This window comes from Rhodnius prolixus, unplaced genomic scaffold, assembly GCF_049639745.1.
Source record: "Rhodnius prolixus isolate KJV_2025 unplaced genomic scaffold, Rpr scaffold_1, whole genome shotgun sequence".
Lineage (NCBI taxonomy): Eukaryota > Metazoa > Arthropoda > Insecta > Hemiptera > Reduviidae > Rhodnius > Rhodnius prolixus.
In genome coordinates this window covers 17,779,406-17,923,584 of record NW_027411581.1, presented here as the reverse complement: position 1 = coordinate 17,923,584, position 144,179 = coordinate 17,779,406, and the positions used below count along the sequence as shown (strand labels likewise).

The 144,179-nt window shown below is 32.0% G+C and overlaps 6 protein-coding genes and 3 long non-coding RNA genes across 15 annotated transcripts; 6 read left to right on the top strand and 3 right to left on the bottom strand.

The window, feature by feature from the left end:
- Positions 1-19,693: 19,693 nt before the first annotated feature.
- Positions 19,694-28,044, top strand: LOC141456468 (uncharacterized). Its single transcript, XR_012459788.1, has 4 exons — positions 19,694-20,057; positions 23,419-23,528; positions 25,217-26,143; positions 27,209-28,044. It is a non-coding gene; the product is annotated as an uncharacterized lncRNA (long non-coding RNA).
- A 50,196-nt stretch (positions 28,045-78,240) lies between these two features.
- LOC141456430 (putative glutathione-specific gamma-glutamylcyclotransferase 2) lies at positions 78,241-89,818 on the top strand. Its single transcript, XM_074132424.1, has 4 exons — positions 78,241-79,188; positions 85,887-85,922; positions 87,974-88,236; positions 89,136-89,818. Exons 1-4 carry the CDS (start codon positions 79,039-79,041, stop codon positions 89,380-89,382), a joined length of 696 nt encoding a protein of 231 aa, XP_073988525.1. The 5' UTR covers positions 78,241-79,038; the 3' UTR covers positions 89,383-89,818.
- On the top strand, positions 79,210-83,222 carry LOC141456463 (uncharacterized). Its single transcript, XR_012459775.1, has 2 exons — positions 79,210-81,566; positions 82,046-83,222. It is a non-coding gene; the product is annotated as an uncharacterized lncRNA (long non-coding RNA).
- A 2,182-nt stretch (positions 89,819-92,000) lies between the features above and the next one.
- On the top strand, positions 92,001-115,524 carry LOC141456410 (uncharacterized). 6 transcript variants are annotated; one of them, XM_074132395.1, is made up of 10 exons: positions 92,006-92,660; positions 92,972-93,013; positions 100,676-100,924; positions 102,696-102,898; positions 105,219-105,530; positions 111,775-111,964; positions 112,046-112,111; positions 113,583-113,729; positions 114,048-114,113; positions 114,265-115,524. In XM_074132395.1, exons 1-6 carry the CDS (start codon positions 92,589-92,591, stop codon positions 111,776-111,778), a joined length of 882 nt encoding a protein of 293 aa, XP_073988496.1. In that variant the 5' UTR covers positions 92,006-92,588; the 3' UTR covers positions 111,779-111,964; positions 112,046-112,111; positions 113,583-113,729; positions 114,048-114,113; positions 114,265-115,524. The 6 variants fall into 6 exon arrangements, with proteins under 6 accessions (XP_073988478.1, XP_073988472.1, XP_073988496.1 ...); XM_074132377.1 differs by lacking the exons at positions 111,775-111,964; positions 112,046-112,111; positions 113,583-113,729; positions 114,048-114,113; positions 114,265-115,524 and adding an exon at positions 109,309-111,164 and having other exon boundaries at positions 92,001-92,492; positions 92,575-92,660; XM_074132385.1 differs by lacking the exons at positions 111,775-111,964; positions 112,046-112,111; positions 113,583-113,729; positions 114,048-114,113; positions 114,265-115,524 and adding an exon at positions 109,309-111,074 and having other exon boundaries at positions 92,462-92,492; positions 92,575-92,823.
- LOC141456404 (uncharacterized) lies at positions 106,743-111,714 on the bottom strand. The gene is made up of 3 exons (XM_074132358.1): positions 111,352-111,714; positions 111,220-111,261; positions 106,743-107,758 (listed from the first exon to the last, which is right to left on the bottom strand). The coding sequence occupies exons 1-3, from the start codon at positions 111,412-111,414 to the stop codon at positions 106,904-106,906; spliced, it is 960 nt and encodes a 319-aa protein (XP_073988459.1). The 5' UTR covers positions 111,415-111,714; the 3' UTR covers positions 106,743-106,903.
- A 127-nt stretch (positions 115,525-115,651) lies between the features above and the next one.
- Positions 115,652-118,326, bottom strand: LOC141456437 (uncharacterized). Of its 2 annotated transcripts, none has more exons than XM_074132437.1 (3): positions 118,168-118,326; positions 117,679-118,074; positions 115,652-115,819 (listed from the first exon to the last, which is right to left on the bottom strand). In XM_074132437.1, exons 1-3 carry the CDS (start codon positions 118,225-118,227, stop codon positions 115,760-115,762), a joined length of 516 nt encoding a protein of 171 aa, XP_073988538.1. In that variant the 5' UTR covers positions 118,228-118,326; the 3' UTR covers positions 115,652-115,759. The 2 variants fall into 2 exon arrangements, with proteins under 2 accessions (XP_073988538.1, XP_073988548.1); XM_074132447.1 differs by lacking the exon at positions 115,652-115,819 and adding an exon at positions 117,363-117,558.
- A 3,581-nt stretch (positions 118,327-121,907) lies between these two features.
- Positions 121,908-128,809, top strand: LOC141456395 (uncharacterized). The gene is made up of 3 exons (XM_074132345.1): positions 121,908-122,214; positions 126,187-128,105; positions 128,287-128,809. Exons 1-2 carry the CDS (start codon positions 122,173-122,175, stop codon positions 127,534-127,536), a joined length of 1,392 nt encoding a protein of 463 aa, XP_073988446.1. The 5' UTR covers positions 121,908-122,172; the 3' UTR covers positions 127,537-128,105; positions 128,287-128,809.
- A 6,772-nt stretch (positions 128,810-135,581) lies between these two features.
- LOC141456458 (uncharacterized) lies at positions 135,582-137,153 on the top strand. Its single transcript, XR_012459768.1, has 2 exons — positions 135,582-136,242; positions 136,460-137,153. It is a non-coding gene; the product is annotated as an uncharacterized lncRNA (long non-coding RNA).
- On the bottom strand, positions 136,999-137,930 carry LOC141456443 (uncharacterized). The gene is made up of 2 exons (XM_074132461.1): positions 137,772-137,930; positions 136,999-137,404 (listed from the first exon to the last, which is right to left on the bottom strand). Exons 1-2 carry the CDS (start codon positions 137,823-137,825, stop codon positions 137,087-137,089), a joined length of 372 nt encoding a protein of 123 aa, XP_073988562.1. The 5' UTR covers positions 137,826-137,930; the 3' UTR covers positions 136,999-137,086.
- Between the last annotated feature and the right edge of the window lie 6,249 nt (positions 137,931-144,179).

Sequence of the window (144,179 nt, the reverse complement as noted above, 5' to 3'; positions counted from 1 at the left end):
GGGATGTACTCTTAAAATTCACTCTTAGAGCCCAAGAAGGCCGTTGAAAATTGTTCATAGCCATGTATCATTAAGAATACTAGTACTAGGGTGGAGGCAAGCGAATATTTCGTTCCCCAGTCCGGCTCCGAGTTGCTGGCGTTATATGTTTGGGATCGTTTGCGAGTGTAAAGCATGCATTCTTAAAAAAAAAATGGAACAAACAGACCCCATTTTCTTAGATATTCCCATGCCATGTAGAGGCTTCCTTAAGAGGCATAGCTCTGTAACAAGGGATTTAACTTCCCTTGACTTTTGTTATAGAAGAAGGTAGTTTGAGCAAGTCTTGTCTGGCCCTTCAGGAAGATCCTGGAATGCCTCAAGATCCTGAAACTTCTCCAGAGATAGTGATAGCCTCACGGACAGTTTTATTTGAAATGAGGCAGCATAGTTCGGAGGCCGGAAGGAATCCGAACGGTGAATCCAAATTAAGCAAATAATTCGATCTTAATAGTGGCATTGTTTCAGTGTTATATTCAAAAAAAGGAGGTTGCTTTTATTAAGTTTATATTTGCTGCGTTGCTCAATAGATAGCATCTACTGGCGATACAATTACACTTCTAAGCTTCTTTCAACCACTTGGTGAGCTTGTAAATGGTACAATAACTACTATAGTGGTTTTATTTGTTATTGAATTGTTCTCATGTGTTTGTAATGTTTTATTCAATATTAACCTGGCGATAGCAGTGTTCCAGATTTGCTAGCAATGCAACTTTGTTGTAAAACTTTGCTTTTGCTTATTGTTAAACTAGAACAACTACTCGATAGTCACTTATTTGACTGTACGCAGTAATTGACAGTCAGTGAAGTTTAGAGATCGCTTATCTATCTTATTGAGTCTGTAACTGTTCCGTTCTTTCACCCAATTACATCTAAAGATATAGAGGCGGTGAGAGTTCGTGTCGTTCACACTGATACAACTTTCTGAGTCCATGTGATCTCAGCATCCACAAGAAAATAAATAAAGAAATGAAAAAAAATATAAATACAAAAGCTGCCTTATTTTAAACGATGGCACACGTTCACTGCCGTACAAAATCATTTAAAGAAAGTGTGCCATTTTGAAAACGCCTTCAGACCTGGCAAACATCATAATCATCACAGGAAATTAACCGTATTTAGATTATGGGTTTACACTGAACATCCTTTATAATATAAATTTCTGTTCATTCTACAGCTGTGGCCAAAACCACATTAATATGGCACGCATGTTCGTTGAATATTTCCATTTCTGTTGTCTTTTATTGTCTTCCTTGAAGAGGAATTGTATACTTAATCCAATTATTTATAAATTAAATTATGGACGATTATAAACAAAAATTTAACCATGTCTTCGTAAACACACCGCTGATATAATTTGTCTTCACAGATGTTCAACTTATATATATGTTATGCCGTTGTTAATGCAATATTGAGGAAATTATAATTGCATACATAAGAGGTTATTCTGCTTGTTTCCATCCATCTGCTCTCAAATTGTGAGAAAGACTATTCGCAAAAGCATTTTAAGGATTACAGATGTCTCTCTGTTGTGCTTGAAGTGAGCGGTCTCACGAGGGGTGGTCGAAATCGGAAGATTTCGATTCAGTTTAAGTAAGCTGTAATATATGAAGTTCTTTATAGCTATCTCTGATTATATAGGTCAGAATCATTGTACCGCAAAGTGCGATATTTTTTTCTAAAAAATTAGAAAACCTTTTAAAGCACGCGTGACTCCTTTTGCATGGTGCTTCATTCAATTTTTACTTTTTGAATTATATAACTATCTAATCAATTCTTTAACATTCTGACGGATGAAACAAGTTCTTGTTAATATTTGTAATAATATTATTATTATGTATTTACAAAAAAATAACATTAATAAATAACATAAAAGTTATCATTCAAAGGACTGAAATTCCCAACTTCATAATAACATTACTCTCTTGCCCAATTCCTAAATCAAGGCACCAGAGTTGTCCGAAACGTCCTAACAGATTTAAATATAACTTTGTTTCTTGCCTCAGCCAACAATTACAATGTAGATTGTATTGATGGCCAGACATCCAATTCATCTGAAAAGGAAGCTATGTGCTCAATAGAAATCTCTAATTTTAAATTTTAGTGTCACGTCCGACTTTGTTTTAATGTTTTATTTTTCTAAAATTCAGAATTTTTTTTTAAATAAACACTTTTCTACTCTCATTTTATTAGATTTGTAAGTAAAGCGTAAATAAAAATTATTGAATAATAGTCTACAAAGAAATCAATGAGTCATTCCTATAGTTCATTGACAATAATGCAAAGTTTTGTAATAACCCCTAAAAATATCCAAAGTGAACGATCCAACGTCCTTGTTCAGGTCAGAACTAGCTGGCCGTGCAGACCGAACTGAGTGGTTACTCAGATTGAAGGATAGTTGCCAGAATGAGAAAGAGGGATGAATAGAGAATTGTTTTCTTACTCTTCATTTTAGTTTTTCTATTCGCAATCTCACTGCTTTGTTTTAGTGAAATGTATACAATTACATTGTGAACGGTGCCATCTGCTGCACAGCATTCGTTCTTTCACCGCCGCCCTTGCCTCCAGCATGATAACTAAAACGTGAAATGGTGAGTTCTGTTGAAATGGTACAGCACTCTTCGTGAACATCCCGCTCACACCAAGTCTTTTGATTTGTTACCTACCAAGTTACTGTTATTTCCTTTTACCGTACTCCTTAAATGAATTCTTTTGTTTTGTTGATAAAATTACATTTCTAAACTTGATTTATAACACTGTTGGCCTTTTTTATTGTATCTTTTCACACAAGGCTGTCAATTTTTCATTATTGAATCAACTTCATGAAGGAGAAATTCTGTTAGATTTTGTTCGTAATAAAAAGTTTAATATATCTCCCTATAATAATATGTCTCCGATTCCCGAAGACTGTCTTGGCTATTTAGGAAATGTTTTAGTGTTGGCTACACAACTGTCTACCTATTGACGTAATAAGAAATCATTTTGTTCCTTATCTTTACTGGAGCTCTGGATAGGTGAACCTGATTAATAGAAGGACAAAAATCTATTTCGTAAAACGCAATCATTTATTGAATCACATCAATTATTGCAATTCCATTAGAAATTCAACCACAATATTTGATCAAAATGTAATACTAACGAAGTTTTCTATTCCTTCTTTTTTTCTATAAAGCTTTCTTTGTAATCTATTTTAAATTCAGTTTCTTCGCATGTAAATTGTTTGTTAGATTAGGGGGAAAAAAAACACTAATAGACTCTAAAATTTATATTTCAGAAACAGTTACTTATCGGCTATTTTCGCCAGCCATTTTCAGACCAGAATTTTACAAAAAGTTGTCAGAGTTATTATTTAATATTACATATTAAGGCATAAAAACCGTTAAAACCAAATTTGGGAATGTTTAAGTTATGATTTAATTTTAGTTTAATCTCTTTTTCATATCAAATAATATCATTTAGGAAATAGTTAATCCTAAAGATGGTAAGATTATATTTCTTTTATTTTGATATTAAACCAAATTGTACTGTTAGAAATTCACTTGGTTTGTGGGTGCAGAGTAGGTCTCAGGAGTGGTGGCTCGCCACCACTGGACAGAGACAGGCGAAGGAGTTTATAAAAGGCTATTCGCCGAGGCTGACTGCAGAATTAATCCGTCAAGGCCGTGGGGCTATCAGGATGATTGTAGGCCTATTAACTGGCCACTGCAGACTCAGAAAACACATGCATCGCATGGGCCTGGCAGATGACAGCCTTTGTAGGTTCTGCCAGGAAGAAGAGGAAACTGCACTGCACGTGTTGTGTCAGTGTGAGGGGCTTGTATGGCTAAGGATGTTACTTCTCGGGGAGGAAAAACCAAGGCCTGAGAGCTTTACCCAGGAGTCACTCTCCAGAATTAAGAGTCTAATTAAACGGACGGGTTTGGAGGGTGAGCTCTAAAAGTCGGGGAGCCACAATAGATCCAAAGGGGTCGCAGTGGCGTAGGCCTTGTGGCCGCCCTTATTTAATCTTATCTTATCTTAATCCTAAAGATGGTAAGATTATATTTCTTTTATTTTGATATTAAACCAAATTGTACTGTTAGAAATTCACTTGGTTTGTGTCTTTCGTTATGTGTAAATAAACGAATTTTATAAATAAAAAGAAACAAAATTTTTAAGAAAAATGAAGTACATAGACAACCTGACACCAACCATGAGAATCTCCAATTGAAAATAAGTTTTAAAATGAACATTTCATTTTAAGAAAAGATAATTCAAGACATATATTTTTACCAACATTTTTAATAGTAATGTACTTACTTTATTTTTGCAAAATTCTGGTCTAAAATGGACTAAAAAAACAGCCAAAAAGTTGTTGCTGTACTATTTCTAAAATAAAATAGTGGATATATTAAAATAGTGGAGCAGTTATTTTTTTCCTGTTCTTTTTTTCACAAATTTACATCCAAAGGAAATTTAGTACATTTCTTATAGATGTAACATAAATAGTTCTAGATTATAGAGATGATCTAAGCGATAATAACCCCTGGAAGTTACACCAACTCTCCCCCAAAAAGTATGACGTTTAGTCCTTGTATAGAGATAATATACAAAATATAATTAATATAAAAAGTGGTAAAATTTTATATATAAATACACTTTTTTTTATAGTATACTAGCTTACAATTCACAAATAGTCAGCGTAGTTTTTACTGTTTGTTCAGCTTCCTAGTAAATTGGATATGACGTTATTTATTTTGTTTATGTTTCAAACCTAAGGTGTCGATGAAAACGTGCGTCGGAAGGTTTTGTTCATAATATGATCGACCAGAAGAAGAAGTTTCTAGTTATTATTTTAGAAAAGTGAAAATTGAATAATGAAGATAACTTATTGCAACCTTATCACTGAGGTTAAATGGTGAAGTCAGAAGTTAAGAGCCATCTTTAGGTACATTTATTCCTCATTCTTCACTTTCTTCTGACTGTCTTCATCCCACCTAAACTACAACGTTTTAGAGAGGTCTCTTGCAAGCCTGCCATATGGTGAACGGCTTGGGAAATTTTGCTACTTTGTCTTGTAAACTAGCAACACATCTGTTTCCCACTCGCTGTTCTGTCTTCTAATTCTTATTTCAGTTTATAAAGTAGTAAAAACATTAGTCTAATCTTATTAAGGTGGTGGAAAAATACTGGTAAATGTTCTTAATTTAACTAGGTCTTTTTACTTAAAAGTACTTTTAATTAATCTTCTAATTAATTTGGATTATTTACTAAATTTTCGCCATAATCATTAGAATGTTCTGGCTTTCTTGCAAATGAAAGGTTATATTTTAATTTAAGCCTAAATCTTATCAAAAAAAAAAAAATAATTCCTGCGTAGAATATGATGTTCCTATTAACAGAGTCATCCCTAATCGAGTCAACGTGCCCTGCTTCTTTTTCAGTTTATTTGGAAAAGAAGTTGTACTAATTTGCGGACTAGGGGGTTGGAAAAGGGATTAGAAATCGAATGAAGCTTTGTATATTTGGGACGATGATGCAGGGCCACATTTGTCACAATGGAGGATTATTAATGTTAAGTTCTCAGTGTTTTTGATCGAAAAAATCGGATTCGACGGAAATTAGAAGGTTTGACTGTATGTACAGATCTGATATTAGAATTTGACTGATATTGAATTAACAGTGTACAGCTAAATTTGCGCATTTAATGAATTAATTGGTACAATACAATCGTGGTTAGTTATATCATTGCGTATAAACAAAGATAATAAGTACGTGCTGTTTGAAGGATGTATTTTATTATAATTATTAATATTGATAACATAATAATCTTCAATTGATATTTATTCCTAAAATTGTTCTAAATTATTGATTGTATGTTTTCTTAAAGTTGTCTATCCTAAAGACGGAAGAAAATATAGATAACAACTTCAAAAATCAATGTTCTTGGGTATAGAATTAATGGGCCAGGTTATTCAACTATTCATTTTCAAAAAACTTATTTTTGGGAAAGAAACAGTTATTGCAGAATATTTTTTTTAAAAAAAGCAGCTGCCACCACTTCTTGAAGTGATTCGCGGGTGAGCGAAAAATCCAAAGGAGAAATAGTATTTGTTGAGAATAATTTCTGAACTCAAAACTGTATAAAAAGAAAAATCGCTTTTCGCAGAGATTTTGCTTCATTCAATCCGCCCACACGATGATAAATAAAATCGAAATATTTATAGGAATTAAATATCCAATTTGTGATTTTTTTTTTTTTTTTTTTCCTACATTAACAAACAGCGCCGAGCCAACATATTTATTAAATTCCTTTAGCCTAGGAGATAATTCAAAGATGTCTACCATAATCAAAGATAATATTTCCTATAATGCAAGCCTTCTCACAGACAGATGTAATAAGAATATTCTATCCAATAAGATTTCTAATATTTTAATATTGTCTGTTGGCTTGGTTATAAATCATGTGAGGTAGGTACATCAAATATTATAAAAAGAAATGAGAAAACATCATATAGCGAAACATAAAATACTGTTCATACAGTAAATAAAAATTAACGGATGTCTCATTACTGTTGTGCTAATGGTCTATTGACACCAACAAATTAATATCCCGAGGTCATTGATGTGTCATTTATCTAATATTTCCCAACGATTTCTTTAACTTTCAGTAAAGAGAAAAGGAGAGAAAATTAATTTGTTACTACAGGAAAAATATATTTTGATTCCAACAAAAAAAAAATAGAAATTCTTATTCGTTAAAACATTAGATTACTAATGAAATGCCATGCGCAATTAATTATTCATATATTTTAAAATATATGAATATAATCATTGCAAATAACTGTGCATCTAAAATGTAAATTTAAATCTTAATAACGTACGGATTTCAAATTTAATTATCTTCAGCCCTAGGGCCTCTAAAATGCGTTTTATACGAATAACGGAAGACCATTTAATAAACAGTGCTCAGTAATCACCACCTTTAGTTCCCATGTCGTATTTCTTACCAGAGGAAAGCTTTGTTAGAAGGGATGTGCGATACACATTTAAAGCTACTTTAAAGTTTTCTCATAAGGAGAAAAATACTAGTCCAAATGAATAAATTATTAAGAGGCAACCATTTAATTTTGGAAATTCAAATTCGCTTCATAAATCAGATGCTTTATTTAACTTCATTTGTGGTTTGAAATGAATTTATAATATTTACTAAGGAAATTCAACTGTCACAGTTAGTATTGTTATGTTCAAAGAGAGATATGTATAAGGCACTGCTGCAAAACACTAACACTGGAAATCGAACTTAACAAATCTTGTCACTTTTGTTGTCAGCCTGGGAAAGATGACGTAGATTGACGATAAGAACAGTGTTGGGTTTGTGTCCTGTTTAATTTCCGCTCAGACGGGCCTTCCTATTGCATTTCCAACGCAAAAGGAAATTTGAAATCTCACTAAGTTAGTACTCTTGTCACTTGGTCGCTCCTCGGCTTCAATTCCAAGGATTGTCCATTTCTATTGCTTTCTGTATTCACTTAAAACAAAATTTAACTCCAAATTAAAGAAATTTTTGTTTAAACTTCGAACAGAAGGCACTTTCTGTTAATGTGTCTCAGTTTACTCTTAAGATACGGCTTGCTCTAAAGAAATAATAAGAATAGCTTTAGTTATAGAGAGAAGGGAAAACTGAATAAAATAGAATTTTAAAGATACGCTCTTTCACTTTAACGGCTTACGTTGTTCTGAATGCTTATGGTACAAAAGCTATTTCAAACATTATTTAATCCGATTTTAATTATTTTTTAGAATGACCGCTGTAAATAAAAATACTATGGCAGAATAAGTTACAAACTATTCTTAATGATCACAAGACCCGATAACAACTAATTTTCTATCTCATTTCCCGCTGGAGTAGTCCGGTAGTAATTTTTTAAATCTATTGAAGAGTTTTATGAAACTTGCCTTTCACAAAGCGTTTCGTGGGTACAGATAATTAAGCAGAAGGGCAACCTGAATGTGATTAATTTGTGATATAAGAAAAAAAATAATACAAATGGCGACCAAAAAGTCTTTTATTAAACCCAAAATTGATGCATTTTTCTAAACATCAGGGAGCATGTTTACAAAAGAGAGAAAGTTACAAACTGCTAGGGAATGAACAATACAAATTTATTGACAATCTTATCAATCTAAAAACCAAAAATACTGCTGTATTATGTGCTGTGAATTAATAAGAAAGGTATTAGATGAATATTAATTGAGGAACTTTAGTTTCTTTCGATGAGTTTATTGTTGTAATTAGGAATCTGATCAGTGAATTGGAGATTTACTACCTATCGTACATGGTTCGGGTCCCACTCGAATTTTCTCGAGTTCTCTAATTTTACTTAAATTGTAATTTTTTTCTGGTGCATCAATCACGGTGCATGGTATTGATGAATAACGTTGCATGGTATTCATCAATCACGGCTGGAGAAAATTCATAAAAAGTAAGAAATATTAATTTATTTATTACCGTAAATTCAATTAAGCTTTTTAGAAGCCTTGTGCTAATTAAAAGAAATTATGAAAATTAATAATTATTATCAAAACTGTTACAAATTCCACCCAATTAACAAGTGGTGTGGCTCATAAATGAACATTTTTGAAAATGATTCTATCATAGATAAAGGTGCCACTGTATGAATATGATTTAAAAAAGAATACAAATTAAAAATAATAATGTTTTCCAGCGCAGATCGTCACAAGTTGATGGCCGGAAGCCAACTAAGCGGTCTTCATCCAACCTAATTGCTCCTATTAAAATTAATCAATCTGGGAATGTGAGAAACTTGATCACCGAATGAATACACTCAAAATATAATCTATAATCTCAAAGAACTATACTCAAGAACACCACTAACTTAATTTCATATTTAAAAATAGAATATATTTAGGAATTGCTGACCAAATCAGAGAGGATTTCTTTTTGTGGATTTAAGAAAAAGCTTGTATTTCATTTCGAATTTATTAACAAATGAATGTAGAAGGATTGATTCGGTAAAGAGGCACTTTTTGTAGATTGATTTTACTCAAACGTTTAATATCAGGTGCGACCTAAGCCAGATAAGTATTCCTGCGATTTTACGCTCTTAAGTTATGGTGATCTAAAATTCTGCTGGACAAATCGCTGAAATCTGCAGAAATCTATTGAATTAGGCTTCCGGTCAACCACAGACAGACATCAGCATAATCCTGACCAATTCATAAAAAAAAAACACCTTTTTGACAAAATGGATATTTCTTGTAAAAATTCTATGACACTATTACAATACAGTCCTTTATCTAGTACATCAAGAGAGACAAAAAGAAATACCAAAAAAAGTGCCATTATATGCATTTAAGAATGTAAAACACATTGAATGGTTATAAAACTTGGGCTTTCGGTATCACAGAGTAAAAAATGATAAAAGGCAGATCATCAAGATTATTTCAACATTCTGCTAGAAAGTCTTTTCTATTAAAGCTAAGAAACGAGAACATAAAGTAAATGATGATTGTAAAGAAAGATAACACATTTGAAGCTGAAGAAATGTTTTACCTAGACTAAAGGATAATACGAGTAAGGTGATAAATGTTAAATAGGATCATAAAGGACGAGAAAGTGAGGGAGGACGAAACTGACATGGGAAATTGGGTATTGGAATAAGGATTGGGTCATTAAAATAACTAAGATTGGTTCAGAAGTCGGATTGCTAATTCATTGGGCAACAAAAAACTCATCGGAAAGAAATAGTCACTTTAATTCACAAACACATACGTACGTGCATACATTTTGAGAAATTTGAAGAGAAAAATCTACTGCTGCTCCTAAAAGAACTGTTGATACCTTTATTGAAGGTCTTTTTTTACAGATTGTAGTTTTCTACAAAGTATTGTTTGGGCTTTAGGCTGGGTGCTGGGAACCATGTCGAAAAACCAAGATCCCTAAATAAGTGGCCAGTAAATTTTCGCCATTGTGGGACACCTAATCTTTATTCTAAATGGTTCTCAAAATATGGTTTTCTATGAGAAATTAATTTCAGAAATTTGAATCAATTACTAACGATTCCTTACAGGAGTCAAAATAATATAAATATTTGGTATATAGGATTCAATAAGCGAGGGATCAGTCAAAAATAATACAACTCCGTCTTTCCGCTATTTATAATTTATAACATTTCTTTTAGTTTTGAATAAGATGTTGTATTTATATTCCTGTGGTTCAATATTTTAATTGTTGGGTGGTTTATTTGTGACATCCAGGCCCCGAAATGACAAATTTATTTGAACGTTGGCAGAAAGATGGAGTTGTTTTATTTTTGACCGATCCCACACTAATTGAATCCTACACGTATGAATACTTTATGGACACTAAAAAAGCTAATGCAAATTCATAAATATTTGGTGATATTTATGAAAAGTGATAAAGGCTAAGAATCTGTCAGCCAAGAATCAATGAAAAAAATGAGAAACAATATAATCAGGGAAAATGAATAATGAACGTTTTTTTTTTTAACCCATGTGTTTTAGAAAGGGCAGTAATAGAAGTTTGCAAGACAACAAAAGAGTGAACAGAGTTGCACGAGTCGCAAAGAAGTTCTGTCCTTGGACTTGAAAAGGTTCATTACATACATATAGTATATATATTTGTAACAGGGCGTCTGTGTATGCATTGAGACATTTAAAAAAGCGTGAGATGTCCTTGCTTACAGTAGGCCAGTCGCCAACTGCCCGCAAAGTCGTTAACCCTCTATATTGCCCTCTTCTACTGAAATCCCTCACTATAGAGAAGAATAGAGGCCGAGAAACTATATGTACTGTACTATATTTATTTTAAACTAAATTTAAATTGCTTACACTTATGTAAGTTATTTGATTGTCTGCCAAAGTGTTTGTCTGCATTCATAACTCTGCTGCTGGCAGCATTCCTAGACAAACATGTGTTAGATTGTAACAGAAGGGAAATTCGTAAAATAATTACACCTATTTCAAATAAACTAGAATAATGTAAATAGTTGATATTGTTTCCTCTTTCATAAAAATAAAGGAAACTAAATTTGGTTTTTAGATAATCACTCGACTTTCTCTTGCGAAGGCGAATATCTGTTATACGTCACCATTAAGTGCTGGCTCCTCGTTTCCTGTTTGTTATGGAAAATAATTTAATTCACAATGTCTTGGCGCACATAAATTTGCCACATACTTAATCGTAATATATCTTTGGGTAAAACTATTGAATTAACAAATAATAATATTTATGCAATGTCAAATTTACATATAGACTGATAGTTTTAAGAGCATCTGATTATTTCATCTATTCTTATTTCAGTTTGCTCTAAACTACATTTGTGGTTCTACTTTTGCGGCTGTGTGGAGGGGATAAATAAAAAAAATTAAAAAAAGAGCTGCAGAGTAGAATTAGTTAGTGATATGGCTAAATTCGATGAAAAACTAAAACAACCTTTCCAATACACTACCTATAATAACTTCACACACGAATCAACCTCTGCAGAAGCTGTGCAATCTGCGTTAGATGCTTTTCTCTTATGATAACAATAAATTCTTGTCGGAAAACAATATCGCAATTGGAGCATCAATTTCTTTGTACAAACAACCTCAAATTATCACTTATTTCTAAAACTTTATTTCAGATTAAAAAAATAAAAAATCAGTTAACATGGAATTCAACAGATGATCATCTTGAACTAAATCCATAATAAATTTCAAGAATAGCAGGGAAGAAGTTTCAAAAAATGAATAAGATAGATATCGAACTTGTGACTGGTTGATGAACTGAACTATCAACAACGTCCTTTCTCTTGATAAGAGTGTTATAGCGTGATCACTTCACATTTGTCTTCAGGAAGTTGCAACCACACACCTTCCGCACTCACACCTGATTACATGACTGGATCTTCTTCCACTTTATGTACTTCATTTATTCTTATTAACATTTACTCATCTTTATAATTATCGCAGCTACATCTTTATTAGATTATATTTCTCGACTAAACTAACACCCCGTCAATGCTCTCCCAGCAAGGCTTTAACATTTCTTTTCTAGGTAGAATTAAAGTAATTTAACTTAATTTCTGTTGCTTTTAACGAATTAAAATTACTAATGTAAACTGTTAAACGTTGTATAATTTTATTAAACCTAGAAGACTGGCTCAAGTTGAGTTGGAATACCAAAGTTCTAGACGAAAAATACATTGCCAAATAGAGTTCTGTCCTTTTCTTAGATTTTATTCAAAAATCAGAGAATAATATTTATTTGTAAGAATCAGATGAGTGATTCTTGTGATGAGACTCTATGAAGCATCCCTGCTTTTCGATTTGGGTCACATTGTTCATGTCAAGTTTCATTGGATATTACCTCACGCCTCCCAAAAATTTTGTTCAAGTCTACCAAATAAATATGATACTTTGAGTTTGTGTAAATGTATTATTATTATTTATTTTATTTATTTTTTGAGGTTATTGGGAACCGGAGATTTTTCATTTTTTGTTGCCCTCCGGAATGTGTTTCCTCGTTATTTTTAATGTTATTTTTAATAGACAGATATTACAAAAACATTAGAGTGAACTTATGCATACATTTTTTTTTAAAAAAAAGTAGTTTAAGAAATGGAATCAAAGCCAACTTGATTAAAACAGTTCTGGCAAAGCAATTATAATTAGATCTTACTTAAATAGCATGCACTCAACTGGAACTGTTGAAAATAAAAATAGATTAGAAATGTTGCTTGGACATAATAGAAGATAATGACAGATCTACAGATGAAGAATTCAGTAATTTAATTGCATATTTAATTTCTTCGTTTATTAAACGATGCATTAAATTTTCTTTCTTTTTTTTTTAACGTTTTTATTATTGCAAAGGGGGAAAATACAAATTTCGCGCACACACTTGCAATTAATTGTCTTGTTACTTTATAAACAATTAGCAAATTATATATACACTGCATAAGTTATAAAAACAACAACAATCAAAATGCTCAGAATTGTATAATTGTTTGTTAGATTCAGAAAGGGTAAAACAGTTAATTACTAAGTGGAAGGACTAGCCGAGAATAAGGGGAAAACAAGAGAACCTCCAAAAATGGGAGGATGATTACACAGTTTTGAAGGTTAATCGGATCTCTTTGTGTCCAGAGAGTAATAATTAATAATGCAATTATTGCATTATACGAAACCAGAGTGGTATTAATAAGTGAAGTGATGGTACCTTGGAATTAAATAGTTACCTCGAATTTATTTGCAAAGGAACAACAAGACAAATACAATAATGATGTGTCCACGTTCACTTGAGGGAACATACACTACCATTTATACTTTAGATATATGGTGATTGCATTAATTTTCTTTGGTGATTGTGGGTACACAATAAGAGATAAGCACTGGGTCTTCTTTTCTTAAAAATTTCCCCAATCGTTAGAACATAGCTAGAAATATGTGCAAGATTCGTTCACATCGTCAAAAAGCTGTTGGAAGTATCTTTTGACAGTAACTTTGAGTGTAATTTATGCAAAAGTTTTGATCCCGGAAATTGAAGAAGTTGGATTTAGCTTAAATTGATAATTACTGCCCATCACTATCATGGTGAGCGCTCGGCAAATGCGCACAAACTTAAAATTCAAATTTGATTACAACTCAATTTTAGCATTGCATTTATTTGATGAAAAGAAGCTGTTTGCCTTACAAATTCAATTTCCTTTTTAAAATTCCACAACACTGAAGTAATCAGATGTTCAGCCGAAAATGGAGTCACTGATAAAATTTCAAGTTTAACCAAAATCAGGTAACCACTCTGACTTTAGAAATGATTTTTTTAATTTATTAAAAATGGCCCTACAGTTTTCTTTTTCTTCAACTTACAAAGAGGTTCTAACCTCTAAATCACTTTTATTTAAATTATACGTTTTATTGGTTGGCTAGGGCCAAGAAACACAATTTTATTTAAAACAGTAAACTTTAACGTTGGATCCTTTTTCTAACATCTGGTGCCTTCCTTCTTCAGGAACTGGTAAAAAAGGGTGTGTGGTGATACGATGAACCAATAAAATTTTCGATTTAAAAGAATATTAGAGTTTTCGTCCCCAGCAAAACAATACAATGCGTAATCATACATCCAATTATTTCATCTTTTATTTAAAATGCTTTTAAAAAGTTCTTTGAAATGTTACGTTAAATAATCCTCTAATCTGAAGCGCTAGAATAGTTTATTGCTCCGCCCCCAAAGAATATTATAAGCCTCGCTGATATTCTAAGTTGGAAACCATTTTTTTTAGCAGAATGTCGACTTTTTAAATCAATATTTTGAGTTCTCCGGCAAACTGCTGCATCGATAGATGTTAAATTGTAAGCTTGAATGTTTTCATTTAATACCTTACCATTTAATAAGTCCTTCACTTCACAGGATGTCAATACGCCTTTTTTCATTTATTTCAACCGATTTTTTTTTAAAATAGTGCATATGGCTATAAAATGGAATATATCTTCTTCTTAAGAGATAAGAGTTGCCCACTTTTAACTGTCTTAACATTATTAACTTTGTAAATAAGTTTTTGTTAATAGAGACTGAAATCCAAATGATATAACATTAGAACGACCACTATTTTGTTTGGACTCCCCCTTTTTGCAAGTGGATGTATAAACGTAAGTTAGATAAATGTATATTCAGAAAGGAGAAAAATTATTCAATAATCTTTTTATTTCCAGATTCTAATATTAACTTAAGCAATAATAAGGATTCTACGTAGCGAAACATTAGTTTGATCGGTTGCGCGTCCGTTTGTGTTTATGGTATGTGGAGCGAGGAATTGTTTATGTATAACGAAGACAGGTGTAGGGGCCTGTGGCCGCTCCAGTGGTGCAAGGAGCCACCTGCCGGCTCAAATCAGATGTAACACACATAGTGGTCGACAGGATCCCAACCGGCAAGAACTGCTCGCTACTGTACCTCAACTGGAGAAAGATGCATTATGTTTTTAAATGTACGTACCTTACCGTAACTGTGCCTCAAGGCGAAATCAATTAGCTACCTCACCAACGGCCTACAATCTTCATTCTCTCAGTTTTTTTATTATTTCTTCTTTCTGATTTATTAAAACTGTCCGGTAGGACAGTTGTATAAGGGTTGATGGTCAAAAACTGCACGAAAAAGCGTAACGTTGAAAAACACCCAACTTTGACAATTTTTTTCTCTTTTTCTATAAAAGATAAAATTCCCAAATTTTCTTTAAAATAAAGGGCAAATCCTCCTTTATGACTGTAATTTTTTGCAACAACCCAGATCTAATAGGTTTTGAGAAAAAAGTTGCTGAAAATGAGCAAAAACGGCTTTTTCAAAAATTGTTGTTGTTCTTGTTCTTGTTGTTCTTCTTCTTCTTCTTGTTGTTGTTACCTTTTTTGTAAACAACGTAGCGCCTAAACGCGTGAACCGATTTTCATGAATGAGGTGTCATTCGATTCGGAATTTTATGTAGATGTGCCTTTTGGGGGTCTCGGCCCTGTACATTGAATGGGAGAGGAGTTAGCCCCCTTTATGTAAGGCCCCCTCCAAAATTATTATTACTAATTACTCTGTAAATCTTGGCCCGATTTTGATAAAATTTGGTAGGATGATAGGGTTAGGGCTCCCCTACCTAACAATAAAGCGACGATCTGCTCTTACACTTGTTAAGGGGAAGTATAGCAATCGTTTCAAATTATCGACACGTGAACCGATTTTCATGAATGAAGTGTCATTCGAATCGAAATTTTGTACAGATTTGTACTTTAAAAGTCTCGACGCTATGCCTCATAAGGAGGGGAGTTCGCCCCACCCAAATAAGGCCCTTTCTGAAACTATTATTACCAATATTTCTACAAAGCTTAGTCCGATTTTGATAAAATTTAGCACGAAGAAGTGATTAAAGCTCCTCTATGTGGCTGTGAAGTGCCATCATGCTCTTACACCTACTAAGAGGAAGTACTGCAATCGTTAAAATTATCAATGAGTGAACCGATTTACATCAATGAATTGTCGTTCGATTCAAAATCTTTGCCTTTTAGGGAGAAGTACTGTAATCGCAGTTTATTTTTCTTGCTCCTCTTAAAAGGAAGTACTGAAATCGCTGTTTAATTTTGCTATTTACGTACAAATACCTTCCTATTTTATTCAAAACGCTTTCTCAAAAAAATGGTTATTGAGGATGGTTTGGGGACCGTAACTATAATCATTCTTTAAAAAGATCTCTCCAGTGGTAGTTACGGTTCCGATTTAACACCTTATCAGGTTATAATGATAGAATACCTTATTCCAAATTTTAAAAAATCTGTAAAGCAGACGTAACTTTGCAAATAGACAAAAAGGAAAATCTATCCAAAAGGTACAAAAATCTCCTTAACAAAAACTTACAGTTTTAAAAGTTAAGTATAAGGGTTGATTAAACGCCAAAAGGTACACAAATCAGCAGTTCCCAACATTTCATTAATACTTCATTGATATAATTTAAGTAATTTTACTGCATTAACTTTTCCTTCACATTTTTTAGAATTTATTAGATGTCACAGACCCTTATGCTGGCCAGTTCATTCATAATATTTTTTTATTATAATTATGATAAAATGAGTGATGAATTATTCTGAGTAGTCACATATACATGCATGTTAAAGTAGAAAAAAACAAAGTTAGAGTCGGCCACTTTTTAAATTTCAATCACGGAGGATTCAAAACAATATTTCAGTCTTAAATTCGTCTTACCGAAATATTCGTGAGCACAAATAACATACATTTAATAACAAGTAGATTATTCAACAATATTTACTCATTTCTCAATTGTAATTTAATTTAGTCCCCCTAATTTTACTTATGGTAAAATACTGGAATAATTAGCTGTCCTAAAAATATGCATATCTTTATTTTCTTTATTTTATATTACATATATATAACATTGTGGGAAGAACACCTAGATTGAGAATGTAATTGAAGAAAACTATATTATTTGCGATAAAGCCAGATTATTTATTACTTATTATTACAAACGTTTGACTACAACATAAAATAACAATTACTTTAATCGAAGAATGAACTTAAACCAATGATTTTTATTTAAAAATAAAAATAAATGCATAAAATTATTGATGTAAAAAAAGTTTATGAATTTTTTAGCCTCTTATTTTTTTTATATTTTTTATAACGTTTTCTTTTTCACCTGTGATTAATAGTTTGATTATTATAGATAAATAGATATTACAGTCAATCTAAGTTAAATGGTGTGCTACTTGAGTAAATATTTTGTAGACGAAAATGGCCAGCATAAGGGTCTGTGACATCTAATAAATTCTAAAAAATGTGAAGGAAAAGTTAATGCAGTAAAATTACTTAAATTATATCAATGAAGTATTAATGAAATGTTGGGAACTGCTGATTTGTGTACCTTTTGGCGTTTAATCAACCCTTATACTTAACTTTTAAAACTGTAAGTTTTTGTTAAGGAGATTTATTTTTAAAAGGACATAATGTTGCACTCAGCCAATTCAATTTTTGTTTTAATAACACTTGAGTTGGTGTAAATAATCGTTCGCCTCATCCGATCTGCGTATTTGATCATTCCTTCATATAATTAACATTAATGGCTTAAATGGTTGTTGTAATAAAAGTGTAACAAAATAAGTTCATCAGCACAGTGAAGGTGCTAAAACAGTATCTGCTAAGCCAGGTGTAAAATTTGTTTAATTAGTGACTAATTATGGTTGCAGTAATGTACTACTGCGCACATTACAAAGAGAGTCATTAAATTTACATTATCTCCATTACTGCTTCCCTTTGGCCTGTCGTGAACTATTTTGGTGCTAAGTTCTTCATTCTCTGATACTTCTTCTCTGTCACATTCTTTCCCCATTTGTTTGAGAAACTATTAAGAAACTGGGAATCTCCCCTCTGCATTTATCTTTCTCGGGGCTAAAAATAGAATTGTAAATTAACTTTTCCTCAAGTCACCTCTATCGGGGCGCCGCCTGTAGCTATTCAACTAATAGGGGTGTGTTTTCTGCCCAAATACATAGATGCCATTTGTTTATTAAGGGATGTATTTATTCATCTTTTTTACACCCTTCTCAAACTAACTAAATCCATCTACTTAATAGTATCTACTCATGCGTGCCGTGTTCATTACACCGCGATTATAGGTAAACCATGTTGAAAGACGTAAGTTACGCTTAAAATTGAAATACTCAGTTAAATAATTACCCTGTTTAATTTACTTTAAAGGGATTATGGGAAATACCTTTTCACACTCATCATTCATATTCAATTACTCATATTACGTTTTCTGTTTTAAACCCCAAGCGGAGTATTCTAGCAGCTTCCTCAATATATATTCTAGATCTTTATCGATAGCCATTACTATCTGATCATCAGCAAACTGTAAACTGTACAGAAAATTGTCATCTATCTTAACGCCCCTACTTCTACATTTCTCTTCTACATCGTAAAGGCTACCTCCACATAAACGTTAAAGGGGTCAGTGATAAGCAGCATTCTCAGCTGAGACCCTGCGTGAAAAAACAAGAAGAAGTTTGTTGTAATTTTAACCTGCGCTACTGCACCATTACACAGGCTTTTAATTGCAGCCATAAACCTTACCCCTCTCAACTATTACTATGTTTGCCATAGCAGCTTCAATGTTTTATGGATATTAAAGAAAATTAAATGTACTTCTCCAATGCGAACCTCCAATAACAGAAGAAACGAGATCACGCTATTTCTTCTCTCTACTCTAAATTCTTTCTGTTTTTCTGCCTTCCACCTCTTCTTCTAATCTATTCTTTAATATCCGTCAATGCAGGCGGTGTGTGCTGCTTGTGACAGTGATTTCACGATAGTTTGCGAAAAATTTCTAACTTCCGTTTTTGTGGATGTACAACTGTTTAACCATTTCTTAGATACATCTCCTTGCCTTGCAGGTATATATAAAATCTGTTAGATTTTCTTAAAGTTGTCCTAATCCTCATTTAACTAATGAATATTTCCTGCACTACGGGCTTCCTAGTTCTTCATTTTCTACAGGGCTAGTTCCCAATTCTTTTAAAGATATCGCAGGCCATTCTGTAAAGTCAGTTCTCTAAATTCAAGCATAAAAAGTTATTTTTTAAAAGTTAAGCTAAGGTCATTGGCGTTTGGAGCTTTTTTCAGTGCACTTCCAGCCTCGGACAATGTCCTCTGGTTACAGATCTGGAAGAAGCTGTTAAGAAGAGAAAATGTAAAGGCCAGCAGCAGGATTTGAACCCAAAATCTCGCATGGGAATCCAGTATGCTTACCACTAAACTGATTCCTTTCCTAGTATATAGAACTTTCCGTAGAACTGACATATTATTGAGAGATCTTTGATTTTAAATGGATTCTAGGGCAGTTAAGATGTCACACTTCATTCAGAAGTGACTTTTTAATATGGCAAAACTGTACAGTATTAAAGCTAGCCATATTTAGAAAAATTGTGGTCCAAAATGTAAGCAAAAAAACCTTGAGAACTGCATCAAGAGATAGTCGGGCGAGTATTTGTACCAGATATTTATAACTACTATTAACATAATGGCTCCGTCTTATGCATTACCAACAATACATTACAAAACATTTCTGGCGTTGTTCGCACTAAAGATAAAGTTCTCATGTGTAAGAAAACAAATTTTAAGTTAGTACTTTTCGATGAAATAAAGTCCATGAACTTAAAAGATATTCGTAATCGATGCCATTTATTCAGCCTTGAAACTCTTAAAAGAACTCTAGTTATTACGTGCATAACAAAGAAATGAATTGACCAATTATAGCGATATATTTTATTAATAACTTTAGATTAAGTATAACACAATCATATTCAATTCAGAGAGTGCATCCGTGACTTCATTTTACCATCCTAGAATACCGGTTTTATCTGGCAATTGTTTCTTTTCAGGAGTATTGATAACCATTTTTTTACTGGTCTAGAAATACATACTGAAAAGAAATACATTCATTTTGGTGAATAAACAACTATTTGTAAGTATTGTTTGTATTTAGTTGTTTGTTTTAGTTTAGTTTGTATATTTTAAGTGAAAGAAATAATTCAATCTTAACAATCTCACTTTCTTGTCAGGTAAAGTTGAAGTTCTGTTGAAGGCTATGGGGTTGATGTGATTTTTCACAGACTATGACCACCTTTGACTGTATTCTAACCCATAATAATGTTATCCAGGATTTATGGAGTATTTATGGATTCCTTCAGTGTTTACTTCTTTTTTTCTGGTGGCAATAAAGGAGAGAAAGTTTATAAAAATACTAAGTAAAGTCCAGAGGCTTGCATGTTTGGGCATTAGACCTTCGGTGATCGGACGAGAACTGGTGTATACAACATGGTATGGCCGTTGACAGAGGTACTTCTGGGTCTTCCTCTTCTGCACATTTCTGTTGAAGTGGAACCCTTGAAGGCAGCCTACTGACTAGCATCCACAGCCTGTCTCTCGTACAAAGATTTATTGAATCCGACTTACCTCTTTGAATCTCGATTTAAAGCAAAGATTTAAGACTTCGATTTTAATTATTACGCTTATGTACGCTCGAGCAAAAACAAAATAATGGTTTACAAGGATGGTTCCTGGGCTAGTGCCGGTTACGGAGCGGGAATCTACCTGAAGGGCCGGGATCGGCATCGCTACTTCTCATGGGAGTAATCCGTTCCGTCTTTTAGGCAGAAATCTTCGCCATTTAAGTTGCTCAATCTCTAAAAGTGTTGGAAGCGTAATGCATCAGATCGAAGAATGTAAATAGGACTGGAGAACTGGAGGCTCAGGCGAATCACTACTCTGAAAGGCTAATTTGCAAAGTTTCGGATTGGCCGCGATGTGAATCGGAATGTAGTTATTGAGGAATGTTTTTGTTGTATATGATTAAATTTTTATTGATGCTTGTCACAAGTAGATAGACATCATTTTAAACTATTTACAATAAAATACGCTATTAAGATTCAAAGAAATTTTGTTTTACATCTAGCTGACGTATCTATTAATTATTTGAATCTATTGAAAATGATATTCAGTTGTACAGTGTCGTAAGTTTTGAAAATCTGTAATATTAAATTTAATTATAACTTGTTGGCCAATTGGAAATGTTCTCACAGTAGAAACAATATTAATTAAAATACAGTGAAATAAGGATTTGAATTCGAACGTTTAAGTTGTTCTTCACATAATGAATATGTATGTAAACTTATCTACATTTACACAAATAAACATAGAAACAAACACAAAAACATCATAGACGAAGAACTGCTGCATGTAGTTTAGCCTGTTAGTTTGGTGGCACGCTTAAAGGACATGCCACTAGAACAAACTTCTCCTCAAGACCTGTCGACATCTTTTACCCATGAACTCCTCAGACTTCTTAATTGAGATCGCATACTACTGATACTATTGCGTATTTACTAGAGTTACTGATTGCATAGGAATAATTTGCTTCGGCTACTTAGAAGAAACTGGGTTAAATAACTTTATTTGCTTGTTATTTTAAATTAAAATAATTATTATTCTTACAATATTTTAATAATGTCTTCTTATGATAATAAACTATTAAGTTGCAGGCTTATGTAATCAATATTTATTATTTTAATTTAAATCAGTTTTAGTTTAAGTAATTTTAGGAAATGTTTTGGAAAAATTTTCGCACAGGAAGAATGTTATATAAATAAAGAAGTCGTTAACATTGTTTCCTCATGTTTAATAACATTAATAAATTCTTATTTCCTCTCAATGCAGGAAAGGAAAATATTACAATCATGTCGAATTTATAATCCCCAAATATCCGTTTTGAAATCCCTTAAGTCTAAATAAGTGGTTCTTGGAAAATAGTCTGTCTGTAAATAGAAACACTCTACCTCAAGACCTGCACCTTAAGTCCAAGGTTTACATTTCGTTTGAATATCCAAATTAAACAGAGCGAACAACAATTCCCTCAGATATTGAACGCGCCTTAAATCAATTTATAAACAAAAAATTCTTATTCTAATTTAGTTTCTTTTTTTTATTCTAATAAAGAAATGTAGCATCTCTTTCTTCTAGGTTACAGAACTAGAGTACAGAGAGCTTCTGAAATTTATTCCTGCCTTATCTCTATAAAACTTGACGTGAATTTTTTCATAACTTTCTTCAACAATGACATCAATTTTCTTCAAACTTTTATATTATACTTCGATATACACATACGTACTTCAATATAGGCAATACTTCCTTTTAGAATAGGAAATTCCTCAGTGAGGTTACTTACCAAGCTAGAAATTTTATCTATTAAAAGAAAATCTAAGCTAAATCTGCAACCTAATTGTTAGGAGTTTACCAATTTGTACTATTTTAATAACTACATATCAGGCTTTGGTATAATAGTGCATTATAGATCAGCATACTTCACCCGTAATTTGTATGTTTCAACTTATACTGTACAAAAGTTGGCATCAGTTTGATCAAAATTTATTTTTTTCATAAAATATAAACTGTAAAGAAGATTACGTAAGTCGGTGTGTTAGTGGTTGGCAGGTGTTTGTGCCCCAGATGCACCTGTCCACTCACTCGCCAATCAACTTTTGTCTATATCTTTTGTTTTTTTAATTGCATTTCTGTCTGATTTAGTTATTCGTAAAATTTGCCTTGACCTCTGTATGATCGCACATGTTGAACATTTGCTAATAAATACTAACAACATCTGTTTCAACACTCTTCTTACACGATTATTAGCGGCACACCCTCGCTCCTACTTTGTGTGAGTGTGATTATATTTAATGTCAACGAAGGATATAATATTTTCTGTAATTGATCTCACTTAAAATCCATCCAGTAGGATGTGCAACAATAAATTATTAAAGATCCCGGAGGTTGGTGAACAAAATTCAACTAGATCGCTATTGAAAATATCGACTTCAATTTTTTTTACTGCACAGACAGCCTCCGTGCTCTATTCTCTCTTGACAGGCAAAACAAGACAGGGCAGTAAGCCCTAGAAGTTCCAAGGTATAGAAAAACCTAAGGGAAGGCATCTCTTTAAGTAGTTAAAATTGTATGCAGAGCATTTTCATTGCTGGAAAATATATTAGATTCTTAAGTATTATCTCATGTTGAAGCAATACAAGACATTTGGAACATTCCACAAGGAAACTGAAAAGAAAGCGCCTAATGGATAAATATGGAGACAGAATTCTGGCCTAATACTAGAAGTGTCATCGCTGGGTGCCTTCTTCTCCAGATCACTGGGTTACTTGTGCTCAATGAGTTATTGTGTTCATATATGAATGGCTTTTTACCCAATAAATAGATTTTTTTAAAAAACTTAGGATTACTTAAGTGAAAATAATGCTGCCATCTTTTAAATGTTTTAGTAAAAACACAAAGTTGAATTGGTGCTGTTCGAAAATTCCTCCAGACAGAGAGAGAGATGCCAAATTTAAAGGACCTCGTAAGAAGATATTCATGGACATTAGCCTAACAGGTATAGTAAAGATCTCAAGCAGGATGATTCGCCTGCTTTAATGATTCATTCCTTTGAAAATCTACTTCTTCTTTTTTTTTTAAATATTTTTTATAAAAGTGCAGACTTGCAAAAGATACCCAAATACTTGTGATGTATTTTGGATGTATTCTAAGAAATTGCAGAAGCAATAATTTTAAATTGTAAATGATCTTTTGCAAGATGGAGAGAGCATCGTTCTTTTGCCATGACTCTTAAGAATCGGAACAAAATCGTGGGAACTAAATGATTTTTCTATTATATTTATTTTATCAGTATTTATAGTCATCCTTTTTCTATATATATTATTGGTCATGAACAATTGATTACAAAAGAAAGAGAATTTATTATATTATCATAAGCAAGTTAAATACATTTCTTGATCTATCTAATTCGGTAAAACTAGATTTATCGCTTTATTGTTAGAAACTTATTATAATAATGTGGGTAAATCTAGCACTAAATTTTGGACGTTTTCTTAATTGTTTTAACAGATATAATCCAGGCCTCCTTAATAACATTGATTTCGAGCTAATCTCCTAATTTCTAATCCTCCATTAGCCTATCATGGACACATTGAGCCTCATACTTTCCTTTACTAATTTACCTACTTCATGTGACTACTATTAATATTTTTTTTTTTAATGAAACCTTTAATTTTTACCCAATATAAGTAGAATATATTTTATCAACATAAATACATTTTTTACATACATTTCTCTGAATTGGAACATTAATGGATCATCTCTCTTTGCTCTCGGAAGAGTTCAATTTGTCCAGGACAATTTTTCAAAATGAAGAACTACTAACATTACCATTTTTATTTCTAATTTTATTATTACTTCACTTCCGTTGAAAAATTCTTAGCAATAAAAATAAAGTACAAATAACTGTAATGATTTCAGTCAAAAACTTTCTGAATTAATTAATGTTATTTTCAGAGCAGAAGATAATTCAGACTAAAACATATTTTTGAACGAAACAGGTGTCTATGACATAAATAACTGAGAACAGTAATATATGACTCCCGACAAAAATTCTAGAATTTTCAGCGTTTTGCAAATCCTATTCCTACTTCTTCCATTTTGGCCATTGCTCACCAGAAAAACACATGTTTTATTATAGACACATTTGTTTATAGAATGCCTCTTTTACAAACATTTGTATCTGTTTTGGATTATCCAGAGACACTTAACGTGGGGACTGGAGTAAAAAGGTTTTCCAGGTACCGTGGGATCGCCACTCTGTCTAGCATGTTCCCAGACTACCTGGCGTCTCCACTCTTTTACATCCTTCAGAGTTAATCCCTTTTTACAAAGGACAAACCTCTTTATTATGTACACCACACCAGCCGGCACCTTTTGTAAATAACATACGTGCACATTATAGAAGCTCGTTTAACAATGAAGAAAAAATGTGTGCTTTAAAAACTGGTTATTTCAATATATTTAAAGAATATTTTAATTCTCATATTAAGCTCCTAATACGCACAGACTTTGATCCCTGGAGTGAGGAACTTACCCACTGATTATCTTGTTAGTAATTTGGGTTTTTTACATAAAGAAATTGCGCATGTTTTGGTTGCCGAACTATTCAAGGGCACTGTAAAGATTGTTTTATTTTAGAATTTTTATTGTAAACCAGCTAAAAAACTCTTCATTTGATTTCAGAAACATAATTTCCTCGTGACTTAACAGAGAAAAATTACCACTATAAAAATTATTCTTTTAAGAATGAGCTCTGGCAAAAATTACTGTTGGACAGATTTAAAAGCGTGTAAATATGAAAAATTGAGTAAATAAACTCGGGTTTGTAAATTTAATGTGATGATTATTTCTACTTACTTATACGCCCAACACAGATATATTTGAAAATGTGATTAGGGTAGGATATGTTAGATAAAAAATAACAAAAACAATAGGGCTAGCTTAACCAAGGCGATGGACACACTACATGAAGAGAGTACCTCATTGAAGGCCCTAAAAGTCTTCTAAAAATGTTAATCTTGGAAAAATAAGGAGGCAAATTTGTCGGGATTGGGTAATGAAACGACATCAGAAAACCTGAAATGAGATTAATTGTGAGAGCCAGTGATACCCTGTCGGCGAAGTCAAAGAAAGAACCCGAAAGTGTTTTAGTTAAAAGGAACTATACAAGAAAAACAGGCAGCTTACTTTACGAGAAAATTAAAGTAGAGTGTAGGTGATGAAAGAAACTGCTGTAACGAGGATAAAATGCTGCTAATCGGGTGGGAAAAAAATGAAGAAAAGAGAATAATAAAAAGGCCTTATCACAAGAGATGGGAGGATGCAAGCACAGCCCTATCTAGGGCTAGTGAAGTGGAAAAGTTGAAGGGAATGCCCTTCGAAGAAGAAGTAAAGTTGGTTATCGGTAAGTTTACTGCAATCACACATCTACCTGAGCTCATCCAACATAAGCATCGTGGACATCCTGAGCATCTCAATCTTTGAGATTCTCCTGACACGCTCTCTTGGACTGCAAACCCAGTGCAAGTACTTCTTTTATAGATTGTTATCGCCAGGTTGCTTTTAGATCATTTTTCTTTGGTGGATTTAGACGAACAGGAATTTAGCAGGGTCAGTAAACTTGTTATACTATAACATTTATTAATCAGCATTCAAAAGTTACTTTTGTCGCCCTTACTCGTATGTTCATTCTCTCAGTACGAACATCATAATGTTTGATTTCTTCCTAAAGATTCGCCAATTAATATTACGTATACATTTAAAGAGATCTCTATTTTTAATGTATGAAATTACCCTTCCACTGTCTTTCCAATTGAAACAGATATAAAACTTAAATACAGTTTGAAATGAAGCAAAACTAACTGCTATTTCTTTATGCTTTATTGAATTTTTAAGCTGGAAATGGAGAAAAGGAAGCAATAGTTGCCGCCAAGATAATTGATTACAGATTTGTCTTAGAGTTAGTCACAGTTTGGTCCCGCTAAGGGATTGTGACAATTCGCAGCCCTTCACAGTGTCTAGGACAATTTCTTTATTTAGAATTCATTAACACGATTCAAGTGGGGTTTACATTCCTTGTCTGGGGGTTATAAATAGTCGAAAAAGAAATTTAGGGTTTATTTGTTTTGTTTGACTTCCAAAAGTCAACTATTATTTTGTTATAGGTGCATTATGAAATGAGTGATTTAATATGTGATAAGCAATTGAGCAAGAAGAGTCACGAACCGTGCGGACCTTGTGACTGGCATTGCCAATGAAACATAAAATAAAAACTAGTGTCTGGTGGTTTCATACCGAATCTAAGTTTCAGAATCCAAGAGTACAGTGCGTTAATTTGGCCACCACGTTTTATTGTTATTCACTATAAGCGAAATTTTAGAAAAGATTGAATATTTGCTGATAATTCTGTGTTTGAAGGAATTTTCAGATATTCGAATTTACTGAAGGTATTTCAGACTTTCTTCATCCTGAGAACAAAAACTTCCTGAACTTTCTTTCTTCTGCTCCTAAATCAATATTAAAGAACATATTAATTTACTAGGTTACTTAATTGAATAGCAATCACCAACAGAATAAATTCTTTCAGTTATTATAAATCAAATGTTATTCCTATATTATTGGCCAATTAAAAATTTAATTAAAATAAAGATGTGTTATTAATCATATAAATTATAGATTACAGATAGGAGAAACTGACTTAGTGAATGAGAACATATTGCCGCTTTAAACGCCTTTGAGGATTGATTGTTTTGGAAACGCTAAACCTAATAGACTTTAAACCAGTGACTGACTACTCCGTAAGTGTTTCGGAGGATTTAGTGTTATTGAAATGTGTTAATAATAGAAAGCAATGATATTGTTTCTAAAGGCTATTGTGCCAACAGCAACAGGTATGACCAGATACTTGAAAAATAGTTCATTTTTATCCCTAGATTAATCAATGGGCAAGAAAATGTTCTTAGTTTCCAGTGAAATTAAATAATACAATACAATTACAATTACAATTAGAATACAATGTATTGCTAGAATATTTGTATTAATTTAAATTAATCATTACTTTTGTTTTAATCAATGTAAAGGCACCTTCATTTTTAGTTAGAAATAATTTCTTTTCAGTTATAAATAAACCTTTATAGTGGCGTTCTTTGCAATAGTTAACATCTTATGTTAAAGTTTAATTTTTCTAGTTTCAATCGGTGCAGAAAAAGTAACTTATTTAGCACAAGAATAATAATTAATTTGAGTTTCAGGGAACACTCTCTAAAAAAGATTATTGTATTGTGAAATTTCTCACTATTAAAACTATTAGGGGCACTTTAAAACTTGAGATTAATGAATTTTCTCTCAAATAACTATCTACTTAGCAATTTGATTATCACTTTCAAATTGTCACTTTCTTTCTTCGAATTTACCTGACTCCTAAAGATGTATGTATAAATGTTGCTGTGAAATGTGGAAATAACGAATTAAAAAAATAATTCTACATGACGCAAAAACATTTTATAAATAAATGAAACAGCATGTGCTGGAAAGTATGTTTTTTAAAATCCTAGTTGAACTAGAGTGCGCGTGTGCATGTACGTATAACTGACCTTGCAGGAAGTATTTATTTCGGTTGAAGTAGGATTTAGGATGGTTGTTAGGAACACTGTGTCAGGTGCAGCCGAAATACAGTAAGCCCTGGACCCATCTCTTGTCCAGATGTTCACGAGTCTCCAGGCCAATGTCTACCTGCTAGATAGTTCTCCCACGGTAATACAAACATGTGCACACTGAACTTTAAAATAATTTTTTGAGCAATATCTACCGTTTGAAGTATTTAATTTGTACATTTCCACTTTAAAATGAGTTACAAAAGAAATTTTCTTTTGGGTTTTGTCTAGAAACAGGAACAGAATATAAATTTAGTAAAATGTGAGATTTGAAAAATACTCCAATGATAAATATGGAAACTAAAATACAAAATTAATCGCGAAGTTTATGCCAATTTTCAAGAAACTAAATAGTTCATTTGATTACAACTTTACATCAAAAAAGATCGCCAACAATTGTAATAGTTTGTTTGTTTGCATTTGAGCATGTGCATTTCTTAAGCAAAGAAGTAACTTTATAGCCTTTTACTAATCTGAATATTATTTTATGATGCATTTTGATTGAAGGGTAAAAAATTGAAACGAATGGGCTTAGCTCATATGTTTTATTCATTATTGTGATAAAATTTGTCTTCATTTTTTCTGGACTATCAGAAAACCATAGGAAAAAGTTGTTTGAAAACTCTGAATCGAAACTTCACGATAGATTCTCTTGCTGTTGCATTATTGGTACATTCAATTATACACTGATGTACATTATTAGCTTACTTCCAAGGTTTAAATGTTAATGTTCAAATGTGTAGTGAAGCCAACAGATTTCAGTGGTCAGTACAGTGAAATACCTAAAGTTACACCTCTTTTAGTACCTACAGAAATAATTCGAAAAATGATTGAAATGAAGGTATTCTTTGATTATGGACCCCGATACACAAGTGGACAAATAAAAAAGAAGAAGAAGAATTGTCATAATTAGGATTTGATCTAATTACGATTCCAAACTGAGTGATTACTTTCCTACAGTAAGATTTGAATCCTAGAGCTGGTACCAGCACCATCGCTGCCACCACTTTGAATATAAGAATGAATATTGCAGAATTACATCTACTGATATCTAGATAGCGGAGCAAAGAATTGGGAATCTGTAATTGGTTCAGAGTAATTACTAAAACTAACCACTTTCAGCAGCTAACAACTCTCAGAACTAAGTACGCCCGAATAGGGACATTGTTTACTCCAATTGACTGTAAACCTACCTGAAAGTTATATTATTCTAAAAGTCTAACAAGTAGAGTTAACAACTGACTACGTCAAGTCAAAGTCAGCGAAGAGTTCTTGTGAAGATAATGACAAAGGCCTTCAAGTGCCCTTATCAAAAAGTTAGTTTTTGAGTTCTTGACCCTTTGATAATTATTTTACTTCGTCAGTTTGACATAGCAATTGGTGCAAAAGTTTTCATGATTATATTATATTACACTATCCCCGGCGCTACCAACATTATTGACGCCATTGTAATTTCGTAAGAAGAGATCTGATCAAGGTTATCAGTCAGTTGTTTTTCAATTTCTATCCATCTCCAACATCTGGTTTAATTTGATACTTTTATTCTAAATTTTGCTTTTAAAAGTTACTCTCGAATAAATTTCTAAATACTGAGAAGTTAAATATTCTTCCTGTTTGGCACCATATTCTAATAACAAGTAAAAATTTTGTGATCGATTCCACACAAAAGCTTGTAAGAATTTAATTATTCTATCTTATAATTATTTATTTTTTTTAGTATACATCCACTCATTCAAGATTAATTGAATATTGATTAGAAATTTATTACAGAAATAATATTCTGTAAAAATTTAGTTAGCTAATTAAATCAAGGAGCACCAGCCTTCACTTAGATTCCCAAGCTCTATTATGTGCTCAAAGGAAATATAAATTGGTGGGACTAAATTCCCACAAGATTTTTTGGCAAAGTTTCTGTTCGACTCCCCATGTAGTCAAGTATTTTTGAATGACGTCAATGCTTGTTCCCATGCTTTTTGCAGTAGAACTTACAACTTCCGTTGTTGTAATAATCTTTTTCTCTCTTTTAATTTTAACAAGCATTGAACACCTTCTCTTGTTTTTTTTTTTGTTTAATTACTTAAAAATTTGTTTAAATCAAAGTTGATAATGATTAGTGAATTATAAGTTGAATTTACATTCACACTACAGTTGAGGATGTTTTGAACATTAGTCTGTACACTTCCTGCCTGATGTTTTGAAGGCTATCTGTAAAATTTTTTATTAATTAAAAATCGCTGCATCAGATTGCTACATTCTTTTAATTTCTAAACATGTGCATTTAATAGTTAAGATCCACTGAACATCAACTTACTGAGTCTGAAATCTGAGCACAACTTGTTCGTAGTGAGGAAAGTAAAAATATCCTTTAAAAGCCATATTTCCGAAAATTCAATTTTATTGAATTTATACTTCAATGAAAGGTATTTCTGTAGGAATTGACCAACTCTTTCACAAAGTAAACCTTTTTCTTCAATCTCCAACGTGATAAGTCTACCTTCTTGATCTGTTTGCTGAACATCTTAAAATAAATAACAACTCTATCAGTTTTTTTTTTTTTAAATCGTGGTTTTATAAACCCTGAAAAAGGCATATATTTATTTGCCAAAATGGACAGCCAAATAAGAAGTTAAATTGACCGCAACTTGACATCCATTTTCTAAATTAAGTAGATATCACGGTCGATAAACTGGAAAGAGATGCCATTCATCTCTTTACAGTCTGTAAAACAATTTTCAAAACTTAAAAACTTTTCCAGCCCATTAGGTATAATGGCCATGCTTATTTCCGGCTTTAGGACTGTTAATATTTTAGAAGTTTTTTTTTTTTTTCTTTAACTTTGGCGAATTTCGTTAAACTAAAACTTTGGTATAAACTTGTAGAGCGCAAATTAGTGTATAATCAAAGTTATTTGCAGAAACATCCGGTGCAAATGTGGTGTCATAAGCAAATGTGATTAAACGTTTAAAACAAAATTGAAAGATAAGAGAAATTACTCAGCGGGTGGTATTCATTATTTTATTTGTTACAAAAATTAAGAATGTCTAAGCCACGTCGCTTCAGCCACCTTGGTGGATTGGTTGATACTAAAACAGTATTGAAATGAAGATGTCCGGATTACGGACCACAAAAAGAGAGAAACTTTACGGATGGATGAATTTTCTTTAAACAAAGAAATTATAATAAAATAAGTTAAAAGAGTAGGCGAAACTTCTGAAAAACAGAGAAACTGTCAGTAAGTTACTATGTTCAATAAACCTTCATGCAAAACTTTTTAGCATAAAAGAAAACCGTTATTGAGGTACTTTACCTCTATACCAATAACTTGGTTGGCCGTCTTGAAGAAGCTCTAACTATAAAACTAAGTAGAGTGACTTACGTAAATTGCTACCAAGTTTAGCAATTCTTTTAAAAAGTTCGAGTAACTTCTGAAGTTTTTAATGACTTCATATTATTGAAGAAAACTTGAATTAAGAAATTACAAACAGAATTGAGAAAATATAATGATTAATTAGTGATTAAACTGAATTGAACTGATTGAACTGAAACTGATGATCACTAAATTAATGATTATACTCTGCGTAATTTAAAGTCAAATTACAAAACAATTAAGAAAATTCAACATCTTTTCGGAAAGCCAATCTGCTTTAAAAAAAAAAAAAAAAAGTCTTTCGAAAGAGAGAGATAGAATAGCAAAGACTGTGAGGAGAGGTAATTTGGAGACATCAGGATTGTTAAAAACTAATATATTTTTGGTCACTTTGTATTTAGTTCCACTTTTAGTGTTTGTCACGTCTTTCTCACATCTGTTGCCAAAAACAATGCCGTTTTGATCGATTTCTTTCAGGTTCATCGGTTATGAAATGTGTAGTTCGAAATTGAAGAAGAAGCGATAAGTATTTTTTTTTTGTGCTGAAGTGAAATTGTTAACATGAACTGCGATGAGGTTAATACTTTACTTAAGGTATATATATCTTTATTTAATAAAAATAACTTCAACTTTGCTAACTAAAACAAAGTTATAATTCAAAGATTGCAGCACTATAGAACTGCTTTGCCGGACTGGTCCAATCTTTAAACAAGTAAGAATTTCGAAACTTCACAGCCTTCTAGTTTCATTCACTAAAACAATCCTTGAAATGTTACTGGGCGGCTCACGACCCTCTCCTACTTTAACACGCTGTTTACCAAATAGTGAAAAATAGTTCAACATTATTTTATTTTATTTTATTTTTGTGAAACAAACAAACAAAAAATTAAAGAAAGGGGCCACTTCAAGGTTGTGATGCCATTTTTTTCAGTATAATTATTTCCATCTCAGGTACAACTTTAATAGAGAATCATTTGCTCTTAGTCTCGTTGTAGGCCTGGAAGCTGTGGACACTTTATAAATATAAATCTTCATCTAATAGTATTGATCTATTCAGTTTAGAATTTTCTGGCAGTGGTGCAAGGAACCCTTCCCGAACTTCTATCAAAACTGCTGAATTTGAGAATAGAAGATGAATGCCCGCGACGAAGAGAGTAGCCTTCGAAATAGTGTAACAACCTCTCTAACTGTTATTGAATCAGACCTGGTGGCAGCCCGATTAGAGACCGAATCATGCTCCTCTTCTTAACGAATATCAGAAGCAGCTCTCTATGCCATCGCCATTTTCAAAAAGCAACCTTCAACTTGTCTAACTTTTCCTGGGCTAAAATCTCCCAGTGTTGTTCTTATAAGATGGAACAAGTGAAAGGTAACACAAATAAGTTTGGCACATCCTCCAGGTCATTACGTCATGAACTAGATTTTTTCATACATTCTCAAAACTTACCAATTTTCATATGTCATTATAAGTGACTCAAGATGAGGAAGTTAAGAAGAGTGTGGTAGCGAAAAACAGGGCACAGTTCAATCTGGGCCAAATTAGAAAACCCATCGCGATCAGCTCAAAGAGAACATCTATATATTTAAAACACTCATGAGAACAAGATTTACTCAAGAAAATTTACTCAAGAGAAATTACTCAAGAGGAAATAGTTGCTGGTGCAGAAAGAACTGAGCTATCAGGCGACTCTTGTATAAAGTGCCAGAAGTTGCAGGTGGAGTTGTCTTGTAGGCTCATTGCAGAAGACTGAATGATCAGTAAAATATTTCTGGGTTGGTTGTGAAGCTCCCCTCCACCAAGAGACTAACCAAAACAAGGAGTTTAAATAATGTAACAGACCAGATAACTAGCGAATCCTGCCACCAATAAAGACCTAGTGGTGGATTTATATCGTGGACTGAGTGTGAGAGGCGTACTAACAAGAATGTTAAGAAACTTGTAGAAAGTTCTGCTGAGGGTCAGTAACCAAGAAAAGCACTGATCAAGTCCTCGCTTTGAAGACTGACTGTGCTAAAGAACAAGGAGAGCGTGGAATACAAATTAAAAGTAAAAAAAGTAAAGTAATTGCCTATTTTTTCAGGCGGGGCTTAACGTCTAACTACCAATTAGGTGTCGTAGACGGTGGCGACTAGCAATCATACTTTACTGTAAATTTCTTTTATCAACCATTAAATAAAATCCAAGGCCTAAGACCGGGAATCGAACCCAGTCCCACAAATTAGCTTTACGGGTCTCGCCTCTAACCAACCGCTCGGCTACCGTGGTGCCTGGGTGGAATAACTGATTATTTTGTTTACAATTTGAGATCAAGTAAACTAAACCAAGACGATAGATAGTCCACTGATTTAAGGGCGATAAATCACAAAACTGACTTCTTAAAGAATGTCGTCCTCTTATATATATATATATATATATACACTAATCATCAACGCAGACTCTAACTCGCGAGGTTCCCTCTCTCTACCTGTCCATTCTTCACCAAGCGGTGTTTATGTTGTTCAACACTCCATGTAGGGAGACAATGCAACTTGCCATATACGGCGTTATAGATGAGTCACTGGGTCATCAAGTTCTTCTCCCACTTCTTTATAATAATCACATCAATAGCCGTAAATGTCAAAATATTCCCTAAGTTGGTGTTTAAAAGAGTGCTTCAACTTGTTTAACTGTTAAATATATAAATATACACTTATTATTTTATTATTTAAGAAGTTCTGTTGTTAACTAGATTTAAAACTTCTCAAATATAAATTGATTTTTTAGGGTTTCCGGAAATTTTGGAAGTTTTGAAATTAGATTACATCCAAAATTTTGTTTTGAACTCTATTGTGTAGCTAAAGTTTTGTTAAAAATGAAGTACAGTGTCTGTTGTTGGGTAAGACTGAACCAGAAATCTAAAAAATAAAAAGAAATATTGAAATTGCTCCGACATATTTATTTATGTTATTTCTCTCAAATGACATCGTCTGATCTCCTGTGATGATGCTCTAAAAATCCATCTATCTGTTTCTAAATGAACTAGCTAGATGAATTAGCAGATTGTATCCTCGTCGAAAAAAGTTTTCAAAATATAACAACCGATGTAGTTACTGTTATTACGAAGTAAATAATTACTGAGTGGTGTTTTTCTTACAGCATTTCTAGTAAGGAAAACAAATCTGGTTTTTAAGTTTCATTCTATAAAATATAGCTATTTCTTAAACCAGTTTTGGATAACGTTCGAGAAATATTATTTATATTTTAACGCAGTATTTTTATTTATATTTTAAAACTGATTAATTTCTATCATTCCAAAATGTAACCCTATTTACAGTTGCTAAGAGTGAAGTACACTGCCGGTTAAACAACTCGTTTGTACTTAAAAATTAACTACAATTACAGTAATTTTGAAGAGAGCCCCCTCAGAAAAAAATTAAAAAATTTTGAATTGTCATTGTCTTAATTTTTCACAGCTTTTTAATACTTATTTCTTGATTGTTTATGCCTGTATAAAGAAGAATTGACAAAGGAAATATATTAGGGCCGAATCAGTGAACTGCTGAGGTAGGAGTGTAGCCAAGTGGCCAGTACTTTCGTTCATTCACTTATCTGCGCTCAACGAAGCAAGCATAAAAAATTAAATAAACTGTAATTACATTAGATAAGTAATAAAGATTAAAGAAGAAAATTAAAAAATATAATGCAAAATACATGAAAACTACTTTTAGTATTGACAAAACGAAGAAAGTACATGACAATTTTAAAACCGGTTTTAACTATACATAGCATGGTGTTATTGTTTTCAGTTCTTTGAATATTCCCATGTTAAACTGAATGAAATAGACCCTATCTCTTTTTTTGAGAGGACAACGGAAGAAGTCAGTTCAACATGTCCGGATGCTATCTTAGGGGACAATGCCCGAATTTTTAATTGACCCTCTGACGAGCTGGACGACAATTAGTGTTATTAATTTGCCAAAATGTAGTTTGCTATTACAATATAATTTGCAGAGAATTCATCAGATGAAATAATTCATTATTTTTTACATTTTTAATAATTTTATAGATTATATTTGGCTGCTTCGTTTACATTTATATATACCTTGGCAAATTATTGTAGTGTTCACTATTCTCTTTCATAGAATATTAATAAAATATCTAGTTTTAACAGGGAATATCCTTTCGCTCATTCTCTGGGTACGAAAAAAGAATTGTTTACAAATTGGTCTCTGGCTTCTAGCCACTGTAACTTAAAGAAAAAAATCGCAGTACATTAATAATGCCTTCAGGCTAGTAATAGACTCTGAAAAGGCTACTGGAAAAAAAAGAGAGCGGTAGCTAAGCAAAAACTATTCGATGAATAGCTAACAATGGAACATCACGCAACAATTCTCTGTGGACTGTAGCAAAAACTGCTGTTAAATTCAAGCCACTGTCTTAGTTCTGGAATAGCTGAACTGTTTGTAAACTATACTCAGTTTTTAAACTCAATGCGGATAGTGCTGATAACGACTGGATAGTAACCAACTTGAACTTACGCTGTTTCCGCCATATCCTGTCGCACTAAGTACAAAAAAAAAAAAATCAAACGTCACAAAATCACCATTTAACAACTGGTGTAATAAAACAATTTCCAATAAAAGATAGACTTTTCTCAATCAACGAACTCTATATCTTTTTATTACAACACACTTATTTCCATATTTTCAAAAAAAATATTCTTATAAAAATTATAATTAAGCTAGGAAAACTGAACCTTTTGATTGACATTTTATAGACCAATAAGCCTTTCTCTGTGCAAAAACGAAATTTTTTACAAAAATTTAAATCAAGAGACTCAAAACATTAATAACTGGCCAACATCTTTATAACCCACCATCAGTTTGGTTTCTGTTTTAGGATACGTAATAATTTAGTAGATCTAGAGGGCTGGTCTAATCTGCTTAAGGAGGCCAAGGTCCTACAAGGGCCGTAGTGCCAAAGGAAGAAGAAGAAGAAGAAGAAGAAGATCAGTTTGGTTTCATATTAGATTAGGTTTCATTCAACAGTATCAATAAAACTGCCACAAACTGTACTGACCTTTTTTTTTTTTTATGTTCACAAGTGCTTTGAAAGAATTTAGGTACCAAGAGCTTTCAATAAAATTAAAGATATAACCACCATTAAATACTAAATTATTATTATGGAATATTTAAGTATTTTCACTGTCTTGGTTGGCACAAGGCTTAAACTACTCTGACTACCACCGCTGGGACTAGGGGTACCTCAAAGAAGTTCACTAAGTCCTCTTTGGTAACATTACGCACAGTTCGCATTCGTCTACATCCCTGTACCTTCGCAGTGATATTTGCAGAAGATACAGTAATCTTCTCTTTGGAAACTAATGCGTAAGCTTTAGTAATCTTCTCTTTGCAATAAGCGTCAAACAAACTATTACAACAACACCTAAATTCACTGACAATGGCGTTAAACTCTTTAAAAATAAAAACAACGTTAAAAATTCATAAGACCTGATGTATGTCAAACTTACCTATTTGTAGGTTTAATTGTAAGATATAAAATGCAATGTTAATTGTTTCTGGTGAATGATTGATTAATCCAGAATATTGCCAATTTCAATGATTGAGGAGGAGTTCATAAGCAGACAGGACAGAATGCACACCAACTTTAGAATAACAATGTTAAATATGATGTCAATAAGCCCTGATTACCTAGTAACTAGTACCTAGTACCTTTATTTAAATAATTTTTACTTCCATATAAAAGCATATTTTAATATTGGATTCGAACGACAAATTACATTTAAAAGCTGAACTCTGAAATATTGGGATAAGAATTTTAATAAATTCATAAAAATTCCGAAAAAGCCAAAAAGAGAGTGGAACCAAAACCGATTTAAACGTAGAAGATACAGCAAACACCCTAAATGACCACGAGAACTCTACTAAGAAAGGAAACAGCGATCACATAAAGAAGGCAATGTAATGAATAGATAATAAAAATTACTTTTTACGAAAGATATCGTTGTAAGTGGCAGTTTGTAGTGTTATTACAGCGCTACAAGTCACGAAGGCAACTCGATTGAAGGTACAGTATGTGTAAACTTGCCTGAGAATGTATTATTTCCATTTCTTCTTCCTTCATTCTAGATAAATTTTTACGTTGATCTGACTTGATGATAATTTTCATAACAAATAACAGAAAGAATCGTTGAAGAAACACTGCAGTACTTACTATTATTATTTTTTTTGGACGCATCAACAATTTGGCCATTAGCACCAGTTCAGTTTTTTCTTTTTAATATAAGGCACTTCATCATCTGAGGTCACTAGCGCCCGGTGCTTTATTCTGTGCATTACCGGCCACCGGAATGGATCTCTCATTACTGACAACACTGTCCATCACAGGAGAGTAAGATGTAAGAAGCTGCCAGGAAGAGCATATCTACAGGCCAGAAGCTGGATTCGAACCCGTGATCTCCGCATAGAGATCATGCCACTGAGCTATTCCCTACCCTCATATTATTATTAACAACTAAATTTCAAAAATATATTATAAAAACCGAAAACTGTTAATTTATTAGTGAAACTCATTAGATTAATTATGTATGTTTAATTTAGTAATGATTACCCGCATGGTATTATATTTAAAATAAATATATGAAATAAAAATAAATTTCCCGATAAAACAAATGTGTAAATAAAGTGTAAGTGGGATTGGTTGTAATTCTAGCACTGGAGTCCAGCCCCTGATTAATACTCCAGGGACATCTGTCCTTGAGGCATGCGTATATTTTATTCCAACGACCTCAGGACAATGGAATGGTGAACATACACCGTTAATAAACACTACTGTATTCTTGTTTCTTACTATTTGTTTATATAATTGATGGTAAAAATGAATCTCATCTCACTGAATTTTCTCTACCATATTTTTACTTTTTTTCACTTTATTAAGAAGATAAAGTTTTTTCTACGAGCTTTAGTCATAAAATTAAGAATAAATAAAGGCTAGTCCAATAAACAACTTGAAGAAACAAGTATAAGTAAGTCTTCTAAAGCATCTTTTATCTTCTAAGTTTAAAATATCTTCGATCTTCTTGAAGAAAACTTGAATTTGCACATGGGCTCAAACCAAGTATGTAAATCAACTTTATTTTTGTTCTCAAGTTCGTTCCTAGTAACTGTTTAAACCTACTTTTTAAGTAATATTAGCAATTCAAGAAATTTATTTGAAGCCAGCAAAATTAAATGGAAAACTTATTAAGTTGTCTTTAGACAGCCCTTATGGAAATTATTTATGTTAATGGCAAAAAATAAATAATAATAATCAGAAAATGTGTTTAAAAATAAAAATTCGCTTAAACTCATTTGAGAGGGAAAAAAATTGATTCTTTAAGAAAATGGAAATATTAAGCAGTAAAGGATGATTCACCAGGATATTCCGTCGCTTTTGTGGCGAGCAGTGGATCTGGATTCTCCAAAACACAAACGCTTCTAAACAAAGAATTGTTCAAACTAACTCATTTTTAACAATTTCAATTTAAAAATTGATTAAAAACTAAGAAATAAAATTGAAAACTTGTATACAATGTAATTGTTTTAATCATTATTTATTTTTTACAGTATGTTTCTTTTCTTTTTTCTTTTTTAATACAGTTGCATTTTTTGGTAACTTATGTTGTAAAGAGGGAGATGCTTAGTTAAATAGCATGTTTAATCTTTAAAGTGATGATGTTTAGCACACCATCATCCGTGATCGTGCATACTCCTTCCACACATGCAAAGAAGAACTGCATCTAAAGTAAGTAAGGTCATGGTTTTTAATGTTGTTTTACAAAAGTTATCAAGGATAAACAAACCGGCTCGTCACATAAAAACAATTTAAATGTGTATCTCTTATAACCTTGAAATATACTCGTATTTTTACTTTAAAAAAAAAAAAAATTGCTTGCATGTATCTTCACTGTGGTTATTGCTTAATTTAAAAATTCAAATTCAATTGGTGGTAAATCCCCTTGTACGAATGCAATTTAATTCTAAGTAATTCCAAAATTAACTTTTTTTTACTCTTAAAAGGAATTAATAAAATCATTATCTAATTTTGAATTTGACTTTTCATGGGCAGCACAAGTTTTGAGCTGCAAGAATCTTGGGCTTTCTCGCACTGCAATTTGTATAAAAAAGAAAGGAAATCGTGAATATTTCTCCCCTGATTATCACTGGCCATTTAGAGGGTAACTTTTGCCACCATGCGTATACTGAAAATTTTACCAGAATACACGTTTCAAATTGGCCTGCATGAATGTAATAGTGCACGTATGTGGTAAGCTTAACTCAAAAATAGGAAATCTCAAGAAACAAATATACAAAAATAAATATAAGGTAAGTGGGGGGAAGATGCCACACTTAACACTTATTTCCGTTCTATAGGAAACTGGGTTATCGAAAAACAACACCAAATGTATCAACGTCCAGGTTGTTTTTTTGTATTCTTTAATTACATATATTTATTATTATATTTAATTAAATACGGCTATTCGTTTTTAAATATCTTTGCCGTGCACTCCATAATATATACGCCACATAGATTTATTTTTGAACTACGGCTTCAGCCATGTTGTTTCAAGCTAACACGTACTCACCAAGATGCACACGACACAAATATCATGGAATTATTACGTTTAATCTAGTCAATCCGTCACCAAACCTTAAGAATCGACAACGAAATATTATAATATGTGCACTCGCCAAGTTCAAAGAGTTGAATTTTCAGTTTAACGACGATTAAACTAGATATAATTAGAAATAATCACAAGCACGGTATTCACAGTTGATGACTACACGCTCTAACGTAGGAATTGCTGTCATCCAGTAGTAGATATGCAAAATCTAACGATACTTGCATCTTCCCCCGACTGGCGTCTTACCCCTACTTACCTTATTCCAATTTAAGATAATCAAAGTGGGCACTCTCATGAAGTGCAGTAATTGGTTGGTAGTTCTTAACAACGGATTATTCTTTCTGTAACGCCCTCTCTGTTCACTTAACGAAAAGATTTGAAAACTTTTTTCAAAAAAACATAATTACGCACTTAATGTACTTCTAAAAATGGCATCCAAGTCAAAATTGAAAAGAGAAAAATAGTAAACGATTCTAATGCATAATCGTATATAATGTATCGTTTAACAACTAATTAATCAATTTGTATCGAACAAAACCTAGTTGGAAGCGCAGATAAGCTTAAATAAGCGCTTATTGTAAGCTGGCCAAATGCCAATACTAGCGTCACGTTCTGCGGCCTATTGGTTAAGTGTAACCCGAAAGGAGGGCGACGTACTTACGGGCGCAACAAGTACGCGCGCCTCGGAATCGCCCTGTTGTTACAACAGTCACGGAGCCACTACCCCCCGCCCTTGTCCAGCCCATCAAACTTGGTCCCCTGAATAATACATGGAACAATGCCATGGGAACAACACCAAATATTAAACCACATGTCTCTTTTTGGAATTTCGCTCCCATAGTTCCAAGAAATGTCGGTCTGAATGACTTCCCTTAGCAAGTTAGAGCCCTTAAAAATGTTTGCCCTATCAAAAAATTGATTTCACACGATGAAATACGTTTTATCTGAATATTTAGATATTGTTTACCTTTTTTTTGGTCTCTTTTTCAAAAACCAGTGCCAACCTAGGTAAATTAAGTAATATAATAGGCAACTTACTTTTCTTGATACAAAATAAATTAAAAGAGAGCAAAAAATATTTTCTAAAATATGATTGAATCCGCTATACTTTAGAAAATAACATGATTCCACCCATCATACGTTTTCTGAACTCAAGATAGTAAGGTGTTATTGCGACGGAAGTTTTAAAAATAAGTGTCAAATCGTCAAATCGAGCTAATTATATCAAATGATCAAATCTCCGAAATTGGATGAAGTTAGAAAATAATGGAATCGATGCTGAGATACATGTGGTTACAATAAAATAAAAGGGACCAGTACCTGAGAAAAGATGTCATTCGATAGCATTTCTGGTCCATAAACCGAAATACTTCACATCCTTCCCGTTTGTAACTCAAGTTTTATCTCTGTTATGTGTTTCATTGCGCTTGGAATAGGATAAGTCTAGAAGCTTAAGTAATTTGAACGATTGAGTTTACTAAACTTAATGAATGTGCTACTATAAAATACAAAAATTATCATCTCATTTATTGATTATCTTCCACTTCGAATACATAAAATTATTATTTGTCTACAAATATAAATGTAATTCTCAATTGATATATTCGGCAAAGTTTACTTATGTGCGCAAAAAACGAGTTTTACCTTCTAATATTCTAGATACATACGAATTATATATTTCTAACTATGTATTTTCATCACCGAAGTTTCATCTGATCAGCCACCTTGATTTAGAATGTTTCTGAAATTCTGTATACAGAGTGACCCTGTCGTAATCTAAGTTCGTTGCCATATTATCTTGATGAGAAGTACTTTAGCAATAGACCAGACAACCAGTTCAGCTTATCAGCAGCGTTCCAGAACGTACCTACTATGTAGATGTCTAGAGCAGCAGACTAAGTCTTCCAGAGCTGCAATTGGAGGGTCAATGTAGTGCCTTCCTTCTGTAATGTTCCACGTTGATTAACTTTAAGTAAAGAAAAAGATATTTGGTGTCTAAAGTGGGGAGACTTCTCTGCTAGCTTTAATAAGGAATTGAAATAGGAGACAAAAAGTAGTAAGTGACGAAGGTTTTTTGGTTTCTATGAAAGTGACTCCACTTTGTGCGTGTCATAAAAGGAGTAAATGTGATCTTTTTAGTTTAGATGTTTAATTAAATTCCTGGAGTTTTTTTTATCAGTTAATTTCACTTTTAAGTTGTCTAAGAAGTGGCCATATCCCATATGAGGTCTTCAGTATAGTTAGGTTATCCTGGACGCGACCTGCCGAAGATCTGATATCTGAGACCTACTTTTTTACATTTCTGTCATTTTCATATTCAGATGATAAGTACGCTCTAAAAAACTTAGTTTTGAAAAGTACTTAATCATGGTATACCGGAAGCTAATTTAATTTTGTATTGCTACATTAATTACGATGTTCTTCCTCTAGGCAGTAAGATGCATCTATGCTGCGCTAAAAAACATGCATATTACTCTCGCGAAAAGTAATATGTAAAAAGATATAGGATCATGGAAGCATACAATTTTATTTTTCATTTCTCCTGATGTTTTACCATTACACGGAATAGAGAAATCGTCTTTTAAAATTTAACCCTCACCTATAAACTTTTATTATAAATGCTTAATCTCGCGCATAATATTAACATATGTAATCCACATACGTTATTAGAAATTTCTCCAAATTATACAAAAACTAAAAATGCTAAATACATTGTCTATAAATATGGAACCGATTTATTAATGTTGTATAATATTATTATAAATATTTATAGAAACAAAAGTTGCAAGATTAAAATGCAATAACAATATAAATTACAAAAAGTATTTCAATAAAATTTTATAAACTACAAATATTGAATTGTTACAAAATCACCCACATTATATTTTTACAATATTTTTAACAAATGCTTTTTTTATTTTTTGTTAAAAGATGTTAACAAACTCAAAATTATAATATATCAAGTATAATGTGTGTAATTGATTTGCATAAAGACATTTTATTGTGGGAGAGAAATACTACAATCTTAAGAATGTCGTAATTTCCTCTGCAGTCTCATGGATGTGAATATCTAATCAAGATATTTACTAGCCTACAAATAATACTAATATCGTCAATAGTTTTATTTTTAATTTAAACAGTATTACAAAATAAAAATCCTACATGTATGATTAAGTTGGTTTTGATCCCATTGTTATTTAAGTGCTGACCTGGTTACTTAAATGCTTTTCCTTAATTTTACAAGAACGAATTAATACCAATTAAGTATCTGACTTTATAAAACCTAAATTTTGGAAATGAGTTTTGTATGAACTTGCGTGATTTGAGATCAAGAGAAGGAGGGGAATTGAAATGGTAGAACATCCCTTATAAAGCCAGTTTCATTGCCTCAGAGTTTCATTGTAAGTGTCAGTGTTTAAGAAGTGAGTCTTAGAATTTAAGAATCTGTAAAAAGCAATCTGTTGAATGTGTAAACTACTGATGTTGAACTAGAGTTAGTTAGTGTGTAAGCCAAAGCCAAAGTAGTTACACAAATCAACTACGACTGCAGTTCTTATATATTAGGCTGGGAAATCCGTAGGGACGCCAAGGTCTCTGTAGACGTCGCTAGTTCACCTCTGGGAGTTTTGAGGTTAAAGTTGTTTTTGATGAAAAAATTTGAAATATCTTGATGGGAAAAAATAACGTATTAAAAATCAATCTAACTTATCAGTTAGCAATCGTTTAAAAGTTTTGCGGTGAATGAAGGTGTTACTCAATATTCAAGTAACTTTTAATATAAGTGCCCTGTTTGGAGTAATTGACAATTAAATGTGGTTACAGTAAATGTCCAAAGCATCCAACTCACCAAAATATATTCGGTCAAATATAAAAATATGTTACCCATAGGGTTCAGTCCGAATTGGCTTTAATCCATTTTAATCTGTTTTTAAGTTGGCAATGCAAGGAATTAACTTACATTTTTCTAGTAATGAAAAGTTGTACATCACCCTTGGAATTTTCGGATTCAAATGAAACTGGAATTAGAAACACTACTCCCACAGACTGTCTGACGATCTGGCCCAGTCCATGTTCCTATCATCCAAATTTGTCAATGCGCGTTTGGGATTAAGAATATAGCGGCATGAAGCGGAGTACAGTTGAGTTCACTTTTTTCAGGTTGAATTAGATAATTTGAACTAGCGTATGCTAATAATTAATTATTGCAATTTTTATCCAGAAATATAAATTTAGTTGTAAGCAAGCTCCTTCATACAATTCCCTGTACTTAATCACTACACAATCTGTTCCTTCCATTGTGTTGCTTTATTTCAATTCTATATGACCATGGCTTCATCAGCCAACTAAACTAAAAAAAAGCCCCTCAAAAATGTCTAGAATTCTTTGATTGTAGATTATAATTTAATTTTTTTTTTTATGGCTTAGCGTCAAAAAGTGCCAGTACTGTACTGCTGTAATTTAGTAGCACGTTGATAAAAAATCAAAGTGAAAGAATTGAAAAGATAATGGTCTTTCGCAAAATAAGTTATCTGTACATTTAGAAGATGTATATTTTGAAAATGTCTCAAAGTTAAGAATTGCAGTTAGTAGTTGGAGAACTAACTAGAATTGTACTGTACTTGCAATAGAATTGAAAACAATAAAAATATAAAACATGTGAAAGCTCTAGTTCAGAAGTAAAGGCTAAAGTTGGACAAAGAACATTAACTCCTGAAGTACTTGCTTTCTGGCGCTAGAATCTATGAAGAAGAACCTTGGCCTCTTTAAAAAGAACTGTCTGTTCTTGCGGTCAGTCGATTTCTTCTTCTAAACGCTGCGCAGTCCTAGAGCGAATCTGCCTAAGCCAAGCTTGGTACTGTCACAATCACCAAGTCCTTCTTGTACATATAACACTTTCAAGTCCGTATTTTTGTTACTGGTTAATGTTTTCTGAGACTTCAGGAAAAAAATGAGATGTTAAGATCTTAATATTTTGGTTTGCGCTTCTCGCCCAATATTATGACGGTGTTTACTCTATGCTGAAGTTAGTGTCTAACCACCAACGTCTGAATGGAGGTTTTCATTTTGCTTCCCACAATCAGCCTAATGTTGTAGGACGTATGCTTCTTACCACAAATTTACTTAGGATACCCTTAGCTATTTAACATTTATTGGCGAGGTTCTTGAATAGAACCAGTTACATAATTACGTAGCCTAGAGTGACCAGATAATTGATCAAAGTATCAAAAAAATATTTCAACCAACAATTATTTCACACTAAGTCACACATTGCAACATTGTGTGACTTTAATGGCCAAAAGATAACAATATTCTTGCGGAAAGATATTTAGAAAGAAAACTTTATTTCGGCAGATCTGTACGGGTTAAAAAGGAGCAGATCAATCAGGGCAAAGAAAAACAAGAAATCTAAGAAACGATAACGCCGGCTGCCAGAACCAGTTGTTGGCAGGTGTTTTCAATTAAAATTAAGAAGAGCAAAAAACTGAAAAGGCGTCCTGAACAGAACAATACAGGCGAAGATGGGACAGTTTACGCTTTTTTATTTTCATTTTTTTTTCATCAAAAATTATTGTACAAAAAGCAGTATATATTATGGAGTTTACGGCAAAGATATATAAAAACGAATAGCCGTATTTGTCAAACAGATGTGCTTGCATTAAGAAAAAGAAAGTTAATAAAGTTGACTCTGGCTCCACTTGGGTAACTTTCACGAAACTCTAATCGACTTTTCTTTAGCAATTATTTCGATTCTAAATAATAGATGTCCTCCAATTCAGGAATACGATTAGCCGTTGGTTTAAGCCGATGTAAAAGTATCAGTAAAAATAACAGTTACATTTTTATAATTAAAGAAAATCTATAGATCCATTTTCTGGCCAGTCCACGTTGATATTAAAGTATTGGGTTCTCTTCAACCTTGTAATAAACCCAACCACGAATTTGTTCCTTAACAGGAAACTAACTGTCGGAAAAACCCTTTGTATCGCATGAGAATTCCTTTTGGAAAAAAAAAATTGAACTAAAAGTGGGATCTCAATAAATGTTCTCAGGTTCGAATTCAGCGCAGCTACTTAGATTCCCTCTTTATGAGCTTCTTAAAGCATTCTGTCCAGCTTTAGATGACTGATAAAGGATACTTTTCAGACGTTGATAAAACTGTAATTAAAAAAATAATATTTTTATTATTTATTGTTTTTAAGGTTCAAATTTTGCTAGTATTCCACTAAGTTTATGTACCATTGGCGTTTTTTTTTATCAAAAACTTGTAAAAGTGTGTTATTACAATAGATAGTATTAGTTTCTAGAGTTAATTCACGATAAATGTTTGACTAAATATTTATTGTACAAACCAGTTAAAAACTGTTTATATTTTTAGCACTGTGTGGATGTGTTACGACAGTATGGTGACTGTGACGATGGTGCCCAAATCTTTGAAACGTTGTGCCATTACCAAGAGTAGAATGAAGAAAAAACGATAAGAATTTTAAGTACATCTCATGCTTGGTGACAGTCAAGCCTACAGGTTATACTCTACATCTACATCAATAAAAAAGATTTGAGCAACGTCTCATTTCTATTGTAGCACCTGAAATGTAACAGTCGGATTTCTGTTATTTAGAGGAAAGCTTAATTATTTGTAATAGGAAATAGCATCCAATTAGAGATCATTATTTCCTGTTTTAATTCGTATTGTCAGAAGGGTGCAAATACACGATGTGTGGAAAAATGAAGCTGTAGTAAAAACGGTCATTCAGTTCTAGAATACTAAATCAGCAAGTGATTTTTTGCTCAATGAGTGAGTGTTCCGCACTAGATTTATTTATTTTTAGATTCTTAATTAAAAAAAATTCAATTTCCCGTTGTAAACTAATAAACAAATGCTCGATTTTTTTCGTTTTGCTCATTAAGCAATTAACCCTTACATCTGCAATAGGTATATAGTATATTATGTTCGTTGCCTTGAAACTGTTCTTCATATGCAATTTGTTTAAATGAAATTAGTGCGCAATGCAATTTTTTTTTTAATTATCATGTTAATTACGATATAAATACAAAATTTTTTGTTTACATTCTCTTATTCAATGCCTTGAGTTGTTTCAAGAAATATTACTTCTATCGGTGAGAGTGCGAATCCTTTCAAAAACCCACGCGAATAAACGTTAGATCAAAGGTGAATGGATGAATGCCACATTCTATCTACAAATATTATATAACAAATAATTAAGGTTGGAAATAATAGAGCGCAGGGTTTTATATAATATTAATTTGTCCATTATTGGTGACCCTTGTTTAAAATAATTAATTTCTCACCATTAAATTTTTAACATTAGTATATAACGACAATGGGTAAAGAGCACCCAATAAATCTGGTCTACACTTCAATCAACCTAACACTCGACTAAAAACACTTACATAATTCTTGGTTTCTCCTCCAGTACCCTCCTTACGAATACAATGTACCTTCTAAAAATAAATTCAACTTAAAAACTCATTTAAACATTTTTAATAAACGAGTACTTCATTAACGAGTACTACATTTAAATTTCCAGCTAATATTTTTGGATTATTTATCCCATTAGATTACATTATAAAAGCTCATTTCCTAACTAGTTCCGAAATTCTCCATAATATTAGATTTGATAGCCTGTTTAATATTGTTTAAGAAAGATTTTCGGAAAGAATCGGCTAAACTGATTCTGCAAAAGTGAGAGAGGGTAAGTTCTTAAGCCAGAAACCAGAATCGTAAAAAACTGCAGGAAACCAAACAGTTTTTTTCCCCACTGAAGTTACTGGAAATACAGATGAAAATACAATAGGAACTCCTTAGTTTCTTTAAGATATCTCTCGAAAAAAAGACAATTTTCATCGAGTTTCTCGCTGAATCTCAAGTAAACTTGGAAGATCGTTAACTTTCATTTGAAACGTAATTTGGTAAACTTTATTATAGAAGGATTTTGGAAGAATTTCCCTCATAATGTGTATTCTTTATTAACTCTTCTGTTTTGTTTTGTAATTAAGAGTTTAATTACAATATGAACACTTGGGTTTGGGGAAAATCAGACTTAACTTTCTTTATAATCATTTTGATGATAAGTGCAACTCAATGCTACTTTAAAAAAAGCCGACTTAGTCGGCCAAAAATGTGGGAAATACAAGTCATCAGGGTACCTAGAAAACAGTAGATAGACAAAATAGCATTGTTATATATATACATGTTTGAGTTTTTGAAGGTAAGGATATTTTTCATCAATTTAGTCGCTTAATTTGCGTTAGTTACTAATTTATATTATTTATTTATTTTCATAATGTTGATCTTGGTTAGCTGTTCAACCAAACACAAACGCTAAAAATGACAATTATATTTATTACTTTAATATTAATTACACATTACATTATTCTATAACATACAAATTATTCTTATTTATACGCCTCTTGTTTGACTTTTAATAATTTTTTTGGCAGAATACAAAGAATCTAGAGCAATTTTGTTTTAAAGGTATCCCTCTAATGGGTTTTATCAGGTAACTTTTTTTGTCCTTGAGCTTGCAATGAACATTATGTGCTCATGCCTCTCCTCTCCTCCACACAGCATGCAAATACGCTTAGCACAGCCCTTCCTATAGTCTGTCTACTTCCAGATTCCAAGTCTAATCACGATATTTTACTTTCCTCATGTCTACTTAGAAAGTTCACATACGACTTTGCCTCAAATTAAATTGTTCCTTTAACCCTTCTAGCGTTTTTTAATCTGTCATACGTGCGCTCTCCTTTTTGTCGATATCCCACAATCTTTTGTTGCATTATTTCCACAATATTCTGCACTGTAATACCTCTTCTATAATTATCCATCATGGTCCGATTTTTTTCAATATCTGATACAAACTCTTTAACCCAGCATTTCATTTCTCGGCTCCTTTTTTAACTTTTAAAACAACTTACTACTGACTCCTCCTTCTCTAAATTTTTTGATTGTCAGTAATATTTAAACATTTTTAGAATGATTTCCGTTCTCATTTCTCTTACTCCCTGCGCTTGATGGTACTCCTAAGATGTTTTTGCGTACTTCATTGAATGTCGTTTGTAGTTGTGATATATATTTCCTCAATTCCCAAAAGATAATAAGACTTCTAAGATTCTTACTTTAGGACTAAGTTGAACAATGGATCTGAGGTGCAAGTCCGGTTTCAATAATTACTAACTACCCTTAGTCCTAGGTTTTCCTCATCGAGTTGGTCACTCGATTTTGCAGCAGATTTTCGTATTCCAGAATTGCAGTGAGGATACACTATAAAAGAGGAATACAAAACGCTATTACAACGTTTTACGACTATTCTAGACGGAAATAGCATTTCACCACAAAAAATGGAGAACTCTAAACAATGTTGTGCAACATTGAGCAGCGTGGACGCTTTGGAAAGAAGAACTGGAGCGTTCTCACGTAGAGGATGTGTGACCCAAGATTGAAGTTTTGTCTCACTCGTCGAAGATTTTCTCAGTTGACTTTTGCTCTTTGATCCCTCTTTTTCTACCTCTACTAAGTACCAAAACTCAGCGTACTGCAATCGTACAAAGAGCATTCTCGTTAGAAATGGCCCACAGTGACTCGCTCAAATACTCCGTGCCTGTGTAAATACCCGCAAACAACTACAGCTAGTCACGTGGCAGTGCCACATCCAAATTGTCGCTTGCCTTTTTTATCGAAGCGCAAACTTCCTTGTTCTTCAGATTCTCTGTAGCTCAGGTCCTGGTGATAGAAGTTAGGACGACGCCAATCACCTAGATCCCAAGTGACACTCCAATAAATTAATAATAACCAATCTTCTAAAACCTTGAAAATGTGACAAAATTTCATTTTATCAAGAAATGTTTTTCAGATATTGTAAAAAAAATAATAATAATAACTATACATATAACATTATCTGATACATATATAGCGTCTTCTTTAATAAATCCATTTATTTTAATAAAATGTCATAATACATTTTCAAGGTTTAAACCTCTTGGAGTAATCCGTTAAGTTATTTGACATATTTTAATTTAATAACTTTGACGATACAATTTAAAACTTAATCGATTAACCTTTTCATTATGGCAACTACTTCTTGTTTTATACGAAGGATAAAAGCTAAAAATAAACTTTTAAAAACTAAAATTTAAATAAAAATTATTTTAAAAATTTAAAGAGAAATACGAATATGAAATAGTAAAAAGAAAAAGATTGCATAAAAGCATATAATATACTATTTGACATTTATGCCTACTTTGCGAACATTCCAAAACAATGAGAGGAGAGTTCTGTTCGCATGGTTTATTGCATTCCCCTACAATGTTGCTCTTTATTCACATCTGTTTTTATAAACACAATCTTTTACTTTCCTAATGTCTTTTAACACTCTAATGCAAAAATTATTTTGCCGTCTAAAAGTGGGTATTATCATTTTACTTTATCTTAACTCTTGCAAAAATTGCATGTGATATTTTGTGTTGAGTATTCAGTGAAGATGCACTTATTGAGTCCTCTAAGAACGAGAATGTTGTCTTTAAAAATATTTCTACAAGTGAATAAGAGTGTATATTGCCCTAAGTCAAAGTTAGGAAATTGCAGAAAGTTTAAATGCAATATTTCTTTTAGGTTTTAAGAGACTCCATAATTTTTATTGAGGTTTTTTATCATAATCAATCTCCCAGAAGGTTTACTTTCCCTAGACGAGAGTTTCCGTTGTATACTATTTCCTCTACAAAAGCTCTAATGATTCACATGAATCTTCTTACATTGTTTGTACGGGAGTAGTTACTTCAACTACCTACTCGTAAGGCTTTATTTCAAACGGGTTCTTCGGAAGGTGTGACGTTGAAATCACTTCTAAACTGACACTTTAATAAACTGTACGTTTCTCACTAGTGTGCACTGCCATTAAAGATCATATTTGACAGCCATATTGAGTAGTCGATAAAAATCGGATGTTCGGGAAGTATATTTTACTTAACATTTCTCTCCTCCTCAATAATTTGTTGTAGAAAATGTTTCAAACGATATTGTTTAAAGTTTTTACACACCCATTTATGTAGGTCTATCACATTTGAGGTATGCTTTTAGGAGAAGTCATTTTCTGAAGCTGCTAGGGTTTGAAGATTCTCTTGTAAGTGGAGATCCAGCAAATTTCATTACTTCCAAATTAATCTAGCTATGCACAAGACATAATATTAAGAATTTACTGTCATTCACAATAGATGAACTGTTCATTTCAAATGCTTTATAAAGTATCCCATGAAACTAACTTATGTAAGAGATCTTATAATTAATTTTAAATATGTTCATATTCTCGGTAATTCCTAATTGAAATAAGTAAGTTTATTGGTCTTAGTTTCTATCGAGTCTGAGTTTATTGGACAAACATTTTCGTTGTTCCTAAATTTATCAAGTATATTAGACATCAATTATTTAGTATGAAAAAAGTTTACCCATGCAACCTAAAAGAATATACTAGCGCCATCTCTACTATTTTTTAGCAACTTTTTTCAATTAAGACAGCCAACGATCCCTAGCGGCTAATCTTAGAATGTTCAATCTGTATTCTGTTTTTTTTACTTGAATAGTAACACTCGGATGAAAAACTCTGCCTCTTATTTAAAAAATATCAGAATTTAATTAACATTGAATTAACAGGATATTTTTATCACAAAAAACAGGTAACAAAGAACTTTTAGATTATTTGTTTAAACGCAGATTTTCATGAAAGGGAACAGTTCTGATCCCTCAGCCTTTGTTTTCTTTTTTATAGTGTTTATCTTTGGAAATTCCCCCGATTTATCTTTTGTTTTGGTCAGATTCTCACGAATTATTAACAATTTCTTCCTCAACCAGTATTGCTAGTTAACTGATACTCTTTTGCAGAATGTTCACATGAAGCAAGAGAGCAACTATTCGATATTACCATTTTTTTTTTTTTTTTTTTCATCAAAGGTATTGTTTTCTTTTCAGTTGAGTGGATGGTAGGGATTAAGGAGATGCTGCCAACTCGAGGACCCTCCACTCGACCACTTCTGTCGTTTAATTTATGTTACGAACTTAATTATTTTTGTTTTACTTTTCAAATACATTGCTCCCTTTTTCAAAAATTTAAAGCGCTCTTTCCCCGTGCTTATACCCTTTACCCAAGTGAGCTAACTTGCCCACAAAAACTACGATACTCTCCATGCTCACCATGTTTTAAGAGTCGTAGTCCTCTACTCGAACTCTTTGTTAAAGTTAATTTATTTATAATAATAATATAATAATAATAATAATACTTTATTTGAAAAGAAATTCTAATACAAACATAAAAAATGAAAAGAAAAGTATTCTACGGCAATGGAAAACCGTCTGCCGGAGTTTGATATACATATATAAAATACGTAACAATTACAAATTGCTTTATAAATTGACTAAGTAATTAAAAACAAAAACTGCTAAAAGAGAATACAAAAGATGAGAAAAAAAAAAAAACAAATAAATAATAATACAAATAAAATAGTAAGTTAATTTATTTAATAACTAATTAGTTGCACTAAGCTAGGGCAATTGTTGAGACATCAAAGTATTTAACCCTGAACAATAGATTCTGCATTAAAAATCAAAAATCTTCCAAACTGTCTCGCAGAAATCAGTAAATAAAATTAATTTATTTTTTACCTGCTATGTGTTGTACTTCTCTTCTTCATTTACCTGTAAAAAGAGTATTGCTGGTTTATTTCATGTTCAAGGATTTATGAAGATTTTAACTAACACTGTATTTTATTAAGGCTTTAGTCAATTGGATTAGGCATTTTGAATTTGTTTAAATTGAAAATGAAACGAGAGTTCCACGACCCCAAACCAAATTAAAAGTGAGTTAGATTCCTTTATCTCTCTTTCGGGTAGTTGATTTAACAACCCACAAATAAATCTGCCTGGAATTGGTCTTCCGAAAATAGATACTTGGTCTGCCCAATATATGTGGGATAACATCTGGCTGGCAAATAATTTCACATCCAATTAAACAATAAAAAAAAAAAAAAATCAATCTGCAAGAATTCTTCACCCTCAGGCTTCTGCACATTCTATCAGCCAATTATTTTTATTGGTGCCCTCATCTGACTTTTTCTTCTTTTTAAAGAAAAGTAATCACATAATGCAGTTTAATTACCATTCAAACTAAGCTAGTTATGAATAGGATAGACCGGAAAGGAATAGTTGTCTATGCCTATTTTTAGAAGATATTTCCGGGCAACATTCATTGAGCTTTTTTTCGACATTCTTGATTTAGGGTTCTAGATAAGTTTTCTTTTAACCATGTTAGGCAACTTTGCCAAATATTGTTACAAATAACTATTGATAATTTTCTTTAGAAACTATTATATTTTGCTGGAAAATAAAGTCACTGATTGTTGCATTATTTATTGGTCTTGAGTCTAGGAATTCAGGATGGAAGTGCGCTCCATTTCTTAAAAATTCAGTATTTTGTACTTAGAATTAGAAATAATACGAATAAAGAGAATTTTAATAATATGTATATAAAAAAATAAAATAAATTAAATAAATTATTTTAATTTTGCATTAGATTTTATTTGTCTGACAAAGTTAAAGTTGGACATTGATTTCTTGATCGAACAAGGACATCTCTTTCAGTTATCCTCTACTGTCACAGAGACGAAACGTACCAAATTTCTAACAAATATTCCGTTGATTTTGGAAAACTAAAATAGTTTAGCGATTCCTCGCAGTTTAGAGGAAGCTTTATGTAATTGATAGGGCGGATAGGGAATCTTGGATTCTTGATATTAGGAGCCTTTTTTGCTTCTCGGTTTCCAAAATTTGAGTGCATTCATAATATTTCAGCGCGAATACATTTTTTCTTTTCAGATTATTTCTTTATATCTTTCTATTTTCATTTTCTACTTATTAAGACTGGCGAGTATAAATTCATGGTTAGAACTTACACTTTTATGGCACCGATTCATTTGGAGCGCACCATTCACACCCAACAACTCAGGGATAATCTACTGAGTGATGGTATTTCGTATTTTAGAATTTATGACTTCAGCCAAATAGAACCAATTAACTGATTTCTTCTTCTTCATTCTATTCGATATTATATCTGCAATTTTAACATTCTTATTATTTATGTTTATTATTCGAGTTGAGACTGAGTCTACTTTCCTTCAGGGCCTATATACCTCGTATCTACCCCGTCCATCCCGTACTGATATGACTGAAAGTTTATCGAGTTCGTCCAAAGTGTGGAATGTTTGAATATAGACACTCTTACGTCCAGAAAGAAATGAACAGCATTAGAACTATCTAGTGAAGACAGATGTCAACTTATCCATCTTCTTATTTCTTGAAAACCCCATTTGATCTCTATTCTTCAGAATTCAACTCTAGATTAATCTTGAAGTTTCGCTAGGATTTAGTGCTTTCAACGCAAACTGATCCGAGCAGTTACAAATCTATTTTGAAGTTAAATTAAGAATCTGATTCATCTGCAATACATACAAAATAAAACTAGCGTCATCTTCAATACTGGAAAACAGCGTCCATTCACTAAGGAGAAGAGCCAAGTAATATTCCGCCTCACTTAGACCACGATTCTACACTTTTAGCCATTTTGGAAATCGTTTAACTCGATCTATAATTTAACAGATATTTCTGTAAGGCAACAAAACGTTTTAAGAATAATGAAAAAAAAAACAACAAAAGCCTTTCGGAATGAATCAGAAGTAAAACCAAAGTGTTTGAAAGGCCTTAAAACCAAGTCTGCTCCGAAATGAATTAAGGTGAGATTATCCCATATGTAAATCTCTTAGTACGGTTTTGTATTAGGTTCTCTAATGCCAAACTTGAGATTGTCTTTGTATTTGGATAAAGCTTGAGCCAAAAAAGTTATGTAGAACAAAACGAACGTTGGGATAATTTAGAACCGCCGTATGGGCGTGAATGTTTAATATTCAAATTTAGATCTGAAGGAACATAGAGTGCCAAATTACCTTTCTTACAGTTACTTTTTAATTGTATCAATATGGGAGTTAAATCTTATTAAGAAATTTTAAGTTTAAACAAAATTTGACAACCATGTATCCATAAATCAATTTATTAAATATAATTTTTCTTTACGAACCAAATTTTGGATGCTGCAAGAGAAAGATTCATTTGTATCAACATTTCAAAAGGACTTAGGACACGTGATTGTACAGTGCACAAATTAAACAAGTTTTTGTTAAAAACAGTTTTTCTTTAAAATGATTACAGTCAAAATTTAAAAGTTTAAACTGTTTTGGTTGTTAGAAACTAATAACATTCAATTAAAACTGAGTTCTTAATAATATTTAAGCGTTTACTAATAAGATCGAAAATACATGAAACTAAGTACAAAGATTAAATAATACATGAGGGTAACGTAATACACTTAGCCCTGTATTCGTACTCAAAGAGAGCACTACCAGTTAGCGTACATACATGCATACTTCCGGCTAGAGCACCGTACCTCCCACTTTAGTTTTAATAGAACATTTATATTCCACGGAGATAACCACATCGCTATCTAATTGGTGTCTATCCTGTAAGTAAGTGAACATTCTACAGACTGCTCAAGAAAAGTTGAAGGGACATTACTCACTTTGAGATATGTCTTTTGTTTTCTCTTCTGTGTTTTTAGTTCATATATAAATCTACGTTATGGTACTTTTCTTTTTTTTTTTTGTTCAACTAGACAGCAATAACATTATGTTAGCTATTTACATGCTAACGGTTAATTTAGGCATCGGAAGTCATTATTCTTTATCCATTTAATTTAATGACAGTAAACCACAAAAATACAGACTGCAAACTATGTAAGTTGCACCTTCTAAATGCCACATTATCCAAATCAAGATTAAAAATTGATAAAAGAGATGCTCCAAACTTCTAGGAGTCACCCACCCTTCATGAATTGGAAAAAAAGAAGTGGAAGAGATTCCATATTTAGCAGAATCCAGAGCTAGAATGTTACCAGTGATTACAATGGGGCTACCCAAAGAAAAAGAAATGATAGCTGCACCCTACTAAACAAATACTAGAACATGGTTATAAAAGTGGAAGTTCTTTCAAATGTTTCTGACAATAACTGTATAATTCTACATACGCCTCCAAAACAAGGTCTTCATGTCAATAACAGAAGCATAAAAATCAATGTCTTTTGAAGATACAGATTGATGAAGAATTACTGTAGTTCAAAAACAATGAAGACCTCTCAGATCCTTGCCGACAAGTGCGGAATGTATCCTGTTCAACTTTTACTCTTTCACAAACAGTTAGACGAAGATTAACCTCCAAAGATCTCCTTATCTAAGATAGAAGAATTAAAAAAAGGATCTTGGGTTCGATTAAAAGAAAATAGAAGTTTTTAATCATGAAAACTTGATGTAATATTTCCGGAAGTCACTGTCACTGCCTTTAGATTGGAGACATTGAAAAGAGAAGAGAAGAAATGTTGATACCCTGAAATTTATAGTTTATAAACTGGGCTGAGAACCGAAATGGAACTTCTTGTCGCAGAGACTTTGCTTTTTCTTGACGAAAAGAAAAAAAAATAGTTTAAACAGACATTTTGAAATTATAGCTGTTTCCGCATTTCAGATAAGGAATTGAGAGTTGAAATTGCACAATTTAAAAGTAAATGGTGGGATTTTCATTCTATGTTATAAATTGAAAAGACTGTGTTTGCGTCACTCTGCAAGGACCCTTGTCTTCTTCTTCCTCTTTTTTGCCCTTTGAAGAACCATTTAGTCTTCAAGCAATCTCTCAGGTGCTTCAGAACTCTAAAATATAAAAAAATATAGAATATATAATATTCTCTGTATAAAAAACACAGAAAAAAAATGCAGTGATGCATTTAGAGCGAAGTAGTCTTTACAGTTAAGATCAACTGTGAAGATGTAAGAAATATCAACGATTATGTAATTTCCTTGGCAACGCTATGTTCTTGAAAAACTTTGTCAGTCAGAACATTCTTCCCAGTTTGCACTTCTTACACCGTTAACTACTCAACATGTCAGAATTAAGTTTTATTACCATCATAAATCCAACTAATAATTAGATGTGGTAGTCACTAGTTGTGGTGAGAACGAAGGGCAACGCTATTTACCATCGCTTCATTCACCTCGCACATTTATCTATTTTAACTTAGTAACTTCCTTTATGATATCTTATTATTATTATTTTTTGAATATTCGTTTGGAATCTAATGATTTTCTGCTTATATCTCTGGACATTCATCAGTAAATACTAATTAAAGTACAATAATTTTATAATAGCTCTTGCAAATGACATCATGTGCTCTTTTGATGAAGAGAAAAATGGATGAAACGTGCTTTAAAGCACCAGTTGCAGTTGCAGATTTTTCGGTCATTCTACCATCTTCTACGAGGAGATTTTTAAGATATCAATTACAAGGTTTGCCTAAGGACACTTTGGCAAAGATATTTGTTTTCTGTCTTTCTTACAGCGTTAGTTTGCCATCAAGAGGACTTATTAATGATGGGTATGTCTTGTGTGAAATCTGATAATTATTTCTGGTGTATCACGGATGGTTCCAAAATGGTTGGAAGGTTTGGTACCGTGGTCTAACGAGAAACAGAGGAGACTTGGCCGTGTCTCCAGGTCAATCTTCCAATCTTTGCCATTTAAGGCGATTTGTATTGGTCAATAATCTGCTTTGAATGCGCTAAATTTCAGTGTTTGTCCTCTAATTTGTAGTGGAATGTTCCAGAATGTTGAATAATTTTCTTCTAGCGAGGATGTTCTTCTGGACCTGATGCTCAGTAATAAGGGTGTTTCAGGAATAGAAGAGGTGGGTATGTTGGCCTAACTAGACAGCTATATTGCAGCGTTAAGTTCGATGGGTTGTCGGTAGCGCTGAAAACAAAATAATTTGGTGCTTGCCACGGTCATACTTATCTCAGACTATTAGAGGGTTTCTTTAACGAGAAGTCATTGTGTTTAAGGATACATTTCTACTTAAAGGGCCTCATGTCAGACCTCTTTTGTAGATTTTGTGAAATAGGAAAGAAAGCACTCATTTGTCTCATGACAGATTGTTTTGCTTTTAAGAAAAATTGTCCAGAATCTTCGGACGCAAAATGTTATTTCCCCATACTTTTATTGTTTGTTTGGTTCGATTAGCTGTGAATCTTAAATGGCTCACATCCAGGTCTGGATTTTGGACTTATATTCGGTTTGGGTTGTTTTGTTGTTTTTTTTTATTTAGGGTAGCTTTTGGGGCCAGAAGAAACGTGGGGGTGGCCTCATCCTTAATGCAAAGAACAAAAATTGTAGGTTTCTTTATCTGAGTTGAAAATAAATAATGTCTTTCAAGAGATCTATTGTTCTGTCAAAAGATTTTCTGCAAAAGTTCGAACAAATTAGTTGGAAATACTGATAAATGCTTTTACTCAAAAGTCTCGATGCAGAGTGTGCCCAAATCCTGTTCTTCCTTAGATAAAATGAGTGCATTACACTGTAAGATTCCGCCGTATTTGAATCCAGTTGCATTTTCTTACAGTTTTTCTTCCTAGGAGATCTTAAAGCTCAGGATAGTGTTGTCCTGAGGAGAGTGGCAAAGCACTGGGCAAAGAACTCTTGAAAATAGTCGAATACTGGACAAGGTCACAGTACTTTAAGTTACCAGTACTAAAATAGAACTGACGGTACCAACGTAAAGACTGTTCGCCATATTATGTTCTCATTTGTTTACTAGCATAGGGTAGTTTGCACTTATAACAAAGAGATTTCAAGTGGCTGACAGTTTTAAGTAGTTAATACTTACGTGACCAAATACTGTATATCTTCTCTTCTGTACAAGGTTTTTTTTTGTCTTCCTTTCACGTTATACAGTTTGTTAACTGTACACTCAGTGGCAATATGAATGAATCTAAGATTAACCGTCTTTAGAAAATAAAAAAACAGGTTCCCCCTAAACTTAAGTATCAAGCACAGCCCTTTCACATATTATTTAACCCTACCTATTCATTATGTACCTAGAGATAGATAGCTAACGGCCCAGTTCCGCCGGATGTAGCTCCTAGCAAGAAAGTGCGAGGACAAGTGTATCATTAAGCCCTTCGGTTTTCTAAGTTTAGTTTACAAAAAAAAAAGAAAAAAAGTAGGGTCTATTATTAGTTTGGATTGAGCAAACAGTTATGTAACAGTTTATACAAATTCTATTATTGTTAACAACCATATTGAAACAAGTTTTGCCATGGGCAGACACAGTTTGCTGCTACTCTTCATGTTTCTTCCCATTAGCGTACCGTTACAATTCAATCAACAATGTCATCAAATTGCAATCAAACATTGTTTTCCTCCGTAAAATTCGGGAATCTAATCACATGAGTTTCATTTGTTGCAAATCCTAAATTTAGTTATTTTTAGTTATTATTCACTTAGTTATTATTATCAGCTGATGAATAAATACAATTACTAGCTACTTAAGGCTACGAATTTAGAGGAATAAAAACAAAATAGCCTAAAAGAAATTATATTTTAGAAGATAGCTGTATTCAGTGACTTCCATTTGCTATCATTTAAAGTAGACTTACAGTAACCTTTACCCAAAAGTGAAACTTTAAATTTAATGCTTTATTCCTTCAGTTTATTACAAAGTATGCATTTTCAAATCGTTTAGGACATATATATTCACAAACTATTCCCCTTATTTTTCTTTGCCTTACAATTCCATTCTGTGTTATTTTAGCACAAGTGTTCCTTCTCTGCTTTAAACTATTCTCCATGAAAGATTATTCGTTTTTGTTTTAATGATCTGTCCGATGAAACCACCCCTCTAAGGTTTTAGGAAATACGAGGGAATCTGGCAGTCAGTGACCAATGTTCGCTATGGCCTTCTCTCCAAGATCCTCTAAGATATTATAGAGAAACTATCTAAAATTGTAATCGACAATTTAAAAAATTAAATTTACATTTATATTCATAACTAAAATATTAAAAAGACTACTCGCCAAACGTTCAAAACTGACCTTGACGAACAAAAGAAAACTATATACCGCCCTACTTGCCCCAACATGGACGTACGGAATACAACTATACGGAAAACATAAAAATATTCATAACTAAATCAATTTTGATAATATTTCACGTAAAATGCAATTGTTTGGCAGCTCCTTTTTTATTTTTACTAATTTAATACAATTTAAATTTGGATCTAATTCACTCATAACTCTCATGTCTTATTATTAAATTACATTTCTACTTTCTCTTGTTCCTAGTATCTAAGAAAGAGGAAATAGAAGTAAGTTAAGTAGATATTTTCAGTGAAACTCTATTTTAAAAAATTCACATCGAGGATATCTCCAAGAAAATGAAAAACCCTGAGTTCGCAATTCGGAATAGCAAATTTGAAATTTCCAAGTTTTTATGTTGTTTATACATTCCAACCATAAGCCCGCGCAAGGTAGTAAAAAGACACTAATCGGTCACAAGGTATTTAAAATCAGATTGTTTAGGTAATATCTGGTGTTTGGAAAAATCAAAACCGAAAATCCGCACGATCGCAATTCCGTCTGTTGTAACAACAGAAGTAAGAGATCGTCCTTCGTTCTCTTTCTCTCTGCGCTTTTTTGGTAATCAAGTTTTTCCGCTTTAAAAAACAATAGTAAGAATAGATCGCGATTAAAAAGAGTGAAGGATTAACTAATTAAAAAGATGAATAAGTAATTACTTCCTGTCTATTTCTTCAGTGTTAATCTCGTTAGTTTTCCTAGCATGGTTGAGAGTCATTTCTATTAATTAAGACGAAATTGAATAATTTACTCAATTATTATCTTTTGAACTGAAGATTTTTAAAGTATGTTTTTTAAAAGCTTTTGTCAGTATATTTGTTTGATACCGCACATTTGCTTGTAAAGTTTATACGCTAAATATGAGAATGAATAAGAAAGATAGCAATTCGATATCGTTATAAGTTTTTACTTATTCCCAAAGAGCTGCATTAATTCTGATTACGATGCGCCATTGAATGATCACTTAAACTATGAGATCTTACATTTTACAAACCGCAATTCCATTCTTATTTCTTTTTCTGCGGTTTATTTCATGGATATTTCAACCATACGGTTACAGGTTAGTTGGTCATTATTTTAACGTAAAAGTTGTGTTTTGACAACAAATTTATTAAAAATAATATTGCACTACTCGTGTTTTCATAAAGAGCTTCTTCATTCACCGCAATTTAGTAGCTATTTGCACATTTATTGGAGGTGTTTTTAATTTAGCGACCACGGTGTGTTGTGACCAGATTGTTTTCTAGCGTAGCAAATATTTAAGCATTCAGTTGCAAATGTTAGTTCTTTGAATCTAAACACTGGATATGTCTGCCAATCAGATTAAAAGATTAGCGTGGAGAAGAATCCCGCAGAGTTTTGCGAATGGTAGAAGCTTGATAACTAAAATAGTCTTCCACAAATGGCGTAATAAATTTATTTTAATTATAAATATTGTCGTTGATTTTATCCCTCTTAGCACGCACGTTTATTGTATCCCTTTTGCAGGTTACAATAAACAATAAACAGGATACAATATTGCAGGGTTACAATAAACATGCGTGCCGCGACGGATAAAGTCAACACTACGGATTTAACCATATTTTCATAAATATAATTATTTAATTCATCTATTTGGTCTTGCAACGTATTCAACTTGTACTAACCACATTCATTGTTGGGGGGATGCTGAGAATCTGTAGAATTGATGTCTGTCAAAAATTTAGTGCAAATTTTTGAGATAGTGTTTTGTTAAGGAGAGTCGAATAATATTTAATGGCAATCTAATAATTAAAATCGTAATTTACTTTTTTCTTTTGGGAAACATGTTTTAAACTATTTATGCAAGTGATTTTATTAAGTTGACTCTTAAATTAATTGATCAATTTATTTTACCACTTTCGATTAATCTTATCTCAATTAAATTAAAATGCACGCATTATTGTTAGAAATATGCTTTTTAAAACAAATGATAATGTTTTATTTAGCATAAATCTTTCTTAATGAGATTTAAAGTCTGGTAAAAAATCACGCCATCTTAAAAATAGAACAGACACAAAAAACAGAGGTTAAAGCGGATACTAGGTGTATCCTGTTCAGACTGCTGTAAAAAGAAGAGGATGTGGCCAAATCGATTTTTAAAGGGACTACCCCAAACATATTTAGAATGTTTCGCTTTTCTTTAGAACTATTTTTTTTTTTTTTTAACATATGGTAACCGGAAGTTTAAGTTTTCTAAGAGAAGAGCAGCGGAAGTTCAAATTGTACACGGAAGTGAAAAATAACAGTTGAGTAAAAAACATTTGGGACTAGTTAAAAAAAATTAGGGCAATACCCATCCAGGTGTTGGAGTGATGTTACTAAATCTGGGCCACTCGGTGTATTATTTTGGAGGAACAATGTACAGCGTCTGCCGGTAGATTCTGAGTAATTGCGTCAAATCATTTATCAGGCTCGTTGGACTACAAATGTTGAAAACAATAATTATACTTGTACATAACAAATTAGTATTATAGAAGAGGATTTGTTCTACATTATAAAGAAAATTTAGGAATTTTATCTTTTATAGAAAAAGAGAAAAAAATTGTCAAAGTTGGGTGTTTTTCAACGTTACGCTTTTTAGTGCACTTTTTGACGATCAATTCTCCTACCGGACAGTTTTAATCACATAAAGAAATGCTTTTGTTATCTAAAACCTAAAGCGTTGCGTCAAAACCGGTTTTGTTTGAGTTCTTGACGGAAATGCACTTCAAAAGAGGGTCCCTGAGTCCGAAAAAATGATTTTTTTTTGTGCATGGATTATGAGTACACACATATGTGTTTGTGAACATCCGGTTAAAAGACGAAAAATCACAGACAGTTTGAACTTAATATTTAGTTTGTGTATTTTTCTATCAAGTAGTTAACTCTTAGCACTCGAACTAACAATTTCTGTTTCAAAGCCCACGTTCAAAGCCACTACAACAAAACGCCACCAGATTTCTTTCCATTTAAGAACAAATATATAAATCAGAGCAAAATTTATTATTTATTACATTATTAGCCGTACCTCTCTTATATTTATAATCCGATTGACCAAATTGTATAATTAAATTTTCCATACTCAGTTGGCCAGCCTTTAAATTGACGACAAAAACTCGATTTCGCTAGCTACCGACTTCAAAATAGTGGAGCACTATGTAACATCATCTTTTTTTATTTATTTTCTGTATTTTATACAAAGTTGCATGTTACAGAAACTGTTGGCTTTTTACTATAAAATAAGAATTAAGATACAATAGTAATTGAAATAAACAAACCTCTACTGAAATTAAACCAAATAAAACTTCAGGTGAATTTAAAAAGAAAAAAGGAAAATGTCACTTAATAATATGGAAACTGTTCTTTTCTTTTGCTCGTATACGAAAGGAAACGAAATAAGAGATAGCGCAGGGAAACATCAACCTATAATAATAAGCAGGAACCAAGGCAGTACAAAATCACAAATTATTCATTCGCATTACCAACTAAAATAACATTGTAGATCTAGTGAGCACAGACTGGACATTACTCATGCAGCAAAGCACTATGTAGTCTCATTGCTTCAGTAAAAAAGTTATACACATTAAATGCATAATTTTGTTTTCATATACAAGTATGTTTATTAAAGAAGTGAATGAACAACTATTAAGGTATTTGTTTCTATTTAAACTGTAGTAGGGGCATTTAAAAAATATCTGCTCGAAAGATTCCTAGCTTGCTCTGCATAATTTACAAGATTCAGAAAATTATAAGCTATAGTTTATCAACAATTTGATAAAATGATGTTCAAACAATCGATATTCCAGCTGAAACTAATAGTATGACCATGCACCCCCTTATTTGTGAACATAATGTGAAAAAAAAAACATTGCATCTGATGATTTGTGGGAGTTACAGCTGAAACACGTCAGTCCACAAAATTAGGAAGTATATTTCCATTCGCTGCCCCACCCCCACTCTATTAAACCCATAAATATATAAAAAATAGTCCCAAAATGATTAATGTTTGTGAGATTGGCTAGCCCAGTGTGGAACGGTTCGAATGAGATATTAGCCGGAGGGGGTGTGTGTGTGGGATATGGATGACGTTTAAAAAGCTAATCTCTCCTCTTCATCCGCCTCACACTTCATGTGAATATGGTCTGTCTGTCTGTGCACATTGATAGAGACATGGCCAGCATATTGCCAGCTGTCCGCAGCCAATGTCGATTGTTTTACAGCTAACTAATGTTACAATCATCCTACTAGCCACGTGTTCATCGTTCGCATGAACAATAGCTATCTGGATACGTGATTAAGGACCATCACTGATGTTTCCAATTTGGGCAGAAATAAAATAGTCAAATTAAACTGATGAAACAATGCTAAATCTACTCGAGATATCCATTTCATGGATGCTGCCATTTGTTGTTTACTTACCAATAAATGTCAAAAATTAGGGGCTGAAAAGAATGTAAACATAAGAACATAAAATCTTGTGATGATTTGTAGATAGATAGATGGATAATGTCTTTATTAACAACTGAAATTTAGAAACATATGTTATACAAACAAATATATTAACAAAGACCTACGCTTGGTCACTGACCGTCAGCGGAGTTTGTGTGAAAAATAAATAAATCAAATTTACACATCCTGGTGAAAAAAAAAATTCTCAAAAAAGACATTTATTAATTGGAAATTTGAAAATTAATTGGTCAACTCTAAGAGTACGAGCAGACTGAGAAGATATTTCTTCTAATTACTTTATTTCCGTTCATTGTTGAAAGCTTATAGGTTTCCAAAATGGAGTTTAAACTGAAAATCCATACGTGATGTTGCCGAATATTGTAAAACGTATTTGTATTTGTATATTTGTACGTGATTCGTATTAGCAACACTATTGTTGGTTTGCTAAACATAAATTATTAAATAATAAATATTAAATTTGTAAAAACTTTCTGAAATCTGAAATTAGATCATTCTTTTGCGTATACTCATTAGATCTAACCAGAAAGTTTCGTTCAAAACTAAAGGATAGTCTCGTGCGGAAGTAATAGTCAATGCTCTAGGAAAAGATCTGAGTTTTAGGAAGGTTAAACAACCAGGAGATAAAAGCCGATCACCTCAGGCTAACACAGACAAATAATTTGTAGAGTGTATGAATAGAAGTTTATATTGTAGCCATTGATGCAGAAAACTCTGCAGTTTGACTGGTGACTTTGAGGTTTGTTTTTATGGAAATTGGTTAAATTCGTAACAGCAAAGTGCGGTGCTGAAAAGGAATGATATTGCAAGAAGTAATAATCAGTAAAACAGCTCTTAAAGTCATAACAGTACAGCATCTAAATGTGTGAGTGTGGTTTGATTTTGGACATCAACTCTCCCGCCTACTCTTTAATTACTCTAACAGCCAATCTTCTTTGTTTGACTAATATAGCGAACAATGTGGACAATGATCGTCCAGTCAAAGATCCTGAGAACTATGCCTAATCCGTGGTTCAAATTTTAAATTTTTTTACCAAATAAAATAACTCCAATTTTTCCTCCAAGCTATTAAAAATAAAAAATAATTAAACAATAGTTATAATTAAAAAGTTTGTAAGATCATGTTTTACTAGTAGACAGTTTGACTTAACTTTCTCTTAATTTTAGGGGAGGCGGTAATGTTTTCTGATTTAATTGGTTCTTTCCAGAAGTAATGAAAAATAAGTTTCTAAAAAATAAATGATCTATACATTATAAAATTTAAAATCTCTACAATTTATCGTACCGGGTGACGAATAACACCAATTACTTGCTAAAAAATTCTTTGCATTGTAATTAGTAGATCTACTTAACAGCAAAATTAGATACATTATTTGAAGAGATTCTGTATGATGTGCATTGATTTGTTGGTGTAGAAGTCAGTGAGGTTAGTAGACCCAAATCCTAAAAAAAAAATCTTAAAAGGCTATTTTGATGTCAATTATTATGCAGACAGTAATTTTTGCATTATAGAATGTTAAGTGTAATTGTGTATCGGTTTGCTAAACCGAATCAACCAGTAGTTTCACAAATGAACTGTTTTGTGTTCGCATTCAGTCTTATTCTTGTAGTTAGCCTGGGAAACGTAGCAGCGATATCCGCCGACGAGGTGTTTGGTTCTCCGAGGACGGTACGTTTCTGACAGGAATTCCAAAAGTGATTAGAAATAATTAAATCAACGATATCATCCAAAATACTTGAAGAAGTTAGGTGAAGGTACCAAAGGAATTATTTTCTCATAATTTATCCAGCAAAATCAACAGCAAATCAATATAAAATGGAAAGCCAGTTAATATAAAAATATATCTGCAGGAGACATGTTTAAAAAATAAATAAATAAATAGAAGTTGATTTAGTTTTCTGGTTCACCCAGTGACACAGCTGTAGGATGAGGGGTAAAAGTTGGGGAAGAGTGGAGACGTAGCTCAGTCAGTCATTGGTCCAAAAATAGATGCAACAGACAAGTAGAACAGGCCTCCAGCTAGGCAGCGGCTGGCTGACGAGTGCATGCCTCTCTCTAGTCAAGTATTTTTGGCGATAAAATGTTTATTGATGTTAAAGAATTACTTGGTTTTTTTTAAAAGTGGCCTCGAGATTGCAGCTGGAATTTTTAGATGCCTGAAGCGGCACCTGGAAAGCGTTTTAGGTTCGTAGTTAGTCGCCAGCCTGTACACACTAATTGCTGATCTGAAAAGTTCCTCGCCAGCATCTGGTGCAGCCAGTGTGCGCAACGTTAGGCAAGCGTACTAGAGCAGCTGCAACGCTAATCGCAGCACAATTTTTTTCCACGAACAGATTTTAAGTAAAATAGAACTTTAGCCAGACAAGAATGTCCCCCATTTAATAAAAAAAGTAATTATTTAAATAAGTAAATTTATAAATACTTTTGAAGAAGGTTGCAGTAACAATCCTCTGTCAGAGAAGTTAGAAAATGCTTTAAAGTTAGAATACTTGCAAATATTCGAACTAAACATTGAACTAACCATGTTATGGATAGAGCAATACGTGTACACTATAATTTCATTAACTAATAAAAATGCATCTTATCATAAATGCACAACACATATTACCTAATTTTCACAGTTTATATTTCTTTGGGACTCAGCTTAAAATAGGCTATGAAATTTGAAATTATCGAAAGAATCCGAGAATTCAGATACTCTATAAATTAATTAAAAAAATAAATAGGTAATAAATAAAAATAGCCTTTATTAATTCCAAACAAATAAACCAATTCAATAAAATTTCACTGATATAAATTATAATTAGCAAGATTAATAACGAAAAAAGAAAAGGTTTAACATACACTTTACTTAATTACAATAATAAAAAAAACTGATACACAAATACTAATAATTATAACTAATAAAAATAATTTAAATAAACATAAATTAGATGCTTGGATTTTGGAATTAGGCCCATTTCTGGGCAAAGGCCTCTCCCATTGTGGCCCACTCCTCTCTAGACTTTGCCTTTCTACTGAAGTTAATGCCCGCTACTCCATTCAGTTCCTCGCGCCACCTAAGAAATTGTCTCCCTCTTCTTCTTTTCCAGTCGAAAGGGCACCATTCCAAATTAATTACATGATTTAAATAATCAGAAAGAAAGGTGTAAATAAAATTAGAAAAAACACAATTTAAGATTCTCTATTTAGATTAAAGAGAAGGGCGCCCAAATTCAATTGAAGGCAATTCTACTCTTAGATTTTTTTTATTTTAAGGGCCTCTTCAGCTCACTTGTATGCAGTGACAAGAAAACACTATGTCGATGTCAAACCCAGAGAAGGCTCTTCTATATACCAAGGAGAAGAGATGTAACCTTAAGAGAGTAAACAGCTGAACTGATTAATGTACAAAGAATATTGAGGCTGAGTTAGATTTTCAGAGAATATCCTGGGAGACGTTACATCATTCTCATCTGTATCAAATCCAAATTTACATTTTAGAACTAATTTTTTTTTTTTAGTCTTTAACTCAGTGAAGATGGTTGTATCAGAGGAGGTTGTCAAAAATTGCACTTTTTTCTGTTTACAAACCGATATAGAGTATACGTGAAAGTATTTAAAGAAAGCACCAAAATGAGTTGGCAAAAGATCTACAAATCAGTTAGAGTTAGTCCTAAAATTAAAATCGTTGCAGCCATTTTATAGAAGTACATAAAAAGTGCAAAATTAAATTTAATGATGATGAATTTCGTTCAAAACTGAGTACATTTTCGTTTTTTGAGGTATTTTCTTACCCACGCACATACATACATAATCGAGACAGCGAGCGAATTACTATAAACTATGACAATCAACATTTTTAGTCATTTTTTTTAAACGATTTAGCGCCTTTGCATAACTAGTGTTCTTCTTTGCTAGGCACTTCAGTAATGCGGGTCATGTATAAGTACAGTCTGCAGGAGTTATTCAAGCTACTCCAGAGCTACATTCTCAACTATAAATTCTCAGGATCTCCTCTCTTTGCTCTAATCATTATTTTTTATTTTTTAAAGAATAAATAAAATAATTTCACCTATTCAACTGTCGGATATCATAAGAGGATCCGAATCCGGATTCGTTAAAAATCCAGAAGAAAGTATGGTTTTTTTTTATTCACTTTGATTTTCACTTTGAATATTTTTTATATTTTTTATTTTATATTTACATATTTTTTATATGTTTATATTTAATATATATTTTTTATTATATATTAACAACCTGTCATCGAGGAGATATTTTTAAGCAATAATTTATTTTAGATATTTTTGTAGACTTCCTTCAAAAATTTCTGCAATATAGACAAAATTTAATAAGTAACTAAATTCCTTTATTTGCAAAAAAGTACAGTTTTTCTAAATTATGATTTTTTTAAAAAAAAGCTATAAATCACGATTAGATTTTGTTCTCCAGAGGTTGACTTTAGGTGAAGTCTTATCAAAGTAATGCCACTCTATTACCTTAATAAATAAGTAGTTTAGTTTTTTAAACTAAACTAAATGTTTAATAAAATTCAGTGAGAATAATGTTTATATTGAAGTAGGTGTAAGTGAACTAAAAGAAAGTGTGTGTAATCAGTTACTGCTTTAAATAAAAATGAAGATTTGGTAGCAGTCAATTTTTTCTTTCTAATAAATTTACTTTTTTTAAAATACATACTGTATTTTATACTAAATATGTTTTACATACTTTCTCTTAAAGCCACAATAATTGAGGGGACGTATACCATTTTCAATGATGCTTCATAAGTTCTAGTTGAGTGAGTCAACAACAGATAGCTCTTGAACCTCTATTTGGGACTAGATTTTTCCAACTATTTACTGAACAAAAATAATTCAATTAAAAATAAAAATTTAGTAAAATGCGCCAAGTATTAGAACAATAAATTTAAATTGGGTTACAAATACTTATATAACCAAACTAAAATTAAACAAATAAAACTCAATTTAGTTAAATAAATAAAAAATTGCACTCTCTAATATTAACATATTCAGCACAAAACTTGAATCAATATATTCAGCTTTCCTGTCAAGAGGAACGAAACCGAAAAAGAAAGAAATGTTTTATGTGAAGCAGTATAGTTTCGAACATAAAAAGGTAAATATAATATGTGTTTGTAATCAGTAAGTTGGAGAAATCCTTAAGGAGAATTATAGCGCCATCTATTATTTACAATGTGGCTCACGTACTGTATTTATAAGCTCTTCAAGTAGCTCAAGTTGCCTTGTAATACTTATCTTGTCCATTGTCTTTTATTATCTACACATATACAATCTAAGAACATTAGATCACATAACTCCTGATGTCTCTGCTGGCTCTCACCATACAGGTAACTTCACTGATTTTATAGAAATACTAATCACTTTTCTTGATGGTTTCTAACAATAACAGTTATATTGAATTAAAAAACTGATTTTTGTGCAGATAGGAAAGAAAATAAATTTTAGGAGAGATCAGAAATATTTGTTTCACGTTCTTTGAAGAATGGAGTGATTTCTTGGAGACATTGAACTTCTCTTCTCCACGGGTTCTCATCGTGCAATGGTTCTCCAACTGCTACTCTCAAGGTGTGACAGTCAAAATGACATCTCCTTTTAAAGCCAAATCTATGTACTATTTCTATCTGGGTCCAAAGAATTCAAATCATGTCGCAGCGAAATTTCGAAATTAATCACCTTGCCAATATGCTTTAAATGACCCACAAAACATAGGCTATGCACCACTTAACAGTTTAAAGCGGTTGGATTTTACAAATTTTCTATCAAACACGAAAAAGAATTTTATAAAACATCAACTGATACGTAGGCCATATTTAGAAATTGAAATACAATAGTTGAGGAGATATAGGGCGTTCAAGTTTGTGGAATGTTACATCGTACAAAAGTTTGAGCTTAAATATCACATTTCGTAATGCTCGAAATCTACTTGAATTTTACCCAATTATAGACAATATCTGGCTCTACAATTGAGAGAAATTTTATCATTTGAAATGTAAAAGTTTAGGAGATATAGGGTGTTGAAGTTTGTGGGATGTTACATCGTACAAAAATTTAATCTTAAATATCACATTTCGTAATGCTCGAAATCTACTTGAATTTTACCCAATTATAGACAATATCTGGCTCTACAATTGAGAGAAATTTTATCATTTGAAATGTAATAGTTTAGGAGATATAGGGTGTTGAAGTTTGTGGGATGTTACATCGTACCAAACTTTGAGCTTAAATATCTCATTTCGTAATGCTCGAAATCTACTTGAGTTCTACCCAATTATAGACAATATCTGGCTCTACAATTGAGAGGAATTTTATCATTTGAAATGTAATAGTTTAGGAGATATGGGGTGTTGAAGTTTGTGGGATGTTACATCGTACCAAATTTGAGCTTAAATATCTCATTTCGTAATGCTCGAAATCTACTTGAATTTTAACCAATTATAGACAATATCTGGCTCTACAATTGAGAGAAATTTTATCATTTGAAATGTAATAGTTTAGGAGATATAGGGTGTTGAAGTTTGTGGGATGTTACATCGTACAAAACTTTGAGCTTAAATATCACATTTCGTAATGCTCGAAATCTACTTGAATTTTACCCAATTATAGACAATATCTGGCTCTACAATTGAGAGAAATTTTATCATTTGAAATGTAATAGTTTAGGAGATATAGGGTGTTGAAGTTTGTGGGATGTTACATCGTACTAAACTTTGAGCTTAAATATCTCATTTCGTAATGCTCGAAATCTACTTGAATTCTACCCAATTATAGACAATATCTGGCTCTACAATTGAGAGGAATTTTATCATTTGAAATGTAATAGTTTAGGAGATATGGGGTGTTGAAGTTTGTGGGATGTTACATCGTACCAAATTTGAGCTTAAATATCTCATTTCGTAATGCTCGAAATCTACTTGAATTTTAACCAATTATAGACAATATCTAGCTCTACAATTAAGAGGAATTTTATCATTTGAAATGTAATAGTTTAGGAGAAATAGGGTGTTGAAGATTGTGGGATGTTACATCGTATTAAATTTTGAGCTTGAATATCTCATTTCGTAATGCTCGAAATCTACTTGAATTTTACCCAATTATAGACAATATCTAGCTCTACAATTGAGAGGAATTTTATCATTTGAAATGTAATAGTTTAGGAGATATGGGGTGTTGAAGTTTGTGGGATGTTACATCGTACTAAATTTTGAGCTTAAATATCTCATTCCGTAATGCTCGAAATCCACTTGAATTCTACTCAAATATAGACAATATTTAGCTCTACAATTGAGAGGAATTTTATCATTTGAAATGTAATAGTTTAGGAGATATAGGGTGTTGAAGTTTGTGGGATGTTACATCATATTAAACATTGAGCTTAAATATCTCATTTCGTAATGCTCGTAATCTACTTGAATTTTACCCAATTATACACAATATCTAGCTCTACAATTGAGAGGAATTTTATCATTTGAAATGTAATAGTTTAGGAGATATAGGGTGTTGAAGTTTGTGGGATGTTACATCATATTAAACATTGAGCTTAAATATCTCATTTCGTAATGCTCGTAATCTACTTGAATTTTACCCAATTATACACAATATCTAGCTCTACAATTGAGAGGAATTTTATCATTTGAAATGTAATAGTTTAGGAGATATAGGGTGTTGAAGTTTGTGGGATGTTACATCATATTAAACATTGAGCTTAAATATCTCATTTCGTAATGCTCGTAATCTACTTGAATTTTACCCAATTATACACAATATCTAGCTCTACAATTGAGAGGAATTTTATCATTTGAAATGTAATAGTTTAGGAGATATAGGGTGTTGAAGTTTGTGGGATGTTACATCGTACTAAACTTTGAGCTTAAATATCTCATTTCGTAATGCTCGAAATCTACTTGAATTCTACCCAATTATAGACAATATCTGGCTCTACAATTGAGAGGAATTTTATCATTTGAAATGTAATAGTTTAGGAGATATGGGGTGTTGAAGTTTGTGGGATGTTACATCGTACCAAATTTGAGCTTAAATATCTCATTTCGTAATGCTCGAAATCTACTTGAATTTTAACCAATTATAGACAATATCTAGCTCTACAATTAAGAGGAATTTTATCATTTGAAATGTAATAGTTTAGGAGAAATAGGGTGTTGAAGATTGTGGGATGTTACATCGTATTAAATTTTGAGCTTGAATATCTCATTTCGTAATGCTCGAAATCTACTTGAATTTTACCCAATTATAGACAATATCTAGCTCTACAATTGAGAGGAATTTTATCATTTGAAATGTAATAGTTTAGGAGATATGGGGTGTTGAAGTTTGTGGGATGTTACATCGTACTAAATTTTGAGCTTAAATATCTCATTCCGTAATGCTCGAAATCCACTTGAATTCTACTCAAATATAGACAATATTTAGCTCTACAATTGAGAGGAATTTTATCATTTGAAATGTAATAGTTTAGGAGATATAGGGTGTTGAAGTTTGTGGGATGTTACATCATATTAAACATTGAGCTTAAATATCTCATTTCGTAATGCTCGTAATCTACTTGAATTTTACCCAATTATACACAATATCTAGCTCTACAATTGAGAGGAATTTTATCATTTGAAATGTAATAGTTTAGGAGATATAGGGTGTTGAAGTTTGTGGGATGTTACATCGTACTAAACTTTGAGCTTAAATATCTCATTTCGTAATGCTCGAAATCTACTTGAATTTTACCCAATTATAGACAATATTTAGCTCTACAATTGAGAGGAATTTTATCATTTGAAATGTAATAGTTTAGGAGATATAGGGTGTTGAAGATTGTTAGATGTTACATCGTACTAAATTTTGAGCTTAAATATCTCATTCCGTAATGCTCGAAATCTACTTGAATTTTACCCAATTATAGACAATATCTAGCTCTACAATTGAGAGGAATTTTATCATTTGAAATGTAATAGTTTAGGAGATATTGGATGTTGATAATTGTGGGATGTTACATCGTACTAAACTTTGTGCTTAAATATCTCATTTCGTAATGCTCGAAATCTACTTGAATTTTACCCAATTATAGACAATATTTAGCTCTACAATTGAGAGGAATTTTATCATTTGAAATGTAATAGTTTAGGAGATATAGGGTGTTGAAGATTGTTAGATGTTACATCGTACTAAATTTTGAGCTTAAATATCTCATTCCGTAATGCTCGAAATCTACTTGAATTTTACCCAATTATAGACAATATCTAGCTCTACAATTGAGAGGAATTTTATCATTTGAAATGTAATAGTTTAGGAGATATTGGATGTTGAAGTTTGTGGGATGTTACATCGTACCAAATTTGAGCTTAAATATCTCATTTCGTAATGCTCGAAATCTACTTGAATTTTAACCAATTATAGACAATATCTGGCTCTACAATTGAGAGAAATTTTATCATTTGAAATGTAATAGTTTAGGAGATATAGGGTGTTGAAGTTTGTGGGATGTTACATCGTACTAAACTTTGAGCTTAAATATCTCATTTCGTAATGCTCGAAATCTACTTGAATTTTACCCAATTATAGACAATATTTAGCTCTACAATTGAGAGGAATTTTATCATTTGAAATGTAATAGTTTAGGAGATATAGGGTGTTGAAGATTGTTAGATGTTACATCGTACTAAATTTTGAGCTTAAATTTCTCATTCCGTAATGCTCGAAATCTACTTGAATTTTACCCAATTATAGACAATATCTAGCTCTACAATTGAGAGGAATTTTATCATTTGAAATGTAATAGTTTAGGAGATATTGGATGTTGATAATTGTGGGATGTTACATCGTACTAAACTTTGTGCTTAAATATCTCATTTCGTAATGCTCGAAATCTACTTGAATTTTACCCAATTATAGACAATATTTAGCTCTACAATTGAGAGGAATTTTATCATTTGAAATGTAATAGTTTAGGAGATATAGGGTGTTGAAGATTGTTAGATGTTACATCGTACTAAATTTTGAGCTTAAATATCTCATTCCGTAATGCTCGAAATCTACTTGAATTTTACCCAATTATAGACAATATCTAGCTCTACAATTGAGAGGAATTTTGTCATTTGAAATGTAATAGTTTAGGAGATATTGGATGTTGAAGTTTGTGGGATGTTACATCGTACCAAATTTGAGCTTAAATATCTCATTTCGTAATGCTCGAAATCTACTTGAATTTTAACCAATTATAGACAATATCTGGCTCTACAATTGAGAGAAATTTTATCATTTGAAATGTAATAGTTTAGGAGATATAGGGTGTTGAAGTTTGTGGGATGTTACATCGTACAAAACTTTGAGCTTAAATATCACATTTCGTAATGCTCGAAATCTACTTGAATTTTACCCAATTATAGACAATATCTGGCTCTACAATTGAGAGAAATTTTATCATTTGAAATGTAATAGTTTAGGAGATATAGGGTGTTGAAGTTTGTGGGATGTTACATCGTACTAAACTTTGAGCTTAAATATCTCATTTCGTAATGCTCGAAATCTACTTGAATTCTACCCAATTATAGACAATATCTGGCTCTACAATTGAGAGGAATTTTATCATTTGAAATGTAATAGTTTAGGAGATATGGGGTGTTGAAGTTTGTGGGATGTTACATCGTACCAAATTTGAGCTTAAATATCTCATTTCGTAATGCTCGAAATCTACTTGAATTTTAACCAATTATAGACAATATCTAGCTCTACAATTAAGAGGAATTTTATCATTTGAAATGTAATAGTTTAGGAGAAATAGGGTGTTGAAGATTGTGGGATGTTACATCGTATTAAATTTTGAGCTTGAATATCTCATTTCGTAATGCTCGAAATCTACTTGAATTTTACCCAATTATAGACAATATCTAGCTCTACAATTGAGAGGAATTTTATCATTTGAAATGTAATAGTTTAGGAGATATGGGGTGTTGAAGTTTGTGGGATGTTACATCGTACTAAATTTTGAGCTTAAATATCTCATTCCGTAATGCTCGAAATCCACTTGAATTCTACTCAAATATAGACAATATTTAGCTCTACAATTGAGAGGAATTTTATCATTTGAAATGTAATAGTTTAGGAGATATAGGGTGTTGAAGTTTGTGGGATGTTACATCATATTAAACATTGAGCTTAAATATCTCATTTCGTAATGCTCGTAATCTACTTGAATTTTACCCAATTATACACAATATCTAGCTCTACAATTGAGAGGAATTTTATCATTTGAAATGTAATAGTTTAGGAGATATAGGGTGTTGAAGTTTGTGGGATGTTACATCGTACTAAACTTTGAGCTTAAATATCTCATTTCGTAATGCTCGAAATCTACTTGAATTTTACCCAATTATAGACAATATTTAGCTCTACAATTGAGAGGAATTTTATCATTTGAAATGTAATAGTTTAGGAGATATAGGGTGTTGAAGATTGTTAGATGTTACATCGTACTAAATTTTGAGCTTAAATATCTCATTCCGTAATGCTCGAAATCTACTTGAATTTTACCCAATTATAGACAATATCTAGCTCTACAATTGAGAGGAATTTTATCATTTGAAATGTAATAGTTTAGGAGATATTGGATGTTGATAATTGTGGGATGTTACATCGTACTAAACTTTGTGCTTAAATATCTCATTTCTTAATTCTCGAAATCTACTTGAATTTTACCTACATATAGACAATATTTCGCTCTACAATTGAGAGGAATTTTATCATTTGAAATGTAATAGTTTAGGGGATATAGGGTGTTGAAGATTGTGGGATGTTACATCGTACTAAACTTTGAGCTTAAATATCACATTTCGTAATGCTCGAAATCTACTTGCATTTTACCCAATTATAAACAATATCTAGCTCTACAATTGAGAGGAATTTTATCATTTGAAATGTAATAGTTTAGGAGATATAGGGTGTTGAAGATTGGGGGATGTTACATCGTACTAAACTTTGAGCTTAAATATCTCATTTCTTAATACTCGAAATCCACTTGAATTTTACCCAATTGGAGACAGTATAAAGCTCTACAATTGAGAGGAGTTTTATCATTTGCGATGTAATTGTTAAGGAGATATTAGATTTTGTAATTTTTTGAACTTACTCGCGTATTGTTCAGACAACTCATTCTGTAGATAGCCCTGCTGTAGTAATTAGTTATTTGAGATTGTAAATAAATTTTTATCATTTGATCTAGGTGGGAATTTGACTTTTTCTACTGTTTTTAAATTTATTGTATAATATTAAGTAAAGAGAATACAGTCTGTAACATTCAGCGTTGCTCTAGTAAATGGTTTTTGGATATTTTTTAATATTAAATAACCATTTTCTAGAGCATGGGAAAATGTTGCGACACACCTTATTAGAAAGATTATCATGAAACCTGAAATAATTGGAGAATGTGGTGGGCTTATTGTGTTTCTTTTTTAGAATTCTTCAAAAACAATCTTTTCATGCTTTTCTAAACATTCTGTTTTACATTAATAATTTTCTTAAGCTCTGCAAACATTAAATGCATTTCATACTTTGATATTGATTATTTTTTGACAATAGTTATTAGAGAATTGGGCAATACGTATTATTGGAGATTTCGACCAATCTTCCAAGTTTATTCTAACAACTTAAGGTTATGTTAGAGTCAAGACTCTGCAATCGGTTTAAATAAATTAACCTAAGGTGCTAAATGCTTTGTACGTGATTTTCTAATATGGACATCAAATCTTTTAACAATAGCATACCATCATGCGCTTTCGTATCAGCTCGAAGTCGTGACATTTAAATAAAACTGCTGGACAACTTGTTAAATAACCTCTCAGATAAGAGTTCTCTTTTTTGAGAAGAAGATTGAGTAGCGTTGTTGATAACCAGAGACAGATAAATAGATAATCATATCTGAATTTTATCCATTTTACATCAAACTCAGGCAGCTTCGCTCAACTTATATTAAATTTTGGTTGCCTGTTGGATAGGCCTGAATAAGGTTTCTTTCTAAGCAGTGAGTCGATAAATATGATGGCAACTTTTTAGAAACTGTTCTTGCTCCACAAATAGAGGTCCAACGTCATCCTCATCCTTGATTATTATAAGTAATTTCCTCAAATTGAAGCGCTCTTTAATTTGAATAAAATCAAATTCAAGAAAGTTTTCATCTGTTGTACCGTCGAATTACAACAGAAATTATGAAATATGTTTTAATTAAACACCTGTTTTAGCGAACTCTTGAGATTTTGCAATATTCGCACAGACCAAGCAGTACCAATTCCAAGAATTAATTTAAGAAGAGATGGAAGGGACTTGCTGAGTGGTTAGCGAACACTAGATTCCAACACGGAGATCACAGGTTCGAATCCAGCTGCTGGCCTTTACATTTTCTCTTCCTAAGGGAAACTGATATTGCAATAAAAAAACAGTTACGCAGAAAGCAACGCTGTAGCGGGTAGGACTTAATATTTTAAATATTAATCAGAACGGAGTTAACAGAGGGGCTCGAACTTCTCAGAATGGTTGTTACTCGGGAACAGGGCTGACCAAAATCCTCTGTACAATTAGAGAACAACTGCAGGCTAGGAGACTGAACTCAAAGGGTATCCATTATCCAGTTTTAGCAACCAACTATGAGAGATCTGAGTTCAGTTGCAGGTTCTTCAAATGGAGTTTCAGCAAAATAAAATTTAATAAATAAATGAAATCAGAATTTTAAATAAATACCTACATTAAATTTGTAATTTTTGAGCTGATATCTGTTATTTCTTATTTTTGAACTGTTTTTTTAAAAATAAAATTGTGTTATGGAACCAATTAAGGTCCCTTGTTATATACCTTATTCCGCTTATACGCGGGTAAATAAAAATCTGAGTTTTATTGATTTAGTTCAAGATAGGCAAATCGTCTTATTTACTGTGTTTTGTTTGTTTTTAAATTCTCCTTATTCAGATGAAAGAAAAAAAGAGATTACTAATTTGACACTTTTAATAAATGATTTTTTGGTGATGAAAGTAGAAACTGCAAAGGGACGGAAAATGTTGATAGAGACGTAGGAAGTTGCGTCATCCAAGTTGCCGGTAGGAGAAGGGTAAGGAGAATGTGTAGAGAGCGCTGTGTGGGTCACAGCACACATAGTCACAGAACCGAGAGGAGGGGATCCACAGTGCTACTTACAGCACAGTTATCACTAGCAGTGAGTGTACCGTGCCTAAGTCCAGCTCTCCATCTGAAGTTGTGATAAAAACTGCAACAATGTCAAGTAAATCGTTATGGATTTTCGGCTACGGATCATTGTTATGGAGTCCTGGTTTTCAATTTACTGACTCCAAACAAGGTACCATAAGAGGATATACTAGGAAATTCTGGCAAGGCAATACTACTCACAGAGGTTCACCTGATCAGGTAGGTTTCATTGTTGTTATTAATATTTTCAATTGCTTCAAAACTGTCATAATTTGTACTGCACTCTATTAAAGCTTGAGTATGTGCTTAAGTTATCTTCAAAATACACAGGTGTTGGCCACAATTTGGTAACAAGCTTTTCACAAGTTATTCTCGTTCAAACAAGCCGCGCACAAACAAAACCCACAGACTCCGTACTATGCAGTGATAACCAAAACACGTGCCTGACTAAAAAAGCCGGTTGTTATTCTTCCCCCTCTCTTTAAACAAGTGTCATTCATAACCTTCCACAAGTCTCCAATTGATAGAAGTATTGATGCTTTTTTACCCACGCAAATTCTTATCAATTTAGTATGTAACTTGTGATAATTTAAATTATCTGATTTTAATGTACATACGTTTTACATGTAAATTAAATATTTAATGAGAAATAAAATTTAAATAATAAATTTGTTCATCCACATCTGTTTTTGAATATTTCGAAAATAGTATTTAGTATAGGAATAAAACAAAAAAGGATTTGAAACGAAGGCTGTTTTTTAATGCAAACGGTAAATCCTTTTGGAGGTCTCCGCCATTGCTAGGGAATGTAATGCATTTCCTTGAGTTCTATTGCCATGAATCTCAATACTCTATTATTTCCGTTCCACTTTGTCTCAGAAAGACAATATTGTCATTTACCTATTAACTAGAATTATGCTTTCAAAAAAATTGAGGACTTTGAAATTATCTAAATAGTAATATTATTGTGTTTAGTTTAACTGCTCTGTAGTACTGACCCAATTATTTCCGGAAATCCGGAATACAAATTCAGAACATAGATGCTGTAAAGTTAATCGCTTGATTTATATTATTTCTAATAAGAGAAAGTATCACAGTCTTAAAACATTTTTATTTTTTGAGTTCTCCGGAAATGGAACTTTTTTGAATGAAAAGGTATTACTAAGAGTTAGAATTTATTAGTTACTTTCTGTTCACCTTCAGTCATTCATTTTTATCTAATAATAGTCACACTCAAAGGCGCTTCTGAGGGGTAGTTTAGGAGACAACCCGCTCTGAATTGTTTTCAATAATATGCTACAGAAAATGTAAATGTTACGTAGGCCATACACCATTATTTATGGAATTCCAGCTCTTATACATGAATGAATGGCTAAACTATCCTACATTCATCTGTTTTCTGCATTCTAAACTTAATTCTTTAATCTAAAAATTTGATTATATTCCGGAGAACATGTCTACCTATTCCGACTCAGAATTTGTTGGGACATCCTCAAGCTTGAGTTCATCCTCCAGTCCTGTCTGATTAGTCATAAGTGAGAGGAGAGGGACTCCTCAATACAGGTTGAAAGAAAGAGTTTTTCGTGAATTTCGTGAGCTCTGAAAGAAAACCGTAGTGCCGTTTCTTTTTCTGTCAAATCTACAAACGCTGTATAGTTGACAGGCCCATGCGATGCATTTGTTTATTCAGTCTGCCGCGGCCATTTAAAAGGTTAATGATCGTTCGAATGACCTCCCCTCCTTGTTTAAGTGATGCCATTGTTAACATAGGCTAATAATTCTTTTTTTCGCCTCTAATCAGTGATTTTCGTGAGAAATGTCTACGTCTGTTTTTGTTATTTCTACGTTTTGTTAGCAACATTTTCCTTCACCAGAAATCGTATTTTTTTGAGGGCACCACACAAGCATTTCTTTGCTGGACAAACTACCGTCTCATGTCCTGAACGTCCGGACACCTTTGAAGTAACCTCTTGAATTTATTATGTAGGACTTGATAACCAGTTGAACCGTCGAGATGCCAGCTAGATCTCTAAATAATTACCTTTCTCTTAAAATATCATTAGAACATATGAATTGCTACTAGCTCTATCTGAAAAGCTAATTTTTCTAGGCTTGTGAGATATCAAATCTCGGATTAGTGTCGTACTGCTCACCATACTCTTCTTCTATCCAGGAACTGCCCGAGAATCGCTCAATGTTTAAAATATTGTATTATTAAATAAGTATTAATAACTAAGTAATTGTTAATGTTTATTTTAGTTTGAAGAGATCTAGGTACTTATTTATAATATTTTGTAAACATATGTGCCGGAAAAATCTCATTTACATTTTGATTTTTTTGTAACCTAGTTGAAAGAATAGTTTTAAAATGAAAAAGTATGAACATCTCAAACCAAATCTTTCCCGAAAAAAGTTCTAGGAGCGTCCCTGGCCACTCATTATTTCGCTTGAAGTGACTAATGTCTAATAAATCAATGGAATTTTAAACAAACAAAATTCACCAAACTAAGTTATTATATTGTTGGCCATCAGCGCTATCAATAGTGTCTAAAGACACATCAATTCAAAGCCCAATAAATAATTCAAATATTTCAATGGTGAGTCCAAACTTTTATATCGATAAAATAATTTGAGGTCCACTTGATATTCATTGTTAGTAACCTTGGTAGCAATTGCTAGAGATCCGGCTGTTCTCTCTGTAACTCTTCGATTGAATAGTTAAGAAACAAAATAGCTGATATGACCAGTGCACGGTAGAACTGCATGAACTCAGTGATTTGCAATTATTTTATCTGACGTTAGCATGCCAGTAACAATATTTAATTCTACTGCGCACTAACTTGAAATAGTATTTTATAAATTATGCACCCAGCAGATAATTAAATACATTGAGCGCTTCTTAATGAAGACAGGGAATATGGAAAAATAATAAATAAAAGATAAGTAAACTTATCCCAACATATCAATTATTTCAAAAATAAAAAATAAAAATAAATATAATGCTTCAATAATTATTTGATTATTGTCCTAAAAAAAAGATTACCAGATTTCTGATAGTAATTTCATTTGCATCTAGTTACTGATTGAATGCAGAATAAGAAGAAAGAGAAAGTGAATATAATGGAAAATTTGTACTTAACAACTAGTCGCTAATGACTTTGTTTTGACGCATATTTTCTAAATGAAAAAGACATTTTAACTTTTGTGAATTATGAACATGGTTTGTTCGGCACGAAGAATGAATTTTGCTTAGAAGAGCTAGTCCATTAATTATTATATCTCATTCTCTTGCATTCCGATGGTAGCAGGAAGTAATGTGATCGTGTCTATCATTTGATACCGGAAGTGTTCACTGGTTTTAACACTGAAAATATAGACAAGATTTTGTTTTTTTTTTTTTTTTTCAACTGAAGGTCTACTAGTAACAAAGTGGTAGTGCAATTTAATCAGAGACTATTGCGTCTGCAAACAAGTTGCATATTTTGCTGCACATTAATCGTGTTTCTCGTTTTCACTAATCTGATTTTTATCTAATTATTACGCCTTATTTGATTTATTGTTTTCCTTATCTTTTATTAAAATATTATTATTATTTTTTCAATCAAATTGAAACTCTTCTTATGATTTTCCTGGTAAGACTGTCTCAGTTTAACTTGGAAGAGCCAACCTCAGTACATCATGAGAGATTGGGGTCCTGAGTAACTTCAAAGAGTGGTTTCTGTGACTGCTGTTTTCTCCCTTACCTGGGGCTTCTCTAAAGGGCATGGATAGTTACTAAGTGTTGGATCATGAAAGGGCTTACCTAGAATTTTGTATCTTTCATTTGGACGGAGGGCAATGCAAGAGGTTTTTGCGGAATAATTGAACTTAAAAATTATTCTGAATATTACATCACCTAGAAATGTTTGTAATCATTTCAATTCTACAATTTTAATTGTACGCTCTTTCCATACTCCCTTTAATAATAATACTATTTAAATAATAAAACGATTTAATTGTAGTTTCGCTAACACGTCCATTTGGGGAATAATTGCAATATCTCAACAGCTTCTCATGGTTGTCTCGAAAAGAAAAAGAAAAAGAAAAATAGTAGCGAGTAGAATAACGAATCAGCGAAAAACTTATGTTTAAAAGATACAAAAACCCTAAACCAATAACCATTATGGTCGTATTTACATAATCAATTGAGAAAGTGACTAATTTCGGACGTGACGCAGATTCTTACATTGAATTGTTTTCCACAGCCATAATACTTACGTTATAAAATTTCAGAGATGTAAATTCAATGAGGGTATTATCATAATGCAATTGCTGGTATTTTGCCTCTTTTATTAATTTATTAACAACTTGGTAATCTATTATCTAATGTCAGACTAGTAAACAACAAGCAAATTAAATTAATGCTTGACGCAACACATGAAACATGCCCCATGGCTTTACGGTCAATACCAACATTTATTGTTTAGACATTTACACACATACAAGCAACAAAAATGCATAATATTTATTCTTAATTTATGTATTTATATGTTTATGTATTGTAATTGATTATTGTGCGCAGTGCAGTTTACAAACAAGAAGCGTCCATTTAAGGATAAGACTAATTTTGGATCACAATATTTGGCACATTTTCCCCACACCCAAAGCAAATTAGACGAGCCAAGAATGTCTGTCTATTGTTTTGCGCATTTAATGAAGGAAGTAAATCATATACTTATAGATTTGGCAAACTATATTTATACTATAAGTTCTAAATTCTTAGAATGGTGAATGGGGAATTAATTTTGTGATCTATTTTATATTACGTCCTGGGGTGAGTAGAAAGGCGCTCCATTCAGTGATGTTGGATAGCCCATCTTCAGATTCAGTATAGAAGAAAATTGATGAAGAATGTGGAGACGATGATGTTGGGGATGAGACTCGGTCATAGAGTAATGATTCACAGCAATTCAGGATGCAACACAACGTTGTTCAACTACTTGAAATAACATATGGTATATGTACATTAAAAAAAAAGTGCAAGGTAATATTTGTGGAAATCGGGTTTCAAAATATGCACTTTTAATGAAAACCAAAACTTAAAACACTACAACATTTGCTGTAGGTACTCGTTTAATTTTCTTTACCAAATTTAAATCGATAATAATTGAAACTTTCATTTTGATTCCTTTGAATCCATTACTTTTAACATGAACTTTCATCTTTCATATTCTTTAGTTATCTATTAGATAACACCCTTCTGGTAAACAGAAAAATTAATGAAAGTAACAAAATTCATAAAATATTAGCAATTTTTTTTTAATAAAAATTCAGATTATTTGTTTTCAAATATAATTATTTTGTGTATATGTTTTTTAATTTTTTATTATATTCTATCGAGCTAGGACGTGTGTACATTTACAACAAATTTGAAAACCAAATTATTCTTTTATCATTTCCCTTATCGCTTAAGTCAAATAGTGATTAGCGTTATTAGAAATAATTGTTTTTAAACAATCAGAAACAAAGCTTATTCAATCAACCGTCTTGTCTGTGTTTCTTATCAGTGCTTCTCTTTAAAACGTCTTTAGATTTCTCTTAATCCTTTCAAAATTTGAGTCTTTAAGGGAGTAAATTTTGTGTCCGAAAACATTCTTTTCTTTTTTTTTTGTGGAATGGATTGTGTTAGAATGTGTTCCAAGTAGTCACGTGTTCATATTGACAGATGCTGTGGTCATCTTTTCGTGTATAGATAAAACAATTAGCTCGCTACTGAAGATAGTCAATCAAGTTCTTCAACAAAAATAATTTTTCCAGTAAGAATGATTTAGGTGCATCTCTTAAATTGTTTGATTATCATACGAATGGTAATTCTGGAAATTAAATATTTGTTTACTAGGGACCTGTAAACAATACCAGAAAATGTACTATTGTACGAGTCACAAAAGAGGAAAAGATATTGTAAATATATCTTGCACTCAATGCCTCAAATGTTTTGGTCAAATTAAAAAAAAAATCGTTAGGGTATTCCGTGTATGAGTCAGCTGAAAGCAGTTTTTATAAGTGTTACAGAATGTAAGTTTGTTACAATGTATTTCTTGCTTAACGTAAAAGGTAAAATACAAGAATATTTTCATGAAGTTCCTAATGACCTATATTCAACTCAAAATACAATAGAAAAAATACTTATAAATAATTATTCCACGTATCTAGGATGGGGCGAAGACACATCTGAATCTTCTCTAAGCCCATACAGATTCCCCAAAAAGTTATGTGAGAAAACACACACACACAAAAAAAAAGAAACCCTGAAGAAGTAGATAGTCCATTTTCCTCCACTCCCTGGGAAATGAACAGCCTAACAGTTGGAAGCATTATGTTCTCTATTTCAAAAATCTCTTCGTGCGGTACACCGACTGAAATCACAAATATTCTCCAAACGGATAAATATTAAATCTTAATATTTCAAATAATTAAATTCGTGGTGAACTTTGAGCGTGCTTAGTTCTTGAGACATTGGATCTTCTTGAGTGTGACTGGATTGCATTTATAAATAGGCATTGCTATTTGTACCCAATTTTGAAATGGCGTAATGATTGCGTCTCCACTGATATAGCTTTATGTAGTTTTGCGATGCAGAATCACTTTTAAAATTTGTAATATTGTAGTATTATTATTATTATTATTATTATTAAGCTGTCAACAAACTGTTTACGATTAGTTTCATTTCCCTCTCCGATGTGGATAACTTTAGCAAATCTGGTACTTGACCTAATCTTAATTTAGATTCTCCTTTATAATTCTGTCGTAATGTTCGCTTGCCAAGAATGCGAAACCAAGGTCATCCTGACCTTCTGTACACGTTAATAGTGATAATATATTATAATTTAAGAAATAAAATTTTCATTTTTAATGTTTACATAGTTTTATTGTTTCAGCCAGGACGAGTTGCAACACTTGTTGAAGAAAAAGATGTAAGTTTTCCTTAATTTTTTACCTTTTAATAAATATATAATTTTAATAAATAATAAATTTTTATGTAATAATAATAACGACCAAGTAGTGCAGCACTAGCCGGGTCCAGATGAAGTATGACCCGGTAATCAATTCCAGCTGAATATCTTTAAAAGCACCTAAACATTATGTGGTTTACTGTTTGGAAACTATTAATTAACAGCCTAAATGCTGAATATTAAGTTGCTATAACTACTTCAAAGAAATAATAATACCTGAAACTACTATTTAGAAATGGGAAATCCAGTTTCCGGAGATCAGAAAGGTATTCTTGCGATTCTCGTAAATACGAGTGTATGTGATTTACAGAGATTTCTGCCCACATCCTTCAGCAGCAAAAGCAACTTATTTATTTATTTTTATTTTATTTTTTTTTAAATTTTTCGAATTTATCGAAATGCCTTTAACAGTTATTTTTTAACCTTTCACACTAACAGCAACACGTAAAAGAAGTAACATATTTTAGAAATATTAATATAGAAAAATTATTTTGTACTTCAACGTTAAACTTACCTCAAAAATTATAAGAAGAAGCTTATAGTTGTGTGTCTCAAACTAGCAGTTCTTCGTTGTACCTGAAACTAATTTACCTGTACAGATTGGCGTTTACATGTTTGCTGTTTTTATTAATGACCGTCTCCAAATAGAGTTCTTTGAATTTGGAAATATCTGTGTGAGGCTCATTAATTTGGTTTGAAACATTTTCGCTAGGAATTTTGAGAGGCTGTGTTTCATATTTCGCTCTATCATTGCATCAATATCTTTACCACAGCTAATATAATGGTGAACTGAGCTATATGTTCTGAGCAAATTCTAATCTTAAATAAAAACGAAAAAACGTGTCATCGATTATTTTTTCTCCTGAACTTCTGTGACGCCAATTTTCTTTTCTTTCTCTATCTTGGTAGAGGAACAGTTTATTCACTGCGAATTGCAAATGACTTTTTTTCTAGCAGTGTGTAAACTCGTTCGTTTATTTATTAAAACATACTAAGATCAAAATCCTTGCATTCAATATGAAAGCATAAGAACTTTTGTAAAGATACTATTCAAAGACTGCGAACATATTACAGTTTAAAGGTGTCATGATATTTTATTGGATTATTTCGAGAATAATATAAACGATCTTATCATTACATCATCCACATCTTGCTTAGTCGAGTGGCCTTGATTTTCAAACTGTAATGTTCCATTCTCAGTGTACAGCGAATTCGAACAGTATTTTATGCCGATTATTTTGCAAACCACGAAACTATTTCGTTTTGCATTGTTTTTGCTTACATTCAAATAGAGGAGAAAAAAAAACACACTTGGTCCAAGAATTTCCCAAATGTGCACTAGAGAATTTATAACTAGCCAATTACGTTCTTGTTTACAAAACATGAGCCAAAATGTTGCATCCTTAAAAAATGTCAGCAGTTAAATATAAGTGCATTTCGGTCATTTAAATGCTTAAAATGAGTTGTTTATTTATTTTGAAGAAATGTGTTCAACGTTTCATTGATCGCTAAAGATCAGTATTAAAAATAAAAGTTAACTAGAAATATCTCCGTTTTAATTCACAATGAAAATTTATTCTGCAAATGCAGCCTTTTTTTGCTATCTAGTAAGAGTTCATTGGCAATTACTTTATTGCTGATAAAATATATCATTGCAGACATATTTTTATAATATTTATTTGATGATACAAGGATATTGATTGAAACGCAAATGATGATTCATTTCTACAAAAAAGAATTATTTAATCTTATAGATTTTTAGTTGATCTAAAATCAACTTGGAGCCAAATATCGATCTATTGGTTTGAAATACTCACACAACTGTTTGTTACAACAATATTTACTGTGGTAAATGAGTTTGAAATTAGGTTTGTAATACCTTTGAGTCCTTCAAGGTTTTAGTTTAAATCTCGCCAGAAAATATGAATTACTTTTAATCACATCCCCCCCCCAAAAAAAAATCGATAATTCTTTCTAACATTGATAAAAAATTGAAATAAATTTTGTTTCAGGGCGTAGTGTGGGGAGTAGCGTACGAAGTTTGCAATGGAGATGCACTACCATATTTAGATGAAAGGGAATGCCAGTTAGGTGGCTATACAACTGCTCTGTCTGTGTTCTATCCGAGCTGCGGAGCAGAACCTTTCCCAGCGTTACTCTATCTGGCCACACCGGACAGTTGCCACTGGTTGGGACATGCTGCTGAACATGAGATTGCTAAACAAATAGTGACGTCCGCTGGACCTAGTGGTCACAATGTAGAATACTTACTCAGGTAAAATTATATTTTACACCGGTCGAATTAAAAATAAATATAATTAGGTTTACCATATGACTAAGCCTTGACCGCTTTTAAGGTATGTTTTCGGCCGTGAGTCAAAAAATTATTCAGATCTTTCTAAAACAATCATTCCAATAAAAAAAACAGACCCATGCATATGAAGGATGATTTAGATTAGTCGAATTTGTAGAATAACCATTAATAAACTACAAGCAACTGAAAACTAAATTATTCTGAATTTTTCGACACAATTAAAAGTAAAGTATTTTTAAAAAAATTAATAAATAATTCTGATATCAACTTTTGTTTTAATAACATGTTTATGTCCAGTTGAGGTTGACATATTGTTTCTGCCATACCAAAATCTGTAAAATGCAAATACAAAGTTTATATTTAAAATTATTTATCCGTAAAGTTTGTTTGGAAGTACGACCTGTTTTGGATCTAGCCATTAACGGTGTATTTTCTCTCCAAGACGTTGGCGTCCAGCTTTTGTAGTACATATATTCTCTTGCATTTATGCCTTGATTAAATGACGCAAGTGCTGCTAAGGAATTATATATAGCATTGGATATTAAAGAAAAATAATATACTTGCTCCTTATTTTTTTGAGAAGAAAAGGAATTTGGATTAGAGATTGTAATATGAATTTTGGTTTATAAGGCGCGCTTTAAAGATTTTTTCTTTTTTAATGGTCTATTTACGGTAAAATTTAATTAATTGTGAATTTAAAGATGTCTTTTATTTATAGAATTTAGCTAGTAGGTTTCATGATTAAATATAATTAAATATTCTTTGCACGAAATCATTATGGGCACTAAAGTGATAGTTTTGCTAACTATTCTTTTAATTTTAATTGTACATATAGATATACTTAATTTTATTTCTTTCAGGTTAGCAGAATTTACAAGAGACCATGCTCCTCACGTATCAGATTCCCATCTTTTTAATCTTGAAAAATTAGTTAGGAAATTGTTGGAGAAGTTATCTTTACCAGTCCACCTACTTATGGGTCCTACACCACCGCCCGTCACTCCTGTTACCGCCCTGCCATCTAGCGATGAACCGTCTACACCGAGCACTAATTTACAATTTACTTCCACTGTACCAACTAAGCAATTGCGTTGTGTTAGTATTTAATGTCGAATGTTTCATTTTAGAAATGACAGTTCAATAAGGTTTTTTATAAGATATTAATACGAGTATTGCGAGATTATTGTAAGCAAGATACTAATAGAAATGAAAATTAAAGTTATCTTAGAGGACCATAACCATACAAAAGATATTAGAGAAAAAGGTTTATTATCCACCAACTTTTTTCAATCATTGCTTCCATGCACTATTGTATAAAAGAGTTTTTATATCTCTCTCGTTAATGAACTGTATCACTAATTTAATTTAAGGCCAAATTGCCTTATATATTTATTTTTATTATACTACAGTTTTAAGTATTATTTAATACAAAAGATTGTCCTAGTAGTGGCCAAAAAATATGTATTCCAAAAATCTGGAATTATTTGTTTGAGTCCCCAATGGACAGCTTCAAGCTTTAGTAAAAAGGATAGAAGGGATTGCACTTTCTATTTATATACCCTTTGGTTTTTGTTTTAAAGAAAATGAAGGAAATTAAGGAAATGAATTTCAAGAAATGAAGAATGAGTATTATTATAATCAGCATATGAGCTGATAATAATAGTTGTACATAAAAAATAATTTAATCATAATTTCCTATTAGAATTAATTTATTATCAATCATCATCAGTATTATTATATTTAAGTTATTTGTTATTTACAGTTTGTTCAAGGAAATCCTTTTGTTATTTATGTACTAATGACATTAGTTATTATTAACGATTATCTTGCATTATTTTATAATTTTTAACATAGCTGTGATAGATGAGTGCCTGCTTCAGTTTATTGTAATTATTATAATAAAAACCTTTTTTTATTAAAATGTTATTTAAAATTATAATTATTATGCAGTGGGTGTAACGTATCATCGGAACATTTTTCTTTTTTTTGAAAAATACTTCGTAATACAAAAAAACTTATATACTTTGGGCCAATCAAACAAAATAGTGGAGGTACAGATCAGATTTCTCAAAGAAAGTAAGTCATGTGGTGTCAATTATATTCAAACTAAATAAAGACTATTTGTCAGTAGACTTTTGTAAAAAAGAATCCTAAACAAATTAAATTTAACAAACTCATCCCTAGCTCTCGTTATAATATAATAATTATTTTTTTTTTTTTTAATGCATCTTCCATCTTCTCTCATACAACTGTCCGGTTGTTGTAATAAAATTAATTAAAACTTACAAAAAGAACTTTTGACTTCATTTGTTAGTTCACTATCAGCCAAACTTTTAGTGGAAGTTTTACGCTGGTGAATTGTAGGAGTCGAGATTAATGTGTACGTTTTAAATAGATTAAGAGTATCGATTTAGATCAATATATTAAGAGTACCATTTAGTACCGATGATTATTCATCTGAAAAAGAAGCAGTTTTATAATTTTCCAAAAATTTTTGTTTGTAGATCGGTATTTTAGAACGAACAAGTAAAACAGTTATTGATACTGATATGGTTAGCTAAATTGCTTTAAGCATTTCCATTAATTGCACCATCAGTAATTTTGTGAATGAAAGTCTATTTTGTCCCTGTCACATTGAGATTTGACTGACTCGTTTGTATTTTATTTATTCATTGGATTTATAAGACTCACGTCCTGTTTCAAATACAGTTGGGTAAAGCATAAATTAATACAAATTACATATAAAATCATAATCACAAATAACTGAGAGAAACATTTTGAATTATGCCATTGAAGTAAGGTCAAAAGATCAGTTCATGGTATTTTTAAGTTTGGAAAATTAGTAAGTATAAAGTTAAATAAAGTCGAAATAATTAATGAAGAAATCAAATACAAAACATTAATTAATTTTTTAACTTATTAACTGTTCTTTTAAAGTGAAACATTCATACAGATAACAGTATATAGTTTTCATTACAACTCTACTGCACTGAGTTAACACAAAAGGTAAATTGAAAGATGCTCTGTCCTTATACCATGAATATGTGGATCAAATCCTCTTTTAGAACATACCACATAAAAGGCAGATACTATTTAAATTTATTTTGTAAGTGGTATTTTAAAATGTGTATTTATTAATAATTCTAAGTTTAGCTAATATAGATTTCAATAAATAGCTCTTCTCATTGCTCTTAGGGCGGTGCATTTCGACAGGTTAACTACTGTATATTAATGTAGTTGCAATTTTCTCTGTTGATACATTTATTCTGAAATAACCTTATTGATGTGACAACTCGTGGGTCAAACTATCTTTTTCAGCGACTTACACAACAAATGTTATACTGCTTTTTGGAAATTATTGTTATGAAGTGTAGAAATGCTGACTCAGAGTTTGCTGCTTCAAACTATTAAAGAAGCTGTATTGATGTGACATAAGGTCTTCAATTTAGAAAGCTTTACCCCTGCGGAAAGCGCTTTGAGAAAGTAATTTTGGAAGAGCTTAGTATTGAGGATAAAAAGAAAAGACTAATTGTTTTTTTGAGCTTTGAAAAAGACTGATTGTTTACTTTGAGCTTTGAAGAAGACTGATTGTTTTTTTGAGCTTTGAAAATAAGACACTTAATTCGAAGTTTTGTGTCTATTTAAGATTAAAAAATACTTTACTTAATTCTAAATTTCTAAGAAAGACAAAATATCTAGTATCTTTTTTTACAATCTGTAACATCTTTATCAGCTTGAATCTTTCGAATTTGCTTACCGTCTTTTCATTTCAATGCTGTGGAGAGAATTTCCTCTGAGTATATTTATCTGAAGAACTGCAAAACGGCTGATGTGTTCAGTCAATAGAAAATCAAGCTCGGCTTGATTGCATATCATGAGAAGCCTACTATTTAATATTTAGGGTATGTCTTTTCAGAAAAAGATAATTAATTTCAAATTCTTAATTTTTTTAGAGACTAGGTGACTCTACTGGTTAGCAAATTCTACGAACTTAATTCAAGACAGGATGAAACTTCCAGGATAGACATTCTAAAGAATATTGGTATTATTTATTGGGTGCTCAGGCATTCAGGAAAAATGCTGCTTGTCAAGAAGGAACTTTATGGCAGCGAAATGTTTTATTATAGTGCAATGGGGGATGCAGGCCAGAGGCAGACGAAAATTTCATTATTGTGCTTATAGTCATATCTTTACTGTGGCCCTACTTCAACAATGATGTGAGGCTATACTTCTTTAGTAAAAATAACAAAATCTGAGTATGAATGAAAGGATAAACACGAATTCTCCATTCTTCAATAGGAACATATCCTCAAATGAAGCAGTCATATACAGTTACAGTGTCCAAGTCTACAAGTGCTTACCAAGACATACAGCAAGGTGTAGTGGTAAGAAATACCATTTACGGAATAATGTCTGTCTTATCAACTATTATCCATGCTGAGATGTGTATATTCTTGTTATTGTTTACCTTGACATAATTTTTAGAATTAGTTCATTATGAAACCTGTAACGGTCTCTACTGTTTTCTTCACATTAATTTTATTACAAGTGAGTTTTACTTCCTTTATTTTAATGATGAAACTATAATCATTGTACATAAGGCATATGTCTGATGTGGAAAAAACATTGATATACTAAGATTAAGGTATTTCCATTAATAATTATTTTATTTTAGTTATTTTTTTTTTCTTTTTAGTTGTCGCTTGAAGGCCTATCTTGTAGCGTGAAATGCAATCCAGTAAGTAGTAAGTTTTATAAAATTCCGTATTATCTCATATTAGTAGTGCTTAATGTAAGAGTCTTTGTTACTTCATAATTTCTGACTGCTTAGTAAATATAACATACACAGGGTACTTGGTAATATCAAGTTGGTTAACTGAAAATAGAACATTAGAAACATGATATTTTTTGGGATTCATAAAGTACCTTTACATTTGTTTTTGAAATATTTGTACAATCATTGTACAAATAATTTATTCTTATAGCTTTCACTAGCTATAATTTTATTGAAAACAATACAATAAACAAATCTGTTGTTAAGCCTCAATAACTCTTTTACCACAAATATCAATACAGCCCCAAATACTCCCTTCTGGGAAGCTATGAACATTAATTTGCGCTAAAACTTGTGAGCAAAACTAAAATTATCTTCTTTGTTATCCTCATTAATATAATGTAAGTGGTAGTTCCGTCTATTGCACTAAAACGGCAGTACCTGACGCGTAAAGACAAGGTTATCATGATAAGTAACAAATTAAGGAAAAATATAAAACTTAATGTTGATTGGGACTATTACTATTTCGTTATATTGTTTAACACACATGGTTAAGATTTTACACCTGGGTGTTGGTCTGGAGACTTACAAGTTTTCTACACCAAACCTGTACATTAGGTCCGCGGAAATAAGGACCCGCAACAACCTGCAGTAACTTAGGGAATGGTGAAAACTTATAAAAACTTCTTAATGTATAGGAAACAAAGAAAAAGAAATTTGGTCGCTAAAATTGCTCCAGAACGGTCTGGCAATGTTGAAAGAGTACTTGAAATCCTTTTTTGGAAGGAAGGAGGGGTGGGAGATAGCCGTGTAAGAAGAAGACCTTGAAAAGTAGGATAATAAAGCAAGGTTTAAGGAAATTGTCAGCAAATGGCGGAAGTACGCCACAGACAAAAACGAAAATGATGGAGACACAGTCTATTGCAAGATGGGACTGTTGATAAGGCAGTAGAGTAGACGAATAAATATTTTCCAAAAAGTAATTATGAATATGTCGATGTGCAATTTTGTTCTGAAATGGTTTTGGACATTGCTAAATATGTCCACAGATAGGAAAAAGGCACATCACGTTAGGCAGATGGAACCGCAACGGTTGCCAAGTGTAGCGTTTCCATATTGCTTTCCGGGTCAGGCCCAGTTCACACTAGTGACTTATCATACGACAAAAAAAAGGATGTCGCTTGATGTTTACGAAAATCTGTTCTCGAATACTTGTTCCATAGCGAAAATTTTCCGTTCTTTTAAGGTTTCTATGATACCAATTTAAGATGCCCCAATAAAGTCAACGATTTAATGTGAATTAACAAATTTGTATGTTTAACATTGTTAATCTAAGCGAATTTAAATTAATAATTATGTTTTTTTTTTTTTTTGCCAAACATGTACTTTGATTACAAGTGTATATTCTTGTGGCACGTTTTTAACATTCTACGAAAAATATTTTTCATAAAAAATGTTTATTTTGTGCTTTTAATAACTTATCCATGGTTTATTTACAATTTTAGATTGGTTAAAAAAAAATTAAATGTTTAAATCCCATTGAATGAAAAGAAAAATCACTTACCTCCTTCTATGTTAGAAGAGCTTCATAGCAATACTTCTTATTTAAGAAGAAAATTTGTGAAAACTATGACATTCTCGAAATTATGTTAAGAGGGTCTTACTATGTGCAAAGGTCGCTTTTAGAGCTTTGGCTCTGAAATGAATTGGTTCTTATGCCTTTATAACTTTGGGCAAACATAAATAACAAAAAAAAAAAAAAAAATTGACAGAGTGATTCAATACCAGTAATTTGTCCAACCGGATCTTGAAATGGTCTGGACCGAATGTGATAACCGAATTTTATGGAAACTGAGAAAAAGTAGAAGCCAGAAAATTAAAAATGTTTAGTTGATATCCAAAAATAAGTGGGATTATTCTTTTAGGTAAAGATAAAATCCAATTTAAAAATAATAATAATAATAATTAAATAAAGTAATGCCTATTTTTTCAAGCGGGGCTTTACGTCCAACTACCGAATTAGATGTCGTGGACGGAGGCGAATAGCAAACATGCTTTACTGTAAATTTCTTTTATTAACCATTCAATAAAAGCCAAGGCCGAGACCGGGAATCGAACCCAGTACCACAATAAATATTAGCTTTGCCTCTAACCGCTCGGCTAACGAAAAAATAAAAATAAAAGTGCACAAACTGAACTAAAAATTTCTGTACATCTCTAATAAAAGTAACAAAACCTGAAGTTGCTTGTAGCCATATTATTAATAAAGCCTGAAGGATTTTCTGCAAAACTTATCATACACTTCTAGTGACTTATACGAAAGAAAAATAAAACTATTTTTTATTTTATATTCTTATCATTCTCTTTAGACACCCTGACTTTACAGAGATTTAGGTTTGAAAGAAAAAGTAAATACACTTGAAGTCAACTACAAATTGCTAATAATTCTTCAATATTATTGAGGAATCTGTTATATTATTCAGCTAAGCGTTAACAAAATTTTTCAGTGGGTTACTATTTTCTGAGATGTAACTAGATAGCTTGAAACTAGACCATGTTTAGCACATTTTTAAAAATGATGGCAGATGTTGAGTTTCCGTATTTCTATTCATAACTATTGCTAAGAAACTTGATAGCAGGGTATTTCATTTGATCTCCCACTGTTTCAAACAAATCCTAACCTCAAACCAACATTGTGTCAGGCAAGGAAGTCAATCAATACCAATAAGACCTTCCAATCTCTTTTGCTGGATAGTTCTCTCTTCATGTTGACGTTATTTATTCTAAAGTAGTGCATTTTGTTAAGGTGAGCTCAGTTTTAAAGAAACAACAGCTCGCAGTAATGGTGGATCGCTAATCAAATGATTTGGTCTCTAAGTTCATGTAAAATTAACAGCTTCTTTATTATGTAACATAAGGTGCCTCCACTCATCTGAATACTGTTACTGAGTATGCAAATGTTGTAGACCTGATACTGGTGTGTGCTTCTGTTTGGTTCCATGCGGACGACCTAAAGATATTAAAAAGATAAGATCCCCCAGCTAACCGGTGTATTTACCAATTATCTCAGATTTACGAGAGAGAATGATGCTATACTAATGGGTTATCGGCGAATATCTAGAAATATTTAATTGCTTCTGACGAGAAACTCTAAAAATAGTCTTTGATTATTACACGAATGGTTTCCTATTGAGGAGGCTTAACTCGGTTGGAGATTATAGAGTAATTTTTACATAATAAAAAATGTCATTTGACAAACATGTTAACACTATTAGTTTGAGGACAAATAAACTTCTAGGTTTTACGTATGTGGCGTACACTAACAAAATTTACCACCTTTCAGTAATAAATTTTCTGCTACCTTAAGAAAACAATTTGGAACTATGTTCAGTAATTTAGTTTGTACTCTATAATTCTTCTATTTTTAGATTTTAAAGAGTTTAGATGAGAATTGTGAAAATGATTGGCACCCATAAATTTTGAACTTACAATATTCCGTAAGTTAATTATTTTATAGTTTTACAACTTAACATTCTTTAAATAAAGTTGCTTGCATTAGCTGGCAAACTTTTTCTTTTCAAACTTTTCATCAACTAAACTCTAACATCGTAATAAACAATTTCACGTACAACTTTCCCGTTAGCCTTCTTTTGAAACAAGGACTTTCATCTATAAAGAAACATGAGAGGAGCTAGCAAAATGCCAAACGTTCATTTTACCATGACAGTCTACTTGCCTTTTTTAAAAATGAGGATCACATTTAAATTTAGTAAAACCCAAATGAGTAAAGGGTTATTTGTGATAAGTTGGTGAATGCTTCATTCTCAATCAAATTTTTCTTATAAATAAGTATGTTTAGCGATGAGAGGATTATGTACATTTATGATGTTAATTATTTACAAATTTTTTATAATTTAAAGTAATGTATTATAGTTGCTGTATTTTTGTAAGATTTTTGTCAAGCATAAACCGCCCTTAAATAAAAAGTAGCTTGGGTCCAACTGAGGACTATTGCCTTAACCCAAATTGTTGAAAATAGCTGTTTGCATAAAAACAATTTCATTTAAAAACAGAGAAGAAAATGTTTAGCCTTCAAGAAAATCATACTTTTTCTTTCTTTTCACCTCACAGTTTTATTTTCAAAAAGTTAATTGAATACTATCGAATATAGGGATTTCTTTAAATATGTGAAACGAATGCCCTTCTAATGGAGAACTGATCAACACTTGGTTTAAACAAACACAAAAACTTGACTTATTTCTTCAATGGAAGTTTCATGAACCTTAAAACATTTCAAATCTTATGTTTACAAACGTGGGCAATATTTTATTGAACTTTACTCAGTGCCGAGCCTTTTGTAAATATTTTTATGTCCCTTTCAAACAGACTGTTCAAGTGTGAGTTTTTTTTTTAACGATCTATGACTGTGGCTTATGATTTATTAGAAATGTCACTCATTAATACTGGAAAAAATAGCACAGCTACTTTGATGACTATAAACTGGTAATCTAGAAACAAATAATCGCAGTTTCACTGCAGCATCAGAAGAAGCACTGTTAATCTAATAAAGATAAGCGATACAGATTACATTTTACTGCCGGAAACATCTGGATGTTATTAAAATTTGGATATTTGCCAAATGTAAGTCTGACGAATTTAAAAATAAAGAGATAACATAGATCGTCAAAAATAAAGTGCCCCAGATGTAACAGTTATTAACAGAATTCTTCACAATAACTTTTCACTAGCGTAAGAAGTGCATGAAATTATTTTTGATGGAACGCTCCTTACCTTAATTGTTATCTTTCAATTATATAATAAATATTAAATTAATATTAAATAAAACTAATTGTATAAATCCAACATAAAGTTCAATACGATTATGGCTTGTCAGGCTATCTGAATTTAACAGGGAAAGAATTACACACAACTTTTATTGCAACTCGATGGCGAAAAAAAAAATTATATATAGTTCTTTTCTCACTTCCGTTCCGGCGAGATTCTTCAAATTAGAAATTTAGTCTTTCTAAATTAATTTGATTTTTAATAAAGGTATAAAGGCAGCAATAAAAATAAAGATAAAAATACAGATATGGAACTTTTGAGGGAGGCCTGACCATCTCCTACTTCTATAGTATCTTTATTAGACCATTAAAGTCGTATTCAAGAATTAATAATAATAATAAAAAATTGAAACGTCATTTGAGTAGTCATACAAAGAGTACTTACGGTTGACTAATTTGTACCAAAACCAGGCTGTAACGTCCTCTGACCTAAACAAATTGTGAAATATTTACTGAAAATTATCTTTTATTCATTTAGATTAGATTATCGGGATGATAAACTTCTCTAGCGCCTCTCTTAGAGCTTCAGAAATCAATGAAACTGCGTCACATAAAAAGAATAAATATACTATGCGGGTAGGATCGAATAACTAAACTTCTTCTCGCAGGTAAAAGCCTAGTACAAGGCTGTTCATATCACTTTGTAAATAAATCTGAGTTTGATTTTGAAATGGTGGTCAAGGAAGTATACCAAAGTAAGAATTGCAATTTGAGAAGACTAATACTTCTCTAATCAACCCTTTGGAGAGGTCTAAGTACACAAGATAAAGATGACAGCAGAAACATGATTAGGAAGTTAAAAAAAAAATATTGCAGAGTATGCGTAAGACATTTTATGAATCGAAACATAAGATGCAAGATACCGGTAACAATTTGGGTAAATACTTGGCTGCAGATGGGTAAAAATAACGAATTCCAGATACCTTGTTTACATTTTCAACAGGATGATGCATTGGATCTGGAAATCATTATGTAGAATAAGTGTGAACAGTGCAGAGAATGTATTAAAATGCTAAACCCTAATCTGTGCACACCTAGTATTCAGATGTAGATTAAGCGATTAACACATGATCTACTTAAAAACTTATTATAAAGCCTTCTGCTCAATGCCACAGTTACTTGTACTGTTTGCAAGTAAAGTGAAAAAATTAACTGTGATAAATGTCTGGAGAGAGTCAGCTGCAGAGCAATTGGCGGCTGGAAATTAATTTAATAACTGGCTTCGGCAGTACGTATACTATAAATATTAATACAGAAAAATATTCATTTGGTGGCACAAGTTACCTTTTAATACTCTAGGTAAATTTGCTACAGATAAATTTGTATGCTTGAGAGTACCGATTGAAAATAAAATGTTTTCAGTACCCAAGCTACGGAATGATCGCACATTGATAATTCAAGATGTAAATTTTTCAAGCAACAAGCATCCCGTGCAATGTTTCATCACAATAAAACCATTTTCAAGTCTATAAATCTTTAATCTATAGAATTCTTGAATCTAGAAAAAGATAATCTGAAAGGTAATACTCTGAATGAAAATATAATGTAACTAGTCCAGTAAAGCCAGAGCAATTTCAGAAAATATTAATTCCAGGACTAAATATACCTTACATTCAAGAAACACGAATTTCAATTAAGGTATTAAAAAAATATCAAAATTAATTTTTTTTGTTTAAATGCACCACTCTTTTGAAACAAGAATTGATTACATTGCTTTGCAAGAAATAGTAATTGAAATTGACGCTAGAAAGCGCGACTACCAAGACTGGCAGCCTTTGGAGAAATTGACTTTAAACTTTGTGGAAGAGAAAGTAAAACAAAAACGAGAGATCATCAATACTGGCTCGCCCTGAACGTACTAGGTTACCCATCAGTATTCATTACTTCATACAATTAATAGTCAGACTCGAAAAAAGTTTAGTTTTTAATTTGATATCCGACAATAATCCAGATTATTTTCTAAAAATTATTTTTTTGACGCAGTGGGCCAAAACCCATTGATAACCCGATCTCAAAAGTTTGGCACGACCAAAAGAAATTCTTTGCCAATAAAATTTTTGGAAAAAAGTTTTAAAAAATGCAATCTTGACACTTACCAATTATCTACACCTCTTATCCATTCCAATCTAATTACAAGGAATTGTCACACCTAGTAAAAATTAAAATAAATCCATAATCTTGCAGAATTTTAAGCTAGTATATGTAATAGCTGAAATTCAATATTTGTTTCGTGATAAAAATAGTAATACTAACTCAGATATGTAAGCTTCACTGAACTTGAAAGTTTAGCATCTCTGAACTTCGGGAAAACCTAGAAAAGCGAGCTTAATTGATTCGTCTTATTAGGAAGAGCTACGAGCACGGATTTTCCACTACTCGTCATAATACTCTCAATATACTGCATTATAATTAAATATTAAACTTCTAAATCAATTGGAAGCAGCCAAAACTTTGTAAGTATTAAAAATTTGCCCTGCTTTTGCATTATTACTGTATCTAAATTAGCTAAATTTTAATAATCCATGAAAAATGTAAGTTGAATTTGATAAAATTAGATCGTTCTAAAGTTACCTGAATACATTCAAATAACTACTATTTGAAGATATTTACAGAAATTCGTTGCAAATTAATCCTGGTGAAAGTATGTAGACTGAAAAATTATAATTTGTTTTTTTAAATTTCTTACCTGATAAGTTTTAATGTCCAAGTCTGTCCTACTTTTGATTGATTGATTGATTTTAGTGGATAGATTTTCTTCACCATTACTATTATTATTTTTTAGTGCATGGACATAATCTGTCCTGAGGTGCATGTTGAGACTTCACGCCCTCCTGTTTGTGATTGCACTCAACCCTGCTGCTGTAACTCGGCGCCACCTTGCTGCTGCAACAGATCGCCTTACTGCTGCAACACGAATCCATGTTGTTGTAACTCTGGTCAATTCATGACTCACTCTACAACGCCATTTACACCTTGTTCACCATACCAGTATCCAATGTACCCGTGTCATCCATATCCACCTATGCCTATGGTAAGTGAAATAATTCAAGTTTTTAGATTATTTATACTACAGTGTAAACAATTATTTATTATAAGCTTAGTGCTCTAACTACAGCAAAATCCACTGCAAAAGGCAGATCATCTTTCATTAACATTCAAGAAATTGCATAAATGACATTTTTTTAGCTTAATTGTTTATTTATCTCCAGGTAGGTTGTGCTCATTATAGAATTAACCAAAATTGATTTAATTATAAAAAAAATAAGAAAATCATTTAGAGCAATAAAAGTAGTATTAAAAATGGTACAACAGAAACGTATGACCCACTCATTTTGCAGTGAATATAATTGCAAGAGTCAGGACTGAACTTTGATAAATATTGATGTTACAACTTAAATAACTGATCCAAAGGAGAAAACCTTACGTTGGTCACTTTTTTTTACTTTCTTATTCAGTATTCGTATCTACTCTTCTTCAAAACTAGAAGTTTTGTTTAACTTTAATGTACCTTAACAATTTCATAAGTTGTAGCCATATATTTTAGAAAAAGTGGAGGTTAAGAACGATGCCATGTGATTAATACCAGCAATGTAGAAAACATCTTGAATTGGAGATTATTGGTGATTTATTAATTATAAGATCCGTCAACGAAATCTCTAGCGGTTAGTTGTTATTTATTCTAATGACTTCAGAAATTGATGCAGGGTGAGCAGCTGGTTAAAGAAATTTATCAATTCTGGTTTAACCAACTAATTTATTATTCGCTAAAACTATTTATAGCCACATTTTTCCTGATGCACACTGAGACAAAATAGAACTTTAAAGCCGAAATTCTGAGGTCCTATTAGAAATTTTCATCATGAATAAGATAAAAAATCACGCAGCTGTTATTTAAACAAAATACACATCGTCGTTGTCAAACCAATGTCTGTCATGTGCATTTTTTGGAGATTTCGACATTTTGACTATTATGTTAGATTAGTTTACTAACCAAATTTTCGTATAAAAAGACAGCTATATGACACTATACGGTGAACTGTGGTTGCTAAAAAAAAAATGTGCTACGTCAGCCAGAATATTGTCAAATTAAAACTAAGAAAACTAACGTAATCAAAAATAAGATTACGAGCATCTAACCACCAGAAATGGGGAAAAAAGGGTGATCCCACTGAATGACATCAGAGGATCAGGTCTAATAGTGAAGTGTGCTTCAAACTTCGCCATTCAAAAGATTATAACTTCCTCAACGAAGGCGTTTTCTTCGAGAGGATCCTAAACCTATAACATTGTAAGACGGCTCTTTGGGAATAACTCGATCTAAGTTCAATCAGTTACAGGAACTTAAATCGTTTATTGACCGTGACTACCATTCATTTTATAATTGTTTAAAGTATAAGTCTGACTAATGCCAGTTTTTTTTTTTTTTTTATTCAACATTAATAAAATATTAATGTAAATTGGACATGTTTTTTTACTGATACCTACTATATGCCAATAATTGACAATTATAATCTCCTATGAGCACAAATTACACTACTTTGATATAATAATAATATAAATTATTATATTTGAATAACTAAAAATCAAATAAAATAACCTAGAACACATAATAACTTTAATTTAAATTAGTTTTCAAAAATCTGCTGCATATTTTAATTATAAATTTTATAGGAGAACATTTTATTCAACATCTCTGATATTTTTTACACGTAGCAGATATTGGTTTGACAACGACGATATTACATAAGTGTGATTACCTATATGTGTTTAATTATGTATATATCTTTTATATGATATTTTAGGTACAGCATCCTCCATCTTACTGTGTACAATCAGTTGTAGTTGGTGGCAAGGCTGACCCAGTTGAAGAAAAAAAAAATAAAACTTCTTCCTTTGATCCCCCTTTTGATCCGATGGCTGCCGTTGGTTTAAGTGGTGGTTTTCAGGATCCACAAAACCTGGATCCCGCTCAAAACGCAAGTGAACAGCTAAATAATGTCGATAGGTCAGTATTCTTCCATTCTTTTATTTTTAAAACATTTAAGGAGATGAAGATCTACAATTCAACCTTTTAAATTTTAATCTTACTTTATTGATATTTTTTTGCAAAGAAGTTTTACAATTCAACTCACAGACTAGGGAAAGAATAGTAGTGGGAGAATGAGCACAGCTTCTTAGACTATGCTAGCGGAATCAAACCTCGGAGTTACAGTTTCTAAGTAATTTAATCGGCCCTAAATGCCGAGAGAATCTTCTTCATTTTTAGATAAAGTTGAAAAGTAAAAAAATGGCCAATCATTGGAGGTGAGTTGCTCAAATAAATAAAAATAAATGTGAAGTATCTCCTGAGAGATGGAGGATAAATAATCATGCCCGTTGCCAGCATTAATAAAATAAGTATTTAAAAAAGATAAATTTCATAACTAAAGTGGTTTTCAGGACTTAAGATTAGAGGCCTTTTCTTTTTCTTTGACACAACAAATCCTGCTCTAAAAAAATAGCGAATAAAGTTGTTGAAATGTATGAAAGAGAGAAGGGTGGAAAATCGCTTTTCTCTAAGTATTAAATAATGAAATAGATAAATTCTGTAAAAGTCTAGAAATATATATCTAGATATATACCCTGGCAAAACGAAAATAAGTGAATTAAAAATATTCTTATGATAATAAAGCTAACAATATGGTGTTAACAAAGATACTTTAAAAAAAAGTCCTTCTGTGAATAATATTCTTCATGAATTTCTTAAAATTTAGTTTTTAAATTATAATTCAAAATATATTTAGTTGTTCAATTTAAACTAGTCGAATCATTTAATATTTTAGAACTATTTGCAATCTGATATCTTTGTCTAAGAAAGTTACTTTCTTTCTACAGATTTTTTTTTAAAGAATATTTTGCTTACGTTAATGATTAATTAAAACTGTCCGGTAGGACAGTTGTATAAGGGTTGATCGTCAAAAACTGCACGAAAAAGCGTAACGTTGAAAAACACCCAACTTTGACAATTTTTTTCTCTTTTTCTATAAAAGATAAAATTCCCAAATTTTCTTTAAAATAAAGGGCAAACCCTCCTTTATAACTGTAATTTTTTTGCAACAACCCAGATCTAATAGGTTTCGAGAAAAAAGTTGCCAAAAATGAGCAAAAACCGCTTTTTCAAAAAATGTTCTTGTTCTTGTTGTTCTTGTTGTTACCTTTTTTGTAAACAACGTAGCGCCTAAACGCGCAAACCGATTTTCATGAATGAGGTGTCATTCGATTCGGAATTTTATGTAGATGTGCCTTTTGGGGGTCTCGACGCTGTACATTAAACAAGAGAGGAGTTAGCCCCCTTAATGTAAGGCCCCCTCCAAAATTATTATTACTAATTACTCTGTAAATCTTGGCCCGATTTTGATAAAATTTGGTAGGATGATAGGGTTAGGGCTCCCCTACGTAACATTAAAGCGGCGATCAGCTCTTACACTTGCTGAGGGGAAGTATAGCAATCGTTGCAAATTATCGACACGTGAACCGATTTTCATGAATGAAGTGTCATTCCAATCGAAATTTTGTACAGATTTGCACTTTAAAAGTCTCGACGCCGTGCCTCATAAGGAGGGGAGTTAGCCCCTCCCAAATAAGGCCCTTTCTAAAACTGTTATTACCAATATTTCTATAACGCTAAATCCGATTTTGATAAAATTCAGCTCGAATAAGTGGTTAAAGCTCCTCTACGTTGCTGATGCTCTTGCACCTACTAAGAGGAAGTTCTGCAATCGTTTAAATTATCAATGAGTGAACCGATTTAAATCAATGAATTGTCGTTCGATTAAAAAATCTTTGCCTCTTTGCCTTTTAGGGAGAAGTACTGCAATCGTAGTTTATTTTTCTTACTCCTCTTAAAAGGAAGTACTGAAATCGCAGTTTAATTTTGCTATTTACGTACAAATACCTTCCTATGTTATTCAAAACGCTTTTTCAAAAAAATTGTTATTGAGGATGGTTTGGGGGAACGCAACTATAATCATTCTTTAAAAAGATCTCTCCAGTGGTAGTTACGGTTCCGACTTAACACCTTATCAGATTATAATGATAGAATTGCTTATTCCAAATTTTAAAAAAATCTGTAAAGAAGATATGTAACTTTGTAAAATAGACAAAAAGGAAAATCTATCCAAAAGGTACAAAAATCTCCTTAACAAAAACTTACAGTTTCAAATGTTAAGTATAAGGGTTGATTAATCGCCAAAAGGTACACAAATCAGCGTGTACCCAATTAATATATTATTTAAATTTTAATGATGTACCATATATAAATATAAATTACGTTTTTTACTTTCTAGATATGAGAAGTACATAGAGAAGTTACTCTGTGTTTTGCAAGATCGTTGTGATTCCGATCCGGAATGCATAACACCGAGCCCTATGATGGTTGTGGCTCCTCAGCCTTGCACTACACAATTAAGAGTGAAAAAGGTGCGAAAAAAGACTCATAAAAAGTACAGACTAGCCTCCTGTGAAGAAGAATATGATCCAGTGGTTGTCGTTGAAGAAGAAGAACAAGAACCTGCGTATGTTGTGGCCCAGCCGAGTTGTTGTTGCTGCTGCAGACCAAGATGCTGTTGCCGATCACGCTCAAGACCATGTTGCTGCAGGTGTTGCTGATAATATTCACTGTATTTACTGCTTAATAGAAACAATTGTCCATCTTTTAAAGACAGTTCCACTTTTAAAAAGAAAAGTTCGATAAAATAAAATCTTTAGTGAGGAAAACGGCATCAGCCGTTGCTGTGCTGGACCAAATCATTTATTTTAAAAAGTTTCACTTTGTAAAACAACTGCACTACTTGAATAATACAAACTGATGACATATTCCTCATTACATAATTAACTAACTGCTAGGAGCTAGGTAGGGAGCGCTAGGGAGACAGAAATCAGACGGCCCCACCAAGACTAAATGTTGCACTAAGAACTATTGCAACATTACAGTAAGAAAACAATACAAGTCTAACACCTGGGTCAATACCACTACAAGTAGGTCAATGTAATTAGGTCAAATTTTTGTAAGGAGTCCATCTAATTTAGGTGACACACAAATTGTTACCAAAATGTTGTTGAATTACGTATAAATTGTATTCGTTTGCGAAGGTAAGTAGGTAAATGGGACAATTAGGTTATTAGGTCATGACTTGTTTTGTTCTAATTAATTTAGAAAAAATAAAGGAGAATTTTTATTTTGATTTTACTGTTTATGAATTTCAACAGAGATCATTCACATTGGATTTTATCAAGTCATTCATACCGCCGAATGTACAATATTTAATAGTTTACAACCTTTATTTTTTTATTCATTTGAATGAAAGGATTGTAATTTAATTGATACTTAATGTTGATAAATGTAAAAATTGACTAAATTGGGAAGTAGCTTTAATAGCATTGATTGATACATCGAGAATAAAGGTTCTTACAAAAAACCTGTTTTGAAATTTTACTTTGTTGGAAAAGTTTTTGATTAAATTAATGTCTCTTACCCACTTGGTTAGGGAAAATCTTACAACAAAGTGACAGGGTTCCTAAAGGATAAGAGTATAAATCTTAAATAAATAAATTAACTGTCTACGAATAATTATTTAAGTTAATCTAAAACAGTCAAGTGAGCCCTTTACTTGACTTTTTTTACTAACTTACGATTTTTTTTAAAAAAAAAAACATGAAATTTAGGCGCTTCCCTCGTTTTTTCCTTTTGTTAAGATGAAATTGCCAAAAAATATGTTATAGAATTTCCTGGGATGATTAGGTAAGGTTTAAGTAAATTTGTTTTATTTTTTTTGTTTAATTTTATTTTATTATTATTATTTTAAGTTCTTTAACATGATTTTCTGCTCAATTTGTTGAATATAAAGCTCTTGTATTGAAAATGAAAGGGAAATAGCATTTTTTCGTATAATTATGTAAAACATACGCTGTTTTAATTTTAGTTAGTATTCACAAACTTAATAATTCTGTGATGAAATTACAATAAAATAAACTAATTTTCTGCAGACCACTCTTGTCCTCGCTGCGACGGCTGTCTACTTCTTGATCTAACAGGCCTGTCAAAGTGAGGTAAATAAAGAATGTCTTGAGGAAACGGTGCATTCGAGCACCTGCATTCAGGTTGCCTATTTCCATATCTTTGTTGTCTCCACGGCCCTGCAACTCTATGCGTTTCGGGTCTATGCATATACCTTCTCCTTCGTCTAAATCGATAAGGATTTTGTGGACGATTCCATGTCTCTCCGTTACCACGATCAATTTGTAAATCTCTATTATCTTCTTCATCATCCCATCTCTCCCTACACATTTCGTAGTTCTTCCTGGTAAATTCAGGTTTTATTTCCAGTTTTTCTTTGAACTCATTACTTTCCTCAGAATCATCAATATAGTTCATATTTTGAAGTCTTTGATCTCCTGCTCTAAATTTCCTAGTTCTGATAGGTATAATGCGATTCCTATTCTTATTCCTCCATCTTTTAAAGGGAACTTCCGAGTGAGTTTTACCACGTTTCATACTTCTGTACAAATCTTCCTCACTAGCCTGTACATCTTTTTCAATATATGTCTTTGGTTTTCTGTTCCTTTTGTTATTAAATATTTTCAAGTATCTTTCCAATTTTAAATCAACAGGAGATTCAATGGAATCGTAATCTTCATCACCTTCGTTTGTATTTTTGTACTTACAAGGGCATATCAATTTCAATAGTTTTCTCAGTAAACCTCCCTGTTCATTATCAATTTCCTCTACGTTATTATCCACTCCATCTTGAAGTTGGTTTTTGTTCTTTTTGCCAAGCACCACAGATTGCATTATTACATTGGGCTGACCCTCTTCGCCTCCAAGACCCTAAGAGAAAATTAATTGATTAGTAATGACTTTTCAAGTGATGCTAAGTAAAAAAATAAATTATAAACATAAATAATAAAGAATTTAGGTAAAACTTGTGAAATGGATGCGGTTTTAAAGATATATTATTTTAAGGTTTTTTTTTTTTTTTTTTTTTTCAACTATTAGAATTAAAATTTGCATTTGTACTAACAGTTTTTAATGGCAAGAGAAATAATGATCATTCATTTTTTGCCACCATTAGATTGAGCCAATGAGCCCCTGACTCCTTCTGCCTTCTTGAACTGGAAGAAGGTTGTGAAGGATACTTCAAAACGATTTGGGTATAATGAATTTTCTGTCGGAAAATGCCCAATTAAGTAATGAATGAAACTTTATGGAACGAATGAATGTTTCCAAGAGTAATATGATGCTAAAGTTAACGAGAGCAAGGTTTATAATTCATTCTGCAAAGGAACTTGATTGGAGAAGACTAATTGCAGCTATTTTAGATCGTTTAGCTTTTTAATTAATTTCGTATCTGTAAGTCCATATTAGTGCAAAAAGTATTAGCAAAGTATACTAGTTAGATTTTGGTGTTATTTTTGTGATTAACGCAACAGCAACTATATGGCCAAGATTTGAAAACGCTTTAATGGTACCTTTGGTATCAAGACCGCTATCAACTGTAAATTTCCAGTTTTTCTGAAGATACTAATTGCGTGAACATCGTTTAGGCCGATAGATAAATCGAACCTTGATTTCTCGCGTTAAAGGCGCGTGTGTTATAGATTGGACATTGGATTTAAAGATTAGTTACTTTTTTAAATTTCAATTTATTTCTGTATCGGTAGAGTTGTATATTCTCAAGAAAACCAAGTTGTTAGCACTTGCATATAATACATATACATCTAATTATGACGCAATTAACGTCCCACTACAAAGTCAACTGTTACGTAAATTAGACCGACGGGCAAAAGCATATACTTATTCAAAGTTTAGGTTATTAACCTCTTAGCCTTCTCAGTACACAGCTAATCTCCAGTCAAGGTTCTCTCGTTATGGATAAAACTGTCCATACCGGTCAATGAGCTTCAAAGGCTCCTAGAGAGAAGTTCCCAACAAATATGAGTAGTTACTCGAAGTCTCGAAATGGAGATCTCCCAGTTACATATTTATGTTCATAACTATTACCACAAACCCATTATTTTTTATTATATTAATGTTCATTTGGCATTTCTGAAGTCTTATTGTATTTCCAGCCAGGAATCTTAAAAGTTAACAGGGTGGTAGTGAAGAAGTTATGAAGCTTGAATTTGTAAGTGAAGATTTAAGTTCAAGATTCCAGTGTAGCTTTTAATTTGTTAGAAAAAAATGTTAATAGTAGAGTATGTGCTTTCGACCCTGTCCTCGACGCCTAATGGTAGTTGGACGTTGAGTCCTGACTGAAAAAAAAAGAAAGAAAAAGCAAACTGCAAACGTGGAATCATTAATGAAAAAAGCAATGTGACATGATAATCAAGGGAGAAATGGAGAGAGAGAAGCTAAAAACGTTTCTTATATTGTTCCAGGAAGAATGGAGTGAAAAAATTGAAGAATGCCTTGCATTACTTGAAGCATCGTTTACTTCTGTAGAGATCCTATACATCATGGCATCCTGGAATAACCTTTAAAATACCGAAACATTTACGTGAATACCACTCTATTCCATTAATGTTACCCCCACATTTATGCAATATACAGTATTCCTGCAATAGTAATAGTGTTTTGTTTTGTGTTCAACAAAATCCAGTTCATCAAGCATATATGATATCTTAACTCAATTACATTGAGCGCTTAACGGGCTGGACTTTATGTAGAAGACTGAATTGCAAGGGAGACAGAACTCTGCAGATTGACTTCGTGGCCATCCTCTTTACTCTCTTGGAAAAGGAGGGTATTGCTCAGAGTTTCCATTACACATCTTTACTCGCTGGAAAACCTGTCATATTCTTAACGATACTCTTCTCAGAAAACTACTTAATGTTTTGATTAAAGTGGCTATGACCGTGTCAGCTCGATTTTGCTTAAATCTTTTCAAGAACTGTAAATTTTAAGATTGTTATGATTAATCAAAGAATAAAATTCCTTTTTAATTGAATTTAAACTTAGTAAAGAGTTTTGAAATTCAATCTGAAAAAGATAGACAGAGAATGTCATTAGCAAATGTGTTGCATTCTTTAAATGTCAAAAAGACCAGTAAATATCTTCAGTTTTATAGTATTACCTCATGTTAGGGCCTAACTTTTTAAACTTATGAAAACATTAACCAAAAAAAGTTTGTTTTATTTTGTTGAATGTTATCTTGAAGATCATCAACTTACTCAGCCTCGTAATTCGTGAATAGCCTCACAATGATAATGAAATCATGTTACAGAGAGTTCACAACATTAATCGTGGGTCTGATAACCAATTTAGCCATGAACTTATTCATTTTATTTACTTATTGAAGAATATTTCGTTCTTGGAAAAATAAAACAAAACGATAATTTTTAAATTTCTTATGAGTTGGATGTTATGACCGTTGGACCGTGGAAACAGTGCCCTAACCGAACCTAATAATTTCTAATAAATAGTCATTTTTACATGAACTCAGGATAAAGAAATAATTACTATTAAAATTATATATTCGAATTTGAATTTTCCTGTACACAAACCTGATGAATCAATCTCACTTGGTGGTTTGAAGTCTAAAAGCGGCTAATATTGAATTTAAACTTGGATTCTATTACAAATGATATTGTTCATCATTGCAGAACTAACCAAGTGTTTCAACTTTGAAATTTTTTTGAAGATTTCATATCCTGAGATATTTTTTAACCATAATATTAAATAAATTAAACATCAACGAATTGAAGAGTAAGTGAAGTTTTTCAGGCAATAACCACAGAAAGCCTTTTCAAAAAATATTTATGGTTACTCTGCACTCGGTATCACTGGTACCCATTTCTAGAGCCTATTTAGAATTAGATAACTGATTTCTTACTACTGAATAGCTCAATTCTGGATAAGTTATTTAGCTGATCAACCCGAAAGGGGAGTGATAGACACTTAAGAACGTCAAATCTCTGGGTTCTTGTCACCTTTATATGTAATAGTTTTATAAGTAATTGAGGCACTGATCTTTTAATGCAAAGTCAAAGATTGTAGAAAATTTGCCAATTTGAAGTTGAATACAATGTTTAATTAGCCATAATCGACACTACTCTAGCGTTATTTAAGAGAATTAAATAGATTAAATCATTAGGCACACACTTGTGGCTTATTTTAAGAATTTGTATTTGTTATTTGTTAATATAAATTTCTTATTTGTAATAGGAATTTATTTAAGTAAGCAAAAAGATATTAAACATTGTTAGTGTATACAATGAAGATGGGAAAGTAAACAGACACCATTATTAACGAAGAAAGTTTAATAAACATTGCACTTTTTATTCACTTACTTCAATATTCTGATGGGCCCCAAAAGAATTAGCCGTAGTGCACTGTCCAAACAAAATAAAAAACACAACTTTAGGACAAGCCAACAAATAAAAATTCCTTTATTAACTGAATAAATTAAATGATGCACACACCTTTGGCACGAAGTAGATTAAAGTGATGACAACAGCAAAGATGGATTTAGCAGAATTCATCATGACCTAGAACTTAATTACGTATTGTCTGCAATTCTTGCCTTAGTTTTTAAATTTATTAAATTAGTCACGACGATGGTTCTCCCACTTTGTGCTGAAGTTTGTATACTTCAAATGTGTTTATTTTCATGATAAATAAACTGTATGTACATGGTACTCATTCATTGCCATGTTAAATAAATAATCTACTTATTTACACCAAGGTAACTTGAAAAAAATTACTCGTATTAATTAGAATATTAAAGAATTATTTTTGCAAAAAATATCAAGCGATACTAAAGTTTTTAATATAGAAATTTACAATCAGAAAAGGCTAAAAGTCCTGAATGCTTAGTTGTTGTTTTTTTTCTTGTGTCCTTCTAGATAAGGTAGAGCAAAGAATGCTTTATATTTACACTACATTAATCACGTAAAGCTGTCTAAGGGTGTTGCATTCAAGAATTTATTAACCGATTTACCAGAGTACATTGCCATACACCACTCTTGCATTGCCATGAAGAAAAGTTATATATTAATCTTAGCTGTAGTAGTTCTGCTCGCCGGTCTTTTCCAGGTAGGAACATTCTTAATAATGAAAAATACAATAGTTCCCTAGCAACTTAAGTCGCTGATAAAAAGAATGATGATATTATAGGAAATCCAGCCAAAAGGGGTGTCAACCAAAGAAAAAGCAGGGCAAGTTGCTGAATGTGAAGAAAAGGTATTAGAAAAATTCTTTTCTTTTTCTATCAGACCATGTTTTCGAAAAATTAGGTTTCAATTAGCTAATTTTTGAACAATGCATGTGGAATATTTAGATAAATTTTCGTGATTTCTTTTAAAATTCTGAGTTGTAATTTGCAGAATTAATCTTGAAAATTAAATAATTTCTTACTGACAACATTAGTTCATCCTTCTGCATTCCTGTGCTTGATTTTTTTAAAATCATTTCCATTTCAATTACTTTTTTGCTTACATTTATCTAAATAACTACTTTCAAGCTCTTTTAATCAGTTTTTTATTCATTTTCGCCCCAAGCATATTAAGACATTCTTTATGACTTACTCCCAACAAATGTCCACATCACTGCGGCCTTTTCTTTAGGTTTTTTTCAGATCCAAGTTCGATTTCATGGCGCTTTTTTGTTCTCAAAAAGTCAAAGAGATGTAACTTATCTATTTACTAATTGTTCTAGGCCGTAAAAGTTGGGCACGTATTTACATTGTATAGAATAGAGAAAATGGTCGACATTAACTGCTAATGCCTATCCCAATATTGTGATCAGTAAATGCTACACTTTACTCAGTAGTAAGACATTCGCCTTTTGTCCCGTGATCCATTGGAAGCACTGTGAGATGATGTCGAGATCTTTTTGACCAATAGAGTGTTTCTTGTGACTCTTTAATTACGCGTTCTTTTATTCAGTCGCCCATTACAAAAAGAATGTGACCAACCAAGAAATTATTGTTGAACTACAATAATTGAAAACTTTATTAATTTCATTTTGATCGTATTGTGCATGTAACACTTTTTTTTTGCACTTCAATTTGTTAATTGTGTGTAATGTTTAATTTTGGTTGTTCTTTTTATGATTGATTTCTTTTCTATGTTTAAAGAAAACATAAAACTGTAGATTTTTTAATAATAAGTGAAATTAAGATATGTATTTTGGCAGGACTAATAACAGGACCAAGTAACATAGTGACAATACTTTAGTCTACCAGAAATGACGGAGTCAATTGGACAAAACTTTGCCAAACCACACATGAGTGATGTTTTTATTATGCGTCTGTTAAGATCAGTTTATTTTATTTTTATTATTATTACTCCATAGTTTTTAAAGTGTGATAACTCTAAAGTAGCTGCAAACAGTTGAGAATCGGAACTAGTTTTTTACAATTTTTTTTACTCAAATGTGATGATTTTGGACCAACTATTCCTTTCAAAGCCAATTCAATTTGGGATACGCTGTACAATGGATCTAATGCTACATTTTTAAGAAGGCAGTGAGAAACACTAGTCTTTTGCAATGTTGCACCCAAAGTTCCGTTATTTACTTCATAAAATTTTGTACTTTTGCAAGACTCAATACTATATTTAGAACAGATTTGCTAAAATGATGAAATAACTGTCATGTGATTAAATATATAGAGACACCATTATGATGTTAATAATTTTGTTTTTATTTCCAGGATTTGCTCAATAAGAGTACGTTAAAAGTATCCAAAAGAACTTTAAATCATCTGATCACTGGACTCATCGGTCTCCTAATCAATATCAATCCTCCAGCTCACAATTTTAATGGCGACGAAGAAGAAGAGTAATGATGAAATCTTTTGGTAAGTAAATATGAAAATGTTTATAACTTCAAACAGTTCATCAAGGTTCAAGAAACAAATGTATAATTAAATAGGATGTATGGCTTTATTCTTTCCCCACCAAAAAGTGTTCGTGTCTTCCTTGAGTAAACAAATTGCGCTTAAAAGTACATAACCTCTATCTTAAAATTTTTACATTTACTGTATTAGCTATGAATCTTAACGGTATTTCTATTGCAGTCACTTTATTATTTTATTTTCTGGTAGCTAATATAATCTTTTAATAATAATGATGTTCATACATCTGTTTTCTGTATTAAGATTTCTTATTTGTTTCAGAATTGTGGTGAAGGTGCTCATTTATGTAATCCCAAATGTAATAAATACTACTTCGACCCATATCAGGTGAGATTTCACTCGGACTACAATTTATTATTATTATTATTACTTATCCACTCATCCACAACTTTGTCCTTCTAAGTTTGAAAATCCACCCTTCTCAGTCAAATATTTGTCATACTGAAAATTAAATGTGAATCTTAACTATTCCAAACAGGATGGAGAGCTATTCTCATCCGAAGAAGAAATGTGTTCCTTGTCCAAGGCAACTCTGCGAACAATTCTAAGAGGTTTGGTAGCCGCTCTTACTAGAGTGTTCCCTGAATGTGCTTTCTTTGATGGATCGTGTTCACATCGAGGTGAAAGAAAGGAAGAACCAATAAAAATATTTCGGCAAATAATATCATGTCCTTCAATGGCGGCACCATACTACCCGACAACTTGCTGTCCTCCTCATTCGCAAATTCCACCGCCTCCTCATATGCCAACCATCATGCGTACAGAAATCTGAACCATCTTTTCTAAAGTTTTGTATATTTTGTATATTTCTCTTAGTTTTGTAAAATAAAAGTAGATTTTTTTTGTTTTATTTAATAATAAATAGTCTTTCTCCCTTCAAATATCTACTTTACATTTCAGTTTGTGATAGTATGAATATTTCTTTGAAAAAAGGATCGAGACCGCTGGATAAAATGTTTCAGTAAATTTTTATTTCAAAACAACTGTTTTCACGGATTTTATTTCTGGATTCAAATTATTTAGACATGAATTTAGTAGATGCACAGTGTAAACTAGAATTTTTCGTTGCATTTGTGCAGTTTTTGACAATCAACCCTTATAAAAATGTCCTACAGGACAGTTTTAATTTGGCGCCTAAGACGGGCAGCAATTTCTAAAAATAAAGCGTACTAATGCAACCGCTGACTAACTTAGGATGGTAATATAACTTTATCAATAAATTAGCCGGTAATCTATCTTAGTAGCTTACATACTCCTTAAGGAATTCATCAAAAAACTCGTTAAGTTTGGTTAAAAATCTCGTTTTAAATGTGGGAGTTTTTGTATTTGTTGAAATTATGAAAACAATATTATATAATGGAATTAGTATCAGGGGGAGAATTTATAAACATTTTAAAAATTGGTAATTATTTTTAAATACGATGTTCTAATTTGTAAATCTGGGTCATCCAAAATGTGGTGCAATATAGATATTGTGTAACTAGTTGATGAATATTGTTAGCTATTGTCGATTTGGAGCTTGTTTAAAAAAATAAGTATTGATCAGCAGAATGGAAAAAAATCTACTCTTATTTTAATAATAACAATAATATGAAGAAAAAAATAGAAATATTTTATGGATTTTTTATGCCGGAAATCACCTGCATTTATGAATGACTTTAAACAAAACAATCCTGACAATTTCTGTTGTAACCTTCTGTAAAAACGTGATTTTTAACCATATTTTCTTTTACCCATTCTAAAGCGTGCTGTATTATTTCAACATCCGGATAAATACAAACATCTCAGTGGTCAAAACATTGTAAAAAAGAAAATTTGAGCTTGATACCCTTATGAGTTTCTGAGGGAACAAGTAAATAAAAAAATTTATGATAATAAAAATAATAAATTATTTATTTTAGGGATTCACTTATAAATAAAAATAAAAAAAGGAATGTTTAAATATTGCAGTATTACTTTCTTTCCGCTTTTGTTTAGCATGCACAAGGTGGTAAAGGTAGAAAAGGTGGTGGTAGACATCCAAGGCATGGCAGCTGTAAACAAGCAAACAAAAAAAATGTATAAATATGTTAAAATGATGGTCCAAAAATTTAAATTTAAAATTAAAAACAAGATGATTCCGTTAATTGATTCTTTTAATTCACCGAATTCGACCAAAACCTTATTGTGGTTTCTTTGCTGAAGTCAAATTTGAACTTTCTGCAACTTTTTGTTTCTGAATTAACGTTGATAAACATAAAAACAGACAATTTGAAAAAACCATTTTTGTTGTGTTTTGTTTTAATTCAGGAGCCTCAAAGCCGATATTTCCGTTACCTTCTCTTATTTAATAAAGTAAAAATCAATAGGAATTATAAAATAATTCAATAATTATCCTTATGGGCCGCAGTCTCTGAAGTAAGTACTAAGAATATAGTGAAGGAGTAATTTAATCTACAAATGTTTTGTCAAAAGAAATTACTTGTACTTACAATATTTCTTTTGCCTAAGTGGAACGAATGACGAAAGGTCAGTAGTTGTTAATTAAGGCCATCAGAGGCTAACTAGTCAAATCCAGGCTGATTACTGTTGGATTTAAGTCCCTTTTGTGAACTGTGGCAGAGTATCAACAGTTATATGAAAGCAAAGGAGTTCATTGCAGAATCCTTGCATAGACATGTGCAACGAAGCCCAAGAGGTACGAAGTCGAGTGGTACTGTTCTCCAGCATTGTAGGTTTAAGAAATTACTTATCAATGCTCGTGACTACTGTAATTCCCAATAGTAATCATTGGAAGATTCGCTTTGAATGAGAAAGATATACCGTTCCAATTCCTCTGTCATTGCGAGGAGTAGAGAAAGACCAAAATTCCTTGTACTGTGTGTAGAGGGTAGGTTTCCCTCCTGAGGCGGCTAAACTGCTTGACACTAATTTGTTCAATGCCACTTAGTTAACGTTGATTAACTTGGGATAACGTAATTCTCTATGGGTGATGTAGCGCTTGACACTTCTTTCTTCCATGTATGTGGCGTTTTGCGAGTTCAGAACAGCGAAATCTTTAGGAAATCATAACTGAACCAACAGGTTTAAATAGAAGTTTTATGTTAACATTAAGAATAACAAAAGAAAAGGAAAACTATCTGCTTTGAGCAAAAATTTAGTTACACAAAATTTGGTGTAAAATCTTTTACTATAATCTCTTTCTACATTATTCTTAATAATTTTTTGGGGGGATTACAAATAATTAAAAAGATATTTGTGTTTAATGTTGTATACATTCACTTTAATGGAGCCATTTGCGAAAAATCAATAAATACTAAAAATATCTATTCACCTAGAACTTCCAATTTGCCTTTTTTTTTTTTAGCAAAATTTGGAATTTTGATAAATATTTAATTCTTTTTAGAACTTAGCAGGTTATAAAACCTTACATTATATGAAATGGCACACTTTAAATACACGCCCAATCACCACACTCGCCCAAAATCACCCTCAATCGAATTTATCCAGGAAAATTTAGAAATGTAGAATTAGAACTAATTGTGGGTAACAAATACATCAAGCATCGTAGGTGGTGATATCAAGAAAATTACAAAGTACAGAAAAATCTGTTTATTAATAAACAAAGAATTCTGGTTGACCGATTTGGACCACAAACTTATTGTGACTTCCTTTCTGTCACTTAATCTAAATAATAAATTTGAACTTTCGGCGTTTCTTCGTTTTTAGTGCATTCGCACTCACACTAGCACCCAGACCAATTTGTGAAAACCACTTTTCGCAGTCAGTGTTCCTAGAAAATAATATATTCCATGAAAAACCCAAAAGATAGGTACCAATTCAAAAAGTTCTTTCTAGAAAGTAAAAAATTTTTACAGAAAAAGATATAAATATTATCTAAATTATAACTTACTTGACATAGCGGTAATGCAGCAGAACAGCAAGAAGGAAGAGGAAGAGGAAGTGGTGCATGGCTGCACGATGGAAGAGGAAGTGGTGCAGGGCAGCATGGCGGAAGAGGTAGTGGTGCAGGACAGCAAGGCGGAAGAGCAAATGGTGCAGGACAGCAAGGCGGAAGTGGTAGTGGTGCAGGACAGCATGGCGGAAGTGGTAGTGGTGCAGAACAGCACGGTGGGAGAGCAAGTGGCGCAGGACAGCAAGCCGGAAGTGGTGCCGGACAGCATGGCGCAAGCGGTGCAGGACAGCATGGCGGAAGTGGTGCAGGATAGCATGGCAAGCAACAAGGTGGCAGGCAACAAGGATCCAGGCCTAGCAATAATTTCTTTAGGCATTTACATGCATTTCCAGTCTGAAAATAAACATCGTATAAGTTAATAAATATTCCTAATGGCTAATTAGATGATAAATTGGTAAAAAACCAAAACAAAAATGCTCTATATACCTGTAAGCAGGCAAAAATAACTAAGAAAATGAGTATCAATTGAGAATTATATTGAGCCATGTTGCTACCTATTTTCACTTCTAAAATTTCAAATTATTGTTGTGGTATTCTTGAACCCTTTAGTATACCGGCATTTATATGTATTAATCTACGTGTGCATTCGACTACAAAAGGAGGGATATAAAGGAGTGCCATAGGCTTCTCCAGGAAATGTCACGTAAAAAAGAACGATCACTGTTTGTCAGTACGTGATATAGGAAACAAAATTTTTCTTTGAAATCTTGCTGTAGCAATTAATGAATCAATGTCCCTTAAGCAGATAAATTTATGTTACTCTAAAATTATTTAATCTTGATGAATATTTAAAATAAAAAAATATAATAATAAAATAAAATAAAGTAACGTTAAATTAATTAACTTTACCTATAGCTGTTAGTGTTGATAGAAAACAGTATGAATCATCCTTTAACTCAATTCCTAATGGAAGTCACGAGATTTATGGTGCATTTGTTCTGTTGGTGGCTAAGAACAAAAATGACAAGATCCAAGAGATTTGCGTTGACTCCATCTTTGAAGACAATATTTTTACTAGAAAATCATTATTTAACCAACAAATAATTTATTAATATTACGTATTTCATTTATTTACGATGAATTTAATGTAGCAATGTTAACATTTTAATATATCTTTGTTGTATTTTTACAACAAATATGTTGCACCATTATTAGCTTTTAAAGTTTGTCGGATCTTGTAAATATTACTGAAAATGTTAGCTTGGAAATCACTGCTTGCATACTTAGTAGCTACTTACAAATTTGATCTTCTCAGCTTTCCACATTTCCAAGTTCCGGATGTAAGGATCTGCTGAAACAAAAATGACTCGTTGAAATCACTATAAGAGATTTAAAAATAATAGATAATATTCTCTTACTAGGAGGAATCGTTACAGCTCACTGTCCTGTGAAGGACAATGTGTCTGTAGCGGAAGGACATTTGTCCAGAGGCTCCAACGCCAATGACCTTAGATTTAGGAGCGACATAATTAAAAAAAAAAAATCATATATATTTATATTGTACACAAGATAGATTCTAGAGTACGCACAGAATTCGGTTTTCGTTGACAACGCTACAGTTGTGAGGAAATCCTTTAAAGTTATCCGATATTTTAATAAACACATACAAGAGGTAACTGTGAAGCTGCCCCACTTCAGTACTTCTATTCCACTGAGGCGTGATGCAGGACTACAACAATAGTCTGAGAAAAAGTCGTAAGGAGATAACAGATGGCATAAAATTGGAGGTATTGGCGAATATCTAGGAGTAACCGGTGAATTATGCTAGCGCCTGTAGTTTGTAGCCTGGTTACAGACCGTGCTTTATAACATGGTCGTTTGGGTAATGCGAGTATTATGGACTTATAAAATGTACTCTTTTTGCTGTTATTATTGCCTGCTAATCCAGCAGATTTTATAATCATAGATTTTATATCGTTCACGGGTCATTTCTAATCTTTCTTCAGCCATTGTTAGAGGCCTTCATTTGTTGATCATTTTGTTGGTTGTTAGGCCAAACCCAAACAATACTAAAAGGGTTCCTTCCACCTTGAGAATGGTTATAAGATCTACGATATGATTAACGCCGAACGAGGCATTCATACATTTGATAATTTATTGTATGAGGAGCATATTGACTATGATATACGTAGTTTTACTCGGAAAGCGGTCGAATATATTGCAATGCCCTTAGATCAGCGATCAATTAGTGTTTCAATCGTGCTAAATTTCCAATGCGTACTTTGTACCGGAAATAACAATGTCATGGTTCTTTTAATCCCAAGCAATGGTCTTTTTTATGCATAGTTATCTGACAGTCTGGAAATATGTATCCACTAAGCTCAAAAGAGACAATCGCAGAGTCAAATTCGGAATTTGGAGAAAATATGTAGGTAAGATCCATTAGAATTATAGTTAAAAGTGGATGTCGAATTTGTGATCGTAACTAAAAAACTGCCAGATTACTTTGTGACCTACGATTTTAGATTGCATCATGCAATGGAATAGAATTTGGGCAAGTGAAGGGAATGTGAACTTTACATATTCTTAAAAAGAACATGTTATTATTTGAGAACTATTTAATGATTTTTACAAAGTTTGAAAAATGAACACTTTATTTATATCAGTAAAAGTAAAGTAATGCCTATTTTTTTTTAGACAGGCTTTACGTCCAACTACCAATTAGGTGTCGTGGACGGAGGCGACTAGCAAACATACATTGCTGTAAATTTCTTTTATTAACCATTAAATAAAATCCAAGGCCTAAAGACTGGGAATCGAACCCAGTACTACAATACATATTAGCTTTACAGCTCTCCTCTCTAACCGCTCGGTTTCCGTGGCGCCTTATTTATTATAACAATAAATTTATTGCATGTGTACTTCAAGCAACGATCTGAAATTTCGTCTTCAATTTTTTTATTTTGTGCTCAAGTATTTACATGTATAGAAACTGCCTCAAGCGATCTCAAAACAAGTACTTTCTGACCAAACTAGTAAGGCAAATTTGCCAGTCTAGCAGTGTTTAACCAGTGATAAGAGAGACTACTAATATTCTTTTTAATCAAGTTGAAACTAAAAATCAAATAAAATATTGCCTAAAATAAAATAATAATTTTTCATAAGTTTGCTCATAAGCAAAAGTAAAGGAAACGCGACATTACGAGACAAATTAAGACGGACCAAGGTAACCAACAAATGATTGTCTTTCATCACAAGATAACATATGTTATTTTTGGCCTCTATGTAGATGCAATGCTGTCGTTTAAAAATGCCAAATATGTAAGAAACATAAGAAAACGTCTTAGGTCATTTTTTTGGTTTTAAAAGTGAAAGGGGTGATATTTTTTTGTGTTAAAAATATAATTGCATTTTTAAAAAATCTAGTCAGCTAACAATGCTAAAACTGCAAAGCGGTGCATAAAAACAACACGATGCGTGCAATATTAATTAATTTTTTTAACTTTCTTTTGCAAGCAAAATTAAAACACGCGATATTTTTGTTGCGATGACAAGCTATCTAAACAAAAATAAATAAAACTTCCATTTTACATATAAAGTAATAAAATATAAATTTAAATTATATTGTAATGATTAATGGGATTTCCTCGACTATCCTAATAATTGTTCACAAAGATCCTCACCACACAGAAGAGGAGCATTCTTTAACCATATCGTCCTCTTGGGATCAACCAGCTGTATGGAGAATGTTGCTGGTTTAGAATAGATGGACCCTAAATTAGTGTGTACTGGATTGCCAAGAAACCTCTAAGATCCATTGATTGTCCATCTAAACCCATATCTCGGTCTACTATTGCCTCCAACGACAAGAGCATGATGTTTGTAAGTGCATCAGAAAGTGGTACAAAAAAAAAGCAATCAACTTCTGAATCTTTTTAAACGAACTCAATTCGGCTAGTTTCCCTAGAGAACATGCTGATATCCTTTCGGAAGTGAAGATAATAGGATTTGCTTTCTTCATCCTTAAAAACTCCGAGTTAACTGCTCCCTAGAAGGAAATAATTCCCTATTTCAACATGTTGTACTTGCTCATATTTAGCTGAATTATTCGCTTATTTTGTTCTTAAAGGGAATAATAATAATAATAATATCAAATTTTCTTATAAACCAATCCGTTCCTTAACAAGCATCAAGTATCGATTAGCGATAAACATTAAGTAGTCAGATATGGTTTGTGACACACATTTTACTTGCCGCAGGCATTTAAGTGGCTCATATTCACTCACTATAACTTTAAACAATGTAAAAGAAATAAATGTAAACTGTTGCTTTATATACTCGGCTATCTCGTGTTGATAACAATAGAAAATATGCTGTCATTGAGTTGTTTATAAACGACCTATCTTTAGTACTGTAGGAAATGAAGGCAATAATCGAACATTTAGTTTAAAGTAGTACTGGCCGCAGTAGCTGTCAGATGTGTCACGAATTATGCCCACTATTATTTCGTTACTGGTTGTTACATTTGCTGTTGTAAGTACAATATTTTCCTTTAATTCAGTTTGTTTATTTAGAAAATATGTGTTTAAATTTTAGGCATCTTCTTTTTTACTTTAAAAGAAAAAAAATGAAACTAGTTTTACTTAACATAGTTAAAATCTGAAGTGTTGTTTGTGTTGTACGCGCTGCTAAACGAGGAAACGCTTCTACTCAGAGCACCAAGACAATAGTCTTGATTAGTAATAACTAACATCTACTTTTAACACTCACATGACTTACTAGTACCGCACTTGAAGAAATTAAATCTTCTCAAACTTGGAGTTTGTACTAAAAAGATAGTTGACTTCAATATTATAAATATTCAACACATTGTAATAATATTGTTGAATGAAATCTGATTCAATGCTCCACCTGAACTTTACTGAAATGAATATCCCTAAAGACGAATTTTGTAGCCTAAAAGAGAGGCCCATCTAGCTAGGGGTGTAAATTCAAGTTCAAATGAAATATTTAGCCGGCCGTCTAGAAAATTAACGAGAATTAGAAAAAAAAAAGTTTTGTTTAATTGCACATCCTGTGGACTAATATTCTTCTATTTCGTAACTTTGGATAGATATTTCATATTCGTAAAGATTCAACTACTGTTCATGACACTCAACAGCTTAACTGCAGGTCTCTTAAAAATCCTGCTTAACTGAAGTTTCTTTAATAAGTGCATTTAATACGCTACATTTGAAATATTATGCAATTTATGAGGCAGTTTATTTCACTAATATGGCAATTAAGAAGAATGCATCCCCCAACATTTCTCCAAAAGTGCATTTATATGACTTTTCCGAGAAAAAAAAAAAAAAAAACAGACAAGTTGAAATAGTAAAGTATCATTTTCGAATGCCTAATTTTTTTTTCATTAACATTTTGTCTGGTCCCATTTTGAGGCACCTACAGCAAATCTCAAATCTAATCGATTTTTTTTTAAAAGTCACATTGAAAATATATACTTCCAGTCAAATGGCCAAACTCTCTAATTTGTTAAAAACAACTTTTTGTAAAGAAGAACCTGAAAACGTGAATTTCGCTTGAAAACTAAACAAAGAAAATCAGCGCGATAGAATGCTCCAGTTATATATTCCACATCGTTGTCACATTTATATTTGGGACAGGACGTGGAACAAATACCATACGCGATATATTTTACAAACGCTGATTTTTCATTTAGTTTTTATTTCCCATCGGAAGTAGGTCAAAAATGAATACTTTTACACTTCGGTAGAGCAATATATGGAGACGTGTTTTTGACTTTATTAACTGAAGTTTGATGCAAAGATTAAAAATTAATTAGCATGAGATAAAATACAAATTAAGAGAAGATAACATTCTTGAATCAAAACGCTTCTTCTTTAAACGCTTTTGGTTGATAGTTCTCTTTATTTTTGAGATCATTCACGTTAGAAGAAGTGTGATTTTCGGAGATTTCTTTGTTGTTTAATCAGAGAATTCCGCCAAAACGTTAATTGACTTGGTTACAACCAATTTCAGCTAATGAAAAGGAGAATTCTGAATCTTATTAAATTAAAATTTAAGAGTGACAGCTTACTTGTTTCACTGTTTCACCTGTTAATTATAACAGATGTATTAGTGCCTCTGATGAGTCATATTTTAATGATTTGCGACTCCAAGTTATTCTCTTTAAACAGAAACATGAGCGAGTCTTTCTCCAAATTGTTTAGAGAGATCTAAGTTGGTTCGTCTTTAGATTGTTGGGATACACTACTAGGTAAGACTACCCCAACTATTAATCAGATTCAAACTAGAGACTAAGTTACTGTAACAAAGATTCAATCTGAGTTTTGCCGAACTAAAAACTAAACCGATGATCAAAAAGCAGTCTTCTGTGGGAAGAGGCTTGCTGCTTTCCAACGGTACTGACTATCTATCTGAACCTCCTTGGTTGACTCGATTGCCTAACCTATTGCCCGCGTTCCAAATTGATCATTCCAAGTAGATGGAAGCCACTTCTTCAATAAAACAATAGATCTTTTAGGTCTTCGGGACGTTGCTTGCAGTCAATCCTTAACTTGATGATATGTTCTGCATTCAGGACTATCAGTCAACATGCCGATTATATTTTATTTCCTGCTACGAACTGAAAAAAAACTTTTCCACGAATTCCAAATAAAGAAATCTTCATAGAGCGTATGAAGTTTAAAAAATAATTCTACTTTTTTTAGCTCTCTCGACTGTATTTTATCGCAAGGAAATAACACAGTTTATTTCTTTCATTACAAAAAAAATGCCAGTGCTAACTCCAACGTCCACAAAAACTAATTTTAAAATTAATTAGTTTATTTTTTCATAATCAACTTTTTTAGGTTTAAGTTATTGCACTGTTACTGCTACCTATTTGGTCATACGGCATCGTAGTATGGGAATCGACTAAGCGTTCCAACTCACTAGGCCTCCAGACATTACAGTCAAAAACACTTCGAAAACTTCTTAACGCTCCGTTCTATGTATCTAACCTCACTATCCATAATGACCTCAAAATCCCTTTCATCACAGATCTTGCTAACATTCGTTTTCTCAAATTTCATTCCTCTACAGCAGCTCATCCTAACCCTCTCATAGAACACCTATCTTCCTCCACGTCACCAGGTAATCCTCTAAGGAGACTAAAGAGAAGATGGCCTCGTGTTCTACTCTTATCGTGAGAGCAGAATAGCAAAGCCCGTTACTGGAGTGACACCACTGGGTGGCTTCTCCACTCGTGATTTTCACGTATTTTTTTTTTATTTTTTGTCAGATACCATATTTGCTTGTTGCAACAACCGTTGCAGTTGTAAATTCCAATAAAAGATTAAAAAAAAAAAAAGGAAAGAAAAAAGTTATTGCAGATCATAATTTTGATTTGAAATTTTACGTTAATTATTTTTAGCGTAAGAATTACCTGAAAGTATTTTAAAAAAAGAAATACAGTCTTCCAAATACGTATTTTCCTGATTCCCAATCAAAGTGTAAACATCTCTTAATCATTATTACTCTTGGCTACGTCTACACCTGCCTTTAAATTTAAAGTAGGACTTTTATAAGGTTTTGTTTTCGTAATCCAGAAAGAATTTAAAATAAAATGACAGCCTTAGTCATAATTTTTTAGTTAACACGTCTCCCTAATTGATAAGTACGTTGAATATTTAAGAAAGATAAGCAAAAAGAATGAGATAAATTGAGAGATAAGCACAAACAAATTATAAAGTGTGCCTCATAATAATAACTGTCATAAATTTTTGAAATAATTAATGATTGAAAAATTGTCTAAGGAAAATAAATATTTAGTTACAGTCAATTTAAATACAAAAAATATATAATAAGAGACCATTTGGGAGAAGATTCTGTGCCAATAATGACTCCATAACAATATTTGCTTTTTCTGAAAATCATTTTGTGATTATGTCTGATTTGAATCTTGAATCATCCATTAGAGATGGGTTTCTAGAGCTATAGGATCCATAGATAAACATTTCAACCAGCTAAAGTATAAATATTCACGTAAACATCTGAGGTTATAGGCGCCCGGAGTTTTTTTCAGAGCACTGCCGGCCTCCGGACGATGTTCTATCGTTAGAGACAACACTGTCCACCATTGGTCAATGAGCTACTGTCCATCAACGGACAAAGGTGTAAGAAGCGAAATCTAAGGGCTAGTAGCTGGATTCGAACCCGGGACCACCACGTGAGAATCCAATACGCTACCCTATAGTTAATCCCTTCTCTAATGTTTTAGATTTGCATTGCCTAATATAATATTTTATTATTTTCTCTTTATAAAAACCAAAATAAATATAAAAATAAAATGACGGAAGATTTTTACCCTAAAGACTTCATGTAAAATTTTTCTCTAAGGAGCCTGGTAACGTTATAGTTTGCAATGATTTCTTTATTTTTTTACAGGACAATCTTAATAAATTTTACTACTGCAAATTAAAGGAAACTTTTTATTAATTTCAGATAAAGTTTTCATTCGGAATTGAGACAAATGAAGAGTTGGCTGCTTTTTCAAATGGCTGGAAACAAAAGAATGAAAATGATGGGTCAAAAAAAGAATACTTTAATTTATTAAATAATAATCCACACCATCAGAATGATAATAATTATCGAGGAACTTTCAACCAAATAAATCTACCTGGAAGTCCAACCCCCCGAGATGTAAATTACAGAATCCCATCGAATGATGCTGGGTTAAAGAATGGAAATGGCAAAATATCTAATCAATTTCCGCCCAATTTCTATAATGCTGAATCCTTGTCATCGCTGAAGAACTTCATAGGATATAAAATAGGTCAGGACGTATTTCAGAAAATTGAAAGGTCACTGGCAAGTTCAGGGAGAAATAAACGAAGTAACTTAGGCTATTATGAAATGGTTCCAAGTAATACAGAATTTACTAACAATCTCTACAGTTTGGATAAAAATTATGGTAGAACTGTGCCATATTACCATCCCAATGCATATCCCAACACGCAAGAACATGTTCATCACTTTAATCCAACTTCTTATCTGGAATCAGCGTCTAATTTCAACTTGGATCATAATCAACATCCAGGAGCCACATTTAGTCCTTATATTCGACATAATGAACCTCGCCCTGTTCATCGACATATGTGCAACACAGTTAATCTTCGCAGACGTAGCCCAGAAGACTGTCAAGAAGTTGAATTTCAACCACATACAACGTGCGAGTATCAAGAAGGAAACAGCCCTTGTGCGCCTTTAAATTCTCACTTTGCGAATCCTGTGATGGGTCATCATACTATGCCTTCTCCCCAAAAAACATGTTCACGTTCCAGTTGTGCCAACAGTCCTCATTCACTTGAAACTTGTAGTTTTAACAACCAAGCACAATGTTGTGGCCGATTTCCAATGTCAACAAATTGCAATTTTGGAAGGGACTGTCGTTGTGATCGCTTCAACGCTTTAGCGCCTCATCCTACTTATGAAACTCTTCACGATGTTCCAATTCCACATCAAGAAGTCTCTTACGGTAATTTTCTACATGTAGATCATGATAATGAAGGATTTCAAGATAATAATACACCACCAAATCCTGTTCATGTTAATCTCATCCAAAACAGTAATTTAACCAAAACACCTGCCCAAACGGACCATAATGTTGGGACTAAAACTCAGACTATGGAATCTTCTGATAATTGCAAAACATCAACAGCAAAAGAAACGGACACGTGTGAATGTGGAGATAATTCTGAGAAATTTGGTGAATTTAAAGGGCGCATTTTATGCTGTCCAAATGGACTGACATTGATTGTGGATTATTTGTCAATGCCTTCGATATGTAACTAAGGAACAAGCCTATCGTCTGTTTCACAATTCCATAGAAGAAATTAGCAAGTCAAACTTAATAATAAATTAACAATTTAAAAATATATTTTAGCTAGTCATTATGTAAAAAATATTAATACTTTAATCCCTGACCGGCATGAACACAATAAAACAATAAAATCAAAACTTTTCTGAGTTTGTACAAACATAATTACATAGATAATTTTTTGTTTTGTTTTTGTTTTAAAAACAGTAGATTTTAATTTATGGAAAACGAATAAAATTGCATCAACGTTTTAAGAAGTAAGTGTGGAATGTTCCCTGTTTACAAATTTGGCCATTTTCCTTATAAATTTTCCACAATTTCAAAATTTTCATAAAATAATAAGCAGGAGAATTGGATACAAATAATGAAAATAGTACATCATATTTGTTAGATTTACATAATTTATCTAAATAGATTTCCCTGTAACCAAATAAATTTACAATATTTTCTGGAAAACTAAAAAGGAAGGTGTGGCAAAATATGGTGAGGAAAATTGTGGGAAATGTAGCGAAACTCGGCAGTAATCTTCAATAATGAAACAAAGGTAACCTATTTTTTTTTCTTTTTTTTTTTGTAATCCTGAATTTTGCAATAAATTCAAAATATCTCAAGTTTATTCAGAACTGTTCATTGCAAAGTAACTAAATGGCTCTTAGAATGCTGCTGTTCTAATGAAAAGAAACTTGGTAAAAGTGAAAACTAACGTTGTAATATCTCATTTCCAGAACTCATTTTGGCTAGAAGCTTCTTCAGACCCAGGAGATACTAAAGGAAATATCAAGCACTGTCTTTCGATTTTTTTGGGATTTTCTCATATATTTCTCATATGTGCAAGAGAAAAAAAGTAAATCAAGATGTGAGAGAATAACATATTTTTTTATTATTATTATTGCAATTCCTGGAGTAAAAAAAAAGTATTTAATGAAGGAGTTTGCCGAAAATTGTTTAATTTTCAGGGAAACGTCTCTATAGATTAACAATTTGTAAAAACTTAAAACTAATGTACAACTCTTAAGCTTAAGCGAATACTTCAAAACTAAATTGTATTTAAAAACTAACTTTCACTGTTGCTAACATAATAGCTCTTTCGAAATTACTAAAATAATGTTTCAAACAATTTGTCAACAGATAAATCAGAAATGTTTCCATTTGAGAAAATTAGAATAATTAGATTCAGTAATAGATTGAGCTGTAGTCACGAATTCAGAAAAATATCATCAGAAAATAAATATGGAATAATGAAAGAAATCCTTTACATTTTTGTAATAAGGAAATGTAAACTTGAACATCCTTTTCCAAAAATTTAAGCGACTTTAACACTTTCTCAAGCCGAAATTATTGAAATTCTAATTGACATATATTCTAAATATTAAATATTTATTTGAAATTACCTTAACCTGTACCTTAACAAATAACCATTTAGAACCATACACTCTACCGTTCATCATGGACAGCATCGCCTCCTTACTTGTGGGCAAACATTACTGTCCTAGTTCTTTTTAGTCAAAAAAAGGTTTTGACTTTAGTTCGAAGTATGAAGTTTTCTTGTCTAAACTTGATTGTCTACCATATCTACTAAAATCTTACCTTGCTAACAGATTTGTTTTCAGTGTCTGTAAAGGATTTCACTCTCCTTCTTTCATCTTTCTTCCCAAGGAGGCTCTCCTCTTGGAACTATCCTTTTCTTCACCCCTAAAATATTTCCTGCTACCCTAAGAATATCACCGCCGTTTATATACATTAGCTGACATTACAGCTTTACTCCATGTTCATCGCAAAATCCTTTTTAATGTAAAAAATTGAAAATCCAGCTTTTAAAATGAAAAAATGAAGTGAATGTTGCAATGGCAAATAAGCGATTACTTTAAATCGCAAATAACTTTCTCAAAAGTATTTCCACTTTTCCAGCGGAACATGAGCATTATTTTGGACGATTCACAAGCATCAGTCTCATCAGACACACTCTTACTTGGCAGTCAAAGTTCGAATTAGATTTCTCTCTGGGAGCTGGTTGACTGTTCAGATTATAGTTTGCGAACGAAAGACATTACATTTACTGACTGATGTTACTGTGGGCATTCTGAAATTATATTAACATCACAGAGGGTTCATTTAAACCGTACCTAAATTATCTTATCCATAATACTTTCATCACATTACAGCAACTGTCAGATGTCTCCAACATCAAAACCATTTTCAGTAGATTATACATTCGTCTCCAATCACAAATCATGTCGTCTAAGCCCTCGTTTCAATCTTCCTGGAAATTCTAACGACTATTCAAAAACCATTGGTGGCCCAAACATTTTCTGGAAATTTGTTTGTGGATAGTTACCATACCGATACTATCCAAGTAGGTATCCAGAATATTAATAAACTATTGTAATAATTATTAATAAAAAACAAAATAGAAACAAGTGAAAAAACATTATTTTTATAGTTTTATGAACTGGACCTGATATTACTCGGAACAAAGGGGAACCAATTGCATAAAGCTTTAACACAAATATTTCCAGAATAAATTTAATCAATTTTTATGAGATTAGAAGAGGCAAAATTCTTTAGATTAGGTATTTGTATATATGCACACACCAATATGTATATTTTGTATAGATATCTATAAATAAATATAAATATATAAACATATATAAGCATGGCTTAATATGTATATTAGTGGTAATATGAGAATTTATAATGCACCCTTAACTTGTTTGCTATCCTCTTTCGTCCATGTTAGGATCAGGACGTAAATAAAACAAAAGGAATGACTTTACCAAACTTCCTCTTGCAGTAAGAGCAAGTCATTAATTAATAACAATTGAAGGTAGCCGCCCTCAAGAAAATGGATAATTTTATTTAAACGTTGAAGACTATTTTTGAACTTGGAAAACCCCCTGGTCTTTGCAAAAATGTGTACAAAAAAAAAAAATTGATGGAATCGGCGAAAGAATGTGACTTAAAAACATAAATATTTAATTAATGCTATTTCATTACCAATACTGTTAAATGTTCCATTTTTTTTTTTGTAAATTTATAAATATTTATTATTTTATTCATTTTAAACACTTCCAGAAACAATTAATACGGTCAAATTGCATAGCGAAATTAATTAATTTTTGGCTGTCAGCATTTTAAACTTGTGAAATTGGTTGATGTTAGCAGCAAGCTGACAAATTAAAAATGCTGACTCTAAGTTAATTTATTTTTTAATTGAAAAAAAACTATTTTATTTTTTTAACCCCATTAAAAATTTCTCTAGAGTATCAATTAATAAATTTCAAAATTTGTCAAATTTTAGTGCTTTTGTTTATTTTGTAATTAAATGACCCCAATTGACTAGCCTTGTAATTACGTATTTAATTAATGAACAAACTGCCTACAAGAATTAAACAAAAATAAATTTAAATCCATTTATCCCTGATTTACTTAATTTTGAGTTTAAAGTGGAGGGAAAAATTTATTATTACAGTGTAAAATATTCTTAAAACAGTCCCGTGCGATTTTTGTGGCACAGAATTATTGAGAAATTGATCATCCTCATAAATGTGGGTTTTAAGGAGTTACTTGTCGTGGCGTTTTCGTCAAAGAGTGTAGTACACAACACATGCATACGACGTATGCCATACGTTTACTATTTCTTTGCGATGGTCTGTTATGTCTACACAAAGAACACTCTGTAATTAATCTGCAGTAGACTGATGAATTCATTCGATCTGTTCTTTGCTCGGGTCAATTGCACATAGTATTTATCGATGCCAAGGAGGAATTCGCGATTTGTTAACTTGGTAGTCCCCAGTATCTTGCAGATTTCTATGCAAGAAAAATTATTTAAATGTCAATTTCAATTTAACTTTTACCAACTTTCATGCACCTTAACAACCACCAACTTCCAAAGGCGCGAATTTACATTCAATATTTTAGATATTGTACTTTAAGAAATTAGAGCAGCTCCTACGTCTGAATGCGAGAGCAGTCGCAGAGCTCCACAATAAGTAACAAGCTGGCGTTTATAACATAGATGTGCGGTAAAGAAATAGAGATTATTTGTAGTGAATTAAAGAATTTTTGTTTTAGACGTTTTGAATTTTGCAATATTTAATTTAGTTACTTTAATACTTCTAATTTGTCCAATTATACGTACATATCAATGAATTAATTATAATTATGTTTATTCATTAGTTTATTTTAAGTTAACATAATCATGATATAAAATAAAATCGTATTAAAAGCTTGTCAGTTCTGCACTTTGAAGTCCGGAGCATTCTTTCGCAGCTTCCCGACAGCTTGTAATATTTAAATTATCCTAGTAAATTCAAAACACACGGCATTTTCATAACTATGTATAATGAATTGAAACTAGATATAATGGAAGTTATTCATATCTAACAGGAATACCTTTGTATCCTTTGATGAATTCATCTAAACTCCTCTTAAATGGTTCTCTTACGTTTAATTGGACGATATGAACGTGTCGGTCAAAAAATAGAGTATAAATATTCTTTTCTTAGTTATATTTATGGTTAGTAGTTATCCTTTTTTTAAGTTTTTTTTTCTATTTTTATTAATAAAGGTTAACCTAAGAAGTTGACGCGCCGTAAATCACGGAAAAAATAAATGAAGATTACAACGGAGAAATTCAGTTTGGTTGTGATTTCAGTTCCCAATATGCTTAAATTAAATTTTAGCTCGCAGTATTAAGCCGCCTTTATCTTTTCTTTAATTTGCACCTCAAACAATAAAATAGAATTGGTGAAGGGTACTTTTGATGATTTGACAAGGAAATTCGCAGTAATATTTCAAAAACCCGGAAATCCTAACAACTATCTGCCTACTAAAAATTTAATTACTCAACTTCTTCTTTTTTGTAATCAATTTGACAAATTACTTTCAACATCATTCGAAATTCTCAGTCTTCTACTTATCAGTTTAGAAACCACCTAAATTACTCCACTACACATCAATGTCACCATCTAACAGATGAAGTAGCCTCTACTCTAGAAAAAGAGAAACAACATTCAGCAGTCTTCAGGAATGTGGCACAAGCTTTCGATAAAGTATGACATCTGACTTCAAAGTCTGAACGGCTGTGAACTTTGGTATTCTACCCAACTGGTCCAGATTATGAAAATTACAATCAAAACCAAACTGTAAAAGTTCTAAAACCCTCTAGCACAATCCTCTAAACCAGGGGTATCAAACCACCGAGGTAATTTCTTGTGGCCCACGCAGTTCTGAAATAAAATGAAAATAGAAAACGTTTTTATGAAGGAAATGGCGCTTAGGGGAGATCGAGGCAATATCTTACACACAATTCCCAGTTTCCGTTAACTACTGAAGACGAGTATACACGTGGCCCAGGGCCTTTCCTGGGGGCCTGTGGGCATGTATAAACTCGCTGACTTAAATCCAGAGACGTTTGGAAGCCATATGCCACTCTCAGTGGAATTCCAGAATGATTATGTTTTAAAAGACGAAGTAGGAATTCCCAAGCTATATTCTTATTTAGGTGAGAAACATCCAAAAATGTTCGCTGTACGAACTTTGTGTTATTTTTGGAGTACGTTTTTGCGTGAGCAACTATTTCCGTCTAAGAAATCAAAGAAAAAGGCATTCAGATCAAGATTGACTGGTAAACATTTATCTGCCTTAATGAAGATTGTCTGATCTGTCTCTGAATCCAGATATTGGAAATTAGGAAAAATTTGTAAATAGGTTTTGGCCTGCGTGAATCTTGCCTGTTGCATCATGTGGTCCGTGTTTTGAGTTTGTCACCTCTTCTCTCAACACAAACGTAAGCACACTGCAACTATCCCACCACACTACAAGAAAACTGAAATAGAAGTTATCCAGGCATAATGATCTGTCTTTGAATCCAGATATTGGAAATTAGGAAAAATTTGTAAATAGGTTGTGGCCTGCGTGAATCTTGCCTGTTGCATCATGTGGTCCGTGTTTTGAGTTTGTCACCTCTTCTCTCAACACAAACGTAAGCACACTGCAACTATCCCACCACACTACAAGAAAACTGAAATAGAAGTTATCCAGGCATAACCGTGAATTCAAGTTAAGAGAACTTACTTTAAATTGCAATTAATGTTCTATGCGTACAGATGTTGTCTGTTCAAGAAATAAATTGAAAACCATGCAAAAATTCGAAAACTAGCTTTGCTAATTGCTAAACTGAAGAGGACATAAGCAAAACCCACATACAACGCTAGGATCTATCACTAATGACCACACGAAACTGTTAATCCACCTTTTAAGATGGCTGGAAGTCAGAAGCCTGTCAGGGATACAATAAACATGCGAGATCGGGCCTAACCACAGTTTCAACACAAGAAAACGTTTATAATAATGCTTTCTTAGGTAGTACTTACAATAAAACTTTAAAAAGTTTTACATTGAAACGGTAGCAAAAGACAACAAAATTGATTCATTTTAAAACAAAAAGACCAAGAACGTGTAATATTTCTTGTAGAACTCATTAGAATAACTCACCAAACTGCTAGTGGCAATGGTCACTTTGCCAACACTGCAATCAACGAGCAGAGGGTTCGATTTACCTCTGTTTCACCAGCACCTGTATATCCCGTATCTAAATCAGATACCTCTATCTAATTATACATGTTGTATCTTAATTTGGTAGCTGCAGTTATGGACACTAAAAAGGTTTAGTTTATATTTATACACAACAATGATATCTTCTTCACAACACTATTATTTTCATAAAAATTTTACACGTTATTTCTGTCCTTCCTGCAGAAAAAATATAATATAACAAATAACTTATTCCTGTAAAATTAAGAAGTAAATTTACAATTGGTGAGATTGTAATTAGAAGCATCTTATGTAAGAGAAACAGAGCCTAATTGATTTGATTTGGATTTCCACCAACTGTTTGAAAATGAATTCTTAAAATTATTAATGTTTTAGAATTATCAGATTACTTTTTGTTTCACCAATTGATGATATTTTAAATGCTCCCCCATGGAGGTGGAAACCAATTTGAAAAATTCTTGTTTCACTGCAATTTGAATAGAACTGGAGCCATTGATATTAGATATCATCATGCTTTAAAATTTAATTCTCTCGCAACCTAGTGCGAGAGAATAGGTTTTGCAGATTTTTTTTTTTTTTTTTTTTTTTTTAATAAAACTAATTTTCAAATAGTGGCTTGAAGGTCATACCTTTGCACAAGCGTTATAAACCGTTGAAAATGGATGTAGATGGCACTAACTTTTAGAAAGAAAGGAAATAGGTAAGATCAGTCAAAAGAGTATTTGTTAATAAAGTGAAAAAGAATAAGAAAGCTAGAGACTGAGACATTTGGAAGTGAGTTTAGTGAAAGAGCCCTTAATGACAAGCGATGATTGATGCACATGCAGTTTAAATAGAAACTTGTTCGCCTAAACTACATCAAAAGGGATACCTGAAAAGCGAAAACTATGCATTCTTTTAATTGTATGATACAGTATATATAAGAATGCAGGCAGTTTAATGAAATCGCTGCTTAACTTGAAATTTACTCTTAAATAACATATAATTTATAGTTGATTTTCCTTCTTTATTAGCTTTTAGAAAATACATGTTTCACAGCTAGAAGTCCAGGTATTGCACACAAATAATGACTTACAAAGCAAAAAAAGAAAAGAAAGAACATTCCAATCTTTATAATTAAAATAATAATAACTGGTTGCTGTTGAAATGGAATTTAAAAACCAAAATAGTAATTAATACCTTACAGACTGGAAAAATTAATCATTTTTTATTTCTTTATAATCAATTTCATTCCAAATTAGCGCATACACCTATGGAAACAAAAAGAATGAACAATCCATGGCTCTTTACCAGATGTTCATTTAGATTTAATTTTCTCTTATATTTTTCAATGTGATTATTTTAATGTTTTATTTTTTTCAAATTGGTTATTTTTTAAAATTAAATTTTAGTTACAATTTAAGTTCAATATAAAATGGGGTCCACGCAGGAGGTAAATATTTAAAACATTCGTTTGGTACAAGATCAGGGCTTAATCTCTATACATCCTTACTGCCACAGGAACCCTACTCGACCATTTCTACCAAAGAAGATTTACGAAATTATCGTGGAGTGTATTATTTTTATAATTTTTTACTGCTTTTTAAGGGACTTATATTCGCAGACTATTCTGTTGAAAAGATTCATCTCATCTGTATACAAATTTAGAAAGAGGCCATACCTTTTCTAAATTATTTATTACATTATGTTTTGTAGGAATATACATATTTTTTGTTTATTGATATTATGTTAAATTTATTTTGAATGTATTTTATTTACTTTGAATCTATTGTGCTTATTAAGTTAATTATTTATTTATTTATTTTGTTATTTACAATCTGTATAATACACTATACAGTAAGTAAATAGGGAGATTGAAGTATAGAGGCGTGAAAGACAGGAGAAAAGAAACTGCCCATTGGTAGCACTTTCTACAGTATATGATTTTTATGCCTTCAGACTGCGAGGAAGTCGCGGGGCCACTGGCGATTCAGTCGGCGAGGAGGATTGTCAGGAATGTCAGAAGAGGCGAGAGACTGTACTAGAGGATTGGAGCAAGTGGAGAGAGCAGTATGGAATTTTTGATATTTAGTCTTGGCGAGTTGGTGTACGAAGGGAATGTTGAGGTCGTTGTGAAAAGTGAGGTTAGGCTGGAAACATAGTGGAGCGGCGCGCAAAGCGGCGATGATAGCGAAGAGCAAAGCGGCAAAAACAAAAACTAGAAATAGATAGAGTTGCTCTATCTTCGCTTTGCTCGCCACTATGCGCGGTCCCATATGTTAACTTGTGTTTGATTTCGCCGCTTCGCTCTTCGCTATCAGCGCCGCTTTGCTCGCCGCTCCACTATGTTTCCAGCCTTAGTCACCGTAGAAAGGAGTGTCAGCTATCTGTCGAAATAATTTTGATTGAAATGTCTGTACAGTCCGTATGTTTGTAGGTTTGGCTGAAACCCACAATTCTAGTCCGTAAGTCCACATAGGTTTGAAGGTAGTACTGTATATTAATCGTTTGCGTTCAATGGGTAATTTGGAGCGTCCTCCAAGAAGTCTGTAAAGCAGTTTCGCACGTTTTGTCATTGCTTTTCTTTTAAGTCTAGTGTGTGGGTAATTATTTATTATGTAAATTATATTGTGCTTATTTAGAAAAGTTGCTATATTAATATATAATCCATTTACAATGTGCTCATTTATCACTTTTGCCAGCTGCTAAATTGCAAGCTAGAACTGACAAGATCCTTCCAAAGAAAGTGGGAACAAACAAATCTGAGGCATATCAAACGTTTACATTTGAATGCTACTGTCTATATATCGCCAAGATGTCTGCATCGTTCATCATCTCAAATGGAGGATTCCTCCTTTGGGTAACAGAATATAGGAAATATCAGAAAAAAAAGAGAGAAATTTTATAAGAAAGAAATTAAAAATTTATTTTAATCTCCAAAACTATACATTAACATTTGGCTTGTTCCCTTGTAGATGGAAATTATGTTTACCACCAGTTACCACATCCACCGTATCCGCCGAAACCAGCTCCATAGCCGTAACCAGCTCCATAACCGTAACCAGCGCCATAGCCGTAACCAGCGCCATAGCCGCATCCATGACCGTAGAAACCGGGGTAGCCAGCTCCATATCCCCACAATCCACCGTAGCCAGGATAACCTGCTCCATAGCCGTAGCCATTGCCCCAAGCTCCGGCACCCCATCCATAACCAAATCCGGGGTGGGTAGTGCAGCAAGTGGTAGCAGCAGCTGGTACAGTGGTGCAGCAAGTGGTCTTACCATAGCAAGGTTCAGCGCTGATGATCTAAAAAACAAAAATTTTATTATTACCACTTTAAGTTTATTACCCTATCGATGCAAATCATTAATTTTTAAGAATTAGGAACGTTCATTTATTGTAAATTTGAAAGTTGAGAAGGATTATAAAAAAATAATTGGTAATTTAAGAATTGCACTTCCCCTGATCAGTGTTAACAAGGGAAAGCTCCACAAAATTTAGTTATAAAAGCTTCCATTTTGGCCTTAAGAAGAAGACCTCTTACGAAAAGTTCGTTATTATTAGAGAAATATTGCTAATGAAGAGTGAAAGTGCTCTAGGCATTTGGGCACCCCAGTGCGGACTCTTGGAAGTGTAACCAAACCAAAAAATAAGAATAATATTGTAGAATTACCTGGAGGAGAGCCACAGCTACGACGGCTACAACGAGTAATCCTTTGCAGTACATTTTGGATTGTTTTTTGTTACTTGTTTAATGTTCTTGATTGAACTACACCTTTGGGGTAAAATGAAGTATATTTTATAGTAATAATTCTAAATGATATGCACTTGATATCTCACGTAATTTTACTGATAACACGTTAAACTGAAGCCAGGAACGCCCGTATGTTTTCAAAATTTGGTGACGAAAAAACATTCAGCACTTATACACCCCTACTAGAGACAACTGCTATCTATTCTTTTAGATAAACAATAGCTCGGCACCCACCATCTGACCCGCACAAGTAACCATATCCTGTTTCAAATTTCATTTAAACAAAAATATTTCTTTTAATTTTTTTAAAAAATTTAAGATTTTTTTACTTATTTAATTATTTATTCAGTTTGTGGTAGGCAAAATAACATTTTCTAAAAAAAAGAAAGAAGATTATATTATATAAATACATCACGATTTTTTTTTTATGAATAATGTAAAAGCAGGTTGAGGAGAGTAAAAATTTAAAAAATATTTATTCTTTTTTTTACAGCTCATCATTTTTAAAGTTACTTTCATTTGATAAATACAGGCACTAACTAATTTTAGGACCATTTCTTTAGTTTAAATATTTTCTTTTCTCGATTCTGAAACTAATTGAATGATTTAACAACGAGCTACAGTCTTACTGTCGACGATAAGTTAAATAACATAAATGTATACCCATATAACATTACCATAAATTACTCTTCTTGTCCTTGGAGCTGGTATAACCATCCTTGATTTATTTCCCCAAAACACAATTATTGATGAAATTTATTCGCACAAAATAATTGATTGTGAGAAAATTTGACATCTTCAGTTTCATTAGATTATGTGAAGAAGGTTTAAAGCGGCAACAGGCAGAGAAAGGTCTATTTTACGGACCAATTTCTTAATTATTATTGTACCTTTGAGTTGTTCTTCATCAGGAGCTTCTTTATAGTTTGGAAGAATATATATCCTTACAAGCTATGGGTACTCTTTTTTTCTCAGACTCCTTGGCTACCTCATTTCCAGAACCTTCTACCACACATTTTTGTATTACCTCTTGACATTGCTCGCTCTTACGTCTTAAAGAATGTCCTCGGCTAAAAGTCCAGAAGCCTAACTTTTATCTTCAATTCAATATACATTTTATGTACAATACATTTTGAAATACATTATTGTAAAAAGTTAGAGAGAGGAGAGAAGAAAAATATATAAATTACGTAGAATAAAATGGATCAATAAAGGTTTATGGTTGTGAAATCGGCAATTTTTAGGATGAATTAGTTTTAATAAGAATATAAGGTTAACTGAGACATTTTGCAAAATAAAAATATCCATCATTTAGATGATCAATACGTTCATCAAACTTAGTTTGACTTATACTATGGTATACGTACTATGAAGTAAGATTCTCAATCAGTAAGTAATTCTCAAAAAGTAAGTAAGAAATCCTTTTCTTGCCGTGGGCAACAAAACCAAAAGTGATAGAAAACATGGCCTCTACCAAAACTACAGGCAAAAATGTTATATCTTTATTACAGCCATTTTGCATTTCTTGAAACAGATTATTGTTGTTGCTACAGCTCCAAAAAATTAAAGGACCTGAGTCTCCAAAGGTTCTTTTCCTATCACAACTACATATCCTAACTTGATAACTAAATTTAACTGGGCGATTTTAGACTTAAAATTATTAGTGTTCAAGCATAAAAAATATTCTTCGGACAGAACCCAGGAACTCAAGCATCTACAAATAATACAAATTATAGCATTCATTCCATTCATCACAAATTCTATTCTAAAAGAAATCGGAATATCATTGAAATGAGGTTCAATGAAGAAGGGAAATTAGCAAACATATTTATTTTCTATTATGAAATTCATCTCATTACAAAGAATCGGAGAAAGGAGCAAAGAAAGTAAAAAAAGTGGACCAATTTAGGCTTATGCTTGTAAAATAAACATTTATTTTTTCCTTACGTTTCCTAATATTTCTGTATTTGTGCAAAAAAGACACATATAAGAAAAAACGAAAGCCTTAGTAACTGAATGTCTATAAAGGTCTGCATTAGCATGATTACATTCAGTGATTTTAAATTGGCCAAACCTGCACCATAATGAAAGGAAACAATGGCAGTGTTACTGGTGACAACTGTCAAAAAAATATTCACATGTATCCGTTACTACAAAAGAAATAAATGTGTAATAAGATAGGCCTAATAAAATGTTAAACTACATCTCTTTTATAGTATTTATATTGGGAAACCTACAAATTACTGAGTGAAAATACAATAGAACTCCTGCAATTTACATTTTGCTTCCAAATTTTCAAATTTATAAGCTTTTAATAAAGTCAAACAGAACTGTCAGCCATACATTTTGATAAAAATACTTTTCTATATTGGAAAATCTGTAGATGGAGAAAAAAAAGAATTCCAAAACAATTTAATGGCTGGTAAATGTCTATTTTAGCAATATCTTTAAATTTTTCAAGCCTGCACTTTTTTTAAAGAAAACGAGACATCAACAATTCTTTCAATTGACAAATCTTACTTTATAAAAAAATCAATAGTTTACAATTATCTGATAAAACATCATGCTACGATTGCATATCGAACCATGAGAACAAAAGAGTTACCTTCGTGCTCTTGAGCTGGAAACTTGTGTCTGTTAAAGTTCGTTAATTTTTTTCATTTTTCATTGGTTAAATATCAGTGTTTACTGTGAAATTTGAGTTTAACAGAATCTATTTTTTACGATCTTTTTAGTGGTGCAATTTTTATGACTTAATTTTTATGACTTTTTAAGATATAGACGAAATTATTCAAAAATTTATTGTGAAGAATTAGTGACTATACTCTTGTTGTAAATTTAAAGTACATTTAATCTGGAGTGGGGAGTGTAACAATACAGTTGAATTTAGTGGGGTAATTGTGTGTGCCTTATTGGCCACGCCCACCTGCTCACTTGCTTGATCAGCTGCGAGAGACCAACAGGTATATTTTTAATTAAAGTAAAATACCTACGTATAATTTAATATTACGTATACGTATTGCGAGTTTGAATAGAAACAGATACGTTCTCTGTTTATGTATGCATCGTAATTCTGATCAAATAGATTCGTCTCAATCGACTGTGGGTGGAAAAAGGAGGAGAGATAAAACTTCACCGTTGAGCGCGGATAAACAAGTAAAAAAGCAACAGATTGCAGTAGATAAAAATAGTACAGAGATGGGGGAAGTAGGTCAAATGTCTATAAGTCAATTAAAAGAATGTTTTAGGGATGTTCTTGATGCTAGATTGCATGAGGTTAAAGATGATATTAAACAAATAAATGTTAAATGTGACGTATTTATGGAAGAAAACAATAAATTAAAAGAAAAGATAAAGGATATCGAGAATAAATTCATTGAAGTAAACAATCAGTTGGAGTATGTCAGACAACAATTAAGAAAGAATAATATTGTTTTCAGAGGGCTGAAATGTAATGAGGCCGATAACTATATGCAAATAGTAAAAACTTTCTGTGTTAATATGCTAGGTGCACGTGAAGATGTTACAGTATCCAGAGTTTACGCAGTTAGTTCGAGAATTAGCACTAATAGCAAGATACTAATTGCAGAATTCCCATTCGATGAAGATAAAGTGCAATTATTAAGAAAAAGTAGGATATTAAATGGTACTCAATTCTCGATCCAACAAGATATGGTCCCAACTATTAGATATAAACACAATAAGCTTTTGGCCATAAGAAAGCAAATCAAATTGATTAATAAGAATGCAAAAATAAATGTGAGAATGGACAATATGTACTGTAATGGAATGAGATTTACTTGGTGTGAGTGTAAAGGGCTAATAATGAACGGCACGGATGGAGTCAAAAATCTGAATGAACTTTTTAATTACGACTTTACTGATTATATTCACAAACTACTGAATGAAAAGCAGAAAGTACTAAGTAATAAAAAGGCCGTTTCTGGACAATTTCATACTCAGACTGATAACCGGAAACAAGTGCAACAGTCATTGGCTGGAAACTCAGGCGTTTCAGGTTTGGCTCCCAACATTTCGGAGGTATGAGGTAGGGCAGTCTGTCAGTTTCAAAGAAGAAGAAGTGAAGAGTTTGTAAAAGAAAATTTCTATTTAAATATGTTGTCGTATAATATTTGCGGGTTAGGTAGTAAACGTGAAGAAGTTGGGTTTTTTAATTTTATTAAAGAATATGATTTATTTTATTTAATTGAAACTTTTGTTGTAGAGAAGGATATAGTTATGTATGAAAAGTATTTTTCTGGATATAATTTACATTGGATAGCAGCAGAGAAAGTAAACAGGTATGGCAGAGGCAGGGGTGGATGTGTTATTGGTATAAAAAGTAATTCCCCTTATTCTAAATTTTTAAAAATTGTTAATGTAGATGGGCTCTCTGTAATAAGTTATGAAGATAGGAACATAAAATTTTATATTGTACCATTGTATTTAAATATTAGAAGCTGGGATGAAGAATTTGTAAAATTTTCTAATTTTGTTAATAAACAGTCTAGTAGTAATTTTATTGTAATGGGAGATGTGAATGCTAGATTCGCAGATTTGCAGACTATACCAGAAAGTGTTTCGAATAATCTCTATCAATTTAATATAAAACGACAATCAAAAGATAAATGTATAAATAGTAAAGGTAAACGTTTTATGGAAGTTTGCGATGATTTTAATTTAATACTGCTTAATGGAAGAACGGCTGGTGATTACGAGGGTGAATTTACTTTTGTAGGTGGGCCCGGTAATTCGGTTATCGATGTATGTTGTGTATCGTTTGATATATTACATATTATAAAAAGTTTTAGTGTAAATGTTAAAAATTATTCTGACCATATGCCAATAAGTATATCTGTTTATTCAAAAAAGGAGGAAAGGGATGCAAATATAATGCCTCTGCTGCCTAAATTAATCTGGTCTAAAAATGATAATTTATTTTTTAAGAAAAAATTGGAATTAAAATGTAAAGGAAATATAGTTGTGCCAAATAATACACAGTTAGCAATAGATTATTTATGTTCTATGATTAGAGAATCTGCTGCCTATGGTAAACAAACAAAAACCTTTCAACCTAAACAAGTAAAACCCGTGTGGTATGACAATGCTTGTAATCAACTTAGAATATGTTCATTCAAATTGTTAAATATTTTTCGAAAGAATAATTCAGGGTATGTTAAACAATTATATCTGCAAGCTAATAAGGAATATAAAAGTATTTGTAGAAAAAAACGGAAAAGTTATTACGAATCATTAAACAAAAAATTTGAAAGTATTAAAGATTCTAAACAAATGTGGTCATTAATAAAAGTTTTTGTAAAAAAGTTTTTTGTATGTGGTGCTAATATAAAGAGCGATATATGGTATGAGCACTTTAATAAATTGCTCAACCCGGCCTCGGAATATAGTCCGATTCTATATGCAGCCCCTTATTACGGTGACGATATTTTAGACTCTAAATTTACAATTAATGAATTGGAGGCTGTGATTATGAAAGCGGGCAGTAATAAGGCCCCGGGCTTTGATAGAATACCGTCTGAATTTTACAAAAATTGCCCACAAACTTTTTTGCTCCATCTTTTATCTGTTTTTAATTATATATGGGAGTCCGGTAATGTGCCACATTCGTTTGCTAAATCGATAATATTCCCACTGCATAAGAAAGGCGATGTAAACAGTGTGGAAAATTATAGGGGAATTTCATTTGCGGATGCCGTTTCTAAATTATTTACGGGTATGCTACTTTTGAGATTGGAAAATTGGTGTTCTATTAATAAAGTTTTAAATGAGTATCAGGCAGGCTTTAGAAAAAGCTATTCTACAAATGACAATATTTTTAATCTTTTTAATATAATTAAAATAATTTTGTCCGTTAAACGCCAGAAAGTTTATTGTTTTTTTATAGATTACAAAAGCGCATTTGACACAATAGTTAGAAAATCACTTTTTTATAAATTAAATTGTTTAGGTATTTCCTCTAAATTTATCAATATATTAAAAATGCTATACACAGACACTCAATCAGCTGTTTGGGTCAAAGAGGGTGTAACCAAATGTTTTAGAACAGAACTAGGATTGAAACAGGGGTGTCTACTCTCTCCGATCCTCTTCTCCTTGTATGTGAACGATCTCCCTGAATATATCGGCGGTGGACTCAAAATAGATGAAATGAATATAAATTGTCTCTTGTACGCGGACGATATAGTCCTAATGAGTTCAGACCCGGTTGTACTTCAAAATATGATTAATAAAGCAAGTGAGTATTCGAAGTTATGGAACTTAACTGTGAATCTCAACAAATCGAAAATCATGGTATTTCGGAATGGG

Coding starts and splice junctions, on each gene's coding strand:
- LOC141456430 (XM_074132424.1), top strand. CDS start 79,039: ATGTCAAGTAAATCGTTATGGATTTTCGGCTACGGATCATTGTTATGG. Junction 79,189..85,886: donor ACAGAGGTTCACCTGATCAG/GTAGGTTTCATT, acceptor TTATTGTTTCAG/CCAGGACGAGTTGCAACACT. Junction 88,237..89,135: donor AATGTAGAATACTTACTCAG/GTAAAATTATAT, acceptor TATTTCTTTCAG/GTTAGCAGAATTTACAAGAG.
- LOC141456410 (XM_074132377.1), top strand. CDS start 92,589: ATGAAGCAGTCATATACAGTTACAGTGTCCAAGTCTACAAGTGCTTAC. Junction 93,014..100,675: donor GTAGCGTGAAATGCAATCCA/GTAAGTAGTAAG, acceptor ATTATTTTTTAG/TGCATGGACATAATCTGTCC. Junction 102,899..105,218: donor CAGCTAAATAATGTCGATAG/GTCAGTATTCTT, acceptor TTTACTTTCTAG/ATATGAGAAGTACATAGAGA.
- LOC141456404 (XM_074132358.1), bottom strand. CDS start 111,414: ATGATGAATTCTGCTAAATCCATCTTTGCTGTTGTCATCACTTTAATC. Junction 111,262..111,351: donor TAATCTACTTCGTGCCAAAG/GTGTGTGCATCA, acceptor TTGTTTGGACAG/TGCACTACGGCTAATTCTTT. Junction 107,759..111,219: donor GGGCCCATCAGAATATTGAA/GTAAGTGAATAA, acceptor ATTTTCTCTTAG/GGTCTTGGAGGCGAAGAGGG.
- LOC141456437 (XM_074132437.1), bottom strand. CDS start 118,227: ATGGCTCAATATAATTCTCAATTGATACTCATTTTCTTAGTTATTTTT. Junction 118,075..118,167: donor TTATTTTTGCCTGCTTACAG/GTATATAGAGCA, acceptor GTTTATTTTCAG/ACTGGAAATGCATGTAAATG. Junction 115,820..117,678: donor CTGCATTACCGCTATGTCAA/GTAAGTTATAAT, acceptor GCTTGTTTACAG/CTGCCATGCCTTGGATGTCT.
- LOC141456395 (XM_074132345.1), top strand. CDS start 122,173: ATGCCCACTATTATTTCGTTACTGGTTGTTACATTTGCTGTT. Junction 122,215..126,186: donor TGGTTGTTACATTTGCTGTT/GTAAGTACAATA, acceptor TATTAATTTCAG/ATAAAGTTTTCATTCGGAAT.
- LOC141456443 (XM_074132461.1), bottom strand. CDS start 137,825: ATGTACTGCAAAGGATTACTCGTTGTAGCCGTCGTAGCTGTGGCTCTC. Junction 137,405..137,771: donor TAGCTGTGGCTCTCCTCCAG/GTAATTCTACAA, acceptor TTTGTTTTTTAG/ATCATCAGCGCTGAACCTTG.